The sequence below is a fragment of the Tamandua tetradactyla genome, chromosome 3 (genome assembly GCF_023851605.1).
Source record: "Tamandua tetradactyla isolate mTamTet1 chromosome 3, mTamTet1.pri, whole genome shotgun sequence".
NCBI classification, from domain to species: Eukaryota; Metazoa; Chordata; class Mammalia; order Pilosa; family Myrmecophagidae; genus Tamandua; species Tamandua tetradactyla.
This window is the reverse complement of record NC_135329.1, coordinates 194,931,318-195,067,759: the sequence shown is the minus strand read 5'-3', so window position 1 is coordinate 195,067,759 and position 136,442 is coordinate 194,931,318. Positions and strand designations below refer to the sequence as shown.

Below are 136,442 nucleotides of genomic sequence, written 5' to 3'. Positions count from 1 at the left end.
AAATAAGCCAGAAAAGAAAAGACAGATATTATTTCTCACTAATATGTACTAATTATAATGTGCAAATTCTGACAATTGAATTTGAGAGCATAGGTTATCAGGGGAAAGCTTATTGTAAAGGTTCCTAGATTGTAAACTCTAACAGCAGTCACATCTATTCCTGAGGTGTAACTGTTATTTCTAAATTCTGAGATGCTGAGCTCTTTGCCATTCCCTGGAACTTTGGGTATCTATTTGACACCTGAGGCTCAGAGTCAGGAGTTCTGCAACTATAAAAGTAAATGTTACCCCGTACAGCAACTGTTATAAGCACTGAAAAAGAGATCAGACTTCAATTAGAGATATAAAAGAAGCTGATCTGGTTAGGACTAAGGTAAATCAGATTAAAGGGTGAAGGAGAATATTGACTGTATTTTGAAACTTCAACTTCTGTGTGAGACCAAAAGAAGATGTTTATTTGGTGCAAAACTTATATTTTCTGTAGCACACATATCCAACTTAACTTGTTTATTCAAATGCCCTAATTACATGGAACTTTGAATGCGGAATGAAATCTTGTTGGTTTGCACGGGTTAGTGTGATGCCCTATGTATTAATTTGTAAAAGCTGCCGGAATGCAATATACAAGAAATGGAACAGCTTTTAAAAAGGGAATTATTAAGTTGCAAATTTACAGTTCTAAGGTCAAAAAAATGTCCAGATAAGGCATCCAGAGAAAGATTCCTTGACTCAAGAAAGTCGATGGGTCCAGAACAACTCTGTCAGGTGGGAAGGCATGGGGCTGGTGTCTGCTGGGGTCTTTGGCTTCTGGTTTCAAACAGTGTCCTTTGCATTTCTTTGTGCATCTCCAAATGTTGGGGTCTCATGTTGTTTCTCAAGCAACTGTTCTCTAAGCACCTGAGCTTTCTCCAAAATGTTTCTTCTTTTAAAGGACTCCAGTAAACTAATCAGGACACACCATAAATGGGTGGAGTCACAGCTCCATCTAATCAAAAGGTCACACTCAAAATTGAGTGGATTATATTTCCATGGAAACAATCTAATCAAAGGTTCCCACCCTACAATATTGAATCAGGATTAAAGGAGATGGCTTTTCTGGGGTACACAACACTTCACAACCAGCACACCCTGATACATCCCAGAATAATCTTGGGAGAAGATAAAAAAGTATTGGCAAGGTCCTCTTGAGGTACTGAAGGAAATATTAAACTTTCCCACCTGCAAGCATTTGGGAACTAGCAATTTAATAGGCCAAGCCCTCAATCTTAGGGCTTGCCTTATGAAACATATTCCTGCAAAGTAAACAGTTAAGCTACTTGTAATTATGCCTGAGTCACCCCCACATTTGTTGCTCGGATGTGGCCTCTCTCTTTAAATCAACTCTGCAGGTAAACTCACTTCCCTCCCTGCTACATGGGACATGACTCCCGGGGGGTATAAATCTCCTTGGAAATGCGGACATGACTCCTGGGCATTAGATTGCCCTTGGCATCATGGGATTGAGAAAGGCTTCTTGGCCAAAAGAGGGAAGAGAAATGAAACAAAATAAAGTTTCAATGGTTGAGAGACTTCAAATACAGTTGTAAGGTCATTCTTGAGGCTTTTCTTATGCAATATATATATATATATATATACCCCTTTCAATTTTTGGTATATTGGAGTAGCTAGAGGGAAATGCCTGAAACCATTGAACCGTAATCAACTAGCCTTGATTCTTGAAGACTGTATAATTATATAGCTTTTATGGTATGACCCGGTGATTGTGAAAACCTGTGACCGATACTCCTTTTATCCAATGTATGGACAGATGAGTAGGAAAATATAGGCATAAATAAATAAATAAATAAGTAAATAGGGGGGTGGGGTAAAAAAAAAGGAGGAATGAGGTAAGTCTACATGCACTGATACGGAAAGTTATCCATAACATGCTAAGTGAACAAAGCAGGTTAATAACAGCTTGTATAGTATTAGTCTTTGTAGGTAAAAAAAAAAACATCTATTCTAGTTATTTTTTCACAGAAAAAGACTTATCAATTTGTTTATAGCAACTAGCTCTGGTGATTTGAGGATTCTGATACTGATTTGTTTGAAGGGAAAGTTATTTTGTTAAAAAACATGCATTATTCCTAATAAAAGCTTTGTTAAGAATATATATGAATATCCATAAGGAAAACAAAACCAAACAAAAAGTTGGTAGGGAACTAGATAGTCTCACAATGTCAAAGAATCATTGAACAGATTATATGATGGTCACAAGAGGAAACATAACCTTACAAATTCAAATATATGGCTATCTCTACCATAATCAATTTATCATCACTAATAATGGAATAGCCAGACATTATAAATCTCCTGAAATGATGCAATTGGAGGCATCCAGCATCACCTATAAAGCATTTTGCTTAAAACAATTTTAACTAGATCTAATCAAGTCTTTAGATCTAACTTTTAGTTTACAAGAACTCCAAGGAATAGAGAAATAAGTAAACATACCAAAGAAACAATCAGACAAATCCAGAAGGTGAGAATTCTGTAGAAACACTGATCTGGCCTCTTCAACAAGACAACAAAAAAAAATGGGGCAATTGGGTAGATTGCAATACCAGTGGTCAATGAGAGGAAGGGGTAAGGGGGTATAGGATGTATGTTTTTTGTTCTTTTTTCTTGTTATTTCTTTTTATAGAATGATGCATATGTTCTAAAAATGATCATGGTGATGAATACACAGCTATGTGATGAAATAGTGAGCTACTGATTGCATACTTTGGAAGGACTGTGTGTGCATGAAGATATCTCAATAAAAATACATTTTTTTAAAAAAAAGACTGACAAAAAAATGGGGGCATGGCAGTGTCTGTATTAATTTAAAAGAAAATTAAGAACCTTAATAAAATGCAATGATGATCCTGGATGTACTCTTGTTTTGAACAAGTCAGTTGGAAAAAAGACATTTTTTAAACAATTTGAGAAATTTTAGTATGAACTTAATATTAAATTATGTTAGGGAATCATTGTAAATTTTGTTAGGTGTCACAATAGTATTTTGGTTATGTGAAAAAGTGTCCCTTGTTTCTTTGATATGCACATTTAAATATTTATAAGTGAAATATCATGATATCTGTAATTTACTTTGAAATACTTAAGTTACACAAATTTGGCAAAATTTCAATAACCTGTTAAAACTAGCTAATAGGTTTATGAATGTTTACTATGTCCTTTTTTTTTTTTACATGGGCAAGCACCAGGAATCGAACCCGGGGTCCTCTGGCACGGCAGGCAAGCGCTCTTGCCTGCTGAACCACCGTGGCCCGCCCTACTATGTACTTTTATCTTTTTCTTTTTTGGATGTTGGAAATTTTTTGTTAAAGTATGAAAACTTTTCGGGGTTTAATAGGAGACTATTAAAGCAAGAGAGTAATATGATCAAATTTGAATTTTAGAAAACTCACTCTCCAGCTCATAGACTGACAAGAATGGAAGCAAAAGACCAGCTAGGTGATTACTGCCACAGCGGTGATACAAAATATGCAGTGGTTTAGATGAGTATGGAGAAAAGTAGACTGACATGCGATGTGTTTTGCAGATATAAGCCATAAGATGGTTGATGGGCTGGCAGGGGTGCAGGGTGTTGAGACAAAGAGAAAACCAAGGTTAATAGCAAAAGCTAGTGTGTGACTAGCAGAGTTTAGTATGTGCCAGTTAGTCACTTTTCTAAGTGATTCACATATATTCAATACATTTAATTCTCACAACTACCGTATGAGGGAGGAACTATTAGCATCCCCAATTTATAGATCAGGAAACTTGGATGCAGAGAAGTTCAGCAACAAGGTTATACCCCAAGTAGGAGGTATTGCCAGAACTGGAATTCAGTTCCTTCTTCTAAGGACGACATCTGAACCATTCATTAAGATGGGTAAGGGTATCTATTCATTTTTCTGCTCTTTGCCTCAGGGTTTACACTCCCGTTTCACTTATCTTTCCTGGCCCTCACCCAGTTATAATCCTTTTCTCCAACCCTGGGACTGGGGGATAGAGGTGGTGGTTCTGGGCAGAACATATATCCAACAGGGATGTGGCTGGCCAACTGGGAATTCTAGTGAGGCGCCTAGTATTTGGTGGGGGAGGAACGGAAAGGGTAGGCACCCCGCTACGACTGGGCTGTTACGCCATATATGACGCAAATAGGCCTAAGAACCGGGGGTGGGCGGTGTCGTCATCACTCGCTAGTACTGGGTCGAGCTGCCGCGAGAGGAGCGCGCAGACTCCGCCTCGTGGCCGCTCTGGCCGGCTCCCGCCAGCGTCGCTGCGGCTCAGGCCCGGGAGCCAGCGCGCCGAGCTCGGAAGGATGCGGCGCCCGCGGCAGCCCGGGGGTCCCGGAGGATCCAGGGGTCTTCGGCTGCTCCTCTGCCTCCTGCTGCTGGGCAGCCGCCCGGGGGGCTGCAGTGCCATCAGTGCACACGGTCAGGAGGAAACGTGGGAAGGGAGGGACGGAGAGCAAAACCAGGGCTGAAGGGGTGGAGAGGCACGAAGGTGGGAAGTTCAGACAGACAGACTGTGGGGGGGTGGGGAGGTGGGGGCGGGAGTGGAGGGAGACACTGCATGCTGAGAAAGGTGAGAGGGCTTCTGGAAGGAAAGGGGCGTAGGCCTGGAGGTGGGGCTCGGAATCCTGGGGCGGGACCTAAGAGAAGCAGGCTCAGGGGAAGATAGCGGATTCTGGAGGAGGGATGGGGTGCATAAAGCAAAGGGACTTAGAACCGGCCTACAGGACCTCACAAGTCGCATCGAGGCACCAGGGAGGTTGTTGCCGGCGCTGAGGGGTAGGAAGCAGGCGGGAGCAAAAGGAACGGGGATCTTCCGGCAGTAGGAGCTTGAGCTGCGGGCATCGGGGTCTCGGCTCCCGGTAGAGGGCTGGGCCAAGGAAAGGGCCAGGGTTTTTCTTTAGGGCTTGCTGCGATCTTATCTCCGATAAGAGAGGTACAGCGAGAGAAAAGGGCAGCGGAGGATAGAGAGGGAAGGGTCCCTTTCCGACCCCTCCTCACAACCAGGCCCGGTGCTGACTCACATCTGAGCGGACAGAGATAGTCAGCGCTGACTCACGGGCCGGGGGCGGGGTGGGGGGGCACCGGGTGGGGAGGGGCGCAGCCTCGCGGTCTGGCCCCCCCTTTCCCCAGTCGGGCTTGGAGGCCAATGCAGAGTACTTCCTATGGCTCTGGGGGCTAGCAAAGTGGTGCAAGAGGGGTGGGACAGAGGTTCTTGTGGAGACTTCTCGCCCGGTCACCCCTTCCTCTCCCGAAACTGCCTCCAGACGAGCCATCAGCAGCTCCAGGCTCAGAACTTCAGCACCGAGGACAGCGCCCAATGCCCTGGGGCAGGCAAACAGGAGGGGCTGTGGCCAGGATCGTTCCCTTTTCTTTTGGTATGGGGCGGGGCGCTGCCTCTATCTCATTACCCCACAGAGTATGTGTGGGTTGTCGCCTTTTCTGAGCTCCAAGCCATCATTGTTAGAATGATTATGGATATTTGGAAAGGAAAGTCCCCTGTTCCCCAGAATCTAGCTCAGAACTCTCCCACATTAATTCTGTGAGAGTGGAATATACCATCCTTCACCAACACTCGCTTATTCTCCCTGCTGGCCAATTGAGCAAATTGGCTTTTAGGGAAAAGATCTAGTCTTGCAGATCCTAAAAATCCAAATCCAGGTCCCATTCTTCTTTCTCTTAAGTATTCTAGGCACTTCCCTACTCTCCTCCAATCTTAAAGCCTTCCTTGGAATGAAGGAATGGACCCCATCTGTTTCCTGCTTTCTGGGCATGTGCCTCTGATCATCTGATGTGTGGGTGGGTGTCTGAGTCTCTGCTCCCCCATCCCTCTACAGGCTGCCTGTTTGACCGGAGGCTGTGCTCTCACCTTGAAGTCTGTATTCAGGGTGAGTGAGGAGGCCCGGGCATAAGAATCGTAAGACTGGGATGACATAATAAAAAAGAAATGGAGGGGGTGCACGGGTGGCTCAGTAGTAGAATGCTCGCCTTCCATGCGAGAGAGTCAGGGTCGATTCCTGAACTATGCAGCCTCTCTCTTTCCCCACCTCACCTCCCCCCAAAAAAAAAGCTAAATAAAAAGAAGTGGAGGGAGGAAGACCAGAAGGGAGGAGAAATATTGGCCCTGTGGAGAAGGGGGCTGGCTTGGAGAAGTAGAGCTCTCTGAAACCACAAAAGAAAGTGGAAAGAGTTCTGTTCATTTGCAACCTGAATTTGGAAGCCTCCCATTCCAAGCCCCCTGCTGACGCCACTTTTGTGCTCTTAGATGGCTTGTTTGGACAGTGCCAGGTGGGAGTGGGGCAGGCCCGGCCCCTTCTGCAAGTCACTTCCCCAGTTCTCCAGCGTTTACAAGGTGTGCTCCGACAACTCATGTCCCAAGGTGAGGTCTGGGTGTACTAGAGGAGAAAGATGGAACTTGGTTATATGTGGGTGGGAAACTGAGAAGTTTCCTAACCTGAGGACAGGCTTTCTCCTATCACAAACATCTCTGCATGGAACATTCCTACATATCTACTTCTAGAAGAAACCACTGAAAGAGGCCAGCTTCCATCTCCTTAAGGCCAGCCCCACCCTCTGGAACTGTCTGGGTGCTCCAGAGTCAGAAATCCTGGGGTTTTCAGCCAGGAGCGTATCCCACCTATCCATTTAATTCATTCAGCAAATATTTATTGCGTGCTTAACATACAAAAGGCATTGTTTTAGATATTTTGGATAAATCTGGGTATAAAGCAGACAAAGATCCTTGCCTTTTGAAGTTTACATTCAGGGATGGAGGTGGGGATATACCATATAAAGTATATAGAAAATATAAGTATGTTAGAAGATGATAAGTGCCATGGAAAAATAAAATGTTAGAGCAGGATAAAAGGGATCAGAAATGGTGTAAAATACAGTATTAAGTTGGGTGATCCAAGTAGATCTTACTGACACTATGAAATTTAAAGAATTTCATAAGGTACTTTTCCAGAAGTTTATTCTGGAAATGAGTGTTTTAGGCAGACAGGACAGCTAGAACAGAAGCCCTAAGGCAGGAGCACTGATTAAAGGAACAGCTTGGAGACCAGTGTAGTTGTAGAAGAGTAATGGAGGGAAAGAGAAGATGCAGTCAGGTAGATAATGTGTGTGTGCGCACAAATCATTATAGAACTTTATAGGAGCCTTATCATTATAGAGTCTTATAGGATACTGGATGGACATAGGCTTTTACACTGAGTGAAAGAGGAAGCCATCACAAGATTTTGAGCACAGGGTTGCATGATCTGACTTCTACTTAAAAAGGATCACTAGAATGTAAAGAGCCAAGGGCAGAAGCAAGAAGACCAATGAAAAGCTACCACAATAATCCAGGTGAGAGGTGAGGCCAGCTAGAACCAGGGTAATTGCAAGGAAACAGTGAAGAGTGATAGGATTCAGCATATCTATTTAGGGTAGTCAGCATGATTTCTTGACATATTGGATGTGGGCTGTGAAAGAAAGAGAGGCATCAAAGATGACACCAAGGTCCTATTGCTTAAACAACTGACTCAATGGAGATCCCATCAACTAATGTGTGGAAAGTTGCAGAAGGATCAACTTGGGAGGTATTCAGTTTTGAACATGTTTGAACATGTCTATTAGATATTTAAGTAGAGTGGTAAATTGAGTTTATGAGATTGGTCTTCAAGAGAGTGGTCTGGAGTAGAGATATAAGTTTGGAATTCTTTGGAATATAGATGTAATTAAAGCTATGGAGTGGATGAGATAGCCAAAAGATTGAATATATATGAAGAAGAGGACTGAGGATTGAGTGTTAAAGAATTCTAATATTAGAGGACCAGGAGGAGAGGAACCAATAAGAGAGTTTGAGAATGGGGAGCCCGTGAAGTTGGAGGAAAACCAAGACTAACTGGTTCCCAGAAGCCAAGTGAAGTTTATCAAGGAGGAAGGAGTGTCAAATGATGATAGATTAAGTAAGATGATATCTGAAACTTGACCACTGGATTTAGCCATGTACCATAGATTACATGTCCAGAAGCAGGAAAGAAAGAATGGGGGTAGAAAGTAGAAGATGATTCCTTTGGAATAAAAACTGACCTTTCCCAAGAGTACAGTTTCAGATCTGCCTCAGGATAAGATGATGATGAGTTTAAAACATGTGTATAGTACTTTTGAGTTTTTTCACTTCTCTGATCTCACTTGATCTTCACAACAGCCCCATGGAATATGTATTATTCCCACTTTACATACAGATAAGGAAAACTAAGGGTAGGGATCAGCAAAAAGAATAATCGTTAATAGTCATGATGATGAGGATGATAATCACACTTATTGAATGTTCACTATGTGACAGTCATTATTCCAAATATTTCATATGGGTTATTTTAAGGACCACAAAAGTCATAGAAGGTATGAATCCCCACTTCACAAATGAGAGAATTGAGGCTCAGAGAAATTCAGTAACTTGCCCAGATTCACTCAGTTAGTAAGTGACAGAGGCAGGATTCAAACCCAAGAAGTCTGACTCCACTGGTCCCTGTTACTGAACCCTTGGGGTAACTCAGGAGCTAATCTCACTCCATTCTGTCTACTGGCAGGATTGTCCTGGCATGATGACCTCACCCAGTATGTCATCTCTCAGGAGATGGAGCGCATCCCCAGGCTTCGCTCCTCAGAGCCCCGCCTGAGGGACAGGTAGGCAGCCTTTCTTGACAACAGTAGCATGGCAAGTCTGTTGGGTCTGTGGTCACTCTGATGGATGAAGGGAAGGGGGAGGGAAGTGGGCATCAAAGTCAGCAGGCTGGAGCTGTGGCACAGGTTAAAAAGACCCTTGAATGGTCACCCTCTGACACTGCCACATATCCAACAGGAGCTGAGCTCATTCCTGAGGAGCCAGCAAAACAGAGGCATTAAAAACTGCTTTGAAAAACACTGACATCTAGTGTTCCAAGATAAGTGAGAAAGTTGTCAGCATGGGGCAAATTATAATTTTGTTGGACCTGAGTTATTTAATACTTGTTTGGTTCTTATGTAGAATTACATATGGCAGGAGGCACCATTATCTTTTTGTGATTAGGGCCACTAAAGCAAGGGGGAAGTAAATGAGGCCCATGGGGCTCAGGTGATGATATCAGATGTACAAGGTGGGTGGTGGGAGGAGGCAGTCCTGAATATTCAAACATACACTTGAAAGGCCACATTTTGGAAACATGGCACATAGAAGCAATGAGCAAGCCTCGAGCTGCAGTTTATCTAGAAAGGCTCCCAGCTGCTCTCTACTGCTCCTGTTCTCCCCTTCTCCATACCTAACCTCAATCTTCCCTAACCTCTGCAGCTGCATCTGGGCATCCTAGGCATGCTTAGCAGGGAGGCAGATGGACTTTGTCCTAGGCTTCACCCTCTAGCCCTTCCCCATGCTACTCTCTCCTCCCTTGCAGTCACCTCATTTCTCAAGAGGACGGGCCCACTCTGATTTGCTAAGGCTGGTTTGTCCCCACCATCTCTGCCTCTTTAGGCTCTCTATACACTTGCTACCACAACTAAAGTACACACAAATGCACACTTTACTTTCCTCCCCAGATCTGGCTTGGTGTCCAGGAGACCTGCCACCACTGGGGAGCTGCTTTTACAGGGCATCCCCACTGGCTCTGCCCCTGCCACCCAGCACCGGCTTCCTCGACCTCTGCCAGGTGGGGGTGGAGCTGGGGTGGGCTCCCCCCTGTCCCCTCTGCAGGCCGAGCTGCTTCCTCCTCTTTTAGAGCATCTGCTGCTGCCCCCACAGACCCCCCATTCTGCTCTGAGTTATGAACCTGCCCTGCTACAGCCCTACCTGTTCCAGCAGGTGAGCCCTAGACTTTAGCAATACCCCAACCCCAATCCTCCAGTCCTGGCTACCCATCTTACAAGGACCTCTGGTTTCCCACAGTTTGGCTCCCACGATGGCTCCCGGAACTCAGAGAGTTCCCAAGCAATGGTCAATGTTGGCCCCCTGCCCAAGGCTGAACCCCCTGCCCTCTTCAGTAGAGCTGCCTTCAAGGGCATGTTTGAGGCCCATCCTGGCCACACCTATGGGGATCCTCCAGGGCCTTCACCTGCTCAGCTTTTCCAGGACTCAGGGCTGCTCTACCTGGCCCAGGAGCTGCCAGTGCCCAGCAGGGCCAAGATGCCAAGGCTGCCAGAGCAAGGGAGTCAGACAGAGGATTCTTCAGAGGACTATGAGGAGGAAGGACCTGGGGGTCACAGGAAGAAGCCTCCTTCTCCAGCAGTCCAGTCAGGTAACAGAGTCCTCACTGTCTACCTCCCTGTCTGTGGGGCCTGCTTGGGGACCCTGGGGACTCCTCCCTAACTATCCATGCATTTCTTAATTTTTCCTTAAAGCTATTCATTCAGTAACTACCTGTTTACTGATAAGCTGATCTGTGCCAGGCACTAGTAAGCACTGGGGATACAGTGGTGAGTGAACCTGGCATGACTCTTCTTGAGATGAAGAGTCAGAAGTCCACAGTGGCCCTGAAGTTTGGTCTTTGCCCTGGAAGGACAATGGCTAAGAAGGGGAGGGCAGGTGTCTGGGTGTTTGAGGAGCTCATAAATGCGCTAAGGTCCTCCCACCCCCCACTCACCCGTCTGCATCCCACGAGTTGATTCCACCCGCAGCCCTAAGTTCTGTGTCTGGCTCCCAGGAGACGTGACTGTGCAGAGACTGGCAGCTGTGCTGGCGGGTTACGGGGTGGAGCTACGTCAGCTGACTCCTGAGCAGCTCTCCACCCTCTCCACCCTACTGCAGTTCCTGCCAAAAGGCGCAGGAAGAAATCTGGGTGAGTGTCCAGGTAGAGACCAGCCAAACCCAGTTCCATGAAGGCTTCTTGCACTGCCTTTTATGAACACATGGAATAGCCTGGAGGGGAAGGGTCAGGGTCAAGGAAAGGGCATTCTTTTGAGAACCAAGTTCATTGTCAATGAAGGCCAGGGGTAAGGTGGTGAACTGAGGGGTCGGGCCAGAAAAGGATGGGAGGGTGGAAATAACGGAAAAAGGAATCAACTGAAGGTGTGATTAGGGATAAGTTGGCACTAAGAAGGGGTAGTTAATGATAATGAGGACCTTGGGGTGGTGTGGCCAGTGTTAAGAATGAACCAATAATTGATGGGTAGAGGAAGGACTGAACAAAGAATAGCTTTGAGAGATGTGGCCAGAGGCTGAGGGAAGCATTAATAAAACAATGAACTATAAAGAGGAAGCAAGAGAAGTAAGGCCATACTTAGGGTGAGACCTGTAATAAGGACTTGGTCAGTGACTGAGGGGAGAGGCCACAGCAGATATAACAGGCTCAGAGTCTTTGGCCCCTCCTCCCCCCTGTGTTGTATGGATTTCAGCCTTGACCTTTTGCCCGAAGTCTCATTTTCCCTCTCCCTACAGGAGGGGCTGTAAGTGTTGGAGCTGACACCAAGAAAGTAAGTTCTCAGGACCTCCCTGACCTATAAGTGCCCCATGGCAGCTCCCTCCACGCCCTGCTGAAATCTAAACTTCAGGGTCAGAACCCAGAATCTGTATCCTCCAACTCCTCATTTTATAAAAGGGTAAATAAACTGAGGCTCAAAGACTACAAGTCGCTGCCTAAGTTTCATATCAAGTTGATGGTGGAGCTGGGACTAAAAGCCAGAATTCTTGATGCACTGTTCTTTTCACTGCAGTCATTACAGATCATGCTCTGAGGAGTCAGGGAAGAGGAGAATTGCAAGCAGGGAGGCTTCTGGCTCCCTGTAGCCAGAGGAGCTCTGCACCTATCTGTTTTACATGTTGTACTTCTAAGATTTTGTGTCCAAAACAAAAGTCTAAAAATCTTTGTCTACTTATTTATCTTAGAGTAGACTCTAACCCCAACTTCCCTTACTCCAAATGTTCTCCCTGCCTCCAGCTCCATCCTGTGTAGTGTTACTGATGCCCCATTCACTCAATCCTTTATTCAGTCATCTGTCCACTTGGCTTACAATTTCTGGGTGCCCTCTCTGTGGCCAGCATGGCACTGGACCCTGGGAGTAGAAAGATAAACAGGTCCTAACTCCACCGAGGGAAGCTCAAGCCCTGGGTGAAGATCTCCCCAGCCCCTCCCTTGTTCATTTCCAGGCTTGGACATACCTCTCGGTTCTCTTCTAAACAGACAATGGAGGTGCAGACACAGGGCGGAGATACAGCGGAGCCCCCTCCTCCCACAACCTCCCTGCCTGAATACTCCACTCCCAGCTCCACCTCTGAGAAAGACCAGCAGGTGCTGAGCTCTGGCTCCTCCCAGCCCCCCAAGACTACCAGCCCCCCTGCCACACCTGTCCTCCTGGAGAAGAAAAGTCCACTGGGCCAGAGGCAGCCCACAGTGGCAGGGCAGCCCTCAGCTCGGCCGTCAGCAGAGGTGTATGGCTACATCGTCACTGACCAGAAGTAAGGGCTTCTGCTGGGGCAGTCTTCCAGTCCCCTAGGGGTGGGCTGCCCTGCCAAGCAGGAAGCAGAGAGCAGAAATCCAGATGTGAAGGAAACAGGGAGAGGGTGGGCTGTCCGCACCACTAGGAGTAGCCTGTTTCAAGAAATAGTGGTAGGAGGGACACCCGCATTCCTTCTTCTGCCTGCTCCCCATCCCCAGGCCACTAAGCTTGGCTGCAGGAGTGAAGCTGCTGGAGATCTTGGCTGAGCATGTGCACGTGTCCTCGGGCAGCTTCATCAATATCAGGTGGGGCTGGTACCCTACTGGGAGTGGTGGGCATCTAGAAGGCAGCTTGAGGAGGGAGGGATCCAGGGCAGGAAGGTAAGGGGCCAAGGTGGCATCTAGAAATGCCCCCAACTCTCTTGAAGGTACAGCCACATCTTGTCCCGCTATTTCCCCTCCAGTATCTTCCTGGCTTCAGGCCCCCTGTAGGGTATCCCTGATGTCCTCTAGCCCCATCCTCTGATGGAAAGAAGGCCAAAACTGGCCTCTCTTGTAGAGCTTTTGGTCTGGGATGGGTACGACAGTAACACAGTTCCCGTTTGGCAGTGTGGTGGGACCTGCCCTCACTTTCCGCATCCGGCACAATGAGCGGAACCTTTCTTTGGCTGACGTGACCCAGCAAGCCGGTAAATACTGCCCCAGCCTCAACTTCAGGCTTGGCCCCAGCTCCAGCCCTCATGGGACATACCCAGGGCTGTGCTGTTGCTTCCCCTGATATACTCTCAGCCCACATGGCCTCGGCCTGTCCCCTGGCAGGAGAGAGCCTGACCTCCTCCTCCCTGCAGGGCTGGTGAAGGCGGAACTGGAATCACAGACAGGCCTCCGGATCTTGCAGACAGGAGTGGGGCAGGTATGAACCACCCGGAGATTCAGTCAGAGTCCCGGAGGGCTGACATTCCCTTTAAGAGCTGGAGGCAAAGTTAGCAGGAGAATGGGAGCCGAAAGCTCATTTTCCTCGCTTCGCCTCTGCCCCATGCAGTTATCTTTCTGACCAGCAGGTGTCACCATCGATAGGAAGGCACTGCCCTGGGCAAGAACAGGGCTTTCCAGAGCAAAGCCTCTCAATTCCAAGGGAAAAATTTGCACAGAAAGGAATTATACTAAAAATATATTTCTAGAATGCCTCCCATTCTACTATTCACTCCCTTTGCAGAACACTGTCCTCTCTTCCTTCAACAGTTTTTTGTTTGTTTGTTTTTATTGGCATGGGCAGGCTCTGGGAATAAAACCCAGGTCTCCGGCATGGCAGACAAGAGTCATTTTTAAACGCAAATCCTTCTGCTGGAGTCAGCCCCTAAGCCTCTGGCAGTCTAGTGTGGTTGAGTTGGTCTGTTGGGGATTCAGGAGGAGGATCTTAGGTCCGTCGGGGTCCTTCTGCCCTTCCACCAAACCCCCACACTCCAAGCTTTGCTCCGGGAATGGGCCAGCAGGGAGCAGAGGCCTGGGAGAGGGGAAAGGGGCCAAAAGCAGCTCCGAAATCCCTGCACCCACTGGCACCCTTGATTCTGGCCTTGTTCCCACAGAGGGAGGAGGCAGCCGCTGTCCTTCCCCGACCGGCCCGCAGCACCTCTCCCCTGCGCTCAGTGCTGCTCACTCTGGTGGCCCTGGCAGGGGTGGCCGGGCTGCTGGTGGCTCTGGCGGTGGCTCTGTGTGTGCGGCAGCATGCGCGGCAGCGGGACAAGGAGCGCCTGGCAGCCCTAGGGCCTGAGGGCGCCCAAGGAGACACTACCCTTGAGTACCAGGTGTGCAGCCCCAAAGCTTGCAGAGGAGAAACGGAAGAGGCTCGGGAGTCTGGGCTTTGCATGGGGTGGGGATGGGCAGTGGAATGGAGGTGAGCTCCTACTCTGCAAGTGTCCAGGCAGAGGCTGGAAATGCCCCCTTAGGGGTGTAATTAGGACATTTTTTATGGGATGGGAACCGAGGGCAGATAATTCTTTAGGCTCTTCCCAATGCCAAGATCCTGGAGTTCTGGGATTCCACTCCGTAATATCTGAGTTGTCTATGCAGCACCCCAGCGGAGCCACCCTGAGAAGGATGAGGGCCAGGGCAGAAGGGCTCCCCCAGAGGAGTGGGTTCCATTTCAAATCAGTCACTAGGACCAGCCTAAGGGGCCCGGGACCCAGTTGGAATGCTTCAAGGGGACCCCTGCACCCCGCCCCCTGCAGGACCTGTGCCGCCAGCACATGGCCACCAAGTCCCTATTCAACCGGGCGGAGGGCCCGCCGGAGCCCTCGAGGGTGAGCAGTGTGTCCTCCCAGTTCAGCGACGCGGCCCAGGCCAGTCCCAGCTCCCACAGTAGCACCCCGTCCTGGTGCGAGGAGCCTGCCCAGGCCAACATGGACATCTCCACGGGGCACATGATTCTGGTCAGGACCAGGCCAGGCCCTGGAGGAGGAGGGCAGGATGGAGGGAGGGGCGGGGGAGGGCGGGGCTGGGCCAGAGCCCGGGCGTGGCACCCCTGCAGGCGTACATGGAGGACCACCTACGGAACCGGGACCGCCTGGCCAAGGAGTGGCAGGCGCTGTGCGCCTACCAGGCAGAGCCCAACACCTGCGCTGCCGCCCAGGGAGAGGGCAACATCAAAAAGAACCGCAACCCTGACTTCCTGCCCTGTGAGTGAGCTCGGCCCTGGGAGCTCTGGAGGGCTTGGGGGAGAAGACCCGGCTCCCGGCTTGTGCCAAGAGGCAGCGGTGCCAGGACCCCAATGCCCTGGGTGGGGCGTCTGAGTGGGATGTTGTGGTCTGTGCAGATGACCACGCCCGCATCAAGCTGAAGGTGGAGAGCAGCCCTTCTCGGAGCGATTACATCAATGCCAGCCCTATTGTAAGTGGCCCTGGCTCCAGCTGCTCCCTCTGCCCCATCCTCTCCTTCCCCGAGTCCTGATGTAAACTTCTTTCCCGGGTGGTTACCACCTGAGGCCCTGGAAGCGTGGGGTTGAGGGGCAGGGCGGGGGTTGGTGCTTGACAAGCCTCTCCATGGCGGTGTTCCCCATTGTGGCTCATGTTGCATCTTCCTGCCCCCAGATTGAGCATGACCCTCGGATGCCAGCCTACATAGCCACGCAGGGCCCGCTGTCCCACACCATCGCAGACTTCTGGCAGGTGGGCTCTTGGAGAAAGGGCTTCTCTAGGCACCGGGCCCTCGTGGCCTGCCAGATGCTGGGAATGTTAGCGTGGAGCTTACCTGGGCCTCTGCCTATAGATGGTGTGGGAGAGCGGCTGCACCGTCATTGTCATGTTGACCCCACTGGTGGAAGATGGTGTCAAGCAGTGTGACCGCTACTGGCCAGATGAGGGCTCCTCTCTGTACCACGTCTATGAGGTCAGCAGGAACCTCCAGCCATGGGAAATGGGAGTGGGGAAGGTGGATGGTGATATATATACATACACCTACACACACATATGTGTGCATACACCTACATATATATTCACACACATACGTGCCTATATGTGTGTGCGTCTCCTATGGCAGAAAGCATCTGTACAGGCTTATGATAAAAGGTCCAGATATAAAACTATAAACCCACCAAAACCCAGGTAAGAAGATAACTGCCAGGAGTAAATGAGTGAGGGAAGATAAGTGTATGCAAAGACCAAGATTAATACCCATTTCAATTCAGTCTAACTTAGAGTTTCCCAGAGTCCAAAGCAAAGAAAGAAATACCATATGTTGCTTGTGTAAAATTGAAACTTTTTTTGGTTAGTCTTAGTTATCTTTTCGTGCTGTAGTGATGAGACCTGTAGTAGTTCTCAAAGTTGGCTTAAAAAAAATACCCACATTAGGGCCCCACTTTCAGAGCTTCTGATTGTATTGGACTAGAATGAGGTTTTTAAAAAATTATTATTAATTTTATTTTAAAATTTCCAAAATTTACAAATACTCTATACATACTTAACAGCAACTCCTCCCATCCATTCCCTGGTACCTCTCAGCTACTTTCTGCTTCTAAGAATTGAAGCAAACCTTTTCCTTAGAAGAGAGGACAGGTAGGGGGAAAACTGGGCAGTGGCAAGGCAGGGGAAGAAGAAACAGATTCTGGACAAATGGGAAACATTTCTTAAGGAGCACAACAGAAGCTTATGGTTAGATAAGCACCCAGTCATTTTTCTTGCTTTTTTTTTTCTGGTAGTTTTTTATTGGTCTTGCTCATGGTTAAAGAAGAAAATGAAACACTAGAGAATTTCACCAACGTTGATGGTGCTTGTAGCACAGACACTGTTAGACCGTGTGAGGGAGACGAGGGAGAAACCCTGACCTCAAGCAGCTCATGCTAATAGCTCAGACGTGTTTAGGTGAAAGAGCCACCGGCGTCCTGACACCTGACCCAGCCCGCCAGGATCCTGGGGGCCCGCTGGGCAGCTGGGGTGGATGAGGGGTGAGCTTCGCGAAGGATGACGACTGTGAACGGGCCTGGGAGGCCGGGAGGACTCGGAGAGGCCGAGAAGGCGCGGGCGCCCGGAGCGTGCGCGCCGAGGCTGCAGAGCCCCCACTCCCGCAGGTGAACCTGGTGTCGGAGCACATCTGGTGCGAGGACTTCCTGGTGCGGAGCTTCTACCTGAAGAACGTGCAGACCCAGGAAACGCGCACGCTCACGCAGTTCCACTTCCTCAGCTGGCCGGCAGAGGGCACCCCGGCCTCCACGCGGCCCCTGCTGGACTTCCGCAGGTCTGCGGCGCCTCGGAGCCGCCGGGAGGGTGCGGGCCTGGGCGGGGGGCGGGCGGCGGGCGGGGCTCGGGGGAGGGGTTAGGGGGAGGCGGGGGCCAGGCAGGCTCCGAGGTGTCCTGAGAGAGCGCGGCACCGGAGGAGGGGGCCAGGAGCTGGGCTTCCCCTCCCGCCTCCAGCCCACCTGCTCCTATGGGGTCCCTAGGTCAGTGCATTGACCCAGTTTCTGGGCCTCCTGGAGCCTTGGCCTCTGACCCCTGGCCACCCTCTTCCAGACGCCCCACCCTCCACCCCCCGCCAGGACTGATGCTCTGTCTTGCGGCGCCCGGCTCCCCAGCACCCACCCCCATCCCCGTTGTCGCGTGTCTCTTTGCGACCTCCTTCCCTCGCCCTCCTTTCTAGGCGCTCCTCCCACGCTCAGATTTTTCCACTCCCTCTCCCTCACGCTTCTCCTTTACCCCTCCCCCAAGAGCGACTCACCTATTTTTTGCTCCCGTCCTCCCTGCATCCCTCCCCCTCTCTAAGCTTCTTCGCCGCTGCTTCCTGCTCTCCTCTCCATTCCCTCCGGTCCTGCCCTCTCTCCTTTCCTCCAACACTGTTCTTCTGTCTGCTTTCCCCGCTCCATCTCTTACACCCTCCGGCTCCATCTCCCCTTTAACCCTCTCCCTGTCTCTTTGTCTCTCTACTTCTCTTCCTCTCTTTCATTCCCTCTCTCCTTCTTTCACTTCCCCTTCTGCTCTCTCTTTTGCTGTCTCCCTGTCACTCTCTCTGTCTCCCTCTCTGCATCTCTCCCTTTTCCTGCTTCCTCTCTTCCTCTATCTTTCTCCCCCTGTGTATCTTTCCCCTGTCTCTGCCTGTCTGTAGCTGCTTCTCTTTTTTACTGTCTCATTTCCTCTCAGTCCCTCTGTCCCACCTTCTGTCTGTCTGTCTGTCTCCCTTTCTGTTCTTCCCTCTCCTTCCTTCCCTCTCCCTCCCTCCCTGTCTTTCTCTCCCACTTTCCCTCACAGCTGCCAGTGTCATTTTTGTGATCTGCAGCTAGTATTCTCACTCCAGTTGCATAGTCACAAAAGTGATCACTGGCAGGTGTGGCTGCTACATGGACAGAACAGACAGGACATGTGGGCCTGGGGGACTGCCCCACAGGCTGCTGGGAGAGCTGGGGCATGCTGGGGAGAGACAGACTATCAAAGGGAGTGTGGGACTATCTCTGGGTTCTTGGGGACTCGATAGAACTGAGTGGGGGCTGGGACAGGAAGCCAACTGAGGGACTTAATGTGTCCCGACACCAAACTCACACTTGGGCCAGGCCTCCAGCATCCCCTGCCTTTCCTTTTCCCAGACAGGCAGCTGAGAAGCCTGCAGCCACTGGCAGGGACTCATCTGCTTCTCTGCCCTTTTCCAGGCTGGCTGGGGTTCTAGATGCTGCTGGGCAAAGAACAGAAAAGAACAGAGCTAAGGGTGGGGACTTGGGTGTCGTTTCTGAGCCTCGGGAAAGTGGTTTCTAACTGGGGCCTGAAGCATAGATATCTAGAAAACAATGCCAGGGGTACCAGAGCTATTTTTTATTTTCCACATTTTAAAAACCGTGATAGAGCTAGTACATGGATATGTTTTAAGGCTTCACAGGTAAGCTAAAATGTTATGTTTCTTTACTTTAGGCTAAAAATATTTACATTAAACACCCAGAACTGATCTGGTGAAGGTCCACCAGAGGGACAAAAAAAAATAAAAGAGGCCCTAGAATGTGATCCCCAAACAGTTTCCTTAACTTCCCTCTGTTTTCTTACCTGTGAAATGAGGGTGATGACACATACTTTAGGGGCTTGTTGGAAGAGTTAGTAGGAGAAAGTATGTAAAATCTAGATTAAGTGTCTGGCACAGAGTAAGTGCTCAATTAATGAATTCTAGCTGCTGTTTGTCATCTCACTTATTAAATGATTGGGAACTGTTGTGACTGCTGATCAACCCTGTCACTCTGAGATTCCAGGCAATGTGCTAGGAAATCACTATAAGTCCTGAAAAAGCATTCAAAGATACCTGATTTCTGCAAGTCAGACTAGAGGACTGTGAAATTCCAAACTTCCCCTAATCTGATAACTCCTAAGAATCTCCTCCCCAGCCCAGGCAGAGAGTGCTTATCAAGAGTCTGCAGGTGACTTTCAAAGCAGGAAGGTTATAGGAGATAAGGGAAGCTCCACTGAGCTACTGAAGAGAGAAACCCTCTGCTCCTTACTGAGCTATGCAGAGAAAGGTCTAAGGTCCAAGTGGACCCCAAGTCTGAATATGATCCAGCTACAGAGCTCCTGTGTTGAGGTAAGGCTGGCCCAGGAATACAGATAGTAGCACAATGTTCAAAGTTGAGGGAGTGTCCTCTCCTGGCCAGGGAAACTGTGCCCAGGGCTACCTGACATCACAGCAGATGAGGGCCACAAGGAGCCTGAATGGGGAGGAGAATGCACAGAGGGGCCAAACTGCAGGAGGTGGCAAGACTGTTGCCCCAGAAGTCACCCACAAACCCTTCCCCCTTGGCTTCTGGCACAGGGGGCTGTTAATATTAATATTATAAGATATTATCATTAATAGTAGTTTCCACTTACTGAGCATATCCACTCTGTACCAGACTTTGCACTTAGCTCTTTACATGGACGATCTCATGCAATAATTGTAAAAACCCTAAGGAGAAAGTCACGATTACTCTCATCCCCATTTTACAGGTAAGGAAGCTAAGGCTCAAAGAGGTTAAATTAGTTGTTCCAGGTTCACAGCTCCTAAGTGACAAGGCAAGCCCAGTGCCACCTGTGCCAGCTCTGGCTCTTTGCCTCAAGCCCTGACTCAGCTCCCTCCACCCCGCTTCCCAGCTCTGCTGTAAGCACCTGGGAGAAAAGGAGGAAAGATAGGCCAGCAGCTGTGTCTTTCAGTGCTGCCCCCTTCCCCACCCCTGCGATCTGGTCCTCACTAGTGCTCACACTTCCTTCTCCTTGCAGGAAGGTGAACAAGTGCTACCGAGGCCGCTCCTGCCCAGTCATTGTGCACTGCAGGTGTGTGGGGAGGGCTCGGGGTGGGGGTGGGGTGGGGGTGATGGTGAATGGGCCCTGGTGGGGCATTTCTGGTTCCCGCCCCTCCCTGTTGTCGTCCATGCTATCACTTGCCTGTCGCCTTGGTGCCAGAAAACTACAGCCAAGGGCCAAATCCTGCATACCACCTGTTTTTTATAACGGTCCATGAGCTGAGAAAGGTGTTCACATTTTTTAATGGGGGAAAAAAAAGAAGAATGTGCAACACCGACTGTATGTTGCCTGCAAAGCCTAAAATATTTACTACCTGGCCTTTTACACATGAAGTTTGCTGAAGAAAAGACTTGGACAGAGGTTGGAAAGGGTCACACCCTGTGCCCTCCCACTGCCTCCCCCTCAGGGCTGATCCAGGGCTCTCCTCTTTGGTTGTCCCATTGCCCAAGTGACACCCCCACTAGAGGGGGTGGGTCACGGCTCCCCACTAGAGGCCAATTCCCAGGGCCCAGGTGATATGACTTTCCCTCATCCCAACACACCCTGCTTTCCCCCAGCCCACCCTAAGGGATAGATCAAGCGGTCTCCCCACCCCTCACCCCCACCCTGTGTCTCTGTCCCACCCTGTTCCTGCTGGGTCCTGAGCTGAGCCTGTCACCATCTCCTGTTTCAGTGATGGCGCGGGGAGGACTGGTACCTACATCCTCATCGACATGGTCTTGAACCGCATGGCGAAAGGTAAGGCTCTTTCCCGCAGCGCCCGCAGCCCCCTGTGCCAGGTTAAGTCTCCCCATCACCCAGGGCCACAGGGGCTCTCGGGAGGGAGGCTGTCCCACATCCAGGCTTTGCCCCAGCCTCCAAGCCTCCTACCCAATGACGTTCCAGGCTTCCTGTATCCTAAGCAGCTCTGTGTCTGCCCCTCACCCCCGCCCCCAGGAGTGAAGGAGATCGACATCGCTGCCACCCTAGAGCATGTCCGAGACCAACGGCCTGGCCTCGTCCGCTCCAAGGTGACCAGGCCTCCTGCCCCGACCTCGCGACCACCCATCCCCAGCAGCCCCTGCTCAGCCACCCTGGGCATCGGGTCTGCCTCCTCCTTCCTGCCTTTGCCCAGCCCACCCCCATCCCAGAGCTTCCCCTCCTCCCAGGGTACCTTCCCAGTGCCCCTCAAAGGCCCTGCTGTGGTGGCAGTGGAAGGCAGGCTTCCTCGTGACTCTCCTCTCACTGTCACTCCCCAGGACCAGTTTGAATTTGCCCTGACAGCTGTGGCAGAGGAGGTGAATGCCATCCTCAAGGCTCTACCCCAGTAGACCCCTGGGGCCTCTCGGCCAGCAGCCCGACCTCAGTTCCATCCATGCCCTGTGAGCAGCTATCAGTGTACCCACTCCTGACAGCCCCACCCGCCGCCTTGGCCCCTTGGGCAAGTCCAGTCTTTCCAAGAGGAGAGAGTAAGGAAGGGGAAGTGGGAAGGGGCAGGCCTGCCCAGCCCCAAGCATGCTGGAGCCCCAGGCATCCCCTGGGGGCAGCCGGTGGAGGGGAGAGGACAGAGCAGCAGTTCTACCCAGGGTCTTGGCCTGAGTCCCCGGGGCCCCACAGTGTGGGCAGAACGGGGTGGAATGGTCACCAGATCTCAACTTTTTGGCTTTTGTGGTCCCTGCCGCCCTGTCCTTTCTCCATGACCCTTGCTTGGGCTCCGGCTCTTCCCGCCCCCACCTTCAGGTCTCCACCCACCCCACACCACCCAACCTCTCTCCCTCTGGCACAAGAGAGCATTTCTAGAAAAAAAATCTACTTTTGTATCAACGTGAATAAAGTTAGTGTGTCGTCTGTGAGCTGCAATCCAGGCTCCAATGCATTTGTCTGCTCTGCTTCCCATCTCCAGCTGCAGGCTGGAGCATGGCCCTGCTGCATCCCTCAGTGGGTGTGACGGAAGAGCACAGGGTCCGGCTCTCCCAGGTGTGAACAGGGGCGATCAGGCAGTAGCCTTTAAGCGAGCACATCCCATGTTGCAGGCAGCCTCCAAGGGGCTCTACAAGGACCCTACTGCACTCAAAGCCCCATTTCACAGACAAAGGGACTGCATGCAGGTCATGGATGTGTAAGCCATGGGGCAGGGCCTCAGCCTCTTCACTCCACTGCTTTCCCCTGGGCTCCTGGGAAGCACACCCACCTTTGGGCCTCAGGTCCCTTGGCCACGACAAAGAAGATGGATGTCATTCAGAACTGGGGTTAAGCACCTCAAGCCTTCAGTGATGACTGCAGCGATGGGGCATGAGGCCAGTAGACCATTCCCCTCCTGTCTGGCTGTAGCCTCTTTGTCCCTGATAACATGCCAACCCCTCAGCCTCAGCTGTCCTATTACTCTACACCTCCCTGATACCAACTCAGAGGCTGGGCCTGTGACATGGCAGAACGGGGTTCACCTGTGGGCAAGGGGCACTCTCTTCCCTTTTCAGCCACAACCTCCTAAGTAGGGAGTGAAGAAGGGGCCAGCTAACAGAACACAGGCCCATCCTGCTAGCGCCCACTGCTCTGCCAAGGCTCAACACGCGTAAGCCTCATATCTCAAAGGCTAAATGTGGGGAAAACAGCCACTTTACAAACTCCCAAGCGGATTTTTCTCTCCCTAGAAATGGAGGCTTGAATTCCTCTTTCAGGGCAGGTTGGTCCTTTGCTTTGAGAAAAGTACATCACGGACACATTGGCTATGCAAAGGTAAAGCTGAGTTCCTGTCCTGGACCTGTCCTGGAATGGCAGGGAGTTGATGGGGAGCCGTGATGGACAGATGCTTTTCCCATGGGTGGAAGGGCATCTCTGAAGGCATCTGGAGATAGAAGGGGAAGGGGTACTGGCTTTTCCCACCTTGGCTCCTGGCAGCTTGTAGCCTGGACCTTGCATGGTATGTGATCTCTCTAGAGGGCGTTGGGCGCCTCTGAAACTCACTTCTGGATGAAAAAGGAAGCTGTTCTAGTTTGCTAGCTGCCAGAATGTGATATACCAGAAACAGAATGGCTTTTAAAAAGGGAAATTTATTAAGTTGTTAGTTTACAGTTCTAAGGCTGTAAAAATGTCCAAAGTAAAGCAAGGCTATAGAAATGTCTAATCTGAGGCATCCAGGGAAAGATACCTTGGTTCAAGCCTATTGACATTCAGGGTTTCCCTCTCAACTGGAAAGGCACATGACGATCATGGAAGTATCTGCTTTCTCTCCAGGCTTCTTGTTTCATGAAGCTCCCCCAGGGGGCTTTTTCCTTCTCATCTCCAAAGGTCACTGGTTCTGTGTGGGCTCTCATGGTTCTGGTGGCTATAAAGCTTTTTCCACAACGGTTCCCTCCTAAAGGGCTGCAGTAAGCAACCCCACCTTGAATGGGTAGAGACACATTTCCATGGAAACCATCTAATCAAAAGTTACCACCCACAACCGGGTGGGTCACATTTCCTTGGATAATCAAAAAGCTCACACCCAGCAATACTGAATGAGGCTTAAAGGACATGGCTTTTCTGGGGTACACCACAGATTCAAACCATCACAGAAGCCTTGGGGAGAGCCCAGGAGAAGGTTTTAAAGGTTTTCACCATGTAGAACCTGCTGTGGTCCCCATACTTTCAGTCAAGCCTTAGCTCAGTGGAGTACTGAGCAATGCCCGTGTCAGGGTATCATGGCTTCCTGAAGGAGGCCACTTGCAAGACCCAAGGAATAAGACAGAATATAAGCATTTCTTGGTACCCCATAACATACTTGGGGAGAACAACCTGGTAAAAGAGGGAACTTCTGCCATCAGCTGGAAGGCTTACACCTCTAGCTGTCTGGGCAATAAAGGGAAGTGTCAGGCCCATGTGTCACCAGGAAAGGAGTAACACAGCACACCACTATGCTCTCAGCACTCAGCTTTATTGGTTTCCAGTGTCTCCCTCTTGGTCTGAGCTCAGCCCAGCTGGCTTTGATAGGTCTCTGAGGCTGTTAGAGGGGCTGGCACCCTGGCTCCACCACTCCCCTTCCCAGCCACTGGGCTCCCCAAGCAGGGAGGAGGAGAGGCGGCTAGTCTGCGATGTTGTGACGTTGGAAAGAAAGAATGGGAGCGGGGTCAGAGGCCAAAGTAAGCCATACAAGCAGCAACATGCCTGAGCTCCCATCACACACTCATGCCCCCAAGAGGGTCGCCTTCCCTCTGCTGTGCTCTGCTAGTCTTCAGGGGCCATGCCTGCACAGGAGAAGAGCCTGCCTGCCCTAACCTGCTCCTCAGACCCTAGCAGGGCCCACAGCTACTCCCAGGTGCCTCAGGGCATTGATTCGCACACTCAAACCCAAGGCTAGCAAGTGGTGTCAGGGGAATGAAGGCACGGGCCATTACCCCTTCATCCACATTCTCACCACCTGGCCATGGGACAAATCAAATGACAAAATCTCCCCATCTCACAGCAAGTGACTGCTAGCCCCCAGGCTGGAACTACCAATTCCAAGATGCACAGCTCCGTAACCATGCACTGCTTCCCCCAAGCACCCGCTTTCAGAAGAGAGGAAGAGTGCGTTGCATTCTGGGACATGTAGTCCCCAGGAGACAGCACCAAATAACCAGGGAAGAGTTTGCAGGCTAAGACTACTGACGCACCACTTCCCACCCAGCCCCCACCCACCACCCAGGCCCCGGCTCTACACTCGGCATGGGTGAAGGAAAGGAACAGAGAGTCCCCTCCCAGAGTACAGGGGTGGGCGCTGTCCCACTGGAACTGTGCAGCGACACTGGGTCCCGGACTTCCAGCTCAGAACACATCTGGGGAGAGAGCAGGGGTGGGTGACAGGACAGAGGGTCAGCAGCAAGCCGTGGAGGCCAGAGCCGAGCACAGAAGCCTGGGCTAGACTTGTGGCCTCTCCCTGAACCCTGATGCAGTGGGGGAGTAGCATGGGGTATGGGCCCCTCCTAGGCCTCCCTTCTGGGTCACCCTGGCCCTATCCCACCTCTCCAGGGTCAGCCAGCCTCACCTCTGCCTAGTCCCAAGGCCGGGGGCAAGTTGAGGCAGCAAGAGGAAGGGAGGAGGAGTGGACTCCGGTTCCGAATCTGGAGAGCTGAGAGGTCCCGCCCCACCCAGCTAGCTTCCCCTGAAGACCTCAAGGCCCTACCGGCCCCGCATCTTCCTCACCACACTGAGGCCTTCTCAGCGGAGGAGAGGAAGGAGAAGGGAGTCTTAGGCAGATGGCAGTGAAAGCAAGTGACGCCGCCCGGAGGGAGATGGAGAGAGAAGAATGAGAGGAGGGAGGAACCGCAGCAAGGAAGCAACAGAGACAGTCAGAGCTCAACGCTGCACAGAAACCAGGACAGGGAGCCAGTGCAGCTGGGCAAGGAGAGCAGAAGACTCCACTCAGCCGGCACTGTTCCCCAGCATGGCTGCCAACTAGGGCTCAGAGAACCCCAGGCCAAATCCTCCTTCCTTGACATTTGTCAGTAACATAGATGGCAGGGCACTAGGGCACAAAAGCCCCAACCCAAACCCCTAACACTCCTCTTAAAAGCCCCCAGTCCATAAGTGCATGCTGGCTTCTCGGGCCCTTCCCCTGCCCTGAGGCCCCCTCCCTGAGCTTCCCCCAAGGATCTGTCAGTCCTGGGCTGAGCATAGCAAATCCCAAGTCCACACTTGGAGGGGGGATGGGCCCAGGAGGGTAACTCGTGGAGGGAGTAAGGAGTTGGAAAGGGCTTCTGCAACTTAGGTCATGCCCCTCTCTGCTCTCCCAATAGACTCCAGTCAAGACCTGAAGCAGGTCAGGCCTGGGTTTCAGAGGATGAGGCAGCGAGAGGCCTTCTCCTCTGGGGAGGGGCTGGGCCTGGCTGCCTCACCCCTTGCACACTCATGGGTCTCCCCCACGCCCATATCCTTGTCTTGGGCCTTGGGCCGCCCCTGCTGCCGTCGCTGCACCCCCCGCCCACCTGCCGGTTTCTTTCCAGCTGCCTCCATCTCTGACAGGCTGTAGGCCATAGCAAGCTGCAGGTCCTCATCATCCTCAGATAGGTCGCTGTCCGAGGGGCGTGTGACAGGGGCCTGCTGGACCTGTGTGCCCCCGGGCCTGGAGGTGACAAACTGCTCACGGCGGCTCAGCTCCAAGCCCAATGCCAGGTCATCTGGGACACCTGCAAGAGTCACATCAACCATTGACCCTGAGGCCCCTTAATCCAGGCCAGGGCTCCCTGCCAAGCTGCCTCAGACAATAACACCTCTGACCACATCGAGCCTCCCCTTGGTCACGCAGGCATCTTGGTACCTGGGTGGTGGTTGTGAGCACGGACCAGAATTCCGCCCCACCAGGTATCAGCTCTAAGAACCTCCCTAAGCCTCCCTTTCATCATCTATAAAATGGAAACGATGATCATACCTAGAAAACTAAATTATTAAAGGATTCAACAGGACAACTTAGCCCACAGTGGTCTCTGAGGCAGCAGGCATGAAAGGTGATTAGCTATGCTGATGATCTTATACAGCATGGGGCTGTGGGAAGAGCTCAGTTCCTGGAATCATCTATTCCTGAGTCTGACTCCTGGTTTTACCCCTTAGTTGGGCCTAAGGCTACTTGGAAATTAGGGTCCCTTAATCTTGCTGAGGCTCAGTCTCCTCAAATGAAAAACAGAGCTAATATGTAATGGGTGCAGGTTTCTGTTTGGGGTGATGAGAAAGTTCTGATAATGGACGGTGGTGAGAGCACTGTTACATTGTGACTGTGAGTATCCCACTGAATGACTGTGAATGGTTGAGATGGGAAAATTTATATTGTATATATATTTCCACAATTGAAAAAAAAAGACTGAAGAGACAATGACAACTGAGTGCAATCCATGATTCTGGACTGGAACTTATAATGGAGGAGAAAAGGACATTATTGGGATATATGAAAAACCTGGGATATAGACTGTACACTTCATATCAATGTGAAATTGCTTGAACTTGATAAATGTACTTAAAAGTGCTTTCATAAGTATCTTTGTTCTCAGGAAATACACATAGAAGTACTAAATGTTCAAGGAGCATGGTATACATCCTGCTTTTAAATGTTTAGAAAAGAAATAAATAGATAGCCAGGTAGACAAACAATATATAGGTACGTAGCTAAACAGAAAGAGAGGTGGACAGATGCTACATGATAGGAAGGAAGGTATGTTAGAGTTCTCTATATGGATTTTTTATTTTTGCACCTATCGTGCAAGCTTGACATTATTTCAAAATTAAGTTCTTTGTGTGTTTGAGTTGTTTTTTTTTTTTTAATAGGGCTAGTACTATCTACCCTGCTTATTCCCCTGGGATGTTTTAAGAATAAAGGGAATACCATATGCGTGCAAGTGCTTTAAAAATAATCAAATGCTTTGCAAACGTAAGGCACCTTACTCATGATGGTGATTAGATGGCCTTTCTGGAGACTTTTCACTTCCCACCTCTGCCGCCTGCCCCAGGATCACCATCTCTGACTCTGCCAGGCTAGCCTGTGGCTGCCATTCCCTTCCTGCCCCGAGGAAGTCCAGAGAGGAGCAGTTTGGACATGGGGCGGTGGGGCTTGGGTTGGGCCCTCCTGCTGGGGCTGGTGGAGCAGCACCTCACCATTGATTGTGATTGACTTCAGCTGCCCATCCTCCTCCACTTCCACCCGTTCCTGCCCATTCTCCATGATTCTGTGGGAGACAGAACAGTTCATTCAACAAGCATTTACTGAGTTCCTGCAAACACTGGACCAGGCTCTGGAGTGTCATGGTGAACAGGATAGGCAGGGCCTTCTCCTCCAGGAGCTTGTTTGCCAGGAGAATGCAGCTCTCCCTTCCACTCCTCACCCCCAGCTCCCAGACACTCCACCCTGTAAGGTTCCAGAAGTAGCCCTCACCTGCGGGTCGTGATGCGGCGTCCTTGGACAAAGGTGGTGGACGTCGAAACTGAGCGAAAAGCACCAGCCCCAGGACTGAAGGAGAAAGACGAGGAGGAGAAATCTGGCATGGAGGACAAAGGAAGAGAAGCATACATCAGACCAAGGTTGTAGGCTTCCAGGAACCTCTGTGGGGTCTCCTTGCAGAGTTGCCTTGCTCAAAACACACAGAAAAGAAGGTTTGGAAAAGAGCAAGCTGAGGCCAGAGGTGGCAAATGTGAGAAGGGGCAGCACTTACCAGAGTGCCCAGGGAAGGAGGAAGAGAAGGTAAAGAAGGGACCCGAGTGTCGAGAACCCCTGCTCTGAATCTCCGAGAAGGTACCCAGCTCATCTACAACAAGTAAGCAGATTAACAGTCATCCAGAGTTTTAAAAAAAAAAAGTGTAAACTCTAAACCCTGCTTTTAGCCCAGAAATATAAGCTGCTAAGCAACTGGGTACACTTCTGATTTTTTTGGGGGGGTGGGCATGGGCTTATTTACAAATGAAAATGCCTTTTGAACATTGTTTGTGGAAAAACTCACTGGTTAATTCTGTCCAAGGAAGGAAAGAGGGAAAGAGGAAAGAAGGAAAGAGAGTTCCTTTAGGATACACAGGTAAATGTGATGTCATATTAGTCAGACACAGCTTGGCCTTTTCCTGTGTGCCGAAGCATGTTACTTGACTGTGTCTCCATTTTCTCATCTGTAAATGGGGATAAAATTACCCACTTCCCAGGGTTCATTAGGGGATTGAAGGATATAACGTACTTGGCACATATTATTGGTCACTCAAAAAAAAAAAATGGCATCTGTTGTTCGTAATGTTATTATCGTCCATGTGATGCTTTGAATCTCGTTTTCACCACTGTGAAGGTCTAACAATATATTATTGTTGTTATCACTGAATAAGGCAGTTCTCTGAAGTGCCTTTGTAGCGTCACGTGTGCCCTAGCATGTGTGAGGTTCTGTCCTGGCTCTCACTGGACCCACCCCCACAAAATCTTTCTGTCTGTATAATTCAGCTTCCCTCTGAGCCTCCTAAGGGCTCCTGGCCAACATAAGGAGAACCAGAGGCCTCCTAAGTCCACTCACCAAAGAGGTCCGCAAAGGGGTCTCCACTCCCAAAGAACTCCCGGAAGACCTCCTCAGGGCTGCGGAAGGTGAAGGTGAAGCCAGGCCCACCACTGCCAGCTTCTGCCCGAGAGGGGCCAGTTCCTGGGGGAGAGAACAGGTGAGGGGGTGAGGGGGAAGTGGGGTGTGTGCATCTTGTCCTGCTCCAGGGTTCCCCAGCCTGGCAGGGCCAGGAGACTCAGAAAGTATCCGTTGCAAGAATCATTCCTTCAGCCCCCTGACCCATGTCCATCCCTGGCCCACTGCTCCACCTACCTGCTCCCGTCAGCCCTTCCCGGCCATAGTGGTCGTAGATCTCCCGCTTGTGCTCTGGAAAGAGAAACTAGGTCACTTCTCCCTCCCTCTGGACTGACCACCTCCCTGCCTCCCTTCCCAGGCTAGGACCCCAGAGGACTGCCCCAAGACTGACACTTGGGGGGCGGCAGGGTACACAGGAGACAAAGGCCATGGGTTTTAGCAGCAGCTGAACCCTCACACAGCTGGGCCCTTCTCATCTATAAAATGGACATAATGGCACCTGCCTTACAGGGTTGTTAGAAGGATTAAATGAAGGAATCCATTTAACTGCTTAGCATAGCACCTGGCATAAAATACGTGCTCAATGACTGTTAGCTAATTATTTTTATATTATTGTTATTCAGAGTCAGCCTAAATATGGCCTTCTCAGAAAGGCCTTCTCTGTGCACCCGTGCATATGATTCCTTCTCATATTTCCCTGTCACTTTCCTTTGGAATATTCTTTACAACCTCTAATCTTGTGTATGAATGTATACCACACTACTGTCGGTCTTCCTCAACCAGAATATGCTAAATCCATCATGATGAGGACAGTGCCTGCTTGTCCTCCACTGCCTCCCCAAGACCCAACAAGTACCGGCACAACAACTATTCGATGAATATTTTTGAACACATGAATGAATGCATGAATAGAAGACAGCCCTGGATTCATATTCCAGCTCTGTGTGGCCTTGAGCCAGTTATTTCATCTCCTTCAGCATCAGTTACCTTGCCTATAAAATGGGGGTGATAAAACCCACCTCACAGAGGGCTGTGAGGAGCCATGGAGATGGCACATGAAAGCTCCCCCCAATGCCTGGCTGGGAGTATGCTCACTGCACATCGGTTGCTTGCCCTGCTTCCTCCCCCTTCCCAGGACCCTGGAAGCAAGCCTGAGCACAAGGGACTAGGGGAAGAATAAGAGCGTGCTTTCCACATCATAGGTGCTTACTTGAATTGAAGCAAGAAAAAAAAAAAAAGAGTCCAGAAGTCTCTCTGGGAGGGGACACCTAGAATGCCAGGTTGGAGAAAGGCATGGAGGCATGGTTTGGGGAAGGAGTGATCACTGATAGGGGTATGAAGTGGGAGTGATGGACTGTGCTCTGCCCTGCCCCAGGCCCTTACTGTCAGATAGTACTTCATATGCCTCGGCCACCTCCTTAAACTTCTTCTCAGCAAACTCTTTATTATCCGGGTTCTTGTCTGGGTGCCACTGGAGAGCCTTCCGCCGATACCTGTGAGAAGAGGGCCCAGAGGAGAGGGTCAGGGGATCAGGGAATGGAATGACCTATTTTTCATTAACTCACCATTGTCCCTTTACCATTCAGGTCTCACCAGATACCAGAGAGCCTGACCTCCAGGTCCCTGTATCTCCCAGACTGCAAACCAGTGGTTAGACTACATGTATTATTATTAGCTGATGATAATGAGGGTGAGAAAGTCCTAACCCTAACTCCTCCCTGGTTGGGGATACATGATGCCATGGAGGGGACAGGTTCTTTGGTTCCTCCTGGGGGAAGAGCCTGGGCATCTTGGTGCTGCATCCTGACACAGCCCCCATCTAGGGAATGGGGGGCAGGAAGAGGAAAGGAGGGGAGGAAAAGGGAGGATCAGCTGGAGAAAGACTCACAGGGCTGGCTCCCAGCAGAACTTCATTCCATTATCTTTCGCTTTCAACTTTTCCAGGGTTTTCCTTCCTCCCTACAGGTTTCACTGACTGAGTTAACCCCTCAATCTAAAGACCTGGTTCCCTCAGCACTGCTTCTGGAGGGCCGCAGTGGTGGTGGTGGGCGTGGGGGGAGGGGATGTGTGAGCCGCGAGAGGTTTCCTGCTGCGCAGCGGAGGCACTTACGCCTTTTTGATGTCATCAGCGGACGCACTTCGGGGCACGTCCAGGATCTCGTAGTAGGATGCCATGGCAACTCGTCAATCGTCAGACGGGCTTCCTTGAGGCTGCAGGAAAGGAGAGTCAGGCAATTAGAACCAAAAGACCTCCCCGGGTGGCGGGGGACGCTCCTGGGTGGAGGCCGAGCCCTCTAGGCTCTGCTTGCGGCCGGTGACTAGGCTCCCTCCGGCAGTAGCATCTGCCCGCGCAGGCCGGTGCCACCGGCTATCTCGGTGCCCGGGCCCGGGGAGCCCTATCGGCGCTCCCTCACTCCGACAACCCGGCCCAGGGACCCCAGCCTGCCCGGGGCCCCCCGCCCGCACCTCCTCCTCCCGCAGTCCCTGGCCTCCTGCAGCTCCCCGCCCCTGTCCCCGCCGGGAACCGTCTGGCACCCGCTGCCCGGCTCGCGGCAGCTGCGTAGGACGCGCCCGGCCCAGCTGGGCGATCAAGCATGCGTCAGCGACACGGAAACTACTAGAGACGCACAGGAGGCCGGCTCGGCCTGTCACCTCGGGTGGGGGGCGGGGGCTGAGGGAAGCTGCCGCGAGGACTGCCGGGAAACGGAGGCGGTGCCAGTTATTTGGGGCAGGCACCGTGATGACGTCATCCCCCTCCCTTGAGGGGAGACCGTGGCCGGCTGCGGTCGGATGTGCTGCACTCGCGCGGACACAGAGCAGCTGCAGCCAGCGAACAAGCTGCGGTAGTTCTCGACTGCTTTCTTTTCAACGTTCTCGCTGATGGAGGGTTACTGGTCGCAGACGAAACAGCCCCCTCAAGGCCTCGCGGGGTCCCCTCGGGGCTAACTCCGCCGAGTTCTCCGTTTCTTGCTCCAGCCCACGTGCTCCGGAGGCTGCTCTGACGTCCCTGAGTAGGTCACACCTGCCTTGCATAGCAGCTCATGGCACCTCATTTATTGCACTTGTCAGAGCTACAAGTCAGCATTTATTTGATTATTTCTTGAACATTGCCTCTCCTGCTAAAATGTAAAACCCACAGGTCAGAGATTGTCTTATTTTACCCCCCTCACTCGTGTATTAGGGCAATAGTCGGGTTCAAAAATATCCGTGGGTGATTAAATCGTGACAACCTCTGTGGACAGTTTTGACACATTTGGAGGAAGTGGGGTTAAAGGAAACAGTGAAAAGGAATTCCCAAGATTCAAGGTTTTTCTTCCCAAAGTGACCTCGAGTAGGCCTATTTCACCTCAAAATGATTTCTGGCTTCAGACTTACTGGAAAGGTTAGGGAACCTTCTGGAACAGGCTCCTGCTTGGTATCTAGCCCAGCCCACAACCTTGAATATCTGCTACAAGCTGGCAGGCTGTGTAAGAACATGGCCCAATCACTGCCCTGGTGGCACTCCTACTTGATAAGATACCAGCCCATCGGTATAGCCCACTTTGGGCTTGCAACCTCGCATTTCCACTTAGTAGCTGTGTAACTTGGGCAAACCTCCAAAAACTCCCCCTGTAAAATGGGAGCTTGACTTACAGGTTTTTCCCCCTGTAAAATGGGAACCATCATTACAATGCCTAGGATTATTTGAAAGTCAAAAGAGACATGGTACAGGGTAGGTGTTATTATTAGGACTAAACTCTCTGTCATTATGATATGCCCAAGCAGTAATGGTTATGCAAGTCCAGAAAAGTGAGTTTAGACTGGGTGACCAGAAAGTCTTCCCCGAAAAAAAGAGCTTGAGCTGAAAATGAGGGAAGTTGGTGGTGTGTCTTTGTCCGGTTTTCCTGGCTGTGCAGCAGCTGAGCCTCCAGCCTACATCTGGGTAATTCCCATTGCAGGGACCTTGATGGGAGGCAGGCCACTACTTGCCACAAAGCCTCGATTCTTGCTCTCCCAGATTTCAGGGTGTAAGAATTCAGGCAAGGCAGAAGCTCTGCCATTGGATGCTCCAACTGGGACTTTGAATCTGGAGCAAGTCACCCAGAAGCAGGGCAGTTGAAAATGCATTCCTGCGTTGGTGGCTGCAGAGCCAGCAGCACCCTCCAGTGTCCAGAGGAAGAAGTGCCAGAATTGGTGCTTGGGTAGGAGGGGGGTTCACTGTAGGGGGCCGAGGGGACAGGGGTCTCCTAAGCAGATTGTCCTGGGCCCTTACCTTGACTGTGGTTCTGGCTTCCCAGCTTCCTTTGGTGCCTGCCTATGTGCTGAGACTTGTCAGCCCTCGCGTTGATATCTTGCCAACATCTTTTTTCTTTCTTTCTTTTTTTTAATTTGCCAGAGTTAGTTGGCTGCTGTTTACAGCAAGAGTCCTGACTGGCCCAAAGAATAAAGTTTAGACTTGATATATGAGGAAGGAGTAGGCTAGGTTAGATTGCTACAAAATCTTCCAAATCTCTCTTTCTTCTTCTCTTATCTCAACAGACATTTGTCTAGCATCTACTATCTATAGGGTGTTTATTGAGAATAGAAATACAAAGAGAATTAGCTCACAGTCCCTGGACTCAAGGAGATGAAAATTTAGTTGTGAAATAGACACATGACTACTGGGAAGAAATTAGATGGAACACATCTCGCAGATGTGGGGCTAATTTCCTTTCTGTTCACAAAGATTTCCAACAAGTTAATAAGAAAGCACAAATAATCCAATAAAAAAAATGGGTGCAGGACAATACAGACAGTTTACAGAGAAGGAAATAGTGGTTTTTAAATATATGAAAAGATGATCAGTCTCATACATGATGAGAGAATTATTAATAACAGCTGCAGTAAAATACTTACTTTCGTTTATCAGAGGATTGACAAAGATGAGAAATTTAATCCATTATATGAACAAGTCCATGGGCACAGGCGTTCTCATGCATTGGTAGTGGTGGGCTAACTTGGTGTAACCTCTACAGAGAGCAGTATGGGGTATATGGAAATTAAGGGTGCATCACCTTGACCCAGAAATTTCAATTCTAAGAATGTACGATTGATCCTGGGTGCCAAGAAGTATATACAAGGTCATGGGCAGCATCATTCTTTTTAATATCACAAGGTTGGAAATGATCTAAATACACATTAAGAGCAAACTGGTTGAATAAGTGATGAAACATAATGCAATGGAATACTATACAGCCATCAAAAGACTAAGACATATCTAAATATACAGATATAGACCATCTTCTAGATTTATTAAGTGAAAAAAAAGCAACTCACAGAGCAAAGGGTATATAAAATATGCATATACACATTTGGATATATGTAGATATCTCTGGAAGGAAAACTCAGTCATTAACTGTGGTGGCTGCCAAGAAGGGAACAAGATGCCTAGGAGACCAGGAAGGACAGGAGACTTATTTTTTCTGTATGTAAATACTCTGTGGTATATCTGAATTTTGAAGCATGTGCATGTAACAACTGTTCAAATACATTGATAATTTTTTAAAATATAGTTGGGAAAATAGGACCTCTACAAGAAACTAAGTGCTACTGTGCAAGGCAACCCATGCCAAGTGTCAAGTGAGTGATACAGATAGGCGGTGGGCGCCAGGAGAATCCGGAGGAGGGAGTGAACCCCAGGCCTGGATGGGTGCTGGATGACTGTGACAAGCTGGTGGAAAGAACAGCAACGTTGAGACAAATGGGAAGTTGGCACTCTGGAAGGAAGGAATGGGGAGAACACGGGTTTGGGGACAGGCATATTCCTGACACATCGGAGGCTGGGGAATGAATTTGTTGGGTAGAGTCCAGGAGGAAGGAGCCTGTCTCTTGTCTGCCTGCAGGAGGTAATTGTACCTGGCTTCAGGAGCGTCAGGGATGAAAGCATTTCCCTGTGCCGACAGAGTCCCCAGGAGCCGGGTTGGGTGGTGTTCCTAGATGCCCCATGGATGTCTGGGTTGCCCCCCAACACACATGATGCCCGGTCCACTTGGGCCTGCCAGCAGAGGTATTAGCTGGGGGGCCTCACGGGTCTGGCAGGAGATGGCCCTCCAGCTGCCCAGCAGAGACCACCCAGCTGCTCCTCTGCATGCCCAGCCACCCTGGCAGGTGGAGACCCCTCTACCCTTTCTGCCTCCCTCTTCACCTTCCCCAGGCCCTAGCCCCACTTCTGGAGCCAGGGCCCTTTCCAGGGAGTACTGTTAGCCCCAGAACCTGGCCCCAAAGAAGTCTCCGCCCCCCTGTCGAGTCCCAGAAGTTGAGTCTCTGCCCCTCCACCCCCACACCCCCAGCACCTGGGCTGGGGAGTGTCAAGCGTCACCTCCTCCCTGCCTTCGAGGTGGTTGAGTCACTGTCTGGGCGTCGGGAACCTGGTAGGCCCAGAAGAGGTGGTGTCTGAGGAAGTACCTGGAATCACTGTGGGCAGGAGAGGGAACCTGAACAAACGGGGGCGGGGGCGGGGCAGCAGCATAAGCTTGGGCTCAGAAGACCTGGGTTTGCATCCTGAGTCCTCCACTTATTTGCTGGGAAATTGGGTAGGGCACATAACTTCTCCAAGCCTCAGTCTCCACATCTGTACAATGGGCATTCATTTGAGAAGTTTATTGAATAAATATCGAATGTCTAACATGTATCAGGCAATATTCTACATACTGAGAGTAGAGCAAAAAATAGGCCAAGGCCTTGTTCTCATGGAGTGTCCATTCCAGAGCATATAATAATAGTACTTACTTCGGGATTAAACGAGATCCTGTGGGTACAGGGCCCAGCATATAGTATGCACCTATTTCTTGGGGTTTGAAAAGCTCCCGAAATAACCCCTCTACCCGAGCCAAGTTTGACAATAGCTGAGAGGGAGAAAGAGAGACCCAGCAGTGAGACTGATGGAGATTTATTCAGTCTTTTTTGGGGGGGGGAGGGGGATGCACTGAGGGATATAGCTGAGATATTCAGCCAATGTAAGTTTCTGAATACTCCCCCTGAAATAAATTGCTAGCCACCTCCCCTAACTGCCCTGCCCCACCCCCACCCCAACCCCCGCCTGCAAACTTCCATTTTCCGAGGACAGAAGCCTGCCCTGATTAAGTTAGAGTCTCAAGGAGGAGTCAAGAACACCTGCTCCCTCTGGGTAAATAATTCCTGAAGAGAAGGAGGAAGGCACGGAGGTGGCATGCCCACTTTCCTCTCTAAACCCTCCCCAAATCCTGTTGCTTCCACCCCATCCTTTACTTTCCACAGATTAATTAGTGAGACAAGTGACAGAGACAGGTGAGAGGGATCAGATGGGGAAGGCAGGGGGTCCAATCCGTTTCCATTTTTGCCCACACCAGGCCTGGAATGGCATCCTGGTGCCGGACCTAGGTGGCGGGAAACAGGTTACTGCCTGTTCCCTCTGAGGTCCATCCCTCTCCTTCTTCGCCCTGCTCTGTATCTTAGAGGGCTGCACACCCTTTGTCCTGGGCCTTCTTGTCAACTAACTTCCACCCAAGTTCAGCCAGTGGGAGCCACTGACTGGGATTGAGGGCAGGATGAAGGGAGAAGCCACATTGTTTCTCTACATCAGGTGCCTCCTCTGTGGCTCTGACTCCTGCCGAAGCCCCTCCCTCCTGGGCCCCTCCCTGAACCCTGCTGTGGTTCCAGTTCCCACCCAGCAGTCCTAACTTAAGGCTCTAGTATCACCATCTCATTTCTTCATTCCTCTCCAGTCCTATGGGTGACGGCAGCGTCCCAGTGTTGCTAACCTTCAGGCTACTTCTCCATCCCCTCTTCGGCCTTAGAGTTCTTCCCAAGCTTTTGTAGCTAGCCCCCAACATTAAATGCCCTCTGTTGGACTGCCTAGCATTGGTTCAGGTTTCCTAGCTGAACTCTGCCAACTGCAGGGCCGTACTTGGGTGAGACAAAGAAAGAGCCTCTTGGTGATGATGGGAAAGCACCCAGCCTTCCTCGGTGGAGACGATCCTATTGACTACTGGTGGGTTTGTTTGTCTCGCCTGTGCTGGAAAAGTAGTTGTAAACTTGTAAATCTGTGCTGGCAGAGTGATAAAGCAGAGATCCCCAGAAGAAGGTGAGCGTTTTAACCACCCTCCCCAGGTGAGACATCAGGAATAACCGGATGATTTCATGAGGTGATGACAGCTTGCTCATTCCCTGAGCTCTGGGTGGTGACCGCTCCTTAGCACACTGACAGAGGACTGGGAGCTTCTGCAAACAAGAATGTAATGAGTAACCAAATCAAGGGCTTTGAAGCAGGAAGGGTCAGGAAGAGGCTTCTGGTCATTGGAAGGTTCTGGCAAAGGGTACATAAGCTCCAGGGAGGGCTGATTCTTGCCTTCAGATTCTGGGACAGACTTCCAGCCCAGCCAGGAAATATACCTGAGCAAAGAGTATAGAATCAGAGAACAGTGGTGGGGGGTAGGGGTGCATGTGAGAAATCTCCAACCCTGCAGTTCACTGGATGAAGAAACAGAGGACTTGACCGAAATCACCCAGACCAGGATGGCCACTGGGGACCAGAAACATAGAGGTTAGAATTTCCTTGGTTGTAGTAACAGAAATCAACCCTCAGCTTATGGAAACACAGGGGTGTATGATGAGTATCACAGGGAAAGGAGGGGACAGGGAGGTTGAAAGAACCCAAGGAGGGATAAGACCTCAGGCAGAGCTAGCACTTGGGGCCAGGTATCATGATAAGCTTCTCTTTTCTGCCTTCCTAATTACATGGCAAGTCAAGATTCCCTTCCTTCAGCTCCCAAGTTCATGTCAGTTTCAGCTGCACTCAGTTCCATTTCCCCTCCCTCCAAATGCCAGATTCCTGGGGAAGGGACAGTCATGTTGTACCAGCATAGCTGCTAGATGCCCACCTCAGTGAGGGAACAAGAAAGTCAACTGGATCCATGGGAACTGGGCAGGTGCCTCCAAAGGTGTCCCTGACACCAAGCCTGATGGGACGGCACCCTTCCTAGCAGGAAAGTGACATCAAATCTGAGAAAGGGAGAATGCAGAAAGGACAAAACTGAGGCAACACTGAACTGAATCTCTCCTGGGTTGGGGATAAAATGGGATTGTCCCAGTCCCAAGACTTCCAGTGGTTAAACTGTCCCTCCAGCCCTACGGGGGCTACAGAATGTCCATGTGGAAGGATTTTAGGGGCAGCCATTTGTTTGGGAGTGGGGGCTTGACATGACATAGGATTGAAGAAATGTCAATTGTCTTTACCAGAAAGTGGTGAGTGTTGACAGACATCACTGGGAGGTAAGCCACTCTCCCAACCATAACCCCTTTGCATAGTACCGGCTATGCCCAACAGCTCTGGTGTACCTTTTCAGGTCCTCCTGGCCTCACCAGGCTCTTGTTGCGGCTCTGCCTGGGCTCAGATCAACTTCACACATGTGCATTGTAATGGCGCCTCGCCTCCTGTCCCAGGGCGTATTTTGGGGCACTGCAGCTCAAGTGTGTGCAATCCGGAAGCACAAGGAAATTAACGCTCAATGAAGGTTTAACCAAGGGAATAGAACCAGTGGATGATAAATTCCCCCACTCCACCCTCTTGTCTGCCCAATTTCGTTTGGAAATGCCATTTGTTTGGTTGCATCTTCTCTATAGAGAGTGCATTGGCCCTCCTTCCCTGTTCTACCCACATTGGCTCCCTGGTATTCCACTCCTTAATAAATTCTGAAATCAGATCTGCTTTCTGGGGAACCAAGCCTAGGACATCAGCTTTCCTAAACCTCCTGGAGGAAAAGCCCTCCCCACCATGATTTTCCCCAAGAGAAAAAGACACACATGTGACAGTAAGCCTCTGCACTTTATTGAGGAGGGACACCCAGAATCCATCTAGTACTCATCCCCCTCCTCCTCCTCTCCTTCCCCCTCCACACTATCCATGCCCACCTCCTCATAATCCTTCTCCAGGGCAGCCATATCTTCCCGGGCCTCGGAGAACTCGCCCTCTTCCATGCCCTCACCCACATACCAGTGCACAAACGCCCTCTTCGCATACATCAGGTCGAACTTGTGGTCAAGGCGGGCCCAGGCCTCGGCAATGGCAGTCGTGTTGCTCAGCATGCACACGGCTCGCTGCACCTTGGCCAGGTCACCCCCGGGCACCACAGTGGGAGGCTGGTAGTTGATACCAACCTTGAAGCCCGTAGGGCACCAGTCCACAAATTGGATGGTACGTTTGGTCTTGATGGTAGCAATGGCGGCATTGACGTCCTTGGGCACCACGTCTCCACGGTACAGCAGGCAGCAAGCCATGTACTTGCCGTGACGGGGGTCACACTTCACCATCTGGTTGGCAGGCTCAAAGCAGGCATTGGTGATCTCCGCCACTGACAGCTGCTCGTGGTAGGCCTTCTCTGCAGAGATGACAGGTGCATAGGTGGCCAGGGGGAAGTGGATGCGGGGGTAGGGTACCAAGTTGGTCTGGAACTCTGTCAGGTCCACATTGAGGGCCCCATCAAAGCGCAGAGAGGCTGTGATGGAGGAGACAATTTGGCCGATGAGGCGATTGAGGTTGGTGTAGGTTGGGCGCTCAATATCCAGGTTGCGACGGCAGATGTCATAGATGGCCTCATTGTCCACCATGAAAGCACAGTCTGAGTGCTCCAGGGTGGTGTGGGTGGTCAGGATGGAGTTGTAGGGTTCCACCACAGCTGTGGAAATCTGGGGAGCTGGGTAGATGGAGAACTCCAGCTTGGACTTCTTGCCATAGTCCACAGAGAGCCGCTCCATCAGGAGTGAGGTGAAGCCAGAGCCTGTGCCCCCTCCAAAGCTGTGGAAGATGAGGAATCCTTGGAGTCCTGTGCACTGGTCAGCCTAGAAAGTCAGTGAAAAGATAAACTGGGGTGTGAAGTGCAGCCAACACACAGGAAACAACCAACGTGTGCTGTTTCAAATTCCCCAAAAGATTAATAAAATCTCTGGAAGACTTTCCCAAGATCACAAAATAGATCCTCATAAAAGGGCCCACTCTTTCTCCTCCTGGTCCCTCTTTCTCTCTAGAAAAATTCCTGAGGTCTTTAATAGATAGCTCTCTTGAATCCTTGCGACACAGTCACTTTGTATCATAACTTGCCAATTTCACTCTGCCTCATCTCTGTGACCCCCTGATTTAACTTCAGATGTTTCTTGAGGGCTTCTCTACTTAGATCAACTATCCAGGACCTGATCTCCAACCTTGGTGGGGGCCAAAGTCAATCACAGGGCCTTAAGCCAGCATTATTTGGGTCCCTGTTTTTCAAGCTTTTTACAAGTTGCTCTCCTGAAGATACTCATGGCCATAACTTGGTCAGACACATCTGACTCAGCACTGGGCCAGTCGCTATAGGACAATGGAGAAGACAACCAGTGATGCAGTTGCCTCCCCCAATCAGAGAGTAAGGCCACTCCTCACTAGTCCCAATCCAGCATTTTTAAGACTTGTCCATGAGGCTCTCCCAGGGGCTGCACTGCCCTTCCCCTTGTCTATTCTCCAGACACCTTCATGACAGGATGCCAGATTGCCCCTCCCCCAGCCCCCCACCCTTCCCTCACCAGCTTCCGAATCCGGTCCAGCACCAGGTCAATGAGTTCTTTTCCGATAGTGTAGTGGCCTCGGGCATAGTTGTTGGCAGCATCTTCCTTGCCTGTGATGAGCTGCTCTGGATGGAAGAGCTGACGGTACGTGCCCGTCCGAACCTCATCTGGAATAAGCAGAGTTTGGGATCCTCCTGACCCTTGCAACCTGGATCCCAGAGTCCCAGGGTAACCAGCCCCAAGGGTGGGGTGAGTAGGCAAACTGCTGCTATTGCCCATAATTTGTTCTTCAGTGAAAAGGTAAAGGACCTGGGGTGGCCTTGGGACCAGGAGCTGAGGGACGGTGATTCTGCAGATGTAGCATTGATTGGCTGCAGCAACTGGGAAGCTTTAACCCACAAACTTGGGTACACTTCAGCTATACAGATGGACTTGTGGGGGTGCCTGGGAGAAGGCTATGCCAGGAACTAAACATCACTCACCAATCACAGTGGGCTCCAGATCTACAAACACTGCCCGGGGCACATGTTTCCCAGCCCCAGTTTCACTAAAGAAGGTGTTGAAGGAGTCATCCCCTCCCCCGATGGTCTTGTCGCTGGGCATCTGCCCATCTGGTTGGATCCCATGTTCCAAACAGTAGAGCTCCCAGCAGGCGTTTCCAATCTGCACGCCAGCCTGCCCCACATGGACAGAGATGCATTCACGCTGAGGGAACAAAGGAGAGGGGACAACCTTAGCAGAGGAGAGAGCATTATGCCTGGACATGGAGCCTGCTTTCCTTCCTTGAGTGATTCTCTGGCTAAGGGTAAAGAACTCTGCTTTCCATGCCCCACTGGCTGTGCCTAGGCACCTACTGGTAGCTTTGAGGACCAACAGGCATTGGCTCTAGGGGCTGGGCCAGTACCCTCGGGGAAGCAGAAGATGTGGGCCGTTCTAAGATTAGAGAAATTTGCCCAGTGACTAAGCATCTTGAGGAACGTTGAAGGGGGTCAAATGAGTCTGGCAGAGCATGATAATCAACCCATCCCTGTTCAGAGAGAAATTAGGGGCCAGTGGTACAGGAAGCAAGATCCGAGGCATCCAAGTGAGGTTTCAGTGGTCAGAGATAAGGGAGAGGTTAGAAAAGCAGAGAGAACTGTGGGCTCATGTTATGGCTAGAAATACCAGTAAGGAAGGGGAAAGTGGATGGGCTGTTCTGTCCCAGCTTGGATGTCTGTGGTTCTGGGGTGGAGTGGTCTGGGGAGAAAATTCCTACCTATGTGATTCAAAGCTGGTGGTCAAAGAACACCTGACCCTGAGCCAGGATTGGGTTAACCTGCTTGGCTTCAGAAAAGGGCAAGATCAGTGTCCTTCCTGGGGAGTCCCCATGAGAATTAAGAAATCTTAACTCTCTTGCTTCATGATACATGTGGCTGGTAAACTTCTGGTGGAGGCCTAAAGGGATCCATTTTTTTTGGAAAGTAAGTTGGCAGTATCTAGTTAAGCTGAAGATGCCCCTGCTCTAGAAGAACTCTCACTCAGGCAAACAAGAAAACAGGTGCAAGAATGTCATCACAGACTCAGCATCAAGGGATTGAGAAAACCTTCTCTACGAAAAGGGGGAAGAGTGAAATGAGACAAAGTGGCAATGGCTGAGAGATTCCAAACAGAGTCGAGAGGTTATCCTGAAGGTTATTCTTACGCATTTAGTAGATATCACCTTGTTAGTCAGGATGTAGTGGAGAGGCTGGAGGGAATTGCCTGAAAATGTAGAGCTGTGTTCTAGTAGCCATGTTTCCTGAAGATGATTGTACAATGATATAGCTTTCACAATGTGACTGTGTAACTGTGAAAACCTTGAGTCTGATGCTCCTTTTATCTACCTTATCAACAGAGGAGTAAAACATATGGAATAAAAATAAATAATAGGGGAAACAAATGTTAAAATAAATTTAGTTTGAAATACTAGTGATCAACGAAAGGGAGGGGTAAGGGGTAGGGTATGTATAAATTTTTTTTCTGTTGTCTTTTTATTTCTTTTTCTGAATAGATGCAAATGTTCCAAGAAATGATCATGATGATGAATATGCAACTATGTGATGATATTGTGAATTACTGATTATATATGTAGAACGGAATGATCAAAATAGGAATGTTTGCAAAATAGGAATGTTTGCGTTTGTTAGGTGTTTTTTGGTATTTAAAAAATAAAATTTTTTTTTAAAAGAATGTCATCACAGCATAGCAATTGGAATCAGTTAAATGCCCCTCGATAGGAGAAAATGGATAAAAAAAAGATTCAGAAATGGAATGACAAGCTAAAATCTTACAAAAAAATGTGTTGAGAAAAAAGGAAATTGAAAAGAACTGTACATTAAATACTATTTATATAGATCTTTAACTTGTAAAACAATACTTACTATGCATCATTGAAGATAAATTCAAATATCCACTATATTCTTGTAATATGTATGTGTGTTACAAAAACACAGAGAGCGAGGGAAAATATTACCACCAAATTCAGAATAATGGTTCTCTCCAGCAGGAGAGGGAGGGGGATGAAATCAGAAAGGATTCTACTTCTAGGTTGAGTGTGCGTTACATCACTCTCTGTACCTTTATGCTTGTATGAAATACAGTTTTTAAAATTATGTCCTCAGCTTTCCCTGTAAATTTAACTCACCTACTTTCTCTATTGAGATAAATTCACCATTTTAACAATCGTAAATTGTACAATTCAGAGGCTTTTAGTATATTCACAAAGTTGTGCAACCATTGCCACCATCCAATTCCAGGACATTTTCATCACCCCAGAAGAAACCCTGTACTCATTAAGCAGTCACTCCTCCTCATTTCCCGCCCTTCCCCCAGCCCCTGGCAACCACTAATCTGCTTTGTCACTAACTTTTTAGTTTATATTGTGAAATATAACATATATACAAAAAAGTAATAAATTTCAAAGTACATTATAACAAGTAGTTATAGAACAGACTTCAGAGTTTGTATGGGTTACATTTCCACAATTATAGGTTTTTCCTTCTAGCTGCTCCAAGACAATGGAAACTAAAAGAAATATCAACATAATGATTCCACCGTCATACTCATTTGTTAAATCCTATCTTCTCTGTTATAACTCCTCCTTCTCCTTTGATCTTTCTCCTAGTCTTTAGGGGTATTTGGGCTATGCTCATTCTAAATTTTTCATATTGGAAAGGGCTGTCGATAATATGGGATTATCGACATCAACCAAGAACTGGTTGATGTTATTGGACAGGCTGGCCCCTCTGGGTTTCAGGACTTATCTGTCCTAGGAACCCATCTGGAGGTTGTAGGTTTCTGGCAGGTAGTCTCAGTGCATGAAACTTTTGTAGACTCTCTGTCACTGACTTTTTTTTTTTTTAACTTTTTTTATTAATTAAAAAAAATTAACAAACAAAACATTTAGAAATCATTCCATTCTACATATATAATCAGTAATTCTTAATATCATCACATAGTTGCATATTCATAATTTTTTGTCCATTTGCATCGATTTAGAAAAAGAAATAAAAAGACAACAGGAAAAGAAATAAAATGATAATAGAGAAAAAAAAAGACTATACATACCATACCCCTTACCCCTCGCTTTCATTTACCACTAGCATTTCAAACTGAATTTATTTTAACATTTGTTCTCCCTATTATTTGTTTTTATTCCATATGTTCTACTCTTCTGTTGATATAGTTGCTAAAAGGAGCATCAGACATAAGGTTTTCACATTCACAGAGTCTCATTGTGAAAGCTATATCATTGTTCAATCATCATCAAGAAACATGGCTACTGGAACACAGCACTACATTTTCAGGCAATTTCCTCCAGCCTCTCCACTACATCTTGAACAACAAGGTGATATCTACTTAATGCGTAAGAATAACCTCCAGGATAACCTCTCGACTCTGTTTGGAATCTCTCAGCCATTGACACTCTGTCTCATTTTACTTTTCCCCCTTTTGGTCGAGAAGGTTCTCTCAGTCTCTTGATGTTAATTCTCAGCTCATTCTAGGGTTTTTCTCAATCCTTTGATGCTGAGTCTCAGCTCATTCCAGGATCTTTGTCCCACGTTGCCAGGAAGGTCCACACCCCTGGGAGTCATGTCCCACGCAGAGAGGGGGAGGGTGGTGAGACTGCTCATCATATTGGCTGGAGAGAGAGGCCACATCTGAGCAACAAAAGAGGCTCTCTTGGGGGTGACTCTTAGGCCTAAATTTTAAGTAGACTTGACCTATCTTTTGTGGGGTTAAGTTTCATGTGAACAAACCGTCACTGACTTTTTTATATGACACAACTACCTTGAATACTTATGATTTTTAGGTGAACGTGACAAACCTATAAATAATCTATAACCCATCCCCATCTAGTACTTTTCTACTTGTCTTGAACAAGATCTTCAACTCTCTGTGGGTGCTCTCACCTGTGAAATGAGGAGATACTAAGAGCTACCTCCTAGCATCACTGTGATGATAAATGGATGCACATTGCCTGACACTTAGGAGGGTGCACGGGGCATGTTGGGTCCCCCTACCCAGTGTCCTAGGAAAAGGAGGTAATGAGTTAGACTGGGAAGGATAGAAAGATGAGAATTAGAGAACGCCCCAGGTCCAGAAGGGAGGGCTGGCTCGGCTCAACTGTCCCCTGGCAAAGCTGGCACTGGCCGCTGCATCTCTGTACCTACCCAGGCTCTGTCCACAAAGCCAGATGTGGCCCTGGCCCTCCTCACTCCTGGCCTGGAGGAGGGGTCCCTGGCCTCGCCGGTGGGCTTGAGATGCTGGGAAATGATGTGGCAGCAGGTTTGGGGCAAAAAACTCAGCCTCTGGAGTCACACAGACCTGGCCTCGAACCCCCACCCCTCTGTGACCTAGTTCCTTTTTCTGGACTTGAAAAATAGTATAATCGCCTGCAGGTCTTCTGGTTATGTTGTTCAGCTACGGTTCATTAAGCATTGGTTAGGCAGCAGACATTATCTCCTTTGTGGGGGGGGAGGGCATGGTCCAGGCACCCCTAGGTACTTTTATTATTCTCATTTTGCAGATGAGGAACTGACCCTCAGGGAGGTGAAGACAGTTGCTCAGGAGCCATGAGCCAAACCTTCAGAAGAGGGCCGCCCGGCTCCCGCCATGCTCTTCAGTGTTCTTCCATCTTGCCTGGTGGTCTCAGTGAGCCCCAACACAGACCAGCCCTCAATAACAGGGAGCACCTCCCACCTCTTGCTCCCCCTCCTGCTCCCCCCTACGTAACTGATGAAGAATGAGGGGTCAGACAAAGGCTCAGCAGATGTCCAGGGCTACGGAAGAAACCAGACAGCAGCAGCTTCCCTGGGGTATGTGTCCCCGCAGCTGGGAGATGAGTCCAGAAGCCAACAGGGAGCCTGCTGCGGGGCTCAGGGCTTGACAATTCAGCCAATGCAGGCGAGTGCCCTTTCTGATCAAATCCTGCTCCCCTCACCCCCACCCCCAAATACAGAGCCCTGCAGCCGCCCTTTCCTTCCCCAGTCCCTGTACGTGGTTTCCTTCCCTCTCTCCCACCTCCCCTCCCCACCCTGTCGCCCCATGGACACCCCGGCTCCCCAGCGTTCCCTCACACACGCCTTGTGGGCCCCTCACTCGCTCCCCACCCATCCCCTCTGCCCCAGCTGTGCTCACCATGCTGCCTGGATGGTGGCTGCCTGGGCCGGCCTGTGCCTGCTGCTCGAGAGGAGGCAGGGACGGATCTGGGAGAGCCACAGCCCGCAGGCCTCCTTATACCCTCTGCCCAGCTCTCAGGGGGGGAATGTTGTTAGAAACGGCCCCAGGTGGCCAGGCCCGTTGGTTGACCTGGTTACAAAGTAGCAGCAAGTGCTGCTGTGGGAGCAGTGGAGTGGGGGCTGGGGGGAGCAGACAGAGGAGGGGTTGGCCCAGTCCGCACAGGTGTCCAGGCCTGCAGGTACACAGTGCCGGTTGCCAGGCCACATGAACACAATCGCTTTTCCTGGTGGCACAGCCTGGCCTTCACATGAGAGAGGGAAGTTAGAAATCAAGCCCCTGAGCTCCAGCTTTGCCACCCCCACCCCACATTGGGTTTGGGAGGCCTGTGGGGTTGACTAAGATGTCTGCAGTGGACTAGAAATAAAGGGTCTGAGGGCAAGAGGTCAAGCCTTGGGGTATTCGGCGGGGTGGGGGGATGGGAAATTCAGAAATATCAGGGCGTAAAGGGAGGTAGTGGAGGCCAGGGGTAATGGCATGAACTTTGGAGTCTGCTAGAGCTCAGTTTTAGTTCCTTTTCTAATACCTGCTAGTACTTAGCTTCTTTCTGCATTAGCTTTCTCATCTGTAGGATGGGGAGAGGTAGTACTGTAAGGATTAAGCAAGACAAACCTGTTTAAGTGCTGTTGCTCTCTGCAAGGAAAGCAAAATGATGAGCAGGGTCTTAGGGCTATTCTGAAATACCTCCCCTGACTCGCTGCAAGTCATTGTTGCTCTAGCTTGACTTTATTTCCCCACGGAAGGTGGCTTCCATGGCCTTCAGCAAAATTATGAAATAAAAATGCTAATCTCTTGCATCCATATTCTGCTTTGAGTTCTTGAAGCAGCTTCACCCGTTATCACATTTGAGTCCCTCATCAACATTGTGAGGTAGGCAGGGCAGGACCTCCCATTCTCATGATGAAGTAAAGGAAATTGAAGCCTCTTGTGTCTTGCCCAAGGTCACAAGGGGGTTAATTAGTGGTAGAATTAGGATTCATCTGGGACCCAGATGAATGCTTCTGGATCCCAGATGAGCGCTTCTCCTTTCTCCACAGGTGCTTCCACCCCCTCCCATGTCTCTATTTCTTTCTTAATCCATCTTAAATTCCATGGTCAGTCCTAAGCACTCCAGTATACATCCCTCAGCTCTCTCACCTCCCTCTATCTTCAGCACCCTTGTTTGACTAAACCACAATCCTGGTTAAGTCCATTTCTTCACCAACTCTGTGCCTGCACCCACCCAGCTAAACGGTGGCAGTAGCAAAACCCAGAACTGCGCTGACTGATCTAACTTCAAATTCATGATCACTGACCTCAAATGAACCATTCATGCTGCCTGGAAACCACATCGCATTTCTCTAGTCACTCTCCCAGGTAGAAACCATAACCAGGAAGAGCAACCTTACCTAGGACATAATGGCTAATCTGAGATTTCATCTACCATGGCAAAAGCAGGGGGTGGGTATTTTGAGGTTAGGGGCCTTTTCAGAGCCCCTCTTGTCACAGTATATCACAGAATGGTCCAGAATCTCCGGGCAGCTGACTCAAACTTTGGCTATGGACTGAGGTCTACAAGGGCAGAACTCTGCACTCTCCCTCCTGGAACTAAGAGTTTAAGCTCCCCAGAGAGAAGACACAGCCTATCAATACTCCAAAGGTAAGAGTGCCCAGCCTCCCATGGGGTTGATCCTTGAAACATAGACCTCAGGAATTACTATCAAGATAGAGGGACTCCCTACATAGGACATGATTCCCAGGGGTGTAAATCTCCCTGGCAACATGGGATAGAAATCCTGGAATAAGCCGGGGCCCAGCATCAAGGGATTGAGAAAGTCTTCTTGACCAAAAGGGGAAAGAGAGAAATGAGACAAAATAAAATGTCAGTGGCTGAGACATTTCAAACAGAGTCAAGAGGTTATCCTGGAGGTTATTCTTATGCATTATATAGATATCCCTTTTTAGTTTGTGGTGTATTGAAGTGGCTAGAGGCACGTACTTGAAACTGTTGAGCTGTGTTCCAGTGGCCTAGATTTTTTAAAACAATTGCATAAAAATATAACATTTACAATGTGACTGTGTGAGTGTGAAAACCTTGCATCTGATGCTCCTTATATCCAAAGTATGGACAGATGAGTAAAAAATATGGGCAAAAAAGTAAATAAATAATGGGGGGGGGCAAAAGGTAAAATAAATTGGGTAGATGGAAACACTAGTGGTCAATGAGAGGGAGAGGTAAGATATATGGTATAAATAAGTTTTTCCTTTTTTCTTTTTCTTTTTCTGGAGGGATGCAAATGTTCTAAAAAATGATCATGGTGATGAATACACAACTATGTGATGATATCATGAGCCACTAAGTGCACACCATGTATAGAATGTATGTGTGTGAAGATTTCTCAATTAAAAAAAAAGATGGAGGGACTTGGAGCCCCCAAACTCTCTTCTCTGGTGCTTCAACTTCTCCCAATTAGTCTTGGGATTTGGGCATCCCGGGCTCAACCTAGGCACCATCAGCTATGGAAAGAAAATAATCCTAAAGGCAGGGAGAGGGGAAGAGTGATTTCCATAAAACAGAGTAGAGACTGAGATTTTTAAAGCATATTAAAGTATCTAAATTACTAGATAAGAGGCAGCCAATACTCTTCATTGCTTCATCAGATATTTATTGTGCTCCTGTTGCGTGTCAGGCTTTGGTCCTGGTACTGGGGATATAGTGGTGGAGGTAAAAAAAGATCTATGCTCTTAGAAGCTTACATTTTAGTGGGAAGACAGAAAATAAAGAAACAAAAAAGATAATTCCAGATAGCAATAGCACATGAAGAAAACAAAACAGAAGAACTGGACAGAAAGAAATGCCGGGCTACCACTTTAGATTGAACCAAGAGGGAGCAGCTGCCTGAGAAGATGATATTTGAACCGAGCCCTGAATGATGAGGATTCAGTCCTGCCAAAATTTGGAAAATAGTGGTCCAGGTAGAGGTTATGGTCAGTGAGAAGGTTCATGGGTCGGAGCAGGCCCAGTGTGTTCAAGAAGCATAATGAGGGAGGGAGGGACAGAGCCGTGCAAGCTGAGCTCACAGGGGTAAAGTTTCCCTGGAAGGAGAATGGATTTTATTTTAAGTGCCATGGGAGCTTTCAAGCAAGCGTCATTCCTAGTGTGTGTTTGTTTACAAGGGACTATTGTAGCGGCTGTGTGGCGAATGGATTATAAGGAGAAGCAGGAAGCTGGTTAGGAGGTTGCTGCAGTCTTCTGGGCATGAAGGGATGGTGGCTTGGACTAGAGTGGTAACAGAGAAGACAGTAAAAAGCGGACGGTTAGGACACGCTCATGAGGGTGTTGCAGACATCCAACAGCCTCGCCTGACCTGCTTTTATCTTCTTTGCTGGAAGGGTGCTGATTTTGTTTAGGTATTCACCCTTCCACTTGATCAAGGATGATGTTCTCTCTCAGATTAGGAAGCCAGTCTAAACTTTTCATAGCAATTCCATTCTGTCCTTTCAGTGATTAGTTTAGGCACAGGTCTAATGTGCTATAAAAGGAGGTCTGCTACTGTGGGATCAACAATTCCATCCTGACCAAAAGGGGGAAAAGAAGTGTAACTAATAAAGTATCTGTGGCTGAGAGAGTTCAAATAGAGTCAAGAGGCTTCCCTGGATGTCACTTTTATAAAAGCTGCAGTTAGACATTGCTACCTATCATAACTTGCCAAAACCCTACCAAAACTTACCCTGCCAATCCTAGGGCAATATATAAGATTCTACAAAGGTTCCATGCACTAGGGTAACATTCCAGAAACCTACAACTTCCAGATGGGTCCCTGGACCAGATAAGTCCTGAAACCTAGAGGGCTCACCCTCTCCAGAACATCAGCTAGTTCCATCTCCCTACCCGTCCTAATTGACAGCCTCTTCCAACATGAAAAAGTTAGAATGGCCATAGCCCAAATACTCTAAAGACTGGGAGAAAAAGATAGCAAGTGATGGTGGAGTTATACCAAAAAGGTAGGATTTAATAAATAAATATGATTGCTGAATCACTAAATTGATATTTCTTTTAGTCTCCAGTATCTTAGAGCAGCTAGAGGTAAAATTATGGAATTGTAACCAAACTCTGAAATCTGTTTTACAACTAATTGCTGTGCTGTGCTTTGAAATTTATTGCTTTTTTGTATATATGTTATTTTTCACAAAAAAGGGGAAAAAAGTCGATTGTGATGATAAAAAAAATATTTACGCCTCCAGCCTCCTATATTCTGGGGCAGCTAGAAGGAAAAAGCTGAGAGGATCGTATGGTAGCCCATGACAAACTTTGGGATCTGTCTTGTAACTACTTGTTGAAAAGTGCTTTGAAAACTATTGCTTTTTCTTTCTTTGTTTTGTATATATGTTATATTTATATAATAAAAGAGTTTTTTCTATAAAGGAAGTCTGCTAAATGGTGCTTTTTGTTTTTAATTGTATATCATGCTTTTAATACAAAGTTTAAAAATTTTTGAACAATATAAACTGTACAGGTTTGATCAGTCTTTTTATTTTGTTTTAAACTAAATCTCCAGCTATGCCAATGTCCCATTTCAAAATATTGCACAACATTCTAAACACAAAATGCTTGATTATATTCCTCCTTCACTAAAGATAAAAATCACCCTCCTCCCCCAGGCTCTTCTCCACACTTGTTTCAATGCCCTCCACCCCTTTCCATTCCTAGGAGCAAAATTAGAGAATCTATAGCTCACCGTATTGAGAAAAATACATCATTCTTTACAGGACAATCCACCTTTTGAATTGTTCCTGGCAAAGAGGCATAGAAAGAGAGGGTGGGGAAATCGGAGAAAAAGGTTTTATTCTTCTCTTTAAAAAAAAGGTTTGTTTTTCCTGAAAAAGTATATTTTGTTTCTCTCCCCTTTTTAAGAAAAAAATCTTGAAAACAAAAATATTACTTTTTTATATTAGAAATATACATATATTATATATACCTTTCACATTTTATGAATGTAGCAATTTATTCAATACAAGCAGACAGCAAAAAAACATAAAAAAAGTTTTTAAAAATTTCCTATTAAACTAGTAAACCAGTGCAGTTTAATTAAAAAAAAAAATTAAAACTGAAACAACATGCCTAGATTTGAGACAAGACAGACTGACCTGGGCCCAAGACCCCAGCGCTGGCTCAAGCTCCTGAACACATTTTTCTTCGTATTTTGAAGGCTACTAAGGGGTTGGTCTCCCTGCTCCCTATTCATGAGAAATAAGCAGACCCAGGTGTGGGGGTGGGGAGGGGAGGAGGGGTCTGGAAGGGAGATAAAGCAGCTTCCAATCTTTCTCCGGGAACACCTATCTACCTGGGCCTGTCACAAAGGATGAAGGAAAGGGGACCCGGGCAGGGCTGGCTCCTGAGAAGTAAGTCTATGGGGACAGATGGCCTTGGGCAGAGAGACCAAGGCAGTGCCCCCTACACCGCCTGGGCTGGGGGAGATAGAGCTGGCGCCTGTCACAGGGGGAGCTTGACAGTGTGTGTCTGGGATGGACCCACTGCCACAGCAATTGCCCACTTGGAGTCACTGGGGAGGGAGGGCTGGGGTGGGGTCCCAGACGCTTGGTTCTTTCCCGTGAGGGGGGTCTCATGTCAGTGCCCCACTTGCCAAAGCATCATGGCCCACTGGGGTCGGAGAAACCTCTCTTCTGGCAGAGAAGGGGAGTGAGTGCTCTTCTAGAATCCCCATAATCCTAAACACTTTGCTGGGAACGGCCATGGGCCTATCCAGCCCGGCCTGACCAGGAGACTGCTTCTCATAGCACTGGGTCAGGCCGATGAGAGGGGATGGTGAGAGGTATCAAGAAGTTTTCAAAGAGGCAGGGGCATGCAGATACTAAAATGGAACATCTACCACCAAAAAACCAAAAGTCTCAATTCAAGGCTTCGGTCTGCCTGCTATAGCACAGGACAAAATCTGCCACCCTGCCTCCCTGCCTCTCCCACCCCAATCCCCAAGGTGCTTAGGTGAGCAGCCCCCATCTTGGGGGCTAAGTTCATATCACAGGAGGGTCAAAGGCCAGGACTTCTCCTAGGCATCCGAAGCTTGGGTGTTTCCTCAGCCATTTAGAATGTACCAATTTTCAGCCAAAACCAAAAAAAGTACAGATGCTGCCGCAGTCTGTAAACCAGTACTTTGTGTGGTGCTTTCCCCTGGGAGACTCTCAGGCTTAACTGCCGTCTCACCCCACTGTCTGTACCGCACTACAAAAGGACTCACAACCCAGCCCCAGCTCCATTTCCCAACCTCTCTACACATAAATAAATACAACCCACAATCACACCCAGAGGGGTGGTTTCCTAGGGCTTGGAAGCCTTTAAAACAGAATGGCAAACCACGCGTGCACACGCACACACACTCACACACGCCCCCACCTCCCTGCCCACAGCTTCAGAGGGAAGAAAAGGCTGTGTGGGAGAGGCCACACTTATTTACAGCCAGGTCTGGCTCTCTCCAGGCCATGAATGACAGTCTGAGTCAGGTGGGGCCATAGGACAGAGGTGAAAGGGATTCAGCTAGAGGGAATGCAAACGGCCCTGCAGTCACCAGCAGCAGCTCTAGGGGAGAGTTGCTGAGGCTGAGAGGAGTGGGGGCTGGAGTGAGGCCTGTTCTGATGACTTTAAGTGACAGGGTGACAGAGGCAGTGACTCAGGCCAACCTCTCCCTTCTCCAAAGAGGGTCAGGCCCCAGCTGCAGCTCTTCCTTCCCTGTGAGTTTGGACATAATCCTAAACCAGGCGTGTGGAGGACGAGGTAGGGGAGAAAGGAGAAGGGAGGGAGAGAGCAGGGGGCAGTAATTCACAGCTGGACCATTCTTTGCATAGGGAGCCACTAATTAAAGATGTTATTGAGAAAACTACATGTAAAAAAAAAAAAGAAATATAAAACCCAAACCAACCAAATAAATAAGGAACAGGCAGGAAAGCAGCAGGGGGTTGAGTTAAACATGAGTGTGTGCTTCGGAAAACCCTCCCACTCCATGCCTGAACTAGATCTTTTTTTTTAGAAGTGAGAGTGAGAAGATTGGAAACCTTTTTTTGTATTTTTTTTCTTTCCTCTGTGTGTGTGTGTGTGTGTGTGTGTGCGTTTGTTTGTTTGTTTTGCCTTTTCTTTCCTTTCTCTCTTCCATGGTCTTGGGTACCCCTGGGTCCATGGGTGGGGGTGGTACCAGCACATCAGGCTGGAACAGCTGGCTGGGATACTACATGGTGTTCTATGATACCTGACGCCTTCTGAAGGGCATCTTCTCCAGGAAGAGGCTGTTGGCACCACCTCCAAATACCTGGGCCATGGTTAAGCTGCTGCTGCTGCTGCTGCTGCAGGTGGCTACCCCACTACCCCCTAATGGGGCTGAGGTGCCACTGCTCTGGTCATCAGTTCCATTAAAGAAGAGGCTGGGCGAGCCACCATGGTTGCACATGAAGTCCTTGGCATTGAGTGAGAGCTGGGATTGAGGGGTTGGGTTGGCCGTGATGAAGTTCAGGGAATACATGGATAAAAGGAGGCTCTCGTGCATCAGCAGATTGTTGGTAGGAGAGCAGGCCAGGCAAGGCTGCTGTGGTGGTGACTGTGGGCCACTTCCCTCACTGCAGGCCACCCTACCACCACCACCACCACTCACAGCCCTCATCCTTCTTCATCTTGGTGGAGCCAAACCTGGTGGCAGCAAAGGAGGTGGTGGTAAAGGTGATAGGCCGGGCAGAATGGAGGATGAAAGTGGGGTTGGGTGACTTGCCAAAGGATAGCAGTAGTGACTTGGACAAGGAGCTGTCATAGCTGCCAAGGACAGGCATACCTGGGTGTCTGGGCTGAAGCTGCACTTGATCTCCCTGTCCAGCTCTGGGGTGCCATAGCCCTCGCTGTCATTCATATACAGCATTTTCACAGTCCTCTTCTTACTGATCTGGTAAGACACTTCAAAAGGGTCAATCCAGAAGCTCAGCTCCCCGGGTACGTTGTCCCACTACCAGGTTGCTCCACTTGGCAACCAGTTCCACCACGGAGTCCTCCATCTCCCCAAGAAGCAGCAGAAGCCAAAGCCCTTCAGCAGCTTGTCAGGGTATCAGTGGCCTTCAAAATTATTTTTCAAGAGCCACTCTAGCTCCTCTCCAAACAGGTCTGCCCGGCCCCAGGCAGCTTGTTGTAAAAGTAAGAGATGATGAAGTTCAGGGCCACTTTTATCTCCAGCTGCATGGTCCACAAGGCACATGCACAGGCCAAGGGCAGTAGCAGATGTCAGGTGGGCAGCCTTAGGCTCCAGACAGCATTGATCTCCACAGCAGCAGATCAGTTGGAAGGCTGTGGGGCAGCTTCTCCCTCCAGGGTGGTCTGGGCGCTGGGCAGTGTCACTTTCCCTTCCTCCCCAAGTGTCAAGGGCTGGGGCCAGTGTATCCTTTTCTTCATTCAGGGCTCAGAGGAGGTTTAGGGGATATGGGCTATGACTCACAATAATAATTCTTTCAGCTTTTTGGAGGGCAGGCTTGGCTGGGTAAACAAGGGGAGGTGGGTGGTGGATGCAGTGGGCAGAAGGGTGGTGAGGGGCAGGTGACAGATGGTGGGCAGCCAGCTAGTGGCAAAGATGCAAGGATGGCGGACAGGAGGGTGGCTCATGTCACAGGGCGGAGGATGGTCTGGCTGTGGCCAATGGGCATTCCTCTCCTTGTGGCCAGCATTACTTCTCTTCGTGACAAACTGTACCTTCTTGTGCTCCAGCTTGAAGTCCAAAGGATGTTTTACGGAAATGTTTTTCTCATTGATAAAAGAGATGTGGGGGAGAAACCCCCCTTTCTTGCCTTTGGACAATGCCATATGAAGACATGATGGTTGGAGCTGCTATAAGCCATCTTGTCATAAGAGAGAAAACTTCACCAGTCCACCGAGGTTACAAGAGCAGAACTGGAAATTCTGTTGTTGGTGACATCACTTAACCAACACTGGAACCACCCTACATTCATATTTCTTGTGGGATCATAAATGTCCTCATTGTTTTCTTGGCTTTTCAATACTTGCAGCCAAAAATTTCTAACCAAGTAAAGGGGAAAGAGGGAGGGAAAGGGAGGAAGGCAGAATGATTCCAGTTTTTAACTTAGGCCACTGGGTGGAAAGTGATATTGTTCACTCACAAAGGAGGCTTAAAACTGAAGCAGGTTTGGAAGGGAGTGGGAAAAGGATCAGAAATTGAGATTTCCACAATGAGAATGTTATGTTTCAGATGTCTCATGGCCTTTCAAGTGGAGATGTCAAGAAGCAAATTGGGGTTGGATTGTGGGAAGATGGCATAGTAGGAAGTTCCAGGAATCAGTGCCTCCATCAAAACGACTATTGGACTAGTAGGAACTGTCTGAATCAACTATTTTGAATCTCTGGAGTCTAGTAGAACAATGTGCAGCAGGCAAGGAAGGGCTTGACTTAAAGACTGGTGAATTGCAGTAAATGGCAGTTAATTTCAACCCCTGTGCAGCACCTGCCATTACCCCATCCCACAACCATGTGGCAGGCAGCAGTACAGACTGCAGCCCAGGCCCATGGTGCAGCTTGCTAGTGCCAGGGTGGGCTATGAGCACCTAGTCCACCAAAATCCAGTGGTCTGATAGCTGATGTCTCTTTGGATGAGCTACTTCAGATAGGGGGGCCCAGCTCTGAGGGGAGCCATTGTTTCAACCCCTATTAGCCAAAAGAAGCAGAGGAGCCTTAAAGGGGCAGTACCTTATTTTTTTTTTTTCTCTTTTCTCCTTCCACCCCTGCTTGGGACCGAAAAATAGATTGGATAAACCACAAATTAATGGCTCCACCCCTCAACAACAACAACAAACTAGCAATCCCAGAGGAGTGAGAGAACTAGAGTTCCAGAGCTATAACAACATAATACTCAGGGTGTCCAGTTCTCAACAACAACAAAAAATAACAAAACACACTAAGAAACAGAAAAGTATGGCTCATTCACAAGAAAAAAAGAACTTGCCAGAAACCATCCCTGAGGAAGCACATACATTGTAACATTAGTCAAAAACTTTAAATTAACTGTCTTAAATATGTTCAGTGAACTAAAGTATATAGAAATAACTAAAGGTAATTAGGAAAATGTTGCCTGAGTATAACAAATAGAAGGAAATTATAAAAAGAACCCAAATAAAATTTGGAGATGCAAAGTGTAGTAATTGAAATGAAAAACTCTTTAGATGGATTCAACAGATTTGGAAAGGTAGAAAAAAGATCAGTGAACTGGAAGAAAAGATAGTTAAAATTATCCAGGGTAAGGAGCAGAATTAAAAATAAAGAAAATGAACAGAGTTTGAGGGACCTGTAGGACACCATCAAGCATACCAACATATGCATCGCAGGACACCATCAAGCATACCAACATATGCATCGCTGGACTCCCAGAAGAACAAAAGAGAGAGAAAAGGACAGAAAAAGTATCTGAAGAAATAATGGCCAAATACTTCTGAAATCTGATGAAAGACATAAATATGCACATCCAGGAATCTCAGTGAACTCCAAGTAAGAGTAATTCTTAGAGATCTACACCAAGACACATTATAGTGAAATTGTCAAAATCTAAAGACAAAGATCACGTTTGGAAAAGAGCAAGAGACAAGCGTCTTGTCACAAACAAAGGCTCTCCAATAAGATTAATTCTCATCAGAAACCATGGAGGCCAGAAGTCAGTGGGCTGGCATATTTAAAGTACTTAAATAAAAAAACTGTCAACCAAGAACTCTGTGTCTGACAAAATCATCTAACAAAAGTGAAGGAGAAATTAAGACATTTTCAGATAAACAAAGCTAGAAGTTCCTTACCAGAAGACTTGCCCTTCAGGAAATACCAATAAGAGCATAAAAGGACACCACACAGTAACTCAAAGTTATGAGAAGAAATAAAGAACATCGGTAAAGCAACTACATAATATCATACATAATATAAAATCCTGTATTATTGTACTTTTGCTTTGTAACTGCCTTCACTCCATATGCCTTAACAGGCAAATGTGTAAAATAACATTTTACATCTAGGTTAATGGGCATACAATGATTAAGATGTAATCTGAAGATGCACAGGTAATTCAGTGGTGGAATTCTTGCCTACCATGTAGGAGACCCAGATTCAATTCCCAGCCCATGCACTCAAAAAAAAAAAAATTCAAAATTCAATAAATGGTGCTGTGAGAACAGGATAATCACATGAAAATGAATGAAATGACCTACCCCCATCACACAGCATACCAAACAAACAAACAAACAAACAAAAAAACAAAGAACATGTAATCTGAGAAAATAACAATAGAAAGTAGAGAGAGAGATACATAGGAGTAGAATTTATATACTCTGAAATTAGATTGGTACTAGTTGAACTGGATTGTTATTAATTTAAGATGTTAATTACAAAGGTAACCACTAAGAAAATAACTAAAAACTTTAGATAAAAGTAAAGAAGGGAATCAAAATGTTACAATAAAAAGCAACAAAACACACAAAGAAGGCAGTGATGGAGTAATGGAGGAACAAAAAACATACAAGACATATAGAAAACAAATAGCTGAATGGCAGAATTAAATCCTTTCTTCTTAGTTATTAAATATCAATGGATTAAACTCCTGTGTTAAAAAGCAGAGATTGGTAAATTGGGTGAAAAAGTTTGATCTACTATATTCTGTCTACAACAGACTCACTTCAGGCCAAAAAAAAAAAAAAAGGTGGAAAAAGTTGTTCTGCGCAAATAGTAATCAAAGAAGTAGAAGGTGCACGGGTGGTTCAGTGGTAGAATGACCGCCTTCCATGTGAGAGACCCGGGTTCGATTCCTGGACCATGCACCCCGCCCCCATAAAAAAGAGAGGTGGAGTGGTTATATTATTGTCAGATAAAATTGACTTTAAGGGTGGGCCATGGTGGCTCAGCAGGCAAGAATGCTTGCCTGCCATGCCAGAGGACCTGGGTTCGATTCCCGGTGACTGAAAATAAATAAAAAATTTATTTTTTAATAAATTAAAAAAAAAAATTGACTTTAAATCAAAAAAGATTACAGAAATCAAAGAAGGATGTTATATATTGATTAAGCATTTCAATCCAGTAAGACAATATATTGATTATAAACATATATGTACCTCAAAACAGTGCCCCTAAATATATGAAACAAAAACTGACAAAATTGTGCTGCACCCCTGAAAATTAACATAGCTGTATACAATAACAGTTAAAGTGACTAAAAATGAGTTCAGACCTCAATTAGAGTTTAAAACAAAGCCAACCTGGCTGGGCCTAAGGTAAATTAGAATACAGGGTAAAAGATGATAACGTGTGTACTCTAGACCTTCACCTACTATATGAGACCAAGGACAGAGACGTTTATTATGCCTAGAACTTAAATTTTCTGTAACACACAATCTAAATCAACCTGTCTGCATAACTCATTTAATAACCCAAATTCCTGGAGTCTAGAATAGAAATGAGGCCTTGTTATTCTGTATAGCTTAATATAATACCTGGATATATTCCAGACTATGATGGGTTGATAATTAAACAGTATTGGTACGGTTCTTTAAGAGTCCAAAGGGGTAATATATATATATATAATAAATATATTGTTTATATATATATATATATATATATATATATATTAATAGTTTAACTATTAAACTTTCCCATCTGGAAAACCCCGGGTTCTCTCTCAACCACTGGGGATTCCCAAGAAAAGCCCTTGATTTTGAGGCTTGCCCTTATGAAACTTATTTTTGTAATGAAGAAGCTTCCAGGAAACCTCTTTTGCTGCTCAGATGTGGCCTCTCTCTCTCTCTAAGCCCAACTCTGCAGAAAAATCATTACCCTTCCCCTACACAGAACATGACATCTAGGAGTGAATGTCTCTCTGACAATGTGAGCATGACTTCCTGGGATGAGTCTGGCCCTGGCACCATGGAATCAACAATGCCTTCTGGACCAAAAGGGGGAAAGGATGTATAATAAAATAAGGCATCAGTGGCTAAGAAAGATCAAATAAGATCAAGAAGCTATTCTAGAGGCTACTCTCATGTAAGCTTCAGTTAGACAGTGCTATTTGCCATGGTTTGCTATACCCCAACCAACATCACTCCTATTTACTCTTAAGTATACCTACGACTTGAACTGGAGACTCTATAAACGTTTCATGCACTAGGTTTGCCTTCCTAGAACATATAATTCTTGGAGGGTTTCTAGGTCAGATAAATCCTGAAACTCAGAGGGACCAGCCTCTCCAAGATTATCAATTAATTACATTCCCCTATCCTTTAATGTGGACACCCCTTCTCAACATGGAAAAAATCAGAATGGGCATTGCCCAAAGATTCCTATAGATTTGGAGAAGGATTAAAGGAGAAAGGAGAGGTATAAGAGAGAAAAGCAGATTTAACAAACAACTATGGCTGCTAAATCACTATATTAATATTACTTCTAGCCTCCAGTGTTTTGGAGCAGCTAGAAGGAAAAATCTGAGATGGTGGAATAGTAACCCATGACAAACTCTGAAATCTGTTCTGTAACTCCTTATTGGAGTAAGCTTTGAAAATTATTGCTTTTTTTCTTTCTTTGCATTATATAATGTTACATTTTACAATAAAAACATTTTAAAATTGAAGGGAGCAGTAGATAGTTCTACAATAATTGTTGGAGACATCAATACACCATTTTCATTAATTGATAGGACACCTAAACAGAAGATCAATAAGGAAACAGAGAACTTGAACTTCACTGTTCACTAATTAGAATTAATGGAGGTAGACAGAACACTCCATTCAACAACGGCAAAATACACACCCTTCTCAAGGACCCATGGAGGCATTGCAGACACCCTGGCTCCTCTTGGCTCCTCACACCCAATAATTGTGACTCCAAGCTCTAGAGGTGGCAGTAGCACCCCAGGCCCTGTGCGGTCCCCTGAGCCAGGTCACGCAGCAGTCAGCAGTATGTAAGGCTGCACAAAGCACTGAAATTTAACTTTGCAAATCCACCTTTCAAATCTACAGTAAACTTTTCTCTGAATCCCTATCCTATGGGAGTTCAAAACCCACACATAGAGAGACTGAAAACGAACAGCTTTGAATCATCAGGAAAGCTGATCATCCCTAGCAACACTGGGATTTCACTGCAGACAACTTGAAAGGCCTTGGAGAAATTGGATGAGGAGCTTACGGTTCTGTCGACAAAGTGGTCCACAAACCAAGTGGGCAAATAATGGCAGTTAAAAGAATTCTGTCAACAGTGGATGAAAAAAGAACACAAACAACTTCTTATGGATTTGGATGTAGTAATGTGCAGGAGTGATTGTCCATATATTGTTCAGTTTTATGGTGCACTCTTCAGAGAGGGTGACAGTTGGATCTGTATGGAACTCTTGTCTCCCTTGTTTAAGTTTTACAAATATGTATATAATGTATTAGATGATGTAACTCTATGTGCTGGCTTGAAAGGATGTATGGACCCTAGAAAAGCCATGTTTTAATCAAAATCCCATTTCATAAAGATAGAATAATCCCTACTCAATACCATATGTTTGAAACTGTAATCAGATCACCTCCCTGGAGGTGCAATTTAATCAAGAGTGGTTGTTAAGTTGGATTAAATTTCCCTTTTTAAAAGCCATTCCATTTCTGGTATATTGCATTCTGGCAGCTAGCAAACTAGAACACTCTAGAAGAAATTTTAGGCAAAATCACTTCAGCAACTGTGAAAGCACTAGACCACTTAAAAGGGAACTTGAAAATCATTCACAGAGATAGCAAACCTTCCAGTACTCTTCTGGATAGAAGTAGAAATACTGAACTCTGACTTTGGCATTAGTAGGCAGCTTGTGGACTCCATTGCCAAGACAAGAGATGTTGTATGTAGGTCATACATGGCCCCTGAAATAACCAGGTGCACCAGGACAAGGATATGGCGTCTGTTCTGATATCTGGAGTCTGGGGGTCACATTTTACGAGTTGGCTACAGGCTGAAATCCTTATCCAAAGTGGAAGAGTGATTTGATCAACTAACACAAGTCACAGAAGGAAATCTGCCACAACTGGATAATTCTGAGGAAAGAGAACTCTCAAGTTTCATCAACTTTTGTCAGTTTGTGCCTTACAAAGGATGAATCCCAAAGGCTAAAGTATAAAGAACTTGTGAAACATCCCTTCATTTTAAAGTATGGAGAGCATACCATAGAGGTTGCATCCTATGTTTGTAAAATCCTGGATCAAATGCCAGTTACTCCCAGCTCTCCCATGTATATAAATTGAAAAGATGCTATATCAGATTCTAGAAAAAAAGGGCTGGGAGGAAGCAAGATGTCGAGGATTTTCATCCTGTATCACAGTGTTTTCATTGCTCGCCCAGACGCCACGTGCAATAAGATTGGTGTTCGTTTCCATCATGGCTGTAAACTCCTGTCACATGGAATGCGCATCCCTGTATTACCTGATCGATCACACAGTGTCAGTGATGGTGAGAGAGACCTCATTATGCTCTTTCAGGATGAACATGTTCTTGAAATGTGGAAGCCAGTATGATCAATTTGTTGACTGTGAAGAGATCACACTTTAAATTCACTTCTAGACTCGAAACCTGGAGCTGCAACTACTGAAAAGGTGTTCTGCCAGATTTGTGGATACTGGAAGAATGTGGTGATGTAGGTACTTGAGTCAGAAGAGCTTGCGCAACTCAATGAACAAAACACATTGCTTTCTGGAGCTGGGAGACAAAGGAGGAATTTACTTTCTACACAAGTGCAAAAGATTTACTGATTTGCTATTCTGTTGCTTTATAGTCACAGCTGATGTTTGGGGATTGATGTGCTCAGCCAAATTTCCAGTTTGAAATATCATATTAAATTAGAATGAATTCATCTTTACCAACAGATGAATGCATTCAAAGAGGTGAGCCTTAAAATGTTGAGACGGGAAAAAAAAGGAATATTTTTCAGGTTAGACCATACCTTAGGCCACAAATCAAATCTTAATAATTAAAAAATATTGAAATCATACAATGTATCTTCTTGGACCATAATAAAAGCCAGAAATCAACAACAGAAGGAAAACTGGAAAATTTATAAAAATGTGGAAATTAATACATTATCAAACAACTAATGGGTCAAAGAAGAAATCACAAGGGAAATTAGGAAATATCTTAGGAGGAACAAAAATGAATACAGAACATACCAAAACTTATGGGATGCAGGGTAAGGCAGTGCTCAGAGGGAAATTTATAGCTTTAAATGCCTACCTTAAAAAAGAAGAGGGCAGGCCACTCAGCAGGCAGAGTTCTCGCCTGCCATGCCAGAGACCTGGATTTGATTCCCAGTGCCCGCCCAAGCAAAAAAAGAAGAAAGATTACAAATCAACAGCTTAACTTCACACCTAAAGAAACTAGAACCAGAAGAGCAAACTTTACCCAAAGTTGGTAGAAGGAAGGAAATACAAAAACAGCAGAAAGACTCAACAAAACCAAAAGTTAATTGTTTAAAAAGATTAAAATCAACAAACCTTTAGCCAAACTGAAAAAATAAAAGACAGACAAGACGCAAATAATTAAAATCAGGAATGAAATACAGGCATTACTGCTGACCCTCAGAAATAAAAAGAATTATAAAAGGGTACTATGAGCAATTATATGCCAACAAATTATATATTAAAAAAGGAAAATTTTAGGAGTTACCACACATACACACACACACCACAGAACTGTACAAAACAAGGAGTGAACCCTAATATGAACAATGTACTAAAGCTAATGGCACATTATAATATTGTTTCATCAATTGTAACAAAGGTGCCACACTAATGCAAAATGTTAATAATAGCAAAAATTGCATGTGAGTAGGGGCTTTATGGGTACTCAGTACTTTGTAAAAGCCTACAACTGCTCTAATAAAAATAAATAAAGCAAAAGAAAACATAGGGTAATATCTTCAGGTCCTTGCAGTAGGTAATGGATTTTTAGAATTTACAGCAAAAGTACAACTAGCAAAAGAAAAAATACCTAAAATGGTCTTCATAAGAATTAAAAAACGTTATCAAGAAAGTGCATCAAAACATATTGTCAAGAAAGTGAAAATATTTGAAATGGGAGAAAATATTTGAAAACCATATATCTGATAAGGGTTTAATATCCAGAATATACGAAGAACTCTTACAACTCAACAACAAAAAAGACAAATAATCCAATTAAAAAATGGGCCAAAGATTTGAATAGACATTTCTCCAAAGAAAATATTCAAATATCCAATAAATATGTGAAAAGATACTCAACATCATTAGCCATTAGAGAAATGCAAATTAAAATTATGATGATACTAGGATGGCTATTATTTTAAAAACTGAAAAAACAAGTGTTGGTGAGGATGCAGAGAAATAGGAACCCTCTTACAATGGCACAGCCATTATGGAAAAAAGTTTGCTAGTTTCTCAAAAAGCTAAATGTAGAACCACCCAGCAATTTCACCCCTAGGTATATACCCCAAAGAACTGAAAGCAGGGACTCAGACAAATATCTGTACATCAATGTTCATTGCAGTGCCAATCACAATAGCCAAAATGTGGGAGCAAACCAAGTGTCCATCAACAGATGAATGAATAAACAAAACATGGTATATTCATACAATGAAAATTATCCAGCTGTAAAAAAGAAATGAAGGGCTGGAACATGCTACATGGATGAACCTTGAAGACATCATGTCATGTGAAATAATTCAGACACAAAAGGACAAATGTTGGTGGCATTGGGCTCTTTGACTGTTGTTACTGTGGAGGGGTTTCTCTTTGTCCCAGGCTTTTAATACTTTCATCCCTATAGATCTTCAAAATTTTCTAAGATCTTCCACCCAAATAGTCAAAAGACTTCCTTGGCCATTCTCACAATCTAGGTGTTTGATTTTTTTTCCCCTCCTCCTTCTACTCAACAACATGAGTGCATATCTAGCTTCTCCACAAAGCCTGCCTTGCCCTGAAACAGAAGATTTTAGTGAGTCTTCACCAATGCCTGAGATTTATGAGTCTGAAGAAAATTATGCATCCTTGCAAATGTCATCTTCTGAGGACCACCAGAGACAGTCTCTCCTCTTCCTTCCTCTGTGGATCTGCCTATTCAGGGCAGTCCCAAAATTAAACCACCTGCTTCTGTAGAGAAGAACACAGGGCAGAAGGAAGAGGAGGGCCAGGTCCAGAAACTGAAGATCTGTTTTCTTTCAGACCCAGCTGTGTATACTCAGTGATAGATTTCAAAGACAGAAATACCTTAGCCTCCAGCAGATGCAAGAACTTTCCAACCTTCTGAACCTCAGCTACAAACAGAAGGGCTCAGCACTTACAGAATACCTGGGACTCTATGCTTCCTATCCTCAGGGGTGCTTGGCAAAAACTTCTGGTACCCTTCCAATGTGGAGCAACCAGACCTAGAACAACCCACCTTGGAGCAGTCATTCCTCAAAACAGCCAGTTTTGGACAACCATTCCTGGAACAGGCAGACATGGTATGCTCAAGCCTGGAATAATAATTGATCCTGGAACAACCAGGCCTGGAACAGTCAGTTCCAGAACAGTGAAGAGGAATCCCTGCAGCCTCAGATCCAATTTCAGCAAATTCTCCCGCCAGTGATTTGGAGGCCACCTTGGGAAGTGATGGGGAAAGCCACAATGCAATACAGCAAACTGTTTTAAATATTTCAGTACACCCCACAACATGGATTTATTCTCAAATTACTCCACGAATGCCCAGCCTGAACATGTATGAAGTTAAGGTAAAGATGGGTATATAATACAATCTCAGTCTGGGCACAGACGGCATAACACCCTACCTTCCAGAATTGTCTTGAGAGTGTGTATCTGACTTTATCCTGGTTTTCATTGGGTAACTGGGTAATTGGGGGATGTGTATAGGTATGTTATGAGTCTAATAAGAGGTTTGAAAAACTCAGGAACAGTCCAGATTACCTTGGATGTTCTGGACAACATCAAAGATGAGATTTCTGACTATAGAGAACTAGAATATAATAGTTTGGATATCTTTAGGATCTAGCCTCAAGAACAAGAAGTAAAGTATAAAGATGTGTGCTGGAATACTCATTTTATGGGTTTGGGAGGCTTCACTCAATTGTTCAGTTGGAAGGTGTTCTAGCTTGTTAGCTGCCGGAATGCAACACACCAGAGATGGATTGGCTTTTAATAAAAGGGGATTTATTTTGTTAGTTCTTCAGAGGAAAGGCAGCTAACTTTCCACTGAGGTTCTTTCTTACATGGAAGGCACAGGATGGTCTCTGCTGGTCTTCTCTCCAGGCCCCTGGGTTCCAACAACTTTCCCCGTGGATGACTTCTTTCTGCATCTCCAAAGGCCTGGGCTGAGCTGCAAGTGCTGAGATGAGGAATGCTGAACTGCTTAGGCTATGCTACATTTCGCTCTCTCATTTAAGCACCAGTCAATTAAGTCAAACGTCACTCATCGCAGCAGACATGCCTCCTAGCCAACTGCAGATGTAATTAGCAACAGATGAGGTTCACGTACCATTGGCTTGTGTCCGCAGCAACAAGACTAGGTATGCTCACCTGGCCAAGTTGACAACTGAATCTAACTAACACATGTCCACCCCTTGTCAACTTGGCAACTTCAAGCATCACCTTAAACAGGTGCCAAAAATTCTCTTCTTGCTGTGGACCTGTGAATCTCAAAACAAGTTGTCTGGTGCCAAGATGCAAAGGAGGATATTCACAGGATATAGGTTTTCATTTCCATAGGGAGAAATTGGAAGAGCACAGATGTAAAACCTGCAGGGCAAACACCATTGGATTTCGAAGTCTGAAAGTCATTCATCCTTCTGCTTTAGAAGGTGGCAGTCCCATTTGTTGCTATATTAGTTTCTATTGCTACTCTAACAAATACCACAAACTTAGTGGCTCAAAACAAAACAAAATTTATTACCTAACAGTTCTGGAGCTCAGAAGTCGGAAATGGGTGTTACAGAGCTAAAATCAAGGTGCCACCCATCAGGGCTGCATTCCTTCTGGAGATCCTAAGGGAGAGTCCACTTCCTTGCCTTTCTAGCTTCTAGGGACTGTCCACATTCCTTGACTCATGGTCCCCTTCCATCTTCAAAGGCAGCAAACACATCACTCCAACATCTGCTTCCATCGTCACATCTCCTTCCCTGACTCTGACTCCTGATTTCCTCTTTCAGTCAGTGAAACATTCAACCCATCTGGATAATCCAGGATGATCTTTCCATCTCAAGATCCTTAACTCAATTACATCTTCCAAGTCTGTTTGGCCAGGTAGGGTAACACAGTCACAGATCCTGGGGATTAAGACATGGACATCTTTGGGGGGCCATTATTCTGTAACCATAGTTGCTAAATGGGAATTTTGTTCCAGTATGACAAGATCTTCCAGTTCTTTTCAAGATAAACTAGAGTTATAGACCCTCTCATCTATGGACATTTGATCTTTGATAAGGCAGTCAAGCCAACTCACCTGGGACAGAACAGGCTCTTCAATAAATGGTGCCTAGAGAACTGGATATCCATATGCAAAAGAATGAAAGAGGACCCGTATCTCACACCCTATACAAAAGTTAACTCAAAATGGATCAAAGATCTAAACATTAGGTCTAAGACCAAAAACAGTTAGAGGAAAATGTAGGGAGATATTTTATGAATCTTATAATTGGAGGCGGTTTTATGGACCTTACACCTAAAGCGAGAGCACTGAAGAAAGAAATAAATAAATGGGAGCTCCTCAAAATTAAACACTTTTGTACATCAAAGAACTTCATCAAGAAAGTAAAAAGACAGCCTACACAATGGGAGACAATATTTGGAAGCGACAGATCAGATAAAGGTCTAGTATCCAGAATTTATAAAGAAATTGTTCAACTCAACAACAAAAAGACAGCCAACCCAATTACAAAATGGGAAAAAGACTTGAACAGACACCTCTCAGAAGAGGAAATACAAATGGCCAAAAGGCACATGAAGAGATGCTCAATGTCCCTGGCCATTAGAGAAATGCAAATCAAAACCACAATGAGATATCATCTCACACCCACCAGAATGGCCATTATCAACAAAACAGAAAATGACAAGTGCTGGAGAGGATGCGGAGAAAGAGGCACACTTATCCACTGTTGGTGGGAATGTCAAATGGTGCAACCACTGTGGAAGGCAGTTTGGAGGTTCCTCAAAAAACTGAATATAGAATTGCCATATGACCCAGCAATACCATTGCTAGGTATCTACTCAGAGGACTTAAGGGCAAAGACACAAACGGACATTTGCACACCAGTGTTTATAGCAGCATTATTTACAATTGCAAAGAGATGGAAACAGCCAAAATGTCCATCAACAGATGAGTGGCTAAACAAACTGTGGTATATACATACGATGGAATATTATGCAGCTGTAAGACAGAATAAACTTATGAAGCATGTAATAACATGGATGGACCTAGAGAACATTATGCTGAGTGAGACTAGCCAAAAACTAAAGGACAAATACTGTATGGTCCCACTGATATGAACCGACATTAGTGAATAAACTTGGAATACGTCATTGGTAACAGAGACCATCAGGAGATAGAAATAGGGTAAGATAATGGGTAATTGGAGCTGAAGGGATACAGACTGTGCAACAGGACTGGATACAAAAACTCAGAAATGGACAACATAATACTACCTAATTGTAATGTAATTATGTTAAAACATTGAATGAAGCTGCATGTGAGGAAAGTGTTTTTTTTTTCTTTTTCTCTCTATTATCGTTTCATTTCTTTTTCTGTTGTCTTTTTATTTCTTTTTATAAATCGGTGCAAATGTACTAAGAAATGATGAATATGCAACTATGTGATGATATTAAGAATTACTGATTGTATATGTAGAATGGAATGATTTCTAAATGTTTTGTTAGTTAATTTTTTTTAATTAATAATAATAAAAAAGATAAACTAGAGTCAACACAGCAGGCCTGAAACTGCTCCCCTTAGCAAGTCCAGCTTCCAAGCTTGATTCTTGGCTGGTGTCTGGAAACTTGGTTCTGAGTGTTCCCAGTTAACAGTTAACTGATAAGGATGGTTAACTGTGCCTCACTTGTTTGTGTGAACAACATGGTATATGCTGAACCCTTGCTTTTCCTTGGGGAGTGTGGCATTTTGGTACGCGTTAGGCAGGGGTGCCTATATAACTAGTCCCCAATAAATCTCTAATGGACTTCCCTGAGTAGAAACATTGCAGGAAAATGTTGGTGCATTTTTGCAGCTGGAGGAAGAATTTGGTCTGTGTGAGCCCTTATAGAAGGGAAAGAGGGTAGATTTCTCCAGACTCCTGTGTTTTTTTCCCCTTCTGATCCAGCTATCTATCCTTTCTTCATCATTGTAACAATTCTTAGCTACCGAGTCTTCTGAGTCCTTCTTGCAAATCTCCAAACATGGAGTGGGCTTGTGGATGCCCAATACAATAATATTTCCCGATTTTTAAATATTTTAAACACTATGGGATTAACACTGTGAGGGCCCAACAAAACATTTCTGAGAGGGAATTTAGCCTCCAGGCCACTGATATGCAACTTCTGGCTTTTTAGAGTTATACCCTAATTTTAGTCCCACCTCTGCAGTGAAACTTCATCTGGCACACACTCACCAAATGCCTACCATGTGCTATGCACCAGTGCTAGGAACTGGGGATACAAAGATGAGTAAGATAGTTCTTACCTTCAAAGAGTTTGCTATCTATTAAGAGAGGCAAGTAAACAAATAACCACAGTGTGACGTGCTGCACACACTAATATAAATGTGAACTAAGGGCTCTAAGGACCCAGACAGCTACTTACATGGTGCTCTGCAGTATACTTACACATCCCTAAATTCACAGTCTCACAATCCCAAATTGTATCCCAGTTTTACAAATGAAGAACCTGGAGATCAAGGAGGTTTAGGGCTTTGCCTAAGATAGCTCAGCTCTTGCTATATTCATTCTGCTAGAGGTGAGGGGGTACACTAGGAGAAGGAGGTGGAGAGAAGACCTTCAAGAGATCATATGTTCTGTGATCATCAAGGACTCCTTCCTCGGTAGAGACCATGGCTCATTTCCCAAAGCAGCATCTACCTATGGCTTTGTAGGTTTTCTTCTGATGGATGAGTCTTGTCCTCCCAACCAGATGGCAAGTCTACTGGGAACAGAGACCTGGTATTATTTCACGGAATTCCTTTCCATACTGTGCCTAGGAAAGGTGCCAATTAGCTTTTTTTTTTTAATATATAGAAAGTTGCCATTACTAATATTCTTTCGAATGATGTAGTCACATAGCCCTGGCCCTGGGAAACAGGAAGCCGTGGGAGGAGAGGCAGGTGAATCTTTTCCAATGATGGCTAGCCAGGGAGGCAGTTTTCTTTTCAAGATAAACTAGAAAAGGAGCACCTGATGAATTTCCTCAGGTAAAAGAGGCAGCTAGGTAATGTAAGACAAATAAGGGAAGGCAGAAATAGCCTAAAAAGCCCTATTCTTGCAAGAAATGGAAATGAAACAAAAAAACAGAATGGCTTCTGCTGAGCCCTCCACTTGAGCCAGAAGCCGTTAATTTGCTCCTCCCAGACCATGCCCACTGCTTAAGGACAGAAGAGGATGGGAAAATAGTCAAAATTGGCTATAATATTGGAATCTCGATTTCCTTTTACCTTCAGAGCCAACAAACATATTGGTAGCTCAAGCTTCGGGGGTGGAATTACTGCCTCCTTCTTACCCATGAAACTGCCAAGGACCCCGTAAGGTTAATTCACCTGCCCGAGGCCACACAGAACTGTTAGGATGCAAATCCAGCTCCTTGGAGCCCCAGGCGCAGCGCTGCGGAGGTTCGGGGAGCAAGAAAGCACGCAGGCGGCCGTGGCCAGGGCTCACTAATAGTGACGGCTTGATGACGGGGCCATTGACCCGGCGGCGGGCCGGCAGATGCCCTGAGTTGGCCCTCGCAGACAGGCGGCAGGGCTCGGCTCTGAGGGATGAGCCTAAGGAATCGGCATTCTGGGGCTCAGGTTGAGCAGCTCCCGGGCCGCGGCCGCTTACAGGCGTCGCCGAAGGCCGGCGGTCCGGACCGGAAACCAGCAGGGGGCGTGCCGCTGGAAGGAGGCACCTGGGGCCCGGCCGGAGCTGGGCAGGCGTCTGGCGTCTCCCGGGAGGCGGGGAGTGGAGGGCACGGGTGAAGGATCACGGCAGCCACCTCGGGAGGACCGCCGCGACGGCACTCGGCCTAAGTCAGAACACCTGGGCGACCGGCACCCACATGACGCAGGTGCAGGCGAGATGCGCCCTGGCACCGCGCCCTGCATCCCTGCTACGGAGCTAGGGAGCCGGAAGTGTTGGCTTAACACAGGGAGCGAAGGGCTAAAGCCCGGGCCGCTCTTCCTAACCCACGTCGGGCAGGTGAGGGACTAGAGCGCGGCAGTGGGAGGGGACCGGTCCCCGGCCCAGTTCTGGGGACCGCCTATCCCGTGGCCGGGGGCGTGGCCGCCGGGCTGCCCAGCCCCTAGTGGGCGAGCGGAGCGCGCGGGCCCCGCCCTCCGCGTATAAGAGCGGTGCGGCACTGCAGCTAGCGCAGTTCTCACTGAGACCCGTCACCCTGACTCTACGTGAGACGCACCGCCGGGACTCACCATGGTGAGTGCGACCCCCTGGGATCGCGCCCCTTCCCCAGGTTGCCCCCCCTCCTTCTGGAGACCCTCCCTTCCTTGGTTGCCCTAGGCGCTCGGCGTTCCGGGTCTCAAGCAGGTGCGAGACGTTTTTGCGGAGTCCCCATCCCCCGCCTGGTGACTTTGGCCGAGACACGCTGTCCACCTTTGCGGGCTGGGGGTGGGGATTGGGGTGGAATGGGTGTCTTACCTAGCAAGGAGGAGCCCTTCTGGTGATCTGTCCTCCTGCCCCACCAAGCATTTATACCCAAACCGTCCTGCGGAGAGTCACGCGGTCCCACGCCAGGTCCAGGACCTGTGGGCTGGGGAGGACCCGCCTGGCTGCCCACCGCCCGCCCTGGAACAGGATGTACACGTGCTTGGTGCAAGAAGGTAGAGGCGGACAGGCTACTTGGGCCCGCAGTCCCTTTTTCTCGAGTTTGTGTGCACCCTTCCTATCTACCACCCCTCCAGTGACTCAGCACCCCGCTTCTGATCCGGGAGAGGTGGCGGGAATGGGGTTCGGCCTCGGAAAGCGAGCCGGCTGCTCTCCAGCCAAAGCTTGGCTGCGCGGACAAGCAGAGACAGCTGGCGCTGAGCGAGAGCGCGGGCCGAGGCCAGGTTGGGGGGAGGGGAAAGAGGTGTGTGTGGGGGGCGGTATTTATAGCCCAGGAGCGGGGGCCGAAATCCAATCCCCTCATTTCGGCTGGGACTAACTGGAAAGAATCTAGAGGGAGGGCGTATGCAGAGCCGGGGAGCAGGATGGCGCGCACTTGCCCAAGGCAAGGCCTGTTACCTTTGGTGCCTTACCGCAGGTTCCGCTTTCTTTTCTGGGTATTGGGTAATCGTCACCCGCCATTTCCGTGTTGGGAAAGGAGACTGTGCGGGCCTCGTGCCGGACTGTGCACCACTCTGGCTCTTCAGGAGTTAACTTCGACTGGCAGGGACTGAGCATAAAGCTGGGAGTGCCCCACTGCCCCCAATCCCTATTGACCACCCTTGCTGGTGGGTGGATGGTTGAAGGGGTGAAGACACCCAGAGTTGGGTGGTAGAATTGGGAAGAGGAACCAGTTGGGGTTTAAAGGTGGGGGAGGGGGTGATCCTAGTGGTCAGTGTGGTCAATTGATGCTGGATTGGAAGGTTGAGACAACATTGCAGCTATAAACTCACCGCTCTTGCCAAGCTGCCTTTGTGGGCAGCAGGCAGCAGAAGTGGCAGAAAAGCCTCTTGTCCCAGTCACTGCAGTGTCTCCCTGTCTTGTGCGCTTGCCCTCTCTGTCCTCCCTAAGCATCCTGTGAATGTGGCAGGGTCATGTAGAGCTGCAGCTCTTGCTTGACAAGTTCCCCACTGAGAAGGAGGCCAGGGGTTGGCCTGCGCCCTGGGTGCCTACAGTTGGGGAGTCCTGAGGTCGGGAGCTTAGGCAGACTGCAGGCCTCTTCTGACCACTGCCCAGCCCCAAGCCCTCACTCTTGCCTACTCAGTCATCCTAGCTGGTAGGTGACAGAAGAGGAGAGAGGCTCATCAAGTGAGGACTTGTAGGTGTGGGACTTATGCTGTATCTCCTCTCTTTATCCCTCAGCGTGAATGCATCTCAGTCCATGTGGGGCAGGCTGGTGTCCAGATGGGCAATGCCTGCTGGGAACTCTACTGTCTGGAACATGGGATTCAGCCTGATGGGCAGATGCCCAGTGACAAGACCATTGGTGGAGGGGATGACTCCTTCACCACCTTCTTCTGTGAAACTGGTGCTGGAAAACATGTGCCTCGGGCAGTTTTTGTGGATTTGGAGCCCACTGTAATTGGTAAGGGGAAGTGGGAGCAGGAGCTGAAGGGACTAGAGAGAGACTTTAAGCTTCTCCCTGGAAAGAGGATGTCTAGACCTGGCTTTCCTGGCCCCGAAAACTTCTAGCTCAGCTTGAGCGAAAGAGGACAAGCTGACCTCAGGCTGGCCTGGGCAGCAGGTCTGTGTCCCTCTCACATTCTGCTATCTCAGGCTGGCAGAAGGATGAACCCTTCCAAACATCTGGCTGCAGCTACCATGCTGGGAGAGGGAGGTCCCTGCTGAGCCCAGCCTTGTGGTTTTTGCCCTAACCATGTGGTTTATGCCCTTTCAGATGAGATCCGAAATGGCCCATATCGACAGCTCTTCCACCCAGAGCAGCTTATCACTGGGAAAGAGGATGCTGCTAACAATTATGCCCGTGGCCACTATACCATTGGCAAGGAGATCATCGACCCAGTGCTGGACCGGATCCGCAAACTGGTGAGAAGCTGGCATAGAGGGAGGGAACTCCCAAGACTATGCTAATGGTCAGGAATGCTGTTTTCCAATTATTTCTCTAATTGTGTGTGATCCAGTAGGTGATGCTGCAGCTGTGGGATACTCTTTAGCCTTTGCCCTACTGAGAAAGTTTAAGCTTTTATGGAGTGAGAAGACTGGGTAACTCAGACTCCCTCTTCTGTATCTACATTGCTTTCTTTTTCATGCTTTTCAGTCTGACCAGTGCACAGGACTTCAGGGCTTCCTGGTATTCCACAGCTTTGGAGGGGGCACAGGCTCTGGCTTCACCTCACTCCTGATGGAGCGGCTCTCTGTGGACTATGGCAAGAAGTCCAAACTGGAGTTCTCCATCTACCCAGCTCCCCAGGTGTCCACTGCCGTGGTGGAGCCCTACAACTCCATCCTGACCACCCATACCACCCTGGAGCACTCAGACTGTGCTTTCATGGTGGACAATGAGGCCATCTATGACATCTGCCGTCGCAATCTGGATATTGAGCGCCCAACCTACACCAACCTCAACCGCCTCATCAGCCAAATTGTCTCCTCTATCACAGCCTCTCTGCGCTTTGACGGGGCCCTCAATGTGGACCTGACAGAGTTCCAGACCAACCTGGTACCCTACCCCCGCATCCACTTCCCCCTGGCCACCTATGCACCTGTCATCTCTGCAGAGAAGGCCTACCACGAGCAGCTGTCAGTGGCGGAGATCACCAATGCCTGCTTTGAGCCTGCCAACCAGATGGTGAAGTGTGACCCCCGTCACGGCAAGTACATGGCTTGCTGCCTGCTGTACCGTGGAGACGTGGTGCCCAAGGATGTCAATGCCGCCATCGCTGCCATCAAAACCAAACGCAGTATTCAGTTTGTGGACTGGTGCCCTACGGGCTTCAAGGTTGGTATCAACTACCAGCCTCCCACTGTGGTGCCCGGGGGTGACCTGGCCAAGGTGCAGCGAGCCGTGTGCATGCTGAGCAACACGACTGCCATTGCCGAGGCCTGGGCCCGCCTTGACCACAAGTTCGACCTGATGTATGCGAAGAGGGCGTTTGTGCACTGGTATGTGGGCGAGGGCATGGAAGAGGGCGAGTTCTCTGAGGCCCGGGAAGATATGGCTGCCTTGGAGAAGGATTACGAAGAAGTGGGCATCGACTCCTATGAGGACGAAGATGAGGGAGAAGAATAAAACAGCTGCCTGGAGCTCATTACTATGTTTATTGCAAAATCCTTTAGAAATAAACAGTCTCCTTGCACAGTTTCTTGTCACCTCTGTTAGTGCTTGAGCTTCTGTTGCCTTCTTTGTGCTGCTGCTGCTGCTTCTACTGCTGCCTATTTGCTACTCATGGCCCTTTTTCCTGCCGTGGCTGAAGGTGAGACTTGCCAAGGGCCAGGCCTGGGAAGCATGACCCCAGGGACCTTGTAAGGCCCTAGGGGAACCCAAGATAGGGAGGAAATAAGGACTAAGCCCTGGACCTGAATGTCCAGCCACAAGCTATTGAAGGATGAGTCTTTACTTCCTTTCCAAATAGGAGTTTAAGTTCAGTAGTTTCTTGTATTTGAGAATTGGGCTGCTATCCTGTTCTTCCTGCTGTTTCTGTATTCACAACTCTGGAAGCAAGACTTGGCCCAGGTTCCTGTGTGAGGGTTTGGGAGTGGAGCTGGGCTGGCTGAGAGTTCCTGGGCATGGAGCCTAGTCATAAGCTTGGGGGATGGGAGGGAACAAGGGCCATCTCCTCGAGTTGTTTGTGCCACTATACCTCCCAGCAGCTTTGCATAGCTTACTGTCCGTCTTGCTGCTTTGCTGGGGCTCGGGGCTGTGCCATTAAAAGTCAGGTCATCTCCCCTGTTTGTGCTTTCTTTCTGGCCTCAGTCTCTATGCTAGCTTTGGTGGGAGCCTTCTGCCAGAGCCCTGGGGACAATTTCAACTTTGCTAATAGGCACCCTAGGGCCCACACTGACGTCAGCATGGGGGTTGGGCAGGGTTGGGGGAAAAAAGCCTCGATCTCAGGAGCAGGAGATGCCAATCCTGCCTTGCTTCCCCTCCCTGGTGACTCAGGGACGCAGTGCCCTTCCCTGGGGAACTGGTTTCAAGCCCAGCTAAGGTCCAGCCCTGTTTACTCAGCAGAGCAGGCAGGAAGTGGCAGCTGGATTCTGCCTCACCACCTTGGCCTTGTTAATCATTAACTGTGTGTGAACTAGAACTATCAGTGAAAAACCTAGGCCAGAATGGATGCCACTTCCACTCCCTTTGCCCACAGGCTGAGGAAGGCAGACCTGCTAGGTAGCTGTTCCAAAGCTTCCTCAGATGTCTCCACCCAGAAGTTCTTACCTGGCAAACTGGCTAGGCTGCTTCAACTAAGCTACCCATCCCTTGGAGTGAAGGATGGGAAGAACTAGGTAAGTGTGCTTTTAGAGGCCCTGGTCCTAGTTCTTGGCATGGGATAAAGCTAGCTCAAGCTAGAGCAGCTTGAAATTTTTCACTAAGACAAGGTAAGAGCAGAATTCCATTAAGCAGCCAGATCTAAGGTAAGGATATCTGCCTCCCTACATGGAATGATGACGTCACACCTTTCCTGACTATACCAGTCCTTCCCAGGCTGTTCCTCTGGAAATGGCAACCAGACTTTGGGCCCCTTGCACCTTTTCTCTCAATCTAAGAACAATGAAACTAAGAACCATACCAGCCTATTTTTGCTTTATTCTTCTTTTTATACATTCTCCTGCTCCCACATTTGGAGGCAGACCATGATGAGAGCTCAGCTCAGCAGTCCTGCTCAGAGCTGTGTACCATACTGTATCAGTTTCCCTTCCCCGCCCCCTAGCTCAGTCAGGCACCATGTCCAGTTGTTGCTCTAGGGGGTGGAGAGCAGAAGCGCAGATGTGGGATTGAGATAACTGCCCTCACCTCTCCCTTGCCATCAACTCTAAGAGAGCAGTCCAGGAGAGAATAGATAGAAATTCCAATGAGGGACACAGGAGCCTCTTTCCAAGGCAAAAGGATCCTCCTTTCCAATGGCCACTGGTTTCTTTAGATTTGAGTAGTGTGCTGGTCAGGAGCAGGGGGCTGCAGTGCCTCTACCTGACTGAGGAGGAGAGGAATGTAAGGGCGCTCCTGGGGGTCCACAGTCATCATCGAGGCCAACAGCTGCCGCACTGCTGAAGAATGCCTGTGGAAGGAGGACGGAGGAGACTGGAAGGTACAATAAGCACCAGGGAGGAGCCTGAAATACTTGGTGCCCCCCCTTTTCCTTTAATTAATTTTTAAATTAAAAAAATATATATAACAACAAACAGACAAACATTCTTAACATATGATCATTCCGTTCTACATATATAATCAGTAATTCACAATATCATCCCATAGTTGCATATTCATCATCGTGATTTCTTAAAACATCTGCATCAATTCAGAAAAAGTAAAAAGACAACAGAAAAAAATTCATACATACCATATCCCTTACCCCTCCCTTTCACTGATCACTAGCATTTCAATCCACTAAATTTATTTCAACATTTGTTCCCCCTATTATTTATTTTTATGCCGTATGTTTTACTCGTTTGTTGATAAGGTAGATAAAAGGAGCTTCAGACACAAGGTTTTCACAATCACACAGTCACACTGTGAAACCTATATCATACAATCATCTTCAAGAAACATGGCTACTGGAACACAGCTCTACATTTTCAGGCAGTTCCCTCCAGCTCCTCCATTACATCTTGACTAACAAGGTGATATCTATTCAATGTGTAAGAATAACCTCCAGGATAACCTCTCAATTCTGTTTGGAATCTCACAGCCATTGACACTTTATTTTGTCTCATTTCACTCCTCCCCCTTTTGGTTGAGAAGGTTTTCTCAATCCCCTGATGCTGAGTCTCAGCTCATTCTAGGATTTCTGTCCCACATGGCCAGGAAGGTCCACACCCCTGGGAGTCATGTCCCACATAGACAGGGGAGGGTGGCGCGTTTGCTTGTTGTGTTGGCTGGAGAGAGAGGCCACATCTAAGCAACAAAAGAGGTTCTCTTGGGGGTGACTCTTGGGCCTAATTTTAAGTAGGCTTGACCTATCCTTCATGGGGTTAAGTTTCATATGCACAAACCCCTAGACTGGGGACTCAGCCTATTGCTTTGGTTGTCCACACTGCTTGTAAGAATATCAAGAATTCTCCACTTGGGGAAGTTGAATTTTCCCTCTTTCTCACCATTCCCCCAAGAGATTCTGCAAATACTTTTTTACTCACTGTTGGTGCCCCTTTTATAGCTCACCTGGGGCTTTGCGGGATGCTGAGTTGGTTCTGTACCGCCAGGGCCACACTGTCACCTTTCTGGAACACCATGTCATAAGGACCTTCCCCAAACATCATGGCATACAGCACACAGCCTAGGGACTGAGCACCACTTGGTTATTCCCTAGAATGGACCAATGAAGGTGATATCCCTTCTTTACTAGTGTAGAGAAAGGAGCTGCATAAGTCAAAAAAGAATACGCCAACCTCAGCCACATGGCACCACCATGGCCCAGAGAAACTGTCAGTTAGCTGGAAGCCTCTGCATTCCTTGTCTAGTTACTGCCTTCAGTTCTGGTACTTAGCTGTATCCACCCTGTTCAGGGGCAGGGATTATATCACTTCCTGAACAACTGAGTATGGTATCACTGACAGTTCCCAGGAAGGAAGTCAAGGGGGGATGGGGACATACCAGGGTTCCTGAGGCCCCATGTGGTAGAAACCAAAGACGTATTCCTCTACCACCAGTGGGTACAGAGCAGCATTCTACCCCTGCCCAGATTTCTACCCACATGCTCCTTACCCAGACGTCAGTCCGTTCATCGATGACACAGTGGCTTTGCACAGAGAAGAGCTCTGGAGCCCGATAGGAGATGGTGCATCGCTGGGCTGCCCAGTCCTGGAACAGTGGCCCCAGAGCCCAAAAGTGAGGCACAGGTCACGGTCCAGTGCTAAATTGGGGTATATATCAAAAAGGGCTGGGGATAGGGAACACATGGGCAAAGGAACCAGGAGACTCTCACCTGTAGGGCCAGAGCCTGGCGGGAGCTGTCCACCTGAATGCATGCCTGATTCATGGAACCCAAGTCCATTAAAATTGGCTGCCCCTCGTCTCCAAGCAAGATGTTGGTGGGCTTCAGGTCTCTATAAGGAAGTGGAAATGAATTGTGACCACCCCTGGACAGGGAGGCTGGACCCCTAGAGAGCAAAAGAATCATGGGGCTGTTTCTCAGGAAAACAGAGACCTCCCATTTCTCCTGGTAAGGCTCTTCCCCTCTGCCCCAGCAGGTACACAGGGTCTTCCCACTAACCTGTGGGCATAACCCTTGGCATGAATGGCTTCGAGGCCTCTGCAGATACCCAGCAGCAACAGCAGGATTTGATCCTCAGTCAAGAACTTGCCTTTGTCCTTCAGCCTTTCTATCTCATTCCACAGCGTACCTCTCTGTAACACAGTTTTCCCCGCAGTTGGAAATGACTTCCAAGTTCTCTGCTCCCAGGACATGACCCTTTCCCTATGCCAAAGCCTATCAACCCCTTCTCCACATACACCTCAAACCCTCACAGTACCACCTGGGTTCCTCTAAAACCCAAATCTGAAGTGGCTAAAGTCTGAACATGGCCCCAGCTTCCTAACATGTTTGATTGCTCACACAGCCCTTGGCAGGTGGCTCTGTTGAAACCCCTCCATAACTAGGAGTCCTTCTGACCTTGAAGAAGGGTAGCAGCAGCCAGGCCTCTTGTTTAGAGCCCCGTTCTTTCAGACAGTAAGCCACGAGGTGAAGGATGTTGGGGTGATGGAAGAGGCGATGCATGTCTGCTTCTCGCTGGGCCTCCTCTCGGTCCTGCTGCTCATGACACAGGATTCGCTTCAGGGCGTAGAAGCGTCCATCATGTAACCCCTCCACTAGGTCCACATAGCTGAACCCACTGTGGGCCAAAGGGTCAGTGAAGGACCACGGTCATCTCCCACACTGCCTGAACCCAGAGGGGATTCCCTGGGAAGAGGAAGGGGGTGTATTTCTCTTTTAGTAGCAACCCTCCCAAGATGTGGCTCTAAGAGACATCTCAAGGCTATTACACTTTGAGCCTCCCAAGAGCAGAGATATGACCACCTTTAGGTCCTGTGGTCATAACGTGCTCTGTACATGAAGATGCTCAATAACAAGGAAATGAAAAATAGTCAACATTTACCAACTGCTTATGCACCAGGCCCTGCACTAGACATTTTACAAGCATCATCTTATTTAATCCTCACAACTCTATCAGTGAGGCATGATAACTGTCCCCCACTAGGCAAACAAAGAAACCATGGCTTACCAAGGCCACACAAGGTGGATCTAGGAGGCCTGACTCCAGAATCCACTTTCTTGATGACCATATGGCTAGGCCCTGTCAGGTGAGTTAGAGGATGGGGATAAAGCTTTTGTACCCTTATCACGAGCGAACTGGTGTTCCTCATCCACCATCACTCTGGGAGTCAAGAAACTGATTTTCAAGCACTTACCCCTCCCCCAGTTTCTGGATGAAGAGGTAGCGCTTATTGTCAATGATGACAGTGCCCCGAGAGCAGACACACAGTGCGTGGCCCATAGTGTCTCAATCATCCTCCTCAAGGACGGTCTGAGGCTGCCGAAGGGTTCATCAAGGGTAAATGGGTTTTTCCAGGCGATATGCAGGGGGTCCAGCGAATCATGCTGGAAGGAATAGAACGGCAGGGTCGCGGGCCCGGCACAGTACAAGTGGCCCCGAATTAACAACGCGGAGAGTCCAAGTCCAGGGACCTATATTCCCATTTGAGGAAATGGGACCTGGCAACGCTAGCTCCAAGAAGACGGCGGTGAGGAGCTTTAAAACATCAGACCACGCAGCAGTTACCAGGCCGCTTCCTCCAAATCGTATCTACTTTTAGACAGCCCCCACTCCCACGCCCTTCGGGCGCGAAGTCAGAGTACCGAGTAGTTACGGGGGAGGTGCGAGCCTGACGCCCACCCCTTACAGGACCCAGCCCCAACTCTGCATAGGCTGCTAGTCGCGACTCCCCACTGACCTGGCCCGGGCAGGAGCTCCAGAGTCCGGAAGCAGTGGTTGCATCATCAGTCCGCGCGGGCGTAACGGCCGGCGGTATCCTAGCAACGGCTGGGTACCCGGAAGATGTGGAGGCGCCGAGCTGAGAGGCCTGTGGCGGGCTAGACCTGGGGGAGGACGGGTCCCAAGACCCGGGAGAGGGTCCCCACCTGGCCTTCAGTAGGGGTCAAGACGCAGGCACCTGCGTCAAAGGGGAGCAAAGCCGGGCCCAGCCCTAGGTTCCCCAGGACCTCCTTCTCCCAATGCCCGAGGTAGGAGACCTGAAATGTCCGGCGTGCTGGGACCAGAGAGCTGCAGAAGCGCAGGGAGGGGTGGGTGCTGGAGTGCTGGATTCCTGGAACTCTGATAACAATTCAGCCTCTGGGGACTGTATCTCACTACCCTAGTCTTAGTGATTAAGAGAGCTCAGACTTTGGAACCACACTGTCAGGATCCAAATCCGGATTTAATAGCCTACTAGCTGTGTCACCTCAGGCAAGTTACTTAACCCCTCTCAAGCCTCTCTTTACTAGCTCTAAAATAGGTATAGTAGGACCCAAGGTTAACTGCATGATCCGTGAGGCCAAACTGCCCAGTTCAAATCTCAGCTCTACTAAACTAGTTATTTGACCTTGGACAGTTTACTTAATATTTCTGTCCCTCAGTTTCCTCCTCTGTAATACTGGAATGATAATTATTTACCTTAGAGAATTATCTGAGGATAAAGTGAGATGTCAGTTCTTTAGCACAATATCTGACACAAAGCTCTCAATAAGTGTCAATAAACAATAATAATAATACTAAGTATCCTGGGCCTCACATCCTAGGCTTGGAAATTCCCAAATTCCAAAATCTTAGCACCACGCAGTTGTCCCTGACATCTTTAGCAGGCAGGGATAAGAAGATGAAATGGCCTGGATGGGCCCTTTTGCTGAAACAGCCCCCTCCAAGAAAAAGATCCCTTGTGTAATCTGCTTTCCCCCATTCATATGCCCAGTCATCAGGAAGATTTTCCTACGATTTCCCTTGGTTCTGGCATTCACTCATCTAGATTAACCTGCTATGTGCTGGACTCTGTGCTTAAAGCTGAAGAACAAGGCACTCCCTGCCCTCAGGGTGCTCAGTATAGTAGAGAGGTGCTTCTCAATCTAGAATGTACAGAGGATCGCCTGGGGATCTTGTTAAAATACAAATCCTGATTCCATAGGTCTGAGGTTGGACCTGATAGTCTGCCTTTCTAACAAGCTCCCTGGTGACGCTGATGAAGCTGGTTTGTGGGCTACACTTTTAAGTAGCAAGATATAGAGAACTTTACGATCCACTATAGTGGCGGGTGGCTGCAAGGTTGGAAACAAAGTCTAGGCTAACCGCCTGGCAATTTGGGGTGGTCTCCGCCCCCTTGCTCGCTGAAGTTCCCTCCCAGGAATCCGCCACGTGACGGTCGGATCGCCGTCTCAGACTAGAGGAGCCCTGTAAGCGCCATGGCTCCCAAGAAGCCGCCCTGTCTTCCCTCCCTGCTACTGCCGCTCCTGATGCTGCTGCGGGCCCAGGTAAGTCTGGAGTGTTGAACTCTCCCGCCTGGTGCGGTGAGGCAGGATCAGACCGGGCAGATGAAGAGAAAGTAAAAGTAATAACAAGACAATGGGCGGGGCTAATTCCATCTTCCCCGCTCTGGGCAGACGCTGACCCCCACTCCAGATGTCTGCTAAGCACCATCTCACCTTCGCTTTGCAGGTAGAGACTCGGTCGTTCGTAGTGGATCTGTATAATGACAGGTTCCTCCTTGACGGGGTCCCGTTCCGTTACGTGTCTGGAAGCATGCACTATTTTCGGGTACCGCGGGTGCTTTGGGCAGACCGACTATTAAAGATGCGAATGAGCGGCCTCAATGCTGTACAGTTGTAAGAAGTGCTTGTGACAGCCGTGGAGGGGCGGGATTTACTCTCCATACTGCTTCCTTAGGAATGGGGTTGGGCAAGAAGACAAACTCAATATAGAGTGGTTGGGACTCCTGGGCTCCCAGGTAAAGATTGGGAAAGGACAGACAAGGACCACCTTCCAGCTGCATCCTGGAGTTTCCTGCAGGGCCTGGGCTCTTAGGTTTCCCTGGCATCTCCCCACCTTGGGCCCTGTTAAACTCTTCCTTCCTCAGTTACGTGCCCTGGAACTATCATGAGCCAGAGCCTGGGGTCTATAACTTTAATGGCAGCCGGGACCTCTTTGCGTTTTTGCATGAGACTGCTCTAGCGAACCTGTTCGTCATCCTGAGACCAGGACCTTACATCTGTGCAGAGTGGGAGATGGTGAGTTAGTTGGAGAAGGGATAAAATCAAACCTCCATGTGCAGTTCCTAGACTACTGCCATTTGTCTACGCTCTAGGGCCACTTCCAGCACTACATTCAATTTCTTACCTCCTCCACTTCACCGCAGAACAAAACCTACACTCTTCTTTGTTGTTTTTTTTGTCTATCTCAGGGAGGTCTCCCATCCTGGTTGCTTCGAAACCCTAAAATTCATCTGAGAACCTCAGATCCAGGTGAGTTGAAGCAAAAGATTTAACACAGAGAAAAGCAAACAACAAAACGTGAGTCACTTGGGTTCCAGAAACAGGAAACACTATGCCCAAATTGGAGATCATTCATTCAACTATTTATTGTTTCCTACTTGTCCAGCAGGATGCTAGAAACTGGCACAACAGACAGACCCAGTTCCTATGAAATGGACCTTATAAAATAGTGGAGACAGGTTTTTAGAAATTAAACCTATAAATAAATTAATCACAAGCTGTAAAATTACCACATGAGAAAACAGACAGTTGAGATAGCCTATAACAGAGAAGTAGGGTAGTCAGGAAAGGCTTATATGAGAAAGAAACATTTCACTTGACCTCAGGGAAGGGAAGTCACTGGTCATGTGAAGAGTGAGATGAAAACATCCACGTAGAGGGTACAGTGTATGTTCTAAGGCCCAAGATGAGAAAGAACATGATTGAATAACTGAAAAGGCAGAATGGCTGGAGCATAGTGGGTGAAGGAGAGCATAGTATAACATGACATTGGAGAAAGGTAGAGACAATTGATGCAGGACCTTGTAGATCACAATAAAGGGTTTGAGTTTTAAGTACAGTAGAAAGCTATTGGTATGGCATGATCTGATTTATTAGCTCTGATGGGGAGAATGAATTGAGGAAGTAAGATAGAGGTGAAGAACCTAATTGGGAGACTCTGATTGAAGTTGAGGAGAGAGACGGTGGTAGCCAGTATTAAGGTGATGATGGTGGAGATGAAAAGAAAGGGCAGAATTGGGAGATAGTTTGGTAAGAAAAATCATCAGGACTTGTTGATGGATTTTGATTGGAAGGTGGAGGGTCGGAAAGAAAGGAATCAAGTTTCTGGCCAGTCAGGATGGTGGTACCATTAACTGACATAGGGAAGACAGAGAAGACTAGTGGTGGCAGAGGAACAACTTTGAAGAGAAAAACAGTGGTTCTGTTCTGGTCATGTTAAATTTTCATTATCTGTGGCATAGTCAAGTGAGGATATTAAATAAGCAATAGGATGTGTGGGTTTGGAACTTAGGGAAGAAGTTTGAGCTAGAGAGATAAATTTGGGAGTCATCAGTCTGCAGATAGCATTTAAATCCCATGAGATCTCACCTGGGGAGTAAGTGTAGCGAGAGAAAAGATGAGAATTCAGGATTAAGCTCTGAGAATGCTCAGTATTTCAAGGAGTTTGGATTTCATTCTGCATGAAAATAGGAAGTCATAAGAGCAAGGGAATGACTGATTTGATTTTACCTTTTTAGAAGATCACTCTGGCAAAATACCTTAAATCTGCTGGGAACTCTCCAGGGGCTGCTTTACTTCCTTGAGTGTTGGCGTGCTTTATGCTCACCAAAGCATTTTCCAAACTCAGTTGTCCATAAAATACATTGTAAATGATCAAGGATTGATGGAGTACGAACAAGAGATCTGTTTTTCTCAACAAAACCATGACCTCTACATCACTAAATCCATGGTGATCTTTTAGGCCTTATGCTTCCTGACCAAGCAGCAGCATCAGCACAGGTGATCAGTCTGTCCTTTGAAGTACTCTTCTCTTAGCTTTCATGATATCACACTTATCTTGTCTCTCCCACTCCCCTCCATCTTTCTGACCACTCCATAGACTCTTTTTCTCCATTTCGCATACAGCTGAATGCTGGATTATTCCAGGGCCCAGTCCTTGGACCCTTCCCTTTTCTAGAAATAAATCATTCCCAGATGCTCTCATTTATTTTCATCACTTTAAATTTAATTACTGTGTATCTCCAGTCTTTTCCCCTGACTTTTATCCAACTCCCTACTTGACTTCTCCACTTGGAAATCTGAAAGGCTTAATGATACAACTAAGCTCTTGATATCGCTTCCCCAAATCAGCTCTTCCTACAATCAACTCATATCAGATAGTAACAACTCCATTTACTGATTGGTCAGGCTTATGCCTTTCTCTCACACCTCACATTTATTCCATCAGAAAAGCCTGTCAGCTGTATCCTCAGAATACTTTCAGAATTCAACTACATTTAATCACTCCCATTGCCATCAGCCTGGTCCAAACCACCTCTCTCACCTGGATTATTTTAATAGCTTCTTAACTGGTTTCCCTTGTTTTGCCCCACCCCCACCCTCCATGTAGCATGTTCTCAGCACAGCAGCCAGTATAACACTGTTAATGTTTAAATACGTATCTTAGTTCATACCACTTCTCCATTCGACTTGCCAATAGGTTTCTATCTCTTCAGAATACGAGCCATGGATTCCTTAAAATGATCTACAAGGCCCTATATAATTGACCCCAGTTACTTCCTAACATCCTGTCTTCTCCTTCTTGTTCACAGGGCACCAGCCACAAAGGCCTGTCATACTTGAGGCCTTTGCACGTGGTGCTCCCTTTATCTTCCTGTAGAAACCAACTTCTCAGTGAGGCCATCCCTGACCACCCTCTATGAAATTTAAGCCCCCTCCCCTACAACATTTTATATCCTCTGTCCTTTTTTTCTATCCTTGGTCCTAACATCCTGTATATTTTTTAATCTGCCTCCCCTACTAGAAAATAAGTTCCATGAGGGCAGAGATTTTTGTCTGGTTTGCTTTGTAACACCTACAACAGTATTCCCTCCCCTTTATACAAAACAAAATGTAAGGAAATTACATGTTTTATTTTGAGAATAACAAACACCCCAAAATAGTTTTCACTGACACTTCGAGCCTTCTATCTGCTAGGCATTGTCAGTGATGGGGATGCAGCAGTGAACTGGCAGACTAGGTTCCTGCTCACTAGTGGGGATACCAGCAGGGAACAATTACACAAATAAAGGCTTAATTATAATTAGTTCAGTGCTTGAAAGAGAAGTTCAGGTTTTGTGAAAGTGTGTAACAGGAGAATCTAACCTAATCTGGTGTATCGGAGAAGGTTGTCTTGAGGAAGTAAAATACAAGACTTGATGCATGAGCTGGAGTTGGCCAGGTGAAGGAGGGTGGGGAGAAGAAGTGTCAGAGGTAACAACCTGCATGAAGACTCTGACCAAAATTACAAGTAGGAGTTGAGGATTTAAAATATACTATCTAATGTGAACCACTGATCTTTCAGTTGATGACTTAAGTCAGCTGGAGAGTCAGTCACATGAGGGTACAGGTCAGACATTATATATGTCTGAATTCCCACACTATTTTCTAGCTATTGCCAGTATAGGATTGATTATATAATAACACTAGATGATTTGTTCAATATTTTTCTTACACTGAAAAAATAATTTTTTAAGAAACAGTGCTTTAAGATTTCCTAGGTTTAAATCTCACTGACCTGCAAATACACAAGTCCTTCAGGTTGAATTTCTTCTGACAGATTTAGTTGTGGGCAAGTGGGATGCAGCCCAGAGTAGGGGTAACACTGAAGTTGCTAGTGTGGGTGCAGGGGGTGGGAGCTGACAGGTTCTGGTGGCCCCTTAAAAGCAGAGCAGCATGGGCTTAAAGGGTGCTGCTCCTTCCTTTAGACTTCCTTGCTGCAGTGGACTCCTGGTTCGAGGTCTTACTGCCCAAGATATACCCATGGCTCTACCACAACGGGGGCAACATTATTAGTGTTCAGGTACACGTGGAAAGTTATCTGGGCAAGGGGAAGGAAATGTGAGGGATCCTTAATCTTCTCTGCCTCCCAGCTGAGTGCCACTTTCCCTCCCGCTGGCAGGTGGAGAACGAATATGGTAGTTACAGGGCCTGTGACTTCAATTATATGCGGCATTTGGCCGGCCTCTTCCGCGCACTCCTCGGAGACAAGATCCTGCTCTTCACCACAGATGGGCCTGAAGGACTCAAATGTGGCTCCCTCCAGGGACTCTTTACCACTGTAGATTTTGGCCCAGGTCTCTTGAGCAAGGGTCAGGAGCGGGGTCTGGTAAAGGGGTCCCTCTTCTATGATGTTTATCTTTCACTTTTGCCTCCTTTCTGCAGCTGACAACATGACCAAAACCTTTTCCATACTTCGGAACTATCAACCCCATGGGCCGTTGGTGAGGGGCCATTGGGAAGGGGAAGCAAACCAAAAAGTCAGGAATAGAAATTGTCAAGCTTATGCCATCTTGCTTACCCTTTTTCCTTTCACTTCACACTCTAGGTGAACTCTGAGTACTACACAGGTTGGCTGGATTACTGGGGCCAGAATCACTCCACACGGTCTATTCCAGCTGTAACTAAGGGACTAGAGCACATGCTGAAGTTGGGAGCCAGTGTGAACATGTAACTGGAACATGGGACCAACATGAATCTGGAACAGGGAATTGGGGATGAAAGTTAAGATCCACTGGGTCAGCTTTCCCCTTCCTCCCCACCTTTCTCCACTTCAGGTACATGTTCCATGGAGGTACCAACTTTGGATACTGGAATGGTGAGTCCAGATGGTCCCTGGGGCTGAAGCAGGGAGGCAGTAAAGAATTGGAATCTGAGGGCCGGATGGATAAAGATGGCTAGAAGCTGGATATGGCCACAACTGCCCTCCCACTGATGGCAAAATTCTCTGCATCAAGTGCACACTTGGCTTAGTGCCTACCACCCAAAAGATAGGTTGAACTAATTAATTAAATCTGTTCAATCCCAGGTGCTGATGAGAAGGGACGCTTCCTTCCAATTACTACCAGCTATGACTACGATGCACCCCTATCTGAAGCAGGAGACCCCACACCTAAGCTGTTTGCTCTTCGAAATGTCATCAGCAAGGTGCCCTATCATTTTATCAAGCTCCAAGGGCTTGAATTAATTTAGGGGTATTGCTCAAACTGTAAAGGGATCCCACGAAGCAGTGTTTCTTTTCTGGGCCACAGAGCCTCTGAGTGTCCCATGGGAGTAATTCCTACCCACCCATCCAAATATGATTCTCTGGGGAGTTAAACACAAGTGTGTACAAAATTCAGGGTTTTCATGATTCCTGAAGTCCTTCCCTAGACCCCAGGATAAGAACCCTGTTCTTAGGTCTTAGAATAGGGGTTATTTCTGTGGTTTTCCTATGGCTCCTGAGAGAATTTGGGCTCAGTTCCAGGAAATTCCCTTGGGACCCTTACCTCCCCCCAGCTTCAAAATGATGCTTGGACCTTTGACTCTAGATCTGGTGAGTTCCTTGCCATCTTTTCTGATTCTACCACTTTACTGTAAAATGTCCTATCCTGTCAAACCCTCTCTTCTGGTATTCTCCTATTCTAATACTTATCCCTTATTCTAATAGAATGGAGCTTTGCTGGATTTCCTAGACTTTCTGTGCCCCCAAGGGCCCATCCGTTCATTCTTTCCAATGACCTTTGAGGCTGTCAAGCAGGTAAGGGGTTTATGCATATGTGGATAAGGCAACCTTTCTCAACAGCTATAGCCAAAGATTCCCTCCAGCTACCCCTTTTCCCTCCAGCTTCCCCACAATATCCTTTTATCGCTCAGGTGACCTTAAGTCCTCATTATCTCACACCCAGGACCATGGCTTTATGTTGTATCGGACCTATCTGACCCATGCCTTTTTGGCACCAACACCACTCTGGGTGCCAAAGAATGGAGTCCACGACCGTGCCTACGTGATGGTAGATGGGGTGAGAACCTAATTCCAGGCTAACTTGTGACCCCCAATTTCCTCCCTTCCCCACTGCCTTTTAGCCTTGAGTTCTTGTATACCCTTTCCTACCTGCCTACTCACATTTTCAGGGGGTTCAGGGATAGGCTAGGATGAGGAAGAATTTGACTAAGGATACAGTTCTAGAATGATGAGTAACTGAAGATGGGCTAACAGTCTCTTTGCCCTCCAAATAGGTGTCCTAATATGGCCTCCTGTGTGGCAGCCAAGAACGGCATACTGAGTCCTTCCTCTCATAGATCCTATATCTCTTATCCACAGGTGTTTCAAGGTGTTTTGGAACGAAGCATGAAACACAGACTATTTGTGACAGGGAAAGCAGGGTCCACCCTGGATATCTTGATGGAGAACATGGGGAGACTCAGTTTTGGGTCTAATAGCAGTGATTTCAAGGTGAACTGGTCTTGCCTACTTCCACCCCTCAATACACTTATTGCTCAATCTTCTTTGGGCCTAACAAGATAAACAAGAGACATGTCTGTAGAAGTTAGGCAGAGAAGTAGTGGCTCATTAGTTACATCCCAGGGCTTAATTAGGGATAGAGTTTGGCCTCAGAGTTTAGTGGATGATGAATTTTTCATTTGCTTTCCCCACAGGGCCTGTTAGAGCCACCAATTCTGGGGCAAAGACTCCTTACCCAGTGGCTGATGTTCCCTCTGAAAATTGATAAGCTTATAAAATGGTGGTTTCCCATCCCATTGCTGGAAAGGTCACAACCTCAAGTTCCCACTGGCCCCATCCTCTACTCTGCAACGTTTCCAATTTTAGGCTCCCTCGGGGACACATTTCTCTATCTACCTGGATGGACCAAGGTATTGCCAATGGTGGGGGTTGTGGTGGTTACTGAGGAACATCATGGAAGGAAGGGGAGGAAAAATTACTCCTCTGATTATAAACCCAAAAGGTGATGGTTCTAGCCCTTTGAGAAGTGATCTTTTCTTTTCCCTTCTCCCCCATCTCCAGGGCCAAGTCTGGATCAATGGGTTTAACTTGGGCCGGTACTGGACAAAACGGGGGCCGCAACAGACCCTCTATGTACCAAAACCCCTGCTGTTTCCTAAGGGAATCCTCAACAAAATCACACTGCTGGAGCTAGAAAATGTGCCTCCCCAGCCGCAAATCCAATTCCTGGACAGGCCTTTCCTCAATAGCACCATGCATAAGACCTACGTCTATTACATCTCTACTGATATACAAAGTAACTCTGAACCAATGGAGTTAAGTGGACACTAAAAGAAAGGTAACCCTTGGACCTGGGACATGGAGAGGTCAGGATCCCTTGGCACTGTCCATAGTGACCATAAGGAACCAAAGGCCAGAAGGCCTGAATGTAAGTACAAGTGCAGTTTCCTTGCCAAAATTTATTGTGATTAAAGTTCCAAAGACAGTATGACCTACGCATGCGTCTGTGGCCCTGTCTTTGTCCTGGTTCCTGAATGTTCCTCACCCTACTCTTCCAAATACTCTCTGGTTTCATTGGAAAGAAGAAATCTAGAGCCAGTGTGAATGCACCCTGCCAGGGCCTAGGGTCGGTCCCAGGTAGAGCTGTAAGAGATCAGGAAGAGGGTCTCCTGGCCTGACCCCGATGATCCTGGAGGCAGCGTGTGGAGCAGAAAGAGAAGTCAAAGTAGTGAAAGGGAATGAGGCCTTGGAGGGATGCCCCACAACTCCAGCAGCGTCTAAAGAAGAGGAAGAAAAATAGCTGGACAGGTATCCCATAAACTTTTCAATCCAAGCCCTCCCCACCCGCCCTCCCATTTCTGTTTTTTCCTCCAAAGGTGCCCAGAACATCTCAACTCCCCTCAACAACCCTCCTGAATGCTTTGTAGGCACTCATTCTACTTCTCCTAAATGATCCCTACAGCATTATATTCCACCTCTTCACACCTATATTCCCGTACCGAGCATTGATGATTGCAGAGTCAGGGATCTGAGGGGCAGAGGCTCCCAACTGGGCAGCGAGTCGACGCTCTGCAGCCAGAGCTCTCTAAGGAAAAGAAAAGTTGTGTTAAGAACAAGATTCCACTGGTGGATAAAGTAACCAAGGAGCAGCCGCATACTGGGGAATGGATTAGACTTCGAAAAAAGTTTTGCTATAGAAGAGAGAACCTCCACCCTCACCTTCTCTCGGTCACTGAGGGCAGCAAATCTCTGCCGTTCCTCTTGCTCCTGCTTCTCCTGCTCCCGCTGCCTCCGTTGCTGTTCCTCCCGCTGCCGCCGGGCTGCCTTCTGCTCCCTTTTCCGTGCAGCCTGCCGTGCCTCCATCTCTGGTGTCAGTGGTCCTGGCACCTGGAGGATTTCAAGGAAGGTATTAGGTAAGATCTACACAAGTTAGCCTTGGCAAAACCATAAGAAAGTAGAAAGAATCCAGCCAAGATCTATAATGTCTTCCCACTCTCCCTCTTCCTTTTCCAGCTGACCTGAGCCTTTTTGTAATCATAAGCATCTGGATTCTTCTCCATGAACCTTCGGAATTCATTACGTGTTGTTTTGTCTGCTGCAACTGTATACGGTGGCCGGGCACAGGAGTCCCTAGGTGCGAAACCCCCCAAATACTGGTTCAACTTGACTCTTGTCTTTCCCAGTATCACCTAACCAGACCAAGGGAGTACTGTCAAGTAGCCAGTGCTGACTTAGACTCCAGCTCATCTTCTCTATACCCAAAATGGCTCGGGAAGGGGGCCCTCACTTACTGCACAGTGGGGTCGGCACCTGCTTCCAACAGCAGGCGAACCACTGAGCTTCTCCCAGCTACAGATGCTGCATGTAGGAGGGTAAAGCCACTGGAGCCCAAGGGGGCACTGAGCAGAGATGTAACTCCAGGGTCTGAGGAGTTGGTAGCTAGCTGGAGCTTCACCATGCCAACATCTCCGGCTTGGCAAGCAGCTAAAAGCACATCCCAGAGCTCTGGCTGACCAGAGGCCTTGGCCTCATCCAGTGAAGGTCCCAAGGAGGCTGTATCTGCCTGCGCCAACCGTATGAGGGGCTCATCACCATGAGGTTGCTGAGGAAGAGTCATATGTGTCCCAGCCCCCAGATCGTGGTTTCTGTCCTTCTTATTCCTTTTCTTCCGGCTCCGCTTAGGCAATACTTCAAATTCACGAAGACCTAGGGTCCCCAGTGTCAACTCTACTAGTTCCAACTCCACCTGGAAGCTGTCTTCTCCCTCCAACCCTGTACCTGGGAAGAAAATTGAAATATTAGATCCATCTAAGGGATAAGCAGAAGGTGGAAGGATGATGGTTACCCCAGATGCAAAGAATGTATATAAAGAGATAATCCAGATGATCCTGAAATGAAATTGTTTTTATTTGTCACCCAAGATAAATAAAGTAGCATATCAAGAACTGAGTCCATTAGTTCACACGCAGAAATCAGGCTCTCGTTCCAGATGAGGACAGGCCCAGAAGACGATATATAAGAACAAAAGTCCCTGGGCTTTCCCTATGAATAGCCCTAGGATGGTACACAATAAAGGAAACCATGGAAGCAGTGACAGCTGTGCAGGTCAAGGGTCTATAGCCAGGGAAGTGGCTCTTAGCTCAAAATCACAGGATCCAAAAGGACAGGTAAAACTATGTGAGATTCAAGTATCTACTCCATGTCAAGACTATTCCAAATACTATAGAGATCTATAAGAGATAACAGATTGGGAAAAAAGACCACTAAACAAGTCTCAGTAACAGCTATGACATACCCCATTTCTGCAGACGCTATTGTATGCATGTGTTTTAAATGGGGAAGTGGGTAAGTTATCAGAGTAGACACTAGAGAGGTATTTGATAATTGCCAGATGGTGCTCAAACCCTGTTTGGGAAATTCTGCATTCTGCTCAAGTGCTTCATTTCCATCACTGGGGACCTTTCTTCTTTCTTCTTCAGAAGCTTTCTTCCTCTCCTCTCTCACTGTCTTCCAGTGTGTCTGAGGTGAGTCCAATCTGACTATCTTCCGGGGGTCTTCTCCTGTCATAATGCAAAAAGATCTTTCTCGAGCTTTGCTGAAGAGAAGCCAGCCCAGGTCTCTTTCAATGAAGATGTGCATTGGGCTGCAGTTTGAGGGCTAGAGTATTCTCTGGATACACAAACGAGAACCTGAGGCTTAGGCTGGAAAGTACAAGAAGGTCTAGGGAGTCTGGGGAACTGGGTCTAAGGCTTACCATGGACGTGCAAGGTGGTAAGCTTATGGAGCACACGCTGTAGCTCTCGGAAGGTGGGCCTGCGGGTGGCGAGGGGGATATCCCAAAGTCGGGGATCCTCCCGTTGCAGGGGTGCTCCACGGCCTCCAAAGAACAAGGATCGGCCAGAGCTGGGGGCACGCAGCAGTATTGTCCCAGCTTCCTCCAGTGCCTTAGCCCAGTCTGGCCCTGTTAGCAGGTCACGAACCTCCTAGAGGAGAGAATAACTCAGCCCTGCATAGCTTCACTTGATATTTTTTCACCTCCAATCAAAAAATGACCCACAGATCATGTGCAGGAAGTAGGAGGCATGAGATAACAAAGAGCGAGAAAGAGTGAGAGGACTAAAGCCCCTGGAGATCCCTATTCTACCTGTGTCTACCCAGAAATAAAGCCTGGAAGGATATAGGATCAAAAACCTCCTAAATGTAGTATTTAATGAGTTGAACTGAGAGGGAAAGAAAAGTGGATCAGAGGAACACTGGACCTGGGAGGCCTAACTCACTTTATATAATGTGGCTTCATTGTAGCGCCTCAAGTTTGCTCCAGCAGAACGGGAAGTCCCACCCCGGGCATCCTGAAGCCCCTGGGCTGTACCTCGCTTGGCCCGCACAGTGTAACGGTGAAAGGTTTTGTGTGTCACCACTTCTCTTCTGCAGAGACAAGACTCAGTACTGGGCACCAGCTGGTGCTAACAGGCTCTGTTCCATTCTCACCCCATGCAGCACCCTCTCACCCTTGGAAAATGGCACCAGCGAAGTGTCCAGCTGCAGCCATAAGCACCACACAGTAGGCAGGGCCTCCACTTTGCAGGTTCTGTAGCAGCAGTTCTGCCTCTTCAGGGGGCACCTGGATGACAAAGGAGAGCACAAACATTCTACCTGTTACATTCATTGAGAACAAGAAACTAATAAAAGATTTCAAAGCACCAGTGCCAGGTACTTTACATACCTTATCTCATTTAGTAAAACCACCCTGAGGCTTGTGTCCATTTTACAAATAAGGAAATCTGAGGCTTGTAGAGGTAACTAAGATCAAGTGGTAGAATCACAATTCAACCCTAGATAAGTCTGTTTCCAAATTTAACTCCATTACATTGACCCTTCCAAGATTTGGGTCAGTTCAACCCAAGACTGTGCTCTCAAATGTGATACCTAAACCCAGTTAGGAAGGAAGGGAAGAAACAAGGGACTGGGCTGAGGGAAAATCTAGTGGGGTTGACCACACAACCTGTGCTGTCACTTGCCTGGTGAGGGCCTAGGACACAGCGGTAGGCAGAGAGGAACTGGCCCTTGGCATTTTGGAAAAGAATCCTATGGGGGTGGAAGCCTTTGGGTCTGTTAGGCTTCTCAAATTCAGCCCTCTCTTCATCCAGTATCTGCAAGTCCTCCTTACTGGGTGAGTCTGAGTCTTCTGATCCTGAGATGCTGGAAAGATCTCCTGAGGACGACAACATGAGAAATTCAAGTTTGGAACCTTTAACCTTTCATCAAGCTCCTTATGAGGGCCTTCTGCCACCCCCACATCCTACACCCACACAGGTCTCCCACCAGGCATCACCTCCAGAGCTCTGCTTTTCAAAGTCCAGGGCTGACAGGGGGGGCTTGTCCTTGAGACGCTGCTTTAGGTTAAACCGATGCCAGTCGAGCTTGTAATGTTCCCTCTGGTAGGAGGCAAAGAGGGAAGCAGAAGGTGGAGATGCTCCCACGCTGGCCAAGATCAGTAATGACTAAGTAACACCACAGTCAAAGCAGGATATTACTGTGACAAACAAGTTATCTACATCTCCCCACCCACCACTATACCTATAACACCAACATCTAGCTTTGAACTCTAGCCCTTTACCTGTTCCTGATGGTTCTGGAAGGTCTGCTCACAGGTTGAACAAAATAACTTCTCTGAAATATCAGGAGGACTCTGGATGGGCTTTCTTTCTGGGCTCCCACTCTTTCCTGAACCTAATAAGGGGAAGGTAAAAGGAGAAAGGGAGAAGAAAGCCATAGTTCCTGGAATTATATATATATATATACAGTAACTGCTGATATATAAAGCAGAAGGAAATACAAAAGGAAGAAATGACATGTCCCTATCCTCAAGAAATTTACAATCTAGTAATCATGAAATAAATGAACTGGCAATCACCTTATATGATAAATATGCTTCTGAAAGGATGTACGGAAAAATGAATATAAATGAAACACTGTACAGACATGAAACAAAGGAACTGGAGGAATCCTGTAGAAAATAATTTCAGTAAGCATCAGTTCTCTTAAACTGTGAGGTACAAGAAAATATGTAGCCACAGATGAACTCAAACGTACAAAACCAAATACATAAGGCTTGGGGCTTGTTTTTGTTTTTTGTTTTGTATTTAGTAAGAACAAAAGATGACTGGAGTTCAGTTAAAATTTGGAATGTATCTTGGAATTTTCAAATGTGTTTTGAAGGCAGTGGTGTTAATGTTATCAAATATAAGGAATGACAAGAGACTTGTTTGGTAACAATTCAGAGGTCTGTGTTGGAAACTATCCAGAGATTAACTAAAGAGGTACATTTCATCCAGTAGAAAGAGAAGTGAATGTGTGCTACAGAGCTGAGGAACACTAAAAAGAATGCGTTCCCTAGAGGAGCAACATGTTCCAAAGAAAACTTCATGGGTCCTCGTAGGTCCACCCCAAACCTCCCCGGATACCTGAACAGGAAGTAGTAGGCAGAGCCTGTGCCAGAGCCTCCCCGAGAGAGTGGCTCACCAGGCTCAGGCCCTGAAGGACAGGCGCATCAGCGTTGAGGTCAAACAGGGAGACCGACGCAGGACCCAGGGATGCAGCTGGAGCGGGCGACATAACTGAGCAGAAATTATCTGGAAGAAGCTCCTGGAGCAGAAAGGCGTTAGGATCAGAGCTCCCCAAGGCGAGATACTATTGCCCGATCACCTAATTAACTGCCTTGGTCTCTCCCATGCCGCGAGGCCCCTTGGCCTTCACCTCCGTACTCACGGCCCAATTCTGGGGACAGATACGTGACCCCAGCCTGCTTTTTCAAACGCCCAAGTCTCGGACCACACGAGTGAAATGGGGAACCCAGTTCTCAAATCGAGTCTAACAGAGTTAATATCACTTAAGGTTCCCTAACAGACCTCTCTTTGTTACTCGACAGCCGAGCTCCGGCAACGACTGAACTGGGTAGACTCGTCCACGCCTTCAGCAGCTGTCCCAAAATCCTTGGGTGAGCCGAGAGTACTCACAACTACAATTCCGAACTGGATTTCTGTGACACCGCAACAGTCTCGTCACTACGGAGCAGCGAAGGGGACAAACGAAGGCGGCCGCACCAGAACCCCGTCTCACGTAGAACGTGGTATTGGTCGTCAGACTGCCCAAGGCCCGCCTCGAACCTTTAGTCCCGCCCCCAGAGCCAACAATTGGCCGCAGCGTCTCCGCCCCTCATGCTCATTGGCCAGGCTAGTTGAGGGTGACAGTAAGTGGCAGCCGCCGGGCCTAGCGCTCCGGGTTGAACCGAGCCGAGCCGATCGAGCCCAGTAATCACCCTGGTCACCGTTCCTGAGGTGAAACGCAAGACCGGTATCTGGACTCCCAGGGCCCGGGCCCGGCCAGGGGTACCCGGTCAGCCCTAAGTGATCTCGTGGCGGGTAACGGGGGTAGGGGCTGCTCGGGCGGGGCGGGAACGCGCAATTGGAATGTTTTGATAGCGGGAGCGCGCGGGCGGGGGCGCGCTTTGGCGGCGTGGCCGCGCGGGAGGTTGTCCGCTGTTATAAGCTGAGCGCTTGGCCTGGGGCCGGGCGACCCTGGGAGCGCTGGTCTCGGGTCGTAGCGGCTGGGTATGGGAAGGCACCCACCCCAGGTATCGGCTGTAGGACTGGCTTGATCCCTCCGACATCCGCAGAAAACCCCAAGCCCACACCCGGCCGGGGCTCGATGGGCCGGGGGTCAGCGCTGACCCGTTGAGTGGTGAGTTCCCTGAGGGCTTGGTCAGCTTCTCCGGAGCCAGGGCTCTCACTAATCCAAGGAATCCCACCGGGGCCAGGCTGGGCAGAGAGCCTTGGCCCCCAGGGTCTGTACGGACTGGGTGAGTGCCACCAAGACCACGCCTGGCTTCAGGGTCCTAGCGAACCACTAATTGGCTCAGGATCAGGGGGCCACAGTGATCCAATGAAAATTTCCCACCTAGGATCCATGCCTGCCTCTTGGGTCTCTGGTACTAAGGAAGCAGGGGAAGGGGTTGGCCAGAAAGGTCCTCTTCAGAAAATACTCTTTGGATTTTGGACCTGGGGTTTTGTGGACCCTAAGAGGACTGATTTCTAAGGCTGAGGTGGGGCAAGGGGGAAACAGTCCAGAGGAGGCTGCCTGACCTCAGGTCTGCACTGACTCAAACTCTATAGGATCAGTAAGTCATTTCTTGGGATCCTCTTTCCCACTTGCAGCCTCCCTGCCCCATGTTTGGCCTCCTCTTAATGGAGGGTGAGGGGGTGATAGAGTTGGATCCCTTTCTATACACACTTTCCACTCGCTGGGGCCTGACACCTTCTCCCCCAGCAGCTGCCGAGCCAGGGCATCGAGGGCTGGAGTGGTGCAGACCCTGTCCATGGAGCTGGTAGGGCCATGTGCTTATCTCAAACCTTTATTTACAGAGGGCTTCCAACCTGCTAATCTCTTGGGGATACCAGGGTTTCTCCTGGAGGGCGGGGGTGGGGGGACCCTTCTCAACAGTGAATAGAAACTGAAACAGCCCTCTACAGTGGTGGAGTCTGGCTTCAGGCCAGCGAGGCAGCAGCAGACATTCAATAACTGGGAATAACTGACCAGAGTTAAGGCCTCTCAAGCCCAGAGCTTGCTGCTCTTCTTGGGTTATTTCTTCTCCTCTGCCTTTGGGCCAAGGAGGCTGGTAGTAGAGACCAAGCCCAATGATTCTTTCTCACTCCTTTTGGCATAGTAGGCCAGGCCCATAGGCAGGCAGTGCCTGGGTCTGAACCAGGGTGCTTTTTCCCACGTACTGGCAGGTGGACAAAGTGGACAGGGGAAGGTGGTGATGGCGCAATTTGACACAGAATACCAGCGCCTAGAGGCCTCCTACAGCGATTCACCCCCCGGGGAAGAGGATCTGTTGGTGCACGTCCCTGAGGGGAGCAAGTGTGAGTTCTTGGATGGGACAACCACAGCTGGGACCAGGAGGTGGGGGCTCTGGGGGCTGAACACTGAGGGAGCAAGGGGCCTAATTACCTTCAGGGCTCTGACATACCTGCCCCTGTGCCCACAGCACCTTGGCACCACATCGAAAACCTTGACCTCTTCTTTTCTCGAATATCCTTTGTCTTTGCATTGGAACTCTGGGGCCTTTAGCTCCTCTTTAGGCCAGGTCCCTGATGGGAAGATGGGGTAGGTGAGACTCTAATCCCTAAAAGAGATTCTAGGGACTAGAGTTAGACACTTACTCTAATCCCTTCCTGAGGCTGAAAGAGGTTGGGGAAATAATGATTGTTAAAAATAATGATACCCCATATTTTGAGAGCTGTGTGCCTTGCACTTTGTGGTGTTAGTTTATAAGGAAATTTTCTAAGGGTGATCTTCCTTTTTGATGGGATGCTAATAATTGTAATAATTATATGTCTTTTGACTCATTCTTTGTCAGCTCTGAGTTAAATACTTTACATGCATTATCTTATATACCTAATAATCCTATAAGACAGGTATTATTATTCCCAACAATACCACTGCAGAAGAAAGCTTAGAGAGATTAAGTAACTTGGTCGAAGTCAAACAACTAGATAATCATAGAAAGTCACCAAAGTTTGTGCTCTTAACTGCTGTCTCTACCAACCACTATTTCTTAACAATTATACGTTTATAATCTACATCAGAAAAATGGCTTCACTTGTATGCTCATCGGGGAGATCTTTGAGCTTATGTAAGTATAAGAAGAGGTGGTTGAGCTGGGAAAGGACTACCTCTCAGTCTCTCTTTGCACTCATCCCCTGACCTCACCTGGTAGTGCAACCTGTCCCAGTATCAAAACTGCAGATCTTTATTGTTCAGGAACTGTATGTGGCACCTAAACTTACAGCTTCCCTTTTCTTATCTCTCCTATAAGAAAAGTTTTCCAAGTCCTAGCTCTGCCATAAAGAGAACGCAAACCTTGATCATTGCATCAGAGCTCCAATTGAATGGACATGGTCCTATCAGGAGGTCTCAGAGACAGTTTCTGTTCTGCCTGGGTTGCATCTTAGGCAGGCTGCTGGGCAGAAAACTTCTAGGAGGAAGGAAGTTTTATGGCATTGCCCAATGGAAAGGGGTTAGGAAAGCTCTCTCTTATAAAAAAAGAGTCCAAATCCTCAAAAGACTTCTAAGTACCATCGCAAAAGGGAATCAGGGACTGGAGACCAGGGACCACAATCCTAAAACCTTTGAAACAGTCCTGTGGGTGATGGCAGAGATTACATGAGGTGAGGAAAGCGGGCTGATTCTGTGTAGCCTCAGGCTAAGAGCAAAAAAAAAAAAAGAAGAAGAAGAAGAAGCTGGTTTGGGCCTGAGAAGGTCCCTGGGGCTGAGCAGTAGGGAAGGCCCCTTGGGGGTTCTCCAGTCCCTTCTATTTCCCAGAGGCTATTCTCCAATCTTGTTCTGCTGATCACGGACTCTTCTCTTTTCCTACTTTATTTTACTGATGCCCCTGACTCTTGGTCTATAACCCCTCTTCCAACCACCCAGGCAGTTCCTCTTTGTGGTTGCCTTCACCACTTTCCTGGTCAGCTGTGTGGACTACGACATCCTATTTGCCAACAAGATGGTGAACCACAGTCTTCATCCTACTGAGCCTGTCAAGGTCACTCTGCCAGATGCCTTTTTGCCTGCCCAAGTCTGTAGTGCCAGGTAAGGGTTTTAGGTCAGAGGGCACCAGAGCCTATGGTTGTGCTAACAGATGGGGAACGGAGTGGATATGAGGCAGCAACTCTACCCCAGAACACAGACTCAGGCTGGGCCTAGCAGAATAGCAGCATGTGAAGGTCCACACCTCTTCCTCTTCTTTTTCCACCAGGATTCAGGAAAATGGCTCCCTTATCACTATCCTGGTCATTGCTGGTGTCTTTTGGATCCACCGGCTTATCAAGTTCATCTATAATATTTGCTGCTACTGGGAGATCCATTCCTTCTACCTGCATGCCCTGCGCATCCCCATGGTAAGAATGGGAAGTGGGCACTTGGCACCACAACCTGGGACATTTTCTGCAGCCTGGATGGTAAAGGTATTATTCCTGGGCATCAGGGGTCCTCATCCCTCATAGGTAGGTCAGAGGCATCTGCTTAAAGGCTCCATTCAGCTAAGCACACAATCCTTGAGCCTTACATCCAACCCAGGGCAACAGCCCCACCTTCCTACCTTGTCTCCTCCCACCCCACCACACAGTCTGCCCTTCCATACTGCACGTGGCAGGAAGTACAGGCCCGGATTGTGCAGACGCAGAAAGAGCACCAGATCTGCATCCACAAGCGTGAGCTGACAGAGCTGGACATCTACCACCGCATCCTCCGTTTCCAAAACTATATGGTGGCACTGGTTAACAAATCCCTCCTGCCCCTGCGCTTCCGCCTGCCTGGCCTTGGGGAGGCTGTCTTCTTTACCCGTGGCCTCAAGTACAACTTTGAGCTGATCCTCTTCTGGGGACCTGGCTCTCTGTTTCTCAATGAATGGAGCCTCAAGTCTGAGTACAAACGTGGAGGACAACGGCTAGAGTTGGCCCAACGCCTCAGCAACCGTATCCTGTGGATTGGCATTGCCAACTTCCTGCTGTGTCCTCTCATCCTCATCTGGCAGATTCTCTATGCCTTCTTTAGCTATGCTGAGGTGCTGAAGCGGGAGCCAGGGGCCCTGGGAGCCCGCTGCTGGTCACTCTATGGCCGCTGCTACCTCCGCCACTTCAATGAGCTGGAGCACGAGCTGCAGTCCCGTCTCAACCGTGGCTACAAACCTGCCTCCAAGTACATGAATTGCTTCCTGTCACCTCTGCTAACACTGCTAGCCAAGAATGGAGCCTTCTTCGCTGGCTCCATCCTGGCTGTGCTTATTGCCCTTACCATCTATGACGAAGATGTGCTGGCTGTGGAACATGTCCTCACCACCGTCACACTCCTGGGGGTCACTGTGACCGTGTGCAGGTGGGCTGGGGCAGCAGGTGGGAGCAAGTAGCCCAGCGTTCCCGGAAAAGGCCGACATTTCATTGTAACCCTATTCCCACTAGGTCCTTCATCCCAGACCAGCACATGGTGTTCTGCCCTGAGCAGCTGCTCCGTGTCATCCTGGCTCACATCCACTACATGCCTGACCACTGGCAGGGTAATGCCCACCGCTCGCAGACCCGGGACGAGTTTGCCCAGCTCTTCCAGTACAAGGCAGTGAGTGGAGTTGGAGTCAGGGCCTGCTAGAGACTGGCCGATGGCTCGGTGGTGAGGTCTGGACTCCCTTCCAACTCTCTTCTAACCTTGGTCCCCTCCCTTTCAGGTGTTCATCTTGGAGGAGCTGCTGAGCCCCATTGTCACACCCCTCATCCTCATCTTCTGCCTCCGCCCACGGGCCCTGGAGATTATAGATTTCTTCCGCAATTTCACCGTAGAAGTCGTTGGCGTTGGAGACACTTGCTCCTTTGCTCAAATGGATGTTCGCCAGCATGGGCATCCCCAGGTACTTGGAGAGGATGGGAGCAGGTGGCCAATGATGATGTTGGCCTTACAGTGTCTTTGGGCAAACTACAAAAAGGCACCTCCTCTGAGCAAACACACCACAGAAAGGCGGCCCTGCCTCTGGGCTGCCCTGTAACCAGCACATACACTGCTTGCCAAACAGGAGCCTGGGCTAGATTTCAACTCTCAACTTGTACCCTTGACCAAGCACCCTTGAGCAAGGTATAACCCAAGCAGTTGGCTCTGCATGTGGCCACTCCTGGGATGGGCACCAGGGTCACCAGACAATATATGACAATGCCTTGTGGTCTCTGTCTCTAGGAGCCAGTCTTCCCCACTAATGGACAAGGTACAGAAAGGGTTCAGCCCTGCTTACTGTGGCCTCCCTCTTTCTTTTTTTAAAACTTTTTTTTTATTAATTAAAAAAAATTAACAAACGAAACATTTAGATATCATTCCATTCTACATATACAATCAGTAATTCTTAATATCATCACATAGTTGCATATGCATCATCTTAGTACATGTGCATCGATTTAGAAAAAGAAATAAAAAGACAACAGAAAAAGAAATAAAATGATAATAGAGAAAAAAAAGACTATACATACCATACCCCTTACCCCTCGCTTTCATTTACCACTAGCATTTCAAACTGAATTTATTTTAACATTTGTTCCCCCTATTATTTGTTTTTATTCCATATGTTCTACTCTTCTGTTGATATAGTTGCTAAAAGAAGCATCAGACATAAGGTTTTCACATTCACAGAGTCTCATTGTGAAAGCTATATCATTGTTCAATCATCATCAAGAAACATGGCTACTGGAACACAGCACTACATTTTCAGGCAATTCCCTCCAGCCTCTCCACTACATCTTGAACAACAAGGTGATATCTACTTAATGCGTAAGAATAACTTCCAGGATAACCTCTCGATTCTGTTTGGAATGGCCTCCCTCTTATAGTGGCTATCCGGTGGGCAGACAGAGGCCTCAGTGTACCAGCAAGCTGAGGATGGGAAGACAGAATTGTCACTCATGCACTTTGCCATCACCAATCCTGGCTGGCAGCCACCACGTGAGAGCACGGCCTTTCTAGGTTTCCTCAAGGAGCAAGTTCAGCGGGATGGAGCAGCTGCTGGCCTTGCCCAAGGGGGTCTGCTTCCTGAAAATGCCCTCTTTACATCTATCCAGTCCTTACAGTCTGAGTCTGAGGTGTGTACCTGGGACTGGGAAGTCATGGGCAGGGTGGACTCCAGGAGCTGGGAGTGGCAGAATGGGTGGAAGGGCCTACCCTGTTGGTTTCCTTCTGTCTGTTCAGCCTCTACCATTATGATCTGCGGTGCAGAATATTAGGGGAGCCAGAGGCTTAGCTCCTGCCCTGAGAATTCTAGCAGTCCCTTTTTTTCATAGCCTCTGAGCCTCATTGCAAATGTGGTAGCTGGCTCATCCTGCCGGGGCCCCCCACTGTCCAGGGACCTGCAGAGCTCCAGGCATAGGGCTGAAGTCGCCTCTGCACTACGCTCCTTCTCCCCTCTGCAAACTGGTCAGGTTCCTACAGGCCGGGCTCCCAGCACCATGACAGGCTCTGGGTGAGTAGAGGGGGCCAAAATGGGAGGGCATGGCAGGAGACCCCATTGACTGGTGGGGGTCTCCGGAACACTGACGACTGCTGTCTCTCTGTGCTGGGAGAGACAGGGTGGATGCCAGGACAGCCAGCTCTGGGAGCAGTGTGTGGGAAGGACAGCTGCAGAGCCTGGTGCTATCAGAATATGCGTCTACTGAGATGAGCTTACACGCCCTCTATATGCACCAGGTGAGTGGGCAGGAAGGGGCAGGCCATAGAACCCAGGTAACAGCTGAGAAACTGAATCATGGGCTTTTGACATGTAGAAGTTAAGACCTGAATTCACATCCCTTCTCTGCCTTATATCTGCTCTATATTCTTCCATTCCCTCTCAATATCCTATTTCGCTAAGCTTACTCTCATCTCGGCTTTACACACTTGCAGTTACCTGGCCTAGAACACACTTCCCTGAGATACCCATATGGCTTCCTCCTCCTGTTCAGGTTTCTGCTTTACCTTCTAAGTGAGTGCTTCTCTGACTGCTGTGAAGAAGAACCTCCCTTGCTCAGCCCCCCCTTGAATCTTCCTCTTCTGTTTTTTCTCCATAGCATTTAGCATCTTCTAACATACCCTGTGTTTTCCTTATTTATTTTTAATCCTTCCCTTCCCCTCCACTCTCCCTGCACTAATGAGCCCCCACTTCTGCAGCTCCACAAGCAGCAGGCCCAAGCTGAACCTGAACGGCATGTGTGGCATCGCCGGGAGAGTGATGAAAGTGGGGAGAGTGCCCCCGAAGAGGGGGGAGAGGGCGCCCGGGCCCCCCAACCTATTCCTCGTTCTGCCAGCTATCCCTGTGCTACACTCCGGCCTGGAGCACCCGAGACCACTGCCCTGCACGGAGGCTTCCAGAGGCGTTATGGGGGCATCACAGGTAACCAGTGGGGGTATGGGAAGACAGAGACTGCAGGAAGGGTGGTTCTTCCAGCATCTCTCTAGGGGAAGAAAGAGGTCAGAGGGACCAGGCCCAAGGAGGCTAACTCCCAGAACCCTCCTTATTCCCATTTGTCTGTGTTTTTCCTAAGAGTATGTTTACTTGTCTCTCTAGATCCTGGCACAGTGCCCCGGGCTCCCTCTCATTTCTCTCGGCTGCCCCTTGGTGGATGGGCTGAAGATGGGCAGTCAGCATCAAGGCATCCTGAGCCCGTGCCTGAGGAGGGCTCGGAGGATGAGCTTCCCCCTCAGGTGCACAAGGTAAGGACTCCAGGGCTCAAGAACACCTACCAGAAGTAGTAATTGCCAGGTTGAAGAAGAAGCTTTTTGTGTGAAGGAAGGCAGGCACCCAGCATTGAGATACTTCCTCTCCCCTCCAAAATAAAATCCTCTTCCTCCAACTGCTGTAGAGTCCAGAGCTTGAATTTTCCTTTACTTACCTCCCTAGGAATCAGGCTTTCCTTTTCCTTCCTGCGTAGGCTTCTGTTTGGATAACCAGATAGCTGAAGACTATCTCTACTACCAACCCTTTTCTCTCCACAGGTCTAGACAAGGCTGAGAAGGGTCCCAATGCTCAGGATGGAGGCTGCTGTTGTCCTGCCATCCCATCTGCCTGCCATGGAGGGCTCCTCTGAGTGTTACCTGGCTCCATGTGTGTGATGTTTGCGTCTGTGCTTGGCCAAGGGAGGTGCCAACATTGGGTGTGCCACAGCTCCAGGAGAGGAAGTTGGGGCCTAGGAAGCAGGGGCACACAGGACTCTAATCTCATTCCTCTGCCCCTCCCCACCCCTTGGCTCAGAGTGTGGTGCTAGAAACTGGTCCCCAGACCAGCCCCAGTACTGCCACCTTTGCACCCACCCTGCAAGTTCTCCAGAGAGCTCCCATCACTGAAGCTGCCAAGCAGGGAGAACCTGTGCCAATCGTGGAGTGAGAAGTTGGGCCTGAGCCTTCAATCCCTGTGGCTCAACACTCTACCCTGAATAGATGAGCAGCTCAGACCATGGTCCTTACCTCACCCCCAGTTCTCTCCCAGTGCTATAGCTTGCTCACTTTTCTCCCGCTCTGTGCACATCACTGGCATGTGTGTGCTGCTTGCTTCTGTTCTGTTCACTTGCTGTCCTTCTGTTTGGCTTTTGCTTTATGTTGGGGTGGCGGGTCTAGCTCCCAGCTCCCCTTTTGACACTAAGAAGGACTTTTTGAAATAAGAGGGAAGCTTTCTAAACTTCAGGAGCAGGACACAAAATTCTTTTTTGCCCTCTCCAACTTTTAGGATGGGCCCCTGGGACACTGAGGCTTTCTTAGGCTCCTTTGCTGCTTATTGCACCTCCCCCCACCACCTGTACAGGGGATTGACAGGGCTGGAGCAGGCCTTCATTGTCTTTACCTCCCAGCAAGAGAGCTCTAGCCTGCTTCCCGCTGTCCTCTAGAGGGGGTGGGAGGCAACAGGATGGCCTAACCCTAGGCTTTGGACTGCTGCACTGAATGCTGGGACTCAGCTCCAGCCGTCTGCCGTAGCCCTCAGCCCGCTGTGGTCCGGCGCGGGTGAGTGGTGAACTGTGCTGCCCAAACTCACAGCAGAACGGGTTGGGGACCGTGTACAGCTTGATAACTCTTAATAAAGAAGGGCCTTTGACCAGGTCGCAGTTTGTTGTCGTCTCACGTGGTTGAGATTCTGGGGACAAGAAGAGTGGGATGCGTGTGTTCCCCAGATACCCGAGAACCAGGCAGAGCCCTGGAAGAAAACAGGGCTGAGCCGTGGCTCCACACACCCGCCTGGCCGGTCTTCGGTTCCAAGGAGAGCTCCAGCCCGACTAGCTATCAGAGTTCGCGCCTCAATCACGTGATGCTGTTAACCCCTCCTCCCTCGCGTGCAGATTGTTTCTTTGTCCTTCAGAGACATTCGACCAATGAGGACCCTTGCTCGGGGCTGGGGGCGGTCTGCCGCGGGAGGGGGCGGTGCGAGTCAGCCGCCGAACATTCCTAAGCGCCAGGGCTTGGCAGGAGGGTCCGGGGCCGCGAGCGAGGGGAGGGCGAGCGGAGGCGATAGACGTGCTGCGTGAGTGCGTGGCGGCGGCGCGTGCGTGAAGCGAGTGCGCGGTGTGGCCGGGTCCACGTGCGTCTTTCCCCGTGGCTGCCGCTACCCCTGCTGCCGGCGCTGGGCGACTCCATGGCCCGAGACATCCCGGCCTCCGCGCCGTGCTCCTAACAGCCAGCCCAGTTCTCCTGTCCCACAACCTCCGCATTACCATGGTGACTGTGGGCAACTACTGCGAGGCCGAAGGGCCCGTAGCCCCCGCCTGGAAACAGAATGGCCTGAGTCCCTGCTTCTTCTTCACTCTCGTGCCCTCGGTGCTGATGGCCCTAGGGCTCCTGGCCTTGATGTTGGCCCTTACCTGCAAGCGTCGGGAGCGGCCCGCCAGGGTCGAAGTTCTGTCCTGGGGGACCGGACCTCACGTCCTTCCCTACGCGCTGCAGCTGCTTCTGGCCACGCTTCAGGTGGCGCTGCCCCTGGCCGGCCTGGTTGGCCGGATCGGCACAGCCCAGGGCACCCCGCTGCCAGGTTACCTACTGCTGGCCTCCATACTGGGGACGCTGGCCAGCGCCTGTGGCCTGTGGCTGCTCGTAGTGGAACGGAATCAGGCACGGCAGAGGCTGGCAGTGGGTGTCTGGAGCAGGCTTGGCCACAGCCCGGGTCTCCTGCTCCTCTGGACTGTGGTATTTGCAGCCGAAAACTTGGCCCTGGTATCTTGGAAAAGCCCTCAGTGGTGGTGGGTCCGGGCGAACTTGGGCCAGCAGGTGAGCAACCATGTGGGGAGGCGGGAAGCCTTGGTGGCAGGGATTAGGAAGCGGGGTTCCATTCTTCAGGATGCCTCTAAGAAAAGGAGGAAGGATCTGGCGCCATCTGGAAGCTGATAACCAGCTGGTGGGGTGTGTCTGTGCTGAGTCACCCTGGGTTGGTTGGTTTGTTTTAAGCCTATTAGGTGCTAGGCCCCTGAGAAGGACCTGGAAGTTCCCAACACCAGCAACGTTTTGGCCCTGGTTGATATTTTCCTTACATGTTTCATTCTAGGTTCAGTTTGGCCTGTGGGTGCTGCGGTATGTGGTCTCTGGGGGCCTACTGATTCTGGGGCTCTGGGCCCCTGGACTTCGTCCCCAGTCCTACACCTTGCAGGTCAATGGAGAGGACCAAGATATAGAGAGCCACCAGGTATACCTCAGTTCCTTGATGTATCTTAATTGCATCCCCTGTCACCATTTCTTCCCTCCACAGCACATTGCTTCCCAGCATCCCACTTTGTGACCTGTTAACCTTTCTCACCCCATGGGGATCACTTGTGGGTCCAAGATACCTGGGAGCCTTAATCCCATACATTTTTCCCTCGAGGGTTTCTGGCTAGTACATTTTGATTTCTGAACTCCCCTCCTCACTGTGTGTCCCACCCCAGATTCCAGCGACAGAGGGGCCACCACAGGGGGCGCCGCAGTCGACCTGGCGAGACCTAGGCAGGAAGCTTCGCATACTGAGCGGCTACCTGTGGCCTCAGGGGAGCCCAGCTCTGCAGCTGGTTGTGCTCATCTGCCTGGGCCTCATGGGGCTGGACCGGGGACTGAACGTGTTGGTCCCCATCTTCTATAGGGACATTGGTAAGGGGGAGGTTCAGGGAAGGGGTGCCAGCTCAGAAGGCTTTCATTGGTCTGGGGGTGGTGGGGTGGGGAGTGGCTGGATGGGAAGAAGAGGCACTGGCTGGTGCCCGGGACACTTTGGCCGGAAGAGAGTCCTAAGTGCCTTGAGTGGCCTCTGCCTTGTTTTCTCCACAGTGAACTTGCTGACACAGAAGGCCCCTTGGAACTCTGTGGCCTGGACTGTTACCACCTATGTCTTCCTCAAGTTCCTCCAGGGTGGCGGCACTGGCAGTACAGGTGTGACACACTCCGGGTTGGTGTCGGCCCCTCCCTGTCTTCCGGACAGTCCCCTGGCATAGGTGTTCCCTCAAATCCAGGCCTCAGCTGAACTTTCCTGCCCCAGGCCTTTCATGCTTGCAGACCTCCCTCAGCCTGGTGCTGGGTTGACTCCCCCTAAGCCCTCCTGAGACCTCCCCTGGCTCCCCCCAGGCTTTGTGAGCAACTTGCGCACATTCCTGTGGATCCGGGTGCAGCAGTTCACATCCCGTCAAGTGGAGCTGCGCCTCTTCTCCCACCTGCACGAGCTCTCACTGCGCTGGCACCTGGGGCGCCGCACAGGGGAGGTGCTGCGTGTCGTGGACCGGGGCACAGCCAGCGTCACAGGGCTGCTCAGGTGCCAAGCCCCTGGGAAGGGAGTCAGGGCATGAGGAGCAGGGAGGGAGGTGGGGGTGGTAAGAGAAGCTAAACAGACCCAGCCCAAGGAGCTGCCCTTCCATCTTTTTAAAACAGTATTGAGTTAATACACAAATACTTTCATAAAAACTCAAATAATATAGACAGCAAACCTCTGGAATTTCCCCCACTTCTCTAGAGGTCCCCATTCTGTTTCATATGTTGTGTTCCTGTCTTTGGTATTTTTACATGTGTGTACAGACCCATAAGAACTAATATAGTATTTTGGAGGTGTCATTCTCAAATTTCCTTTAGTCATTTAACACACATTATGGGGACGTTTTCTTGCCCATATGTGAAGGCATCCCTCATTTGTTAGAATTGATCCAGAAAATTCTGTAGTTTGGATATGCTTTAGTGGTTGGTCTAGCCAACGCCATCTTGAGGAGCACTTAGATCAATTCCAGTCTGTTGTTGCTGAAACTCCTAGAGATGGCATTGCTGGGTGTAAGCCCCTGAATCTTTCTTCATCATCTGACTTAAACCCCCACCCCCAGCTACTTGGTGTTCAACGTCATCCCCACACTGGCCGACATCATCATCGGCATCATCTACTTCAGCATGTTCTTCAACGCTTGGTTTGGTCTCATTGTGTTCCTGTGCATGAGCCTCTACCTCAGTGAGTACTGCTCGGGGAAACTACTTCCCTGGACTTAACAGTGAGTCTCAAGCCTGAGCCCTGCCCCTGCTCAGGGTGACTCATCTCCAGGAGGCCAGAGCTGGGTGGGCTTGGATAGGCCTTTGCTGCCCCTCAGCATGGTGGAGTCTCCTCCACTGCCCTGTGCACTTTAGCTCAGCCCAGATGGAGGGCTGGGAAGGGTATCCTGGTCACACTAGGTGCTGCCGGACACATGGATCAAAGAGAAACCACGTTTGTGTAACAAGATGCAGTTGGCCTTCAGTTGTTTGGCGGAAACATGTTCACCCCGAGGTTTTGTGTGGGCTACAGAGATGTCTCAGACATAGCTCCTTCCCTCAGGGAGATGAAAGCTCTCCCCCTGCCCCTCTGGGATCTGGGTCACTGGGCTCTAGCACAGGTTTAGTGTATAGCAGGCAGGCAGCAGCACTTGTTCTGTGCTGTTAGGGGTGATGTTGCAATGGCTTATTCTCCCACCCCCAACCCTATCTCCAGCCCTGACCATCTTGGTCACAGAGTGGAGAACCAAGTTCCGCCGGGCTATGAACACACAGGAGAATGCTACCCGGGCCCGGGCGGTGGACTCCCTGTTAAACTTTGAAACGGTAACAAGGCCTTGGAGACAGGGATGTGAGGTGCAGAGGTGGGGAGGGGTGTGGCTAGGGATCAGAAGGGCTGGTAGGGTTTTCTGGTGCCCAGAGCTGGAAACTGTGACGTATAAAGATTAAAATTAGTAAGGAGGGACTGGGAATCTGGAGGGGAAGATCCAGGCACCAAGTGCTGTGCCTGTGCTGAACAGTGGTGGTTTGAATTCATCAGGTGAAGTATTACAATGCGGAGGGTTATGAAGTGGAACGCTATCGAGAGGCCATCATCAAATACCAGGTGAGGAGGCTCACCGCGGCCTCCCGAGATCGATGGCCTGGACCCTGAGGAGTAAAACACAGATTGGGAAGTTAATGGTCCCGGGGCCCAGGCTTGGGTTTGGGGTTGATGCTCGGCTTGTGTGTCACCTCCCACTCCTCCCGCCTTCACTGTGGCCCTCAGGGTTTGGAATGGAAGTCAAGCGCTTCACTGGTTTTACTAAACCAGACCCAGAATCTGGTGATTGGACTCGGGCTCCTCGCTGGCTCCCTGCTTTGTGCCTTCTTTGTCAGTGAGCAAAAGCTGCAGGTGAGGAAGAACCATGAAAGCCAGGGTGCGGATCATGCTGGGGGCAAGGCAGGGTGACAGGTGACATGTCTGGATCTCCACAGGTTGGGGACTTTGTGCTCTTTGGTACTTACATCATCCAACTGTACATGCCCCTCAACTGGTTTGGGACCTACTACAGGTAATCCAATCCCTGCCCCTCACCTGGTCAGGGTGTGTCCTCAATTTCCCCACTCCTCAGAGGAGCCTCAAGCACCCTCCTGTCCTCACAGGATGATCCAGACAAACTTCATCGACATGGAGAACATGTTTGACCTGCTGAAAGAGGAGAGAGAGGTAAGTGGAGAGAGAAAAGCAGGATTTCGTGGGCAGGGATCCTGTGTGATGTTTCTGGAAAATTCCAGGCCTGTAACAGTGGTACACATTGGTGACACTCTCTCAGGTGAAGGATCTTCCTGGAGCAGGGCCCCTTCACTTTCAGAGGGGCCAGATTGAGTTTGAGAATGTGCACTTCAGCTATACCGATGGGTGAGGCCCTCCCCTTCTGCCCTCTTCCCTTCCCTACTGTCCATTTGCGCACTGTCTTCCTGCCCTCATCCTGCTCTGAATCCCTATTGTCAGCCTGTCCCTTCCTGGGAAAAAAGCCTGGCAGGGGCAGGTCAGGGCTCACTGGCAGCTCTAGTGATGGAAGGGGGCAGTGGGGCATGCAGCGAGCCTGAGGATGTTCCCCTTCCTTCTAGGCGGGAGACCCTGCAGGACGTGTCCTTCACTGTGATGCCTGGACAGACGCTGGCCCTGGTGAGGGGAGGCCCAACCACTTGTACCAGACCCATTGAGCATCCCTCATTCTGTTGTCTGTGGTATCTTGTGATCCAGGCTGTGGAATCAAGAGAGCTCTGTGACAACGGGTCATAGTGAATGTGGCAGCCTCCAAGGACACTGGTGGCCTCTTAAAAGCCAATGAGCCAGAGAACTTATTTCCTTCTGTTTCTAATGAAACAGGTGGGCCCATCTGGGGCAGGAAAGAGCACAGTTTTGCGCTTGCTGTTTCGCTTCTATGACATCAGCTCTGGCTGCATCCGAATAGATGGACAGGACATTTCACAGGTAAGGGAGCTGGGGCAGGGGAGACTGTCATTTAAGAGTCTGTGGGTGGGGGAAACAGTGGCAAATGCTGGGCCTCTAGAGAGAAAAGGAGATGTCATCCCTGCAAAAAGCTGGGCAAGAGCCCCAACCTTTCTAGCACCATACTACCCATAGCTACACAAGTAGTCATGAAATGACTCATGTGGTACCACACACAGGACAAGGGTCTTCCACCATGATCCTCTGAAGCAGGGTGAGAAGGGTTTTTCCTTTTTATAGGAGGTAAGATGGTTTGCCCACACAGCTAAGATTCGGGGTAGCACTGGTGGGATTCTCACCCAGCGCCTCTTAGCCCCCTGCTTCCTGCCAGTCCAGCCTCCCTCCCAAGCCTGGGGAAAGCTCACAGGGCAGGGCACATGGTGTTTTGGTCCCAGGTGACTCAGATCTCTCTTCGGTCTCACATCGGAGTCGTGCCCCAGGACACTGTCCTCTTCAATGACACAATTGGCAACAACATCCGCTATGGCCGCATCACAGCCAGGAATGATGAGGTGGAGGCTGCTGCTCAGGCTGCAGGCATCCATGATGCCATTCAGGTCCTTCCTGAAGGTGAGGTTCCTCCACAAAGAGAATCCTTCCCAGGCCCTGGCCTCTGGGCACAGAAACCTCGTTTATTACATGTAGCTTGAAGCAGGTGGGCCATGTCTACAGGGTATGAAACACAGGTGGGTGAGCGTGGTCTGAAGCTGAGCGGTGGGGAGAAGCAGCGTGTTGCCATCGCGCGCACCATCCTCAAGGCCCCAGACATCATTCTGCTGGATGAGGTGAGGGCCTGGGCAGCCTGTTCCCCACCCCAGCCCCCCACATGTCCCAGCCATTCCTGCTGGGCACCATTTCCCATCCAGGATACATAATTGTCTCCACATTCCATGAAAACGCCTTACCATTCCCAAGCCCAAATGAGGTTTTGTTTTGATTTGTAATTCCTGAGGCCACAGCTACCAGCCCTGCATCCTCCTTCCATTGGGAGGCTGGGGGAACAGGGGCACTTTTACCCAGACCCTCTCTGTAGGCAACATCAGCACTGGATACATCTAATGAGAGGGCCATCCAGGCTTCTCTGGCCAAAGTCTGTGCCAACCGCACCACCATTGTAGTGGCCCACAGGTACGGGAGGGGGCCTGGGCAGAAGACAGTGTGGCCCCACTTACGGTGGTGCAGTAGGTGACTGGCCTCTGACTTCTCAGGCTCTCAACCGTGGTCAACGCTGACCAGATCCTTGTCATCAAGGATGGCTGCATTGTGGAGAGAGGACGGTAAGGGACGCAGAAAGATGAGCAGGACAGGGCTTCTGAATTGGGGTTTGGGGAGGTCATGAAGTCCCAGGGGGTTCTGGATGGGCTCTCCTTTACCCATTCCCTCTGTCTTCTCTGTGGGCTTTTTTTTTTTTTTTTTTGCCTCCCCACCCAGGCACGAGGCTCTACTATCCCGAGGTGGGGTATATGCTGACATGTGGCAGCTGCAGCAGCAAGGACAGGAAGATATCTCTGAAGACACCAAGCCCTAGACAGTGGCACAGTGACAAAAGTTGTGGCCATTTCCTTGCCAAAGAATAACTCAAAGGCAACATGTCCCTTTCCCTGGCGTATTTCATCCTGGTTTGGAGTATGGTGCTAGCTATAGTGAGGGAAAGGGACCGTTCAGGAAAACCCTTTGAGGAGGGAAATAAAAGTATGGACTGTGTCATGGTCACTGTGGCTTTGTGGGAGTGGGCCTTTGCTCAGGCGAGCATTCTTGGCCAGATGAATGTATTTTGTTGGAAAGAGGCAAGTAACAAAGGGGCTTTGATGCCTTATTGACTGCAAAGATCCTTTTATTCTTTCCAGGCCTTCCCTTGTCCACCACATATGGGGCAGCCCCAGTGTAAGGGGGATGAGATGACATGATGAAGGGGACCAAGGGGGACCTGGCCAGCATCCACCAAGGCTCAACCAGGGAACACAGCCACTCTCCCCCATGCTGCCTGTGAGGCTAGCAGGGCATTCTGTAAGCTCGGCTCCACCAGCTTTTTCTCCTCATGCTCCCTGGAGGCCATCTCCACATCACTTCAGCCTGTCTGTCCACTCGAAGCTGCTCCTGGCCTCCTTTCCCTGTGGACCCTAGAGGTGTAAGGGCCACAGTCCTCTTCAGCTGAGCCTCCCTCTCCAAGCCCAGGGCCCTAGCACAGGTTGCAGGTAGACGGCTTCAAGCTGCGGCTCTGGGCCTGGAGCAAGGAGGGGAAGGAGGGAACACAGGGTGCAATATCAAGGAAATGAGGGGACAGCCCTTCAGAGGAGCTCAGCACAGGCTGGAGGCATTCTGGAAACAAAGAGGAACCACCCTTCCAAAACCTTCCAACACTTAGAAGAATGCCAATTTCTGAAAACCCTCTCTGCCAGCAATTGCCCATCTCTACCCACTCTCATACCTGCTGCCGCCGGTATTCTGCCTCACTGGCTGACAACGCTTGGGCTAAAGCTAAGTCTTCTTCCTCCTGCAAACTGGGAGGGAAAAGCAGCTTATATTGCATAACAATAGGATTCTAAACATGAGCATCGCTTTTAGGTGTTACTGAGCCAAACACTTCTAGGAATCACTCCAATCTTCACAGCAAGTTGCATATTAGTACTGTCTCCCACAGAGGAAATTAAGACACTGACATTAAATAATTTTGACAGATTATCTTGTCAAAAGTCATATAGCTGACAAGCTTAAATTTGAGCCCCAGTTCCTAACTATTCTTGGGTTGGGTTGGAGTGGTCCCCCAACTCCCAAGTGCCTGCCTGCCCACATTCCATGCTCCCCCTTTCACCAGAGCAGTACCTAGGCACCTGGGACTTGGTCTCTGCCAGGGACAGCTCCAAGGCTCGTTGTAGAGCCTCATCCTCACTCTGCAAGGGAGAAAGACCAGTTGCTTGTAACTTGATAATCTGCAGGGGTTTGCTTCTGTCCCTTCTGCCTCTCCCCAACTCACCAAGCCATTCTGCAAAGCAATCACTGGAGGGCCTGTCTGGGATGGAGACTGGGTTGCAGCTCTATGGCAGACATTCAAGAGGCTGAAGTCAGAGAAATGAAGGAAAAAAGGAGAAAGAAGAAACAAAGGCAGGCCTACCTGCTAGGAGAGGCAGAAGCCAAGGTTGGACTTGGGCTGGAGACAGTGCTTGTAGAGGCAGCCAGACCTCGTGCTCTGGAGATGGCAGCAAGTCTGTAGAGAAGACAGTTTGTGTGCTGACCCATGGCACCCAGGATGTCAGGAGGGGAGAGCATCCTGAACTCTCCACATTGGAATTGACAAATATGGTTCAAAAAGGAGACTGGTAGACTGCTCTAGCCAAAGGGGATAGGGTCAAAGCTTCCCAGTTTGTAATAATCAAGCTTGAGTCTGTTCCAGTAAGGTGGGATTGACCCAAAGGCAAGTGGAGGACCTGGCTTCAGTTACCCTGCCCGGCTGGTAGGGTGTTCTGTCCCAGAGCAACCATGGTCCAGTGGGTGACGGTGCTTGATGCAGAAGTTTCGGCCACAGCGTTCACAGGTCAGCTTCATCATTTCTCGCTGCCGGCAGCCAGAGCGGTCACACTTATTGGTGAAGATCTGAGGTGGAGTGGGTAAAGTTTGCTTCTGCTGAGATCTGACCCCCTTCCCTATCCTCAAGAAAGCAGTTAGCTGTTCAGGCTTCCAGGCACCCATAGTTTTGTTCGGTGGGGGTCCCCCCTCCTATGCCTACCTTGCGTTTTTGCTGAGCTGGATCAGAACGACAATCTCTGTCAATGTGCTCCCCCACAGCACGGTCAGGGGGCTCTCCTCTGGCCACAGGCACTGGCACGTTGCAGAGTGGGCATACAGGAACCTGGATATCCTATGGTAAAAGGCGCAGGAAGCAGGTAAGACTGGGGCCTGCTCCCAGCCCAATCCAAACCTATGGCCCAGAAAGAACCTCCCAGGTCCTGGACATGTCCATTCCCCAGCCGTGAGCCTCAGAAAGACAATAGAGAGAAAACGGGAGGCAGAGGCGGTCCGGCTTGCATACATCCTCCACCCTCCCCCTTACACCCTAGCATTGCCCCCTCACCTTTTGGTAAGCAGATCCACAGTGATGCTGGGCATAGGCCACATGGTCTGCGCAGAAGATGCCAGAGCAGGCGTCGCACTTGAGGGGCAGAAAATCTGTAGAGCGGTTCTGGTTACCTCAACGTCCTATCCCTTCACTCACGCCTTCCTCTCAGGGGTAGGGAAAACCCTTCCCTGTAGCCCCACCCTGCTCACAACAAACTGCACCCTTCTCGGGTCCAATACCTCTGTAGCCACGCCCCCTTAGACACACCACCCCGAACTTCGAGCTCCGCCCTTCTCAGGTATTTCCAGCCCCAGCGCCCAACCTCCTCCCCACCTGCGGACCCAAGCTTCTACCAGCTCGGCCTCGCCCCCCGCGTGCTCAGCCTCTCACCTAAGCGCTGACAGCTCGGCTCCGAACAGTGAGCCCCGAGATCCGGAAACTCCATCGCCCGGCGAGCGGCCGAGGGCCTGTTTGGAGGGAGCGGGTACAGAACTTTTACTAGGGCTCCTGCTCCGAGTGCCGTGCGACGCGACACTCCGGGGACCCGACACTCCGGGGACCTCTGGGCTCGCCCCTCCCACTCCCCCACCCTGCCCCAGGTACAGAGACCTCAGCGCCTCCGAGCCCGCGGCTCCCACTCCTCCCTCGGCGCACGGGGCGCACTGGCGTCATCACGCAGGGCGGCGCGTCCCGCGCAGGCTCCTGGCGGCAGGGGGCGCGTCCACTGCACGGCCGCGTCACTCCTGGCTCTGGGAGGTGGGGAGGTGGGGAGGTGGATTCAGTCCTTGGGCGGCTCCGCTGTTCTGGGCGGGGGCTTAACGCCGGGAGGAGTCTCTCAGGTCTCAGGGATGGGCGAAAGGGCCGGCGAATGTGAAGACGGGCTGTCTCAGGGAATAAGGCTTGAGATGATTTGGGGATCATTCACAGTTCGGACCTTGGCTTACTTCCCACTCTACACCCTCCTACAGGCCATTTCGTTCACGGCCACGTCTGCAGGGGCCGACGAGTCCCATATCTCTTTGCAGTAGAAATCTCTCTCCAGAGCTGCAGATACCCGACCTGTGAGATTTCCCTGGCCCTCCCCACTCTGAGCTAAGCGCACCAGGTGTTTCTAGTCTCTAGTGTCACCTCACTGGAAAGTCAGAAACTGTGTCTTCCTTGTTCTATGCTAGCACTCAGCACACTGCCTAAGACTATGTAGTCCCGGGACTTCACTGTGAATCCAGATCACCTACAGAGGTAATTTTTTTTTTTTTTTAGAAATCATACCATTCTACATATGCAATCCGTAATTCTTAACATCATCACATAGATGCATGATCATCGTTTCTTAGTACATTTGCATCAGTTTAGAGGAACTAGCAACAGAACAAAAAAGATATAGAATGTTAATATAGAGAAAAAAATAAAAGTAATAATAATAGTAAAAAAAAACAAACAAAACAAAACAAAAAAACCTATAGCTCAGATGCAGCTTCATTCAGTGTTTTAACATGATTACTTTACACTTAGGTATTATTGTGCTGTCCATTTTTGAGTTTTTGTATCTAGTCCTGTTGCACAGTCTGTATCCCTTCTGCTCCAATTACCCATTATCTTACCCTGTTTCTAACTCCTGCTGGACTCTGTTACCAATGACATATTCCAAGTTTATTCTCGAATGTCTGTTCACATCAGTGGGACCATACAGTATTTGTCCTTTAGTTTTTGGCTGGACTCACTCAGCATAATGTTCTCTAGGTCCATCCATGTTATTACATGCTTCATAAGTTTATCCTGTCTTAAAGCTGCATAATATTCCATCGTATGTATATACCACAGTTTGTTTAGCCATTCTTCTGTTGATGGACATTTTGGCTGTTTCCATCTCTTTGCAATTGTAAATAACGCTGCTATAAACATTGGTGTGCAAATGTCCGTTTGTGTCTTTGCCCTTAAGTCCTTTGAGTAGATACCTAGCAATGGTATTGCTGGGTCATATGGCAATTCTATATTCAGCTTTTTGAGGAATCGCCAAACTGCCTTCCACAGTGGTTGCACCATTTGACATTCCCACCAACAGTGGATAAGTGTGCCTCTTTCTCCGCATCCTCTCCAGCACTTGTCATTTTTTGTTTTGTTGATAATGGCCATTCTGGTGGGTGTGAGATGATATCTCATTGTGGTTTTGATTTGCATTTCTCTAATGGCCAGGGACATTGAGCATCTCTTCATGTGCCTTTTGGCTATTTGTATTTCCTCTTCTGGTAGGTGTCTGTTCAAGTCTTTTTCCCATTTTGTAATTGGGTTGGCTGTCTTTTTGTTGTTGAGTTGAACAATCTCTCCATAAATTCTGGATACTAGACCTTTATCTGATATGTCATTTCCAAATATTATCTCCCATTGTGTAGGCTGTCTTTTTACTTTCTTGATGAAATTGTTTGATGCACAAAAGTGTTTAATTTTGAGGAGCTCCCATTTATTTATTTCCTTCTTCAGTGCTCTTGCTTTAGGTATAAGGTCCATAAAACCGCCTCCAATTGTGAGTTTCATAAGATATCTCCCTACATTTTCCTCTAACTGTTTTATGGTCTTAGACCTAATGTTTAGATCTTTGATCCATTTTGAGTTAACTTTTGTATAAGGTGTGAGATATGGGTCTATTTTCATTCTTTTGCATATGGATATCCAAGTCTCTAGGCACCATTTATTGAAGAGACTGTTCTGTCCCAGGTGAGTTGGATTGACTGCCTTATCAAAGATCAAATGTCCATAGATGAGAGGGTCTATATCTGAGTACTCTATTCGATTCCATTGGTCGATATATCTATCTTTATGCCAATACCATGCTGTTTTGACCACTGTGGCTTCATAATATGCCTTAAAGTCCGGCAGCGTGAGACCTCCAGCTTCGTTTTTTTTCCTCAAGATGTTTTTAGCAATTCGGGGCACCCTGCCCTTCCAGATAAATTTGCTTATTGGTTTTTCTATTTCTGAAAAATAAGTTGTTGGGATTTTCATTGGTATTGCATTGAATCTGTAGATCAATTTAGGTAGGACTGACATCTTAATTATATTTAGTCTTCCAATCCATGAACACGGTATGCCCTTCCATCTATTTAGGTCTTCTGTGATTTCTTTTAGCAATTTTTTGCAGTTTTCTTTATATAGGTTTTTTGTCTCTTTAGTTAAATTTATTCCTAGGTATTTTATTCTTTTAGTTATGATTGTAAATGGGATTCGTTTCTTGATTTCCCCCTCAGCTTGTTCATTACTAGTGTATAGAAATCCTACAGATTTTTGAATGTTGATCTTGTAGCCTGCTACTTTGCTGTACTCATTTATTAGCTCTAGTAATTTTGTTGTGGATTTTTCCGGGTTTTCGACGTATAGTATCATATCATCTGCAAACAGTGATAGTTTTACTTCTTCCTTTCCAATTTTGATGCCTTGTATTTCTTTTTCTTATCTAATTGCTCTGGCTAAAACCTCCAACACAGTGTTGAATAATAGTGGTGATAGTGCACATCCTTGTCTTGTTCCTGATCTTAGGGGGAAAGTTTTCAATTTTTCCCCATTGAGGATGATATTAGCTGTGGGTTTTTCATATATTCCCTCTATCATTTTAAGGAAGTTCCCTTGTATTCCTATCTTTTGAAGTGTTTTCAACAGGAAAGGATGTTGAATCTTGTCAAATGCCTTCTCTGCATCAATTGAGATGATCATGTGATTTTTCTGCTTTGATTTGTTGATATGGTGTATTACATTAATTGATTTTCTTATGTTGAACCATCCTTGCATACCTGGATGAATCCTACTTGGTCATGATGTATAATTCTTTTAATGTGTTGTTGGATACGATTTGCTAGAATTTTATTGAGGATTTTTGCATCTATATTCATTAGAGAGATTGGTCTGTAGTTTTCTTTTTTTGTAATATCTTTGCCTGGTTTTGGTATGAGGGTGATGTTGGCTTCATAGAATGAATTAGGTAGTTTTCCCTCCACTTCGATTTTTTTGAAGAGTTTGAGGAGAGTTGGTACTAATTCTTTCTGGAATGTTTGATAGAATTCACATGTGAAGCCATCTGGTCCTGGACTTTTCTTTTTAGGAAGCTTTTGAATGACTAATTCAATTTCTTTACTTGTGATTGGTTTGTTGAGGGCATCTATTTCTTCTTGAGTCAAAGTTGGTTGTTCATGACTTTCCAGGAACCCGTCCATTTCATCTAAATTGTTGTATTTATTAGCATAAAGTTGTTCATAGTATCCTGTTATTACCTCCTTTATTTCTGTGAGGTCAGTAGTTATGTCTCCTCTTCCATTTCTGATCTTATTTATTTGCATCCTCTCTCTTCTTCTTTTTGTCAATCTTGCTAAGGGCCCATCAATCTTATTGATTTTCTCATAGAACCAACTTCTGGTCTTATTGATTTTCTCTATTGTTTTCATGTTTTCAATTTCATTTATTTCTGCTCTAATCTTTGTTATTTCTTTCCTTTTGCTTGCTTTGGGATTAGTTTGCTGTTCTTTCTCCAGTTCTTCCAAGGGGACAGTTAATTCCTGCATTTTTGCCTTTTCTTCTTTTCTGATATAGGCATTTAGGGCAATAAATTTCCCTCTTAGCATTGCCTTTGCTGTGTCCCATAAGTTTTGATATGTTGTGTTTTCATTTTCATTCGCCTCGAGGTATTTACTAATTTCTCTTGCAATTTCTTCTTTGACCCACTTGTTGTTTAAGAGTGTGTTTTGAGCCTCCACGTATTTGTGAATTTTCTGGTACTCTGCCTATTATTGATTTCCAACTTCATTCCTTTATGATCTGAGAAAGTGTTGTGTATGATTTCAATCTTTTTAAATTTGTTGAGACTTGCTTTGTGACCCAGCATATGGTCTATCTTTGAAAATGATCCATGAGCACTTGAGAAAAAGGTGTATCCTGCTTTTGTGGGATGTAATGTCCTATAAATGTCTGTTAAGTCTAGCTCATTTATAGTAATATTCAGATTCTCTATTTCTTTATTGATCCTCTGTCTAGATGTTCTGTCCATTGATGAGAGTGGTGAATTGAAGTCTCCAACTATTATGGTCGATGTGTCTATTTCCCTTTTCAGTGTTTGCAGTGTATTCCTCACGTATTTTGGGGCATTCTGGTTCAGTGTGTAAATATTTATGATTGTTATGTCTTCTTGTTTAATTGTTCCTTTTATTAGTTTATAGTGTCCTTCTTTGTCTCTTTGAACTGTTTTACATTTGAAGTCTAATTTGTTGGATATTAGTATAGCCACTCCTGCTCTTTTCTGGTTGTTATTTGCATGAAATATCTTTTCCCAACCTTTCACTTTCAACCTACATTTATCTTTGGGTCTAAGATGTGTTTCCTGTAGACAGCATATAGAAGGATCCTGTTTTTTAATCCATTCTGCCAGTCTATGTCTTTTGATTGGGGAATTCAGTCCATTAACATTTAGTGTTATTACTGTTTGGATAATATTTTCCTCTACCATTTTGCCTTTTGTATTATATATATAATATCTGACTTTCCTTCTTTCTACACTCTTCTCCATACCTCTCTCTTCTGTCTTTTCGTATCTGACTCTAGTGCTCCCTTTAGTATTTCTTGCAGAGCTGGTCTCTTGGTCACAAATTCTCTCAGTGACTTTTTGTCTGAGAATGTTTTAATTTCTCCCTCATTTTTGAAGGACAATTTTGCTGGATATAGGAGTCTTGGTTGGCAGTTTTTCTCTTTTAGTAACTTAAATATATCATCCCACTGTCTTCTAGCTTCCATGGTTTCTGCTGAGAAATCTACACATAGTCTTATTGGGTTTCCCTTGTATGTGATGGATTGTTTTTCTCTTGCTGCTTTCAAGATCCTCTCTTTCTCTTTGGCCTCTGACATTCTAACTAGTAAGTGTCTTGGGGAATGCCTATTTGGGTCTAATCTCTTTGGGGTGCGCTGCACTTCTTGGATCTGTAAATTTAGGTCTTTCATAAGAGTTGGGAAATTTTCAGTGATAATTTCTTCCATTAGTTTTTCTCCTCCTTTTCCCTTCTCTTCTCCTTCTGGGACACCCACAACACGTATATTTGTGCGGTTCATATTGTCCTTGAGTTCCCTGATACCCTGTTCAAATTTTTCCATTCTTTTCCGGATAGTTTCTGTTTCTTTTTGGAATTCAGATGTTCCATCCTCCAAATCACTAATTCTATCTTCTGTCTCTTTAAATCTATCATTGTAGGTATCCATTGTTTTTTCCATCTTTTCTACTTTATCCTTCACTTCCATAAGCTCTGTGATTTGTTTTTTCAGTTTTTCTATTTCTTCTTTTTGTTCAGCCCATGTCTTCTTCATGTCCTCCCTCAATTTATCGATTTCGTTTTTGAAGAGGTTTTCCATTTCTGTTCATATATTCAGCATTAGTTGTCTCAGCTCCTGTATCTCATTTGAACTATTGGTTTGTTCCTTTGACTGGGCCATATTTTCAATTTTCTGAGCGTGATCCGTTATCTTCTGCTGGCATCTGGGCATTTAGTCAGATTTCCCTGGGTGTTGGACCGAACAGGTTGAAAGTTTTTTTTGTGAAATCTCTGGGTTCTGTTTTTCTTATCCTGCCCAGTAGGTGGTGCTTGTGGCACACGTTTTTCTGTGGGTTCCACCAGTAAAAGGTGCTGTGGGCCCTTTAACTTTGGAAAACTCTCGCCGTTGGGGAGGTTCGCCAGCCGAAGTGGCTTGGAAGAGTACCAGCCGGCCCGGGGGTCCGAATGCGGGGAGGGTCGCCGGCCGCCGCAGCCCGGAAGAACGCCCAACCGAATTTCCTAGTCGGCCCGGGGCGCCAAGCGTGGCGGGAGGGCGCCAGCCGCCGCAGCCTGGGAGAGTGCACCGTTCCCAGCCGGACCGGGGAGTCATGTGTTTGGAAGGGACCCACCCCAGTCACCGTTCTCCGCGGTCTGGGGATTTCCGACCCAACTCTCTCAGTTGGTCCGGGGGACTCGCGTGGTGGGCGTGCCAGCTGCCGCAGCCCGAGGGACCGCCTGCCCAATTCTGCCAGCTGGCCTGGGAAGGAGGAAGGGAGGGACTCCGGCCGCTTGCCGTCCCGCCCGGGAAAGCCCGCGCCCCTTGGCGATCTCACCGGAGCTGGTTCTCCCAGACAGTCAGCCTTTCCAGGATGGGGTACGCCATCCCTTTGATCTCCGTCATGACTCCGGGAGCTGCTCTGTATCATCTCCACTCCCCCAGTAGCTGTTCTGGAGGAGGAAAGGTGAGGGTGGCAAGGCTGTCGAGGACAGTGGCGGAGGAGCCAGTGAAGGCGGAAGAGGGCACGGTGGTGGTTGGAGAGCCACCGGAGCAGGAGGAGAAAGGGAAGGATAAGATGACGGATGGAGTGCCACCGGAGCAGAAGGGGGAAGAGGAGGGCTGGCTGGCGGCGGGAGCGCCGCCAGTGGAGAAAGAGAGAGAGGAGAGCTGGCTGGCGGCGGGAGCGCTGCCGGCGGAGAAAGCCGAATCCTACAGAGGTAATTTTAAGTGCAGATTCCTGGGCCCTGGAGCTTCTGATTCTGTAGAAAGTACCTGAGGTAATTCTGACACAGATTGTCCATGGACCCCACTTGGGAAAACAACAGCCTGCAATGTTATGAGTGTTTGTGAAGTATTTTCTGAATGAAGCATGAGAGTCATTGAATTGATATCTTGCTTTATCTTAGCCCCCAGATTTAGACTTTCCAGCTTCTGCACATCTTTTCACATGTCCTTCTGGCCTCTTGGGTATGGAGTTGATCGCACTCTGTCTTCCTAAGTCTAGGCATGGGGACAAGTAAACAGGTGAAATCAGCTTGGAGTTGAACAGTGCCCTCCAAAATGGAAAGAGAATCCAGGCGACAACTGGAATGAGGAGCCAGTCTCTCCATCTCTCTCACTCTTCCCCTCTCCCTCCAACTTTTGACTGGTCTCCCCCTCCCCCCACCACCCTCATCTGCTTCTTACATTCTCACAGCTCAAAGGCAGTGAAAGGCAAAACTACCTTTCCCCGTTCCTCAAATCAGCTCTGATTGCTTTGATTTGGGTCATCTCCCAAGCCCTGGACTGTGGCCCTGTGGCCAGGGTATGAGATGTTCTGATGGACCAAGTCTGAGTCTCATGTTTGGGGGTAGGAGTCAGCTCCACTGAAGTGAAAGTCACTAAGCCTGTTTGGACAACCTTCCCAGAAAACCCAAGAGAATCCATTAAATTTGTTCCTTAATTCATTCCTTAAGTACTTTTTGAGTGTCCAACCATGTGCCTGCATACTGTGTGATACATGCAATGACTGGGAAGTACAGTACAACATGGCAGTATATTTCAGGACACCTAACCCCATTCTGAGTATCAACAAGTGCTATTTAAACTGAAAGCTGAAGGGTGAGTAGAAGTTGGCTAGGTGAAGTCTGAGGGAGAAAGGAAAGGATTGGAAGGGGATAGTATTTCAGACAGGGGAAACAGGTTCAAAGACCTGGAGACAAGAAGGAACTCAGGTGAGCTTTTAAACAGTTTAGGACATATAGATCTTAGGGAGTGAGATGCAGCCTGGCTGGAGATGAAGCTGGAGAGCTAGCAGGGGCCAACCATCTCAAGTAGTGGAAGCCACTAAATTAGTATTTAGAATTTTAACCTAAAGAAACTATAGACAGTTTTAAGCAAGAAAGTGACATGATCAGATTTTCATTTTTGGAAAGTCATTCTGGCTTCAGAGTGGAGGATAGATTAGAAGAGATAGAAGATTCGAGGAAAGAAGGCCAGTTAGGAAATTTTGCTATAATCCAGGCAAGAGGTAGTGGTGGCCTGAGCCAAAATGGGAGCAATACTTAGAACGAATGAGAGCCCACTAGAGAGGTTAGATATGAGCTAGATATTCTAAAATAAGTAACCTTCCAATATATTACTAAAAGGGTAAAATGGAAAAAAAGAAATTCTATCCCCAGAGTAATAATAAGATAGAACAATATTTGAAGAAAAATTCTAGTCTTATATCCATGCAAAAGTTTAGGCAAGCATTCAGTTAGTATATGAGTTAGTGTATTGAACTTTGGTTAATCTTTCAGGGAAACTCTGGAAGCTGCTTCCACCAACCCCTTCTCCCCCAACCCCTATCCCCCTATAGCTTTGTTCCACCCCTGCCAAAGGGGATTGGTCCAGGTGTGGTCATCTGACCCATACTGGCTGTCTTAGTTTTTGGTTCTCTCCAAAACAAAACCTGAGACAAGGATTTGGGTATAGGTGATTCGTGTAGTAGATAATCCTAGGTAACCAGAATAAGAGTGGGAAGGAGGGAGAAAGAAAGAAAGCCAATAGAGTATGTTATTGACTTGGGAACCATTGTGGTAATTGGACCTCCATTTCACTGGGAACCCTTGGAGGAACCATACAGAACATACTTCAAAGTTGTCCCTTTAAAGCACAGGAGGCAAATATATATATATATATATATTTATTATATATATATATAATATTTATATATATAATTTTTAAATGAAGGACAGAAAGCTGAGCTGACTCCTGTCTTCCATAAGTTGAAGGTTGCTGCTGGGTTGGTAACCCTTCTACCCCTACCTTGCACCCTGTGCTGGTTTGAAAGGATGTATGTCCCCTAGAAAAGCCATGTTTTAATCAAAATCCCATTTTGTAAAGGCAGAATATTCCCTATTCAATACTGTATGTTTGAAACTGTAATCAGATCATCTCCCTGGAGATGTGATTTGATCAAGAGTGGTTGTTAAGCTGGATTAGGTGACGACATGTCTCCACCCATTTGGGTGGGTCTCAATAAGTTTTTGGAGTCCTATAAAAGAGGAAACATTTTGGAGAATGAAGGAGATTCAGAGAGAATAGAGAATGCTGCAGCGCTAGGAAGCAGCGTCCACGAGCCAGCGACCTTTGGAGATGAAGAAGGAAAGTGCCTTCTTGGGAGCTTCATGAAACAGGAAGCCAGGAGAAGAAGTTGGCAGATGACACTGTGTTCGTCATGTGCCCTTCCAGATGAGAGAGTAACCCTAACTGTTTGCCATGTGCCTTTCCAGATGAGAGGGAAACCCTTACTGTGTTCACCATGTGCCCTTCCACTTGAGAGAGAAACCCTGAACTTCATTGGCCTTCTTGAACCAAGGTATCTTTCCCTGGATGCCTTCGATTGGACATTTCTATAGACTTGTTTTAATTGGGATATTTCTTGGCCTTACAACTGTAAACTAGCAACTGAATAAATACCCCTTTTTAAAAGCCATTCTGTTCCTGGTATGTTGCATTCCGGCAGCTAGCAAACTAGAACACACCCTTCTGCAAGTTGATTGAGCTGTGGAGGCTTTGGGAAGAGCTCTAAGGTAGAAATACTCAGGCTGGACTTGGAGGTAGGAAGCCATCAGGGCTTGCAGGACCTGTGCATGACAGCTGTAGCTGAAGTCAGAGCTGGGCCAAGACGATGTTACAGAGCTCACTAGGAGCATCCTCATGGTGCCAATCAAATATGCTCCTGGAAATTTGGAATTGACACCAAGAGAATCAGTGTCCACAACATGGTTTTGACTGTAACACTTACACGATAGGGTGGTCATCTGCTAGAAGGACAGAAAAAAGAATTACTATTTGCAATACCCTGACTGATGGAAACAAGTGAGCTCCATTAAGGAGGTTGGTCTTGGAGCTCATGCAGATCATATTGTTATGGCTCTTCTGTCTCCTTCCAAAGTCTACAATCCCCAATAAAATTGTGGGGAACTGCCATTGCTGCTTCATCAATTTGATATGTGCATGCTATCCTTTTGGATGAGAATTTTATTTCTGCTCTGGGCATTACTTGTGACATCCAAGCACTTGGAAATCTACTTTGTGTCCATGGGGGTGCCGGGCAGAAAGGACAAGTCAACATACTGAAGATGGGCGAGAAGAAAGATGGAAAACATGCAGGATCATTGATGAAATAACCAATTCTGAAAGCTATATATGGACTCTGTTAGGTAAGAACAGCAACTCTTGTTATTAGCAAGGTTTTCTGTATTTTGCAACTCGAAGCTTCCTTTCTGATTAGTAAATGTCTTGGAGTATGTCTATTTGGATCAATTCTGTTTGGAGTACGCTGCACTTATTGGATCTGTAATTTTAAGTCTTTCATAAGAGTTGGGAAATTTTCAGTAATAATCTCCTCCATTAGTTTTTCTCCTCCTTTTCCCTTCTGTTCTCCTTCTGGGACACCCACAACATGTATATTCGTGCACTTCATGTTGTCATTCAATTCTCTGAGTCACTGCTCACAGTTTTCCATTCTTTTCCCTATATTTTCTTTTGCTTGTTGGATTTCAGATGTTCACTAATCCTATCTCCTGCCTCTTGAAATCTGACATTATAGGTTTCCATTGTTTTCCATCTCTTCTACTGTACCTTTCATTCCCATAAGTTCTGTGAATTGTTTTTTCAGACTTTCAATTTCTTCTTTTTGTTCATTCCTTGCTTTCTTTATATCCTCCCTCAATTCACTGATTTGATTTTTGATGAGGTTTTCCATGTCTATTCAAACATTCTGAATTAATTGTTTCAACTCCTGTATATAATTTGAATCGTTGGTTAGTCCTTTGACTGGGCCATATCTTCAATTTTCCTAGTATGATTTGTTATTTTTTGCTGGCATCTAGGCATTTAATTACCTTAATTAGCTTATTCTGGAGATTGCTTTCACTTCTTTTACCCAGGATTTTCTTTCTTTCTTTCTTTTTTTTTAGTATTTCTTTTGTGTCTGATTTATTTCACTCAGCATGTTGTTTTCAAGGTTCATCCATGTGTCACATGTATCAGGGCTCAATTCCCTTTTATGGGTTAATGATAGTCCATTATGCATGTGTACCACATTTTATTTATCTGTTCATCAAACAGGTTTTTTTTTTTTTTAACATGGGCAGGCAGCAGGAATCAGTCCTCTGGTATGGCAGGCAAGCGTTCTTGCCACTGAGCCACTGTGACCTGCCCACCTAGGATTTTCTTGCTGGATTACTTTGTTGTCTATCTGTTCTTTGACATTCAGTTCAGTTTATTCTGGACCACTAGCTTAGGTTTTGTTTAACAGATCAGAATTTTTCTGTTCTTGTTTTCTTGTTTTTTGCCCTGCCTGTATGGTGCCTTTTTTCCCCACTTAGGAGGGTCTACTTAGGTATATAGACCCCAGCCAGATTTTCCCAGACCAAACTGGCCTCCTGTCAGGAGGAAAGAGTCACCTGTGTCAGTTTTCCCTGAGGGTGAGACCCAGAAGATTGAAAGGCTTTCCTATGAACGCTCTGGGATCTGTTTTTCCTATCCTGCCCAGTATGTGGTGCTTTTCTGCCTGTAGGTTCCACCAGCATAAGGTGATTCGGTACCTTTAACTTCAGCAGACTCTCCCTTCTGGGGGCGTGGTGGAGACAGAGGAGAGGTTGTAGTCTGGTTTTAATCACTTCACTTTTCCAAACTCTGGGGTCAGAACCCCTTGAGGGAGGGAATCTACCTGGGCTGGGCCCCACCCCTCCCTGGGGAAGGCACAGGCTCCAGACAAACACTCAAACAAGCTTAATTCTGCCTATGCCTGGGGCAGTGGAGCCCAAGAAGACTTGCAGCTGTATCCAAACAGCAGTCAAGCCATAGAAACACAGCCACAAAAGCTCAAGAGAAAAATCCTTTTCAGAGCAGGACCCCATTCCTCAGGTTTGCCAATCAAGAGCTTAAGTTGGTACGTTGCTCTGTGTATCTCCAGGTCCTATGTGCCCCCTCCTTTCCTGCAGGGCCCAGACCTTTCCAAATCCAAAAAAAACTCTTTGTTTTTTTTCTTTTTTCTCTTTCCGTCAGCCCTGTCCTCTTTGCACCAGGGCAAAAATCAGCAACCTCTGCTTTTATTGGAGGTTCAGCTGAGCTGGGGGCCTATTTTTAGTAGTCAGAATTTGTTAATTCCACAATTGACATTTGGTTGGGTTCAGCCCCTGCTGCTGGTTAAGTCTCTTTCCTTTCCCCTCTGGGAAGCAGCCTGTGGGGGAAGGGTGCCGGCCATCATGGCTTGGGGAACTCATGGTCCTGGGGTTGCTCGCAGCCAGTCCAGCTGGCCCAGACTGGGATACGCTGTGTGTCTGCTCAGTGATGTGGCCCCAGCAGTTTTTCTGTGCTGTTCCTGGCTATTTATTAGCTGCTCTAGAGGATGAACTAAATCCCACACCTCGCTAAGCCACCATCTTGGCCAAGACCCCCCTCAGTATCAGAGCTTCCTTTCTGAAACATCTGTCATAGCAGCTCACTTGAATAAAAATGACCATTTGAGTCACCTAGTTGGGGGAAACTTTTTACTGGTTTATTGTCTACATAGAGTAGTAGATGTGGTGGCACCAATGGCCTGATCGCTGAACTCCCCAATCAATCATGGAGAGCCCCTCACAACTTTGGGAAGATTTCTGGTATAGTGATATTTTACTGCATTAATGCCGGGTTTGCTTGTTTTTAGTTTTAAAATTACTTCTGGGGCTTTATAAATGCTTTTTACATATAGATGCTTGATTTAAAATAATTATTTTTATGTGAATCTTTAATCATTTGGCCTCAGGAATTTTATTTATTCTTTTTTTCTCTCCCTCTACAGTCATCAGTGGCTTTAGGATTATATGTTTCCAGTTTGGTAAACTTGTAAGGACTTGCTTTCTCTCCCCTCCACTCTACAAATGCTCAGATAGCCAACGCTTGGGGTATAATAACAAAGAAATCTTTGGCGCTCTCTCTTGACCAGGGTCATAATATTTTAACTGCCATAACAGACTTACCTCACAGACCTCAGTGACCACGAGCAAGGTGCAGCCCTCTGAGTATCTAATTTCTACAGATGGGTTATAGTCTAGACTAAGCTATTTATGCTGATTAGATGCTGGGTATACTGTCTTCCCAAGACTTAAAAAGGATGATAAATATGGGTGCATGGATGGTTCAGTGGTAGAATGCTCACCTTTCATGCGGGAGACCCGGGTTTGATTCCTGGACCATGCACCCCCAAAAAACGGATGATGAATAAACCAAAGTCACCTTTCCCCAACATAGAGTTTGAATATAGGTTCTTGGTTTAAAGGAAAACACTGAGAGAAATCCCGTAACATTATGTACCTCGAACAAGTTGTTTCAGAAGATGTGAACTAACAATTGAGCATTGCTTAAACCTCTTTTATTGTGGAACAACAAAGTGTACTCAGACAGACCTGTTAAGCAGCTTTGTGCTGTAGCTTGAAAAATAGCAGAAATGGGCTTTTGTACAAATTAACAGGTGCAATCATGTAGGAGATAGGATTAACATAAGACCTGCGAAACTACTTGGGAGTAGATGGCATTAGGGTGGTGGCTGGCAGTAAGCTGCTTTATGTTATCTGATTTATGTAAGACATTTTCGGAGGAAGAGAATGTTTGTTTACCCCAAATGGTTATTTTAAGTATGAAGGAAGAACACTGAAAGATAAGAACTTTGTTCCCTCAGGAAATGCATGCATGCCTATTGTCATCCTGTGGTATATAACCAGGATCTGGTTAAGAATAAAATTGTCTGAAGTCTGTCTGAAGTAAACTCAAGCTTCAGACCCCCTGAGCCCATCTGTGTCTTTCTTTCTTTCTTTCTTTTTTCCTCATCATTCCTTAATATCCTTCGAGCTCCGTTTCAATAGGAAGCAACATTTGGCGCCCAACGTGGGGCTCGAAGAAGAAGACTCCAAATCAATATTAAGGAACCAAGGAAAAGTCTCATTAGAGGCACATGTGTCCAGCTGATAGAAGAGGACTCAAGTCATATTGGTAAAGTAAGCATTTTCCTTGGATCATCAGGGTAACAGGTAATTACAATAGGTGGCTAGAGGAGTATGTATGTATGTATGTTTGTGTGTTGAAAACATCATTAGGGTGTCATTACTAAAATAAGGTTCTAATACAGTTTGAGTTATTTGTATTTTAAAGGAAAAAAGACTTTGTGGATAAAGCAGAGAAGAGTCTAAAGCAGACTCCCCATAGTGAGATGGGAGACATTGAGGGAAAAGGAGTGAAGAAAGTTCTGAATTGAAAACAGTTTTCTATGACAATACAGTGAGGTCACATGGGGCAATAACAGAAGGGAGTTTAGGAAAAATAAAGAAACTGTGTTCTTGTTGTTAGAAGAAAATAGTAAAGGGAAATAGTTAATAGCATAAAGATGACACAGCCAGGAAATAATAGCCAGGGACAAAGTAATTCTAGTTGGGAAAAAGAGGTTAAAAAAGCTTCTTCAAGAAAGAAGCTATTTCTTAAAAAAACAACAACAGCAACAACAACAAAATAGAAATACAGAAGTGTAAACCTGAGGCAAGGGAAAAGGAAAGCAAATAAATAACTTAAGATGGGATGCATAATTATAAAAATTTTACGTCAATATGAGCTGCCTTCATATAAAAATTCATATACACCTGAGTCAGAAAATATTCAATAGAAACAATGCCATGCCAAGCAAAAGTCAGTACTAATTAACGGTTCCTGTAGAATTATAATAGACCGGTCCCCTAAGGGGTATGTAATTCAGGATTGTAGTTCTGATTCAAAGTGTTCTGTTAAGTTACCTTGGTTTAATCTAAATAATTATTCTACTGAAATTATACCTATGCTACAAATAAAACCTTGTGACCAAGAATGCGAATAGGAACCCCATCTCCTTTTACAAACAGCAATTTGGAAACTGGCCATGAGTTTCGCTCCTATTCATATTTTTAAAAGAAATATATTTTAAGAACTTTAAAACTAAAAATTCTTGTTAAAACTATATATTGATAGTTATGCATATTTGAAACATTAATTAAAGTATTTTATTATTTTCTTTACCTTGCAATCTCCCACAGGCCTATTTTAGCAAGATGGTGTTTTAAAATGGATTTTTTTACCAAACAATTGACAAAAATGTTTAAATACATATTTGCAAAAGATTGTTTCTTTAATAGCCAAAAGTCACCAAAATATTATCAATTAAGAAGTCATGATCCTAATCGCATAGTGTGTGATCTCACAAAGGAAGAGGTTCAAAGTATATATATTTTCAATACCTCTTGGCAAATAGCATTAAATAATTTAAAAAAACAAATGAATAATCATTTGCTATATCAAAACTTTTACAATTTTTAAAAATGAACGCAATGGATTTTGCCTAAAATATTTCTAGCTTCCCTGCTAGCTATTACTGTCTTTACTGATGATAATATTAATGGGAAGGCTGCATATGTCACCCCAGGGGAAAACGAAAGTTGGAAAACGCCTTATACCTCAGCCCAGCCTACTGAATTAGCAGCTGTAATTCAAGTATTGCAAAGTTTTCCACAATCTCTTGATATTGTTTCTGATTTTGAATATGTTTGCCAAACAGTTACTCACATTGAGACAGCTTCTTTGTTTGAAAGAGATGAACTCTCCTGAATGTTTTTACATTTACAAACATTAGTCAGAAGTCAAATTAATCCTCTTTTTATCGTGGATATAAAGAGCTCATACCAATCTTCCAGGTCCTCTGTCATTACAAAATCAGCAAGCAGATAGTCTTGTGAGTTTAATTCAAGATCCCACAACACTTCACAAATTGACATCAATAGCAAAGGGCTGGGAAAGGAAGTTCCATCTTTATCTAAACAGCAAGCTCAGGACATTGTCAGGACTTGTCCAACCTGTGGACCTTTGAATGCACTCCCATTTGCATCAGGGGTTAATCCTCAAGGTCAAAAAGCAAATAAATTATGGCAAATGGATGTTACTCATTTCACATTTTGATAAAATGCAGTATGTACATGTTATCACAGACTTGTTCTCATTTCATCTGGGCTACCGTGCAATCTGGAGAACATTTCTGCCATGTTAAATCACATTTACTTAATGCTTTTGCTGTTATGGAGTGCCCCCAATCTATTAAATGGACAATGGTCCTGCTTATACAGGAAAACAATTTCATAAATTTTGTACTACTTTTAATATTACTCATATCACAGGAATTCCACATAATTCCTCAAGGCAAGGAATTATTATGTGAGAAAACCAGATGCTCAAGTCTATGCTCTTGAAACAAAAAGGGGGAGATGATGATCAGGATGATGTTATGAAAATATGTACACCAAAAGATCAATTAACGAAACCACTGTTTACTTTAAATTTTTTAAACATTTATGATAATTCATCATAGACTCCTGCAGAACAATATTTTAGTAATTTGGGAAAGAAAAATGATATATACCAAACAGAACTGCAGCTGCAGCCAATCTATTGGAAAGATGTTAAAGATGATTTATGGAAACCAGGAATGGTAAAGGTGTGGGGTAGGGGATTTGCTCTTGTCATTGCAGATGACGGAACCTCGGTTTGGATTCCCTCGAAGAGAATAAAACCCAGACATGTCAACCCGGACAAAAATAACTAAATGGGTAATGTATATCATAGGACATACAATTTTAATTGATGAAGGACAGGGACATATTTATACTTATTGGGTTTATCTGTGAGCCCTAACATGGGCCAATCCAACTTTACCAAAATAATCTGAATACCAGGTTAGGATTCCAGCCCAGTAAGAAAAAAACTGGTGTCAAATTTAATTCTTCCATTTTTAGAAAGACCTGTATGCATAACTCTATGGATACAAAGGATACTTGCCTGATAGATGGGAAAGAAAGTTGGAATGGATGGCAGTCATGTCATATGGATCGAGCAGTTATCATAATTAATGATTCCTATGGAATTGTAAGATTCCCCTGTGGGGTTGAAGATAACTGAGACTATATGGATAGGCAAGTTAAACCAGAGTTATTACATAGAGGATGATTTGTGCCAAAATTTGGGATGATAAATACATTAGTCAGAGAAATTTATGGGAAATTTTTCTTAGGACTGGGGCCAATCTTTACAGCATATTCTAGTAACTATAACTTCTCTCTAAATAGCCACCATAAACACTATATACATACAGGAAATCAAACTTTTAATTATAAGAACTATTCTCTATTCACTTGTCTCCAAGCATTTATATTGCAGAAAAATGAGATGATTTTAGCAGCAAGGAGAAGAAGAGGTATTCCAGTGCAGATGTCAAGATCTTTGCAATCCTCTCCAGAAACACATATACTGATCCATTTGGCAAAAGGATATCTAAAAAGAACTAAGAGACTAATTGGACTCATTATTGCAGCTGTCATTGGAATCATTGGAAGCATCACAGTGGCTGCAGTCACTGGAACTGCATTGCAACAAACTATACAGATGCAGCGTTGTTAGAAAAACACCAGTGAACTGTGGCATAGACAATCTCATTGATAAGCAAATTAATAATAGACTAAATGATATAGAAATGACATTGGTTCATATTGGAGATCAAATGTATAATTTAAATTTTTTACAAAGTTTAAAGTGTAAAAGGAATGAGAGCAGTTTTTGTATTACCCTCTTTTTTTATAATTTTTTTATTAATTAAAGAAAAAAGAAATTAACACAACATTTAGAAATCATTCCATTCTACATATGCAATCAGTAATTCTTAACATCATCACATAGATGCATGATCATCATTTCTTAGTACATTTGCATCGATTTAGGAAAAGAACTAGCAAAATGTATTACCCTCTTTTAACATATGGCCTGTCTGAAATAGAATGGAAAAAGGGAAAGGGCATCTTTTAAGGCTTTCAGATCTAAGTCCTGATATCTTAGAATTACAAAAAAGGGGTATTAGAATTATCTCAGAATAATTTACATGTAGCCTAGGGAGGTGATATTACACAATCACTTACCCAAGAGCTAAATAATCTTAGGTTTGGGGCTGTTTATACTTTGCTTCCTCCTCAGCTGTGTTTAACAACAGATAATCAAAGTCAGAGAGCTTGACTGGCAGCCAATGACGGGTAAGACCCTTCAGAGCCTAAGGGCAACCTAAGACAGGCGCAGTCACCTCTGCTTATAACCACCCTAACAATGTGATTCTTGTGAAAACTTGGCTCCCTCCTGAGTCAAAGTCAGAGAGCTTGACTGGCAGCCAATGACAGGTAAGACCCTTCAGAGCCTAAGGGCAACCTAAGACAGGCGTGGTCACCTCGACTTATAAAATAAATAGGGGGAAATGTAGGAGATAGGATTAACATAAGACCTGCGGAACTACTTGGGAGTAGATGGCATTAGGGTGGTGGTGGCAGTAAGCTGCTTTATGTTATCTGATTTATGTAAGACAGTTTAGGAGGAAGAGAATGTTTGTTTACCCCAAATGTTATTTTAAGTACAAAGGAAGAACACTGAAAGATAAGAACTTTGTTCCCTCAGGAAATGCATGCATGCCTATTGTCATCCTGTGGTATATAACCAGTATCTGGTTAAGAATAAAATTGTCTGAAGTCTGTCTGAAGTAAACTCAAGCTTTAGACCCCCTGAGCCTGTCTGTGTCTTTCTTTCTCTCCTTCCTTTCTTTCTTTCTCATCATTCCTTAATATCCTTCGAGCTCCGTTTTTATAGGAAGCAACACAATCATGGCCAATTTCAGCAGATTTAAAGCAGCTAAGGTCAAAGAGAGGATGCTGCAAAAGTATCAGTGCCCATTTGAAAGTATTATGTACCCAAGAAAAGCCATCTTTTAATACTGATGCCATCTTGTGGGGGCAGGTGTTTCTTTTAATCCTGATTCATTATTGTAGGGCAGAAACTTGTGATTAGATTATCTCCATGGAGATGTGGTGCCCCCAATTGTGGGTGTAACCTATTGATTAGATGTAGATGTGACTCCACCTATTCCAGGTGGGTCTTCTTTGTTTACTGGAGTCCTTTAAAAGAGGGAACATTTTGGAGAGAGCAGATAGAAGCAACAGAGCCAGCATGAGACCCAGATGTTTGGAGGTTCGGAGAGAAAACGACCCCAGGGAAGCTGTTTGAAATCAGAAGCCACAGATCCCAGCAGACACCAGCCATGTGCCTTCCTTGAATTAAGGTACCTTTCCCTGGAAGACTTAGTTTGGACATTTTTATAGGGTTATGACTGTAAACTTGTAACTTATTATAATTCATTTTTTAAAAGCCATTTCATTTCTGGTATATTGCATTCCAGCAGCTTATCAAGCTAATACAGTATCACAGTCCTAGTTCTACTTGAACATGAGTTTAATGACATCTGTCTCAGTAGTTTTCCTCCTTCTCAGTTGAAACAGTGCAGGAAAGGAGGAAATGTTCAACTTCTTCATTTGGAGAATTTCGATATTCTTGCAGGCAATGAGGACATCAAATTAATAGGCTGAGTCCTCAATTTTGGGGTTTGCCCCTATGAAACTTATTCCTGCAAAGGACAGGCCAAATCTACTTAAGCTATGTGATGTGTTTTGCTGTTGTTTTTTAAAGGTTTTTTTTTTGGAAATATTTTTATTGATAATTCTTCACGCACACATTCCATAGATGGTGTACAATCAATGACTCACAATAGCATCACATAGTTGATCATCATGATCATTTTTTTGAACATTTGCATCACTCCAGAAAAAGAAAAAGAAAAAAGAAAAACTCATATATACCATACCTCTTACCCTTTCCTCTCATTGACCACTAATATTTCCATCTACCTAATTTATTTTAACCTTTGTTTTCCTATTATTTATCTATTATCCATATTTTCTTACTCATCTGTGCATACTCTGGATATATCACATTTCCTGTAGCTTTAGAAAACTGTGCTAGTTTGAATCTGTTCTGTACCCCAGAAAAGCCCTCCTTTAATCCTCATTCAATATTACTGGAGATGTGATCCACCACAATTGTGGGTGGTAACCTTTTATTTAGATGACTTCCATGGAGATGTGTTTCCAGCTATTCAAAGTGGGCTTCTTCTCTAGGCATGTATATTGTCTGCCCAATTATTTATTTTAAAAATAAAAATATATATATTTTTAAAATTTTATTTTATTTAATTTTTTTAAATACCAAAAAACACCTAACAAATGCAAACATTCCTAGTTTGATCATTCTGTTTTACATATATAATCAGTAATTCACAATATCATCAAATAGTTGCATATTAATCATCATGATCATTTCTTGGAATGTTTGCATCTATT

General features: G+C 47.5%; 10 protein-coding genes and 3 pseudogenes across 42 annotated transcripts; 7 read left to right on the top strand and 6 right to left on the bottom strand.

Moving 5' to 3' along the window:
• Nucleotides 1–5,361: 5,361 nt before the first annotated feature.
• On the top strand, nt 5,362–21,978 carry PTPRN (protein tyrosine phosphatase receptor type N). Its single transcript, XM_077151796.1, has 23 exons — nt 5,362–5,419; nt 5,879–5,929; nt 6,307–6,420; nt 8,615–8,711; nt 9,597–9,858; nt 9,943–10,291; nt 10,697–10,831; nt 11,431–11,465; nt 12,173–12,447; nt 12,647–12,733; nt 13,037–13,116; nt 13,276–13,340; nt 14,014–14,232; nt 14,656–14,856; nt 14,955–15,102; nt 15,240–15,313; nt 15,514–15,591; nt 15,692–15,811; nt 16,989–17,155; nt 20,137–20,190; nt 20,834–20,898; nt 21,097–21,170; nt 21,399–21,978. Exons 1-23 carry the CDS (start codon nt 5,362–5,364, stop codon nt 21,468–21,470), a joined length of 2,880 nt encoding a protein of 959 aa, XP_077007911.1. The 3' UTR covers nt 21,471–21,978.
• Nucleotides 21,979–24,033: 2,055 nt separating this feature from the next.
• DNAJB2 (DnaJ heat shock protein family (Hsp40) member B2) lies at nt 24,034–32,044 on the bottom strand. 8 transcript variants are annotated; one of them, XR_013173089.1, is made up of 10 exons: nt 31,920–32,044; nt 31,294–31,394; nt 30,567–30,676; nt 29,421–29,474; nt 29,127–29,249; nt 28,293–28,385; nt 28,016–28,118; nt 27,739–27,809; nt 25,142–26,282; nt 24,034–24,932 (listed from the first exon to the last, which is right to left on the bottom strand). XR_013173089.1 is itself a non-coding variant. In XM_077155215.1 (10 exons), exons 2-10 carry the CDS (start codon nt 31,356–31,358, stop codon nt 24,922–24,924), a joined length of 831 nt encoding a protein of 276 aa, XP_077011330.1. In that variant the 5' UTR covers nt 31,359–31,394; nt 31,650–31,806; the 3' UTR covers nt 24,034–24,921. The 8 variants fall into 8 exon arrangements, 3 of the variants coding, with proteins under 3 accessions (XP_077011330.1, XP_077011332.1, XP_077011331.1); XR_013173087.1 differs by having other exon boundaries at nt 31,813–31,922; XR_013173088.1 differs by lacking the exon at nt 31,920–32,044 and adding an exon at nt 31,836–31,858.
• Nucleotides 32,045–38,991: 6,947 nt separating this feature from the next.
• Nucleotides 38,992–46,489, bottom strand: LOC143678126 (tubulin alpha-1D chain). Its single transcript, XM_077155210.1, has 4 exons — nt 46,374–46,489; nt 41,198–41,420; nt 40,734–40,882; nt 38,992–40,016 (listed from the first exon to the last, which is right to left on the bottom strand). The coding sequence occupies exons 1-4, from the start codon at nt 46,374–46,376 to the stop codon at nt 39,033–39,035; spliced, it is 1,359 nt and encodes a 452-aa protein (XP_077011325.1). The 5' UTR covers nt 46,377–46,489; the 3' UTR covers nt 38,992–39,032.
• A 7,212-nt stretch (nt 46,490–53,701) lies between these two features.
• On the bottom strand, nt 53,702–54,681 carry LOC143675870 (protein Tob2-like; annotated as a pseudogene).
• A 5,549-nt stretch (nt 54,682–60,230) lies between these two features.
• Nucleotides 60,231–61,739, top strand: LOC143675869 (dual specificity mitogen-activated protein kinase kinase 4 pseudogene; annotated as a pseudogene).
• Nucleotides 61,740–64,400: 2,661 nt separating this feature from the next.
• On the top strand, nt 64,401–65,226 carry LOC143676567 (homeobox protein NANOG-like; annotated as a pseudogene).
• A 5,184-nt stretch (nt 65,227–70,410) lies between these two features.
• TUBA4A (tubulin alpha 4a) lies at nt 70,411–74,675 on the top strand. Of its 2 annotated transcripts, none has more exons than XM_077155208.1 (4): nt 70,411–70,891; nt 72,716–72,938; nt 73,251–73,399; nt 73,632–74,675. In XM_077155208.1, exons 1-4 carry the CDS (start codon nt 70,772–70,774, stop codon nt 74,601–74,603), a joined length of 1,464 nt encoding a protein of 487 aa, XP_077011323.1. In that variant the 5' UTR covers nt 70,411–70,771; the 3' UTR covers nt 74,604–74,675. The 2 variants fall into 2 exon arrangements, with proteins under 2 accessions (XP_077011323.1, XP_077011324.1); XM_077155209.1 differs by lacking the exon at nt 70,411–70,891 and adding an exon at nt 70,991–71,125.
• A 1,420-nt stretch (nt 74,676–76,095) lies between these two features.
• On the bottom strand, nt 76,096–80,579 carry STK16 (serine/threonine kinase 16). The gene is made up of 8 exons (XM_077155211.1): nt 80,475–80,579; nt 79,932–80,121; nt 79,135–79,354; nt 78,736–78,869; nt 78,448–78,568; nt 78,228–78,323; nt 77,685–77,806; nt 76,096–76,584 (listed from the first exon to the last, which is right to left on the bottom strand). Exons 2-8 carry the CDS (start codon nt 80,015–80,017, stop codon nt 76,446–76,448), a joined length of 918 nt encoding a protein of 305 aa, XP_077011326.1. The 5' UTR covers nt 80,018–80,121; nt 80,475–80,579; the 3' UTR covers nt 76,096–76,445.
• On the top strand, nt 80,542–90,029 carry GLB1L (galactosidase beta 1 like). Of its 4 annotated transcripts, none has more exons than XM_077155204.1 (17): nt 80,542–80,763; nt 81,915–82,041; nt 82,226–82,392; nt 82,644–82,794; nt 82,968–83,028; nt 86,526–86,620; nt 86,720–86,894; nt 86,983–87,041; nt 87,146–87,267; nt 87,375–87,415; nt 87,626–87,744; nt 88,058–88,132; nt 88,247–88,336; nt 88,485–88,598; nt 88,901–89,032; nt 89,236–89,451; nt 89,603–90,029. In XM_077155204.1, the coding sequence occupies exons 2-17, from the start codon at nt 81,973–81,975 to the stop codon at nt 89,870–89,872; spliced, it is 1,956 nt and encodes a 651-aa protein (XP_077011319.1). In that variant the 5' UTR covers nt 80,542–80,763; nt 81,915–81,972; the 3' UTR covers nt 89,873–90,029. The 4 variants fall into 4 exon arrangements, with proteins under 4 accessions (XP_077011319.1, XP_077011320.1, XP_077011321.1 ...); XM_077155205.1 differs by having other exon boundaries at nt 81,904–82,041; XM_077155206.1 differs by lacking the exon at nt 88,058–88,132.
• Nucleotides 80,680–96,239, bottom strand: ANKZF1 (ankyrin repeat and zinc finger peptidyl tRNA hydrolase 1). 2 transcript variants are annotated; one of them, XM_077155202.1, is made up of 14 exons: nt 95,950–96,238; nt 95,506–95,686; nt 94,659–94,771; nt 94,374–94,476; nt 94,060–94,253; nt 93,550–93,662; nt 93,319–93,466; nt 92,796–93,024; nt 92,446–92,601; nt 91,333–91,819; nt 91,060–91,171; nt 90,761–90,928; nt 90,541–90,626; nt 80,680–90,318 (listed from the first exon to the last, which is right to left on the bottom strand). In XM_077155202.1, the coding sequence occupies exons 2-14, from the start codon at nt 95,654–95,656 to the stop codon at nt 90,195–90,197; spliced, it is 2,184 nt and encodes a 727-aa protein (XP_077011317.1). In that variant the 5' UTR covers nt 95,657–95,686; nt 95,950–96,238; the 3' UTR covers nt 80,680–90,194. The 2 variants fall into 2 exon arrangements, with proteins under 2 accessions (XP_077011317.1, XP_077011318.1); XM_077155203.1 differs by lacking the exon at nt 92,446–92,601 and having other exon boundaries at nt 95,950–96,239.
• ATG9A (autophagy related 9A) lies at nt 95,980–105,696 on the top strand. Of its 16 annotated transcripts, none has more exons than XM_077155187.1 (17): nt 95,981–96,462; nt 96,717–96,781; nt 97,370–97,424; nt 97,831–97,962; nt 98,088–98,131; nt 98,671–98,735; nt 99,533–99,694; nt 99,861–100,002; nt 100,230–100,978; nt 101,062–101,215; nt 101,322–101,501; nt 102,466–102,714; nt 102,913–103,091; nt 103,198–103,315; nt 103,775–103,997; nt 104,172–104,317; nt 104,600–105,696. In XM_077155187.1, the coding sequence occupies exons 4-17, from the start codon at nt 97,860–97,862 to the stop codon at nt 104,603–104,605; spliced, it is 2,520 nt and encodes an 839-aa protein (XP_077011302.1). In that variant the 5' UTR covers nt 95,981–96,462; nt 96,717–96,781; nt 97,370–97,424; nt 97,831–97,859; the 3' UTR covers nt 104,606–105,696. The 16 variants fall into 16 exon arrangements, with proteins under 16 accessions (XP_077011308.1, XP_077011309.1, XP_077011302.1 ...); XM_077155188.1 differs by having other exon boundaries at nt 97,367–97,424; XM_077155185.1 differs by having other exon boundaries at nt 96,688–96,781.
• Nucleotides 105,697–106,023: 327 nt separating this feature from the next.
• On the top strand, nt 106,024–113,030 carry ABCB6 (ATP binding cassette subfamily B member 6 (LAN blood group)). The gene is made up of 19 exons (XM_077155184.1): nt 106,024–106,852; nt 107,127–107,264; nt 107,503–107,701; nt 107,876–107,977; nt 108,170–108,353; nt 108,910–109,031; nt 109,545–109,654; nt 109,869–109,934; nt 110,097–110,222; nt 110,306–110,382; nt 110,474–110,537; nt 110,644–110,729; nt 110,942–110,999; nt 111,204–111,308; nt 111,722–111,896; nt 111,999–112,111; nt 112,360–112,454; nt 112,535–112,603; nt 112,758–113,030. Exons 1-19 carry the CDS (start codon nt 106,304–106,306, stop codon nt 112,852–112,854), a joined length of 2,535 nt encoding a protein of 844 aa, XP_077011299.1. The 5' UTR covers nt 106,024–106,303; the 3' UTR covers nt 112,855–113,030.
• Nucleotides 106,144–116,066, bottom strand: ZFAND2B (zinc finger AN1-type containing 2B). Of its 6 annotated transcripts, none has more exons than XR_013173083.1 (11): nt 115,986–116,045; nt 115,771–115,849; nt 115,396–115,490; nt 115,051–115,182; nt 114,766–114,917; nt 114,439–114,531; nt 114,301–114,382; nt 114,150–114,217; nt 113,755–113,827; nt 112,499–113,446; nt 106,144–111,992 (listed from the first exon to the last, which is right to left on the bottom strand). XR_013173083.1 is itself a non-coding variant. In XM_077155212.1 (10 exons), the coding sequence occupies exons 2-10, from the start codon at nt 115,823–115,825 to the stop codon at nt 113,390–113,392; spliced, it is 807 nt and encodes a 268-aa protein (XP_077011327.1). In that variant the 5' UTR covers nt 115,826–115,847; nt 115,990–116,066; the 3' UTR covers nt 112,179–113,389. The 6 variants fall into 6 exon arrangements, 3 of the variants coding, with proteins under 3 accessions (XP_077011327.1, XP_077011328.1, XP_077011329.1); XR_013173082.1 differs by having other exon boundaries at nt 106,146–111,992; nt 115,771–115,847; nt 115,990–116,066; XR_013173084.1 differs by having other exon boundaries at nt 106,148–111,992; nt 114,301–114,361; nt 115,771–115,847; nt 115,990–116,066.
• Between the last annotated feature and the right edge of the window lie 20,376 nt (nt 116,067–136,442).

Bases quoted from the DNA above. Each gene is read 5' to 3' on its own strand.
- ATG9A (XM_077155194.1), top strand. From the start codon at position 97,860: ATGGCGCAATTTGACACAGAATACCAGCGCCTAGAGGCCTCCTACAGC. The intron at 100,979-101,061 runs GTGGGCTGGGGC...TATTCCCACTAG, and splicing joins GTCACTGTGACCGTGTGCAG to GTCCTTCATCCCAGACCAGC. The intron at 103,316-103,774 runs GTGAGTGGGCAG...CCACTTCTGCAG, and splicing joins ACGCCCTCTATATGCACCAG to CTCCACAAGCAGCAGGCCCA.
- ZFAND2B (XM_077155212.1), bottom strand. From the start codon at position 115,825: ATGGAGTTTCCGGATCTCGGGGCTCACTGTTCGGAGCCGAGCTGTCAG. The intron at 115,183-115,395 runs GTGAGGGGGCAA...CTTTTACCATAG, and splicing joins GTGGATCTGCTTACCAAAAG to GATATCCAGGTTCCTGTATG. The intron at 114,218-114,300 runs GTGAGTTGGGGA...TCTCCCTTGCAG, and splicing joins TTGCTTTGCAGAATGGCTTG to AGTGAGGATGAGGCTCTACA.
- TUBA4A (XM_077155208.1), top strand. From the start codon at position 70,772: ATGCGCCCTGGCACCGCGCCCTGCATCCCTGCTACGGAGCTAGGGAGC. The intron at 70,892-72,715 runs GTGAGGGACTAG...TTTATCCCTCAG, and splicing joins TCCTAACCCACGTCGGGCAG to CGTGAATGCATCTCAGTCCA. The intron at 72,939-73,250 runs GTAAGGGGAAGT...ATGCCCTTTCAG, and splicing joins TTTGGAGCCCACTGTAATTG to ATGAGATCCGAAATGGCCCA.
- LOC143678126 (XM_077155210.1), bottom strand. The intron at 40,883-41,197 runs GTGAGTGATGTT...TGCTTATTCCAG, and splicing joins TCTGGAGCCCACTGTGATTG to ATGAGGTTCGGACGGGCACG. The intron at 40,017-40,733 runs GTGAGGGAAGGG...CTGACTTTCTAG, and splicing joins TGGACCGGATTCGGAAGCTG to GCTGACCAGTGCACAGGACT.
- GLB1L (XM_077155204.1), top strand. From the start codon at position 81,973: ATGGCTCCCAAGAAGCCGCCCTGTCTTCCCTCCCTGCTACTGCCGCTC. The intron at 82,795-82,967 runs GTGAGTTAGTTG...TGTCTATCTCAG, and splicing joins TCTGTGCAGAGTGGGAGATG to GGAGGTCTCCCATCCTGGTT. The intron at 87,042-87,145 runs GTGAGGGGCCAT...TTCACACTCTAG, and splicing joins ATCAACCCCATGGGCCGTTG to GTGAACTCTGAGTACTACAC.
- ABCB6 (XM_077155184.1), top strand. From the start codon at position 106,304: ATGGTGACTGTGGGCAACTACTGCGAGGCCGAAGGGCCCGTAGCCCCC. The intron at 107,978-108,169 runs GTGTGACACACT...GGCTCCCCCCAG, and splicing joins TGGCGGCACTGGCAGTACAG to GCTTTGTGAGCAACTTGCGC. The intron at 111,000-111,203 runs GTGAGGGGAGGC...CTAATGAAACAG, and splicing joins CTGGACAGACGCTGGCCCTG to GTGGGCCCATCTGGGGCAGG.
- STK16 (XM_077155211.1), bottom strand. From the start codon at position 80,017: ATGGGCCACGCACTGTGTGTCTGCTCTCGGGGCACTGTCATCATTGAC. The intron at 78,870-79,134 runs GTCAGAAGGACT...ACTGTGTTACAG, and splicing joins TGCTGCTACCCTTCTTCAAG to AGAGGTACGCTGTGGAATGA. The intron at 78,569-78,735 runs GTTAGTGGGAAG...ACTTCCTTATAG, and splicing joins GCCAAGGGTTATGCCCACAG to AGACCTGAAGCCCACCAACA.
- PTPRN (XM_077151796.1), top strand. From the start codon at position 5,362: ATGCCCTGGGGCAGGCAAACAGGAGGGGCTGTGGCCAGGATCGTTCCC. The intron at 12,448-12,646 runs GTAAGGGCTTCT...CCCCATCCCCAG, and splicing joins TACATCGTCACTGACCAGAA to GCCACTAAGCTTGGCTGCAG. The intron at 13,117-13,275 runs GTAAATACTGCC...TCCTCCCTGCAG, and splicing joins TGACGTGACCCAGCAAGCCG to GGCTGGTGAAGGCGGAACTG.
- ANKZF1 (XM_077155202.1), bottom strand. From the start codon at position 95,656: ATGTCGCCCGCTCCAGCTGCATCCCTGGGTCCTGCGTCGGTCTCCCTG. The intron at 93,467-93,549 runs GTGAGAGGGTGC...TTGTCTCTGCAG, and splicing joins GCTGGTGCCATTTTCCAAGG to AAGAGAAGTGGTGACACACA. The intron at 92,602-92,795 runs GTAAGCCTTAGA...GCATTATGACAG, and splicing joins TACCACCTTGCACGTCCATG to GAGAAGACCCCCGGAAGATA.
- DNAJB2 (XM_077155215.1), bottom strand. From the start codon at position 31,358: ATGGCATCCTACTACGAGATCCTGGACGTGCCCCGAAGTGCGTCCGCT. The intron at 30,677-31,293 runs GTAAGTGCCTCC...CTCTTCTCACAG, and splicing joins GCTGATGACATCAAAAAGGC to GTATCGGCGGAAGGCTCTCC. The intron at 28,386-29,126 runs GTGAGTGGACTT...TACTTGTTGTAG, and splicing joins CCCCTTTGCGGACCTCTTTG to ATGAGCTGGGTACCTTCTCG.